This window comes from Peromyscus californicus, unplaced genomic scaffold (genome assembly GCF_007827085.1).
Source record: "Peromyscus californicus insignis strain IS unplaced genomic scaffold, ASM782708v3 Scaffold_3__1_contigs__length_106647218, whole genome shotgun sequence".
NCBI classification, from domain to species: Eukaryota; Metazoa; Chordata; class Mammalia; order Rodentia; family Cricetidae; genus Peromyscus; species Peromyscus californicus.
This window is the reverse complement of record NW_026294551.1, coordinates 6,735,939-6,843,693: the sequence shown is the minus strand read 5'-3', so window position 1 is coordinate 6,843,693 and position 107,755 is coordinate 6,735,939. Positions and strand designations below refer to the sequence as shown.

The window sequence follows — 107,755 nt, the reverse complement described above, 5'->3', positions numbered from 1 at the left end:
GGTCTCATTTTGTAGCCCTGGCTGTCCTGGAATTCTCTATGTAGACCAGGCTGGCCTCCAGATCACAGAGACCCACCTGCTTGCCTCTGCCTCCCCAGTACTGGGACTGTTGTGTACCACTAAGCCTGGCTTTCAAGCTGGTTTTTGTTTTTGATTTTGAGATAGAGTCTGAGTAGCCCTGAATCTTGCCATGTACAACAGGTTAGCTCAGACCCTCCTGCTCAGCCTTCTGAGTGCTAGAATTACCACACACAGATCTAAGCAGAAAAAAAAACAAATACATATATTTGGGGTGGTGGCGCATGCCTTTAAATCCAGCACTCAGGAGGCAGAGGCAAGAGACTCTGAGTTTAAGGCCAGCCTGGTCTATACAACAAGTTCCAGGACAGCCAGGGCCACACAGTGAGACCCTGTCACAAAAACAAAGGTGGTGTTAGGGGTGTATCTCCATGTGCTTAGCATAGTTGTACTCTGGCTTTCCTCCCCAGCCAAGTCAATCTAAACAAAGGAACTTTGGGTGACAGCGTCGGGCTTAGGCACAAGCTGAGCAAGGATGACTTCCCAGAATGGGCACAAGCACAGATGAGCGGCCTCCTGCCCGGTACAACCCAGGACGTACCCTGTGCGACCTTGTCAACCACACTCCAGTCCTTTTATCAACCTAAGTTCCTTCCCCCAGTCTCAGAAAAGTCACACATCCAATGTTACAGACCCAACACTCGGGCAGGAAACAACCTGCCCGTGAGCACGGCCGGTGAGCAAGGCCGAGCCTTGGGGCCCTGACTCCTTTCCTACTTTCCTGGCTGCAGGTGAAGACAGCCAGCTGCTGATGCAGGACAGAGGGCTCTGGGAAGAAGAGGGCAGAGAACACAGGCCAGGCAGGGCTGCAGCCCTGGAGTTGACAGAGACACACAGCTGGAGCGGGGTGGGGGGCACGTCCTGAGGGTTGGAGGCTGCAGGGGAGCCATGGTTCCCTGGAGTCTGGTGAGATGGGAGCTCTCAGGTGAGCTTTACAGAGTTAGGTCTCCTGACAGGTCCCAGATCTGTCGATGAGTAGGCAGGAGGGGCCTGAGGGTCAGTGAGGAAGGACAGAGGCAGAGATGACAGGATCTGAGAGAAAGATAGAGGCTGCTGAAGCCTAGGTCTCAGAAGGGCTTGGTATTGGGAGGTGGAGGGGGAAATTGGTCCAGGTGCTGACTGAATGCCAAGATGGTATCATGTCATGGCATGTGAGCCAAAGCTACAGAACACCTGCATACTGAGCTAATGAGCTGACATTACCATCCTCTTTCTTCCTTCCTTTCTTTCTTTTTTTCTTTTTTTGGTTTTTTGAGACAGGGTTTCTCTGTGCAGCTTTTGGAGTCTATCCTGGAACTCACCCTGTAGACCAGGCTGGCCTCGAACTCACAGAGATCCACCCACCTCTGCCTCCCCAGTGCTAGGTTTAAAGGTGCCACCACTGCCCAGCCTGTTTTATTTTCTTGAGAGAACTCACACTGCAATCTAGGCTGGCCTTGCTCTTACTATGTAACTTGGGCTAGCTTCAAATTACCAGCAATCCTCCTGCCTCCACTTCCTGGATCATAGGCAGAAGCCACCATGATTACAGAGTTTGATTTTGATTATTTTATTTTTAGAGTTATGGCCTTAAATATTGAACACATTAGCTAAGTACAGGTCAGAAGGAAGCCTCCAGCGTCAACAGAAGGTAGATATCACTGTGCAACTAGGTCAGAGCCCCACCGGCCCAGCCAGACTGCAGAGAGGCTGCTAAGGACACTTATGAGCCGGCCCACGGCACTCAGCCAGCTCACCTTACACCCTCACTAGCCCTGCTCCACCTGCCCTGTGGGTCTATTGTCTGTTTGGTGCTGGCCATGGAACTCGGGGCTTTGCCTATACTAAGCATGTGTGCTACCACTAAGTTACATCTCCAGCCCACCTATTAATAACTGTTCAAATAACTGTACCAACAGATCAAGCCTCCATTTGCATGCCATCCCCCACTTCCTCTCTGAATTCACTCAGCCCATGGCTCACACTACAGTTTAAGAACTGGGTAGAGCCGGGCGGTGGTGGCGCACGCCTTTAATCCCAGCACTCGGGAGGCAGAGCCAGGCGGATCTCTGTGAGTTCGAGGCCAGCCTGGGCTACCAAGTGAGTTCCAGGAAAAGGCGCAAAGCTACACAGAGAAACCCTGTCTCGAAAAACCAAAAAAAAAAAAAAAAAAAAGAACTGGGTAGAGCCGGGCAGTGGTGGCGCGCACCTTTAATCCCAGCACTTGGAAGGCAGAGGCAGGCAGATCTCTGTGAGTTCGAGGTCTCCAAAGAGAGTTCCAGGAAAGGCGCAAAGCTACATGGAGAAACCCTGTCTCGGGAAAAAAAAAAAAAAAAAAAAAAAAAAAAAAGAACTGGGTAGAACACCTCCCTAGCAGTACAGTAGAAGACCAAAAATGGGGTAATTTCCAGTCTCAGGATGACTCAGTGATGTCTGCAGGGGAGGAGTGGAGGAGTCTGCTGATCAGTGGGGGATGGACGAGGCTCTCTCTCCTCTGCCCGTTCCTCACGGGGGAAGTCCCCCAGTTCTAGAGCAGAAGAGGCCACGTGCCCTCTGGAGGACACTGTCACCAGGGGTTCTGACAATGCCTCGAGGGGACTGGGAAGAGGCTGATGCAGGATCAGGTCCTCAGGCCTGGGGCAGTGCAGGGAAGGGCTGTGCAGGCAGCAGGTCCAGGTGCTGACTCACACGGAGAGGACTGCGCTCTCTAACCCCGAGCAAAGGGTGCTGAGAAGGCTGTCTCAGAAACCCAAGCCATGCTTCCTGCTGGGCCAGGGTCAAGTCTGGATCTCTTCCTCAGTGGTCTCTACTTGGTTTGTGCTCCTGTGCTCTTGAGACCGGGTCCTATCATGAGCCCTGGCAAAAGTCTCCAACTTCCTCAGTGCCAGGATTATTAATGCCATCTTTCCTAGCTCCTCCAGCCCTTACTTATTCATAGACAAGGTCTCACTAAGTAGCTCTGGCTGGCCTGGAGGGACCAGACTAGAGTTAAACTCAGGGATCTGGACTACCTCTGCCTCCAGAGTGCTGTGCCGCCATACCTAGCAATCTTATATTTTTTCTTTCTTCTTCTTTTTTTTTCTTTTTTCTTTTCGAGACAGGGTTTCTCTGTAGCCCTGGCTGTCCTGGAACTCGCTCTGTAGGCCAGGCTGGCCTCAAACTCACTTAGCTCTACCTGCCTCTGTCTCCCGAGTGCTGGGATTAAAGGCGTGCGCCACCACTGCCTGGTTACTTTTCCATTTCTAACAATCAACAACCCTAAGTACAACAGTCCCTGAATTTTTATTTTTATTTATTTATTTATTTTTTGACAGGGAGAGTGCCTCAGTCTGTAGCCCTGGAATGCAACCTGATCCTCCTGCCTAGGCCTCTGGAGTGCTGTTACAGATGTGAGCTACCATTCCCTCTCCTTAAGATTTTGATGATAACCATCACAGAGAGGCTGCTGGTTGCTGAGGGACCTGGGACTCCAGATTGTTGAGGACCCCACACTGGGCCTGTTGGTGCATGCCTGTAATTCTGTCATTTGGGAGGTGGAGGCAGGAGGATTAGGAGTTCAAGGCCAGCTTTGGCTACTTGGCAGCTCACAGCTGTCTGTAACTCCAGTTTTTAGGTCTGGCCTTCTCGGGCACTGTACTTCTAAGCATTGCCGCTCAGATAGAGAGGGATCCTGGCAGTTGTGAGCCAAGGAGTACCATAAAGTCACCCTAAACTCGGCAGCTTACAGTCCTGCTCCAGGGAAAAGTTTCCCCAATATAACAGCTCTGCCCAGACAGAGGAGGGTTTCCCCAGGGAAGTTGTTAGAGTTCTGCTTAGGTGTCATGTCTTCTCCCCTCCCCCCACTCCCTGGTGTAACAACTCTGAAGATTTCCGGAGCAAAAGTATTATAATTCTGCTTAGCTCCATTCTGGTCAAAGAAGGTCTCACACAAACCTCATTCAAGAGATATATTGGGGGGTTGGGGATTTAGCTCAGTTGTAGAGCATTTGCCTAGCAAGCGCAAGGCCCTGGGTTCAGTCCTCAGCTCTGAAAAAAAGGAAAAAAAAAAAAAAAAAAAGAGAGAGAGATTGGGAGGGAAGAATCCAGGATAGCTGCCTCTGCCATGGTGGGAAAAAATGCAGCAGCAAACTGAACAGGTTTATATATAACTTCTTAGGGGTGGAGTTTTTCCAGGGTGGGAATTGGTTGGATTTCAATCCCTGAGCTTGGACAAGCTCAGCGATTGGCTGGATTTTGGGTTTAGGGATTGGTGGGTTTTCCTGCTCAGGGATTGGTTGGTTTTTGGGCTGAGTTGGTCAGGAGCAGAGTGTGTTTCTTTGGCTCTGGTTTCAGGGCCAGGGTGTGTTTCTTTCACTGGCTCTGGTTTCTGGGCCAGGGTGTATCTCTTTGGCTGGCCCTCTTATCTTACAGTACTTATCATGGTACACAGACATATATTCAAATGCTCATACACATAAAATAAAAATTTTTAAAAAATCTCTGAAAATATTGAAGAAAACAAAAATAAAAACAAAAACAAACAGAAGCAGCACTCTGGAGGGAGTGAATCTCTGAAGTTCAGCTAGAGCTACAAAGAGAGACCATTTCAAAAGTTAAAAGATACACAAAATAATAAAAGACATGCCAGGCAGTTGTGGCGCACGCCTTTTATCCCAGCACTCGGGAGGCAGAGCCAGACGGATCTTTGTGAGTTCGAGGCCAGCCTGGTCTACAGAGCGAGATTCAGGAAAGGTGCAAAGCTACACAGAGAAACCCTGTCTCGAAAAACCAAAATAAATAAAAAATAAAAGAAAAACCAACAACCTCCCCCCCCACACACACACCAAGTGCTCCTAAATGAACATATGGAAGCCCTCCAAAATCCCTTTTTCTTGGGGGTAAACTGGGGCTCAGACCTGGAGAACCCCACAACAGGCAGATGCAGCATATTTTCAGTACTTTGAAGATATTCATAGAAACTCACCTTCACTCCCCTCTAGCTATCTTAAGAATTTTCCTAAGTTATTTGGGCCTGAAGGTCACCTAGCCTATAAGCAGGCTCAGGGGACAAGTGACAAGAGGAAGACAGCTGACTGGTGCTACAACACAGGCTGGAAGTACTTGGCTATCACAGCCCTCATGATCTCATTTCACACTTAACTCCTGGGTGTATGCTGGAGTCTTGGGACCGAGAGGGCCAATGTGATAGGCCAGGTTGGCTAGTGGTACCCTCAAGACCTTGCCCAGTCTAACTTCTACCACGAGGCACAGCCGAGCTGATCCTGGTAGATGTCTGGTCAGGGGAGCAGCACTGAGCACAGACACTTTCACTAGGAATCTGATCCACAGGAGAAGTGGGAAAATACCGATCAGGAAATCTGTGACTCAACACGATCACCCGAAGGCTGATTTTACCATTCCTCCTGATGCTAAACTCTGAAGCCACTGAACAGATGGGGGCTGAGACTGGAGACCCAGCTCAGTCGTAGAGTGCTTGCTTAGCCAAGTGTAAGGCTCTGGGTTCCCAGCACTGGGAAAAAAGGAAGACCCCAAACGAGGACAGGGTCAAGATGAGCAAGGACACAAATGGAGTGCGATGCCAGTTTCTGCCAGCCAATCTTGGGAATGTCTGCTCAGGTTCAAGGTAGTGAGCCAGTCTGCATGGTAGGGTGGGCAGGCACAACACCCAGAAACTCCCTAGCTGTGACACCAAAACAGAGGTTGTTTGCTCAATGTGATTTCTCTAGTTCAACCATTAACCCTCGCTGTGTCACAGCCCATATGTGTGGTTACCAGCCTTGTCTCACTCTAGAAGCAGCCATGGTCAATGTGTCTCAGCTACTTCCTCAGAGATCAGCCTTTCTATACCTTCAGCAGGGGGGAGAAGCCTTATAAGGCCAGCTCTTGGTCTAAACCCATTTCTGAATGATGAACTGTATCACTTGTCCTAGAATCATAGAGGTTAGGTATGCCAGCCTGTATTAACAAACTTCCATCCTTTAATCCCAGCACCCGGGAGACAGAGGTAGGTGAACCAGGCCAGCCAGGGCAACATAGTGAGAGAGACAGTGTCTATAAAACAAAGACCTTCTCAGGGAGAAATAAAGATGCACAGTGAAGAATTCATTGTATGTTTATTCACAGTTAATCACTACCTACCAAATGCTATCCGCAGAAGTTAAAGGATAAGTACATAGGTCTTTTTATTTAAACACTGATCTTTAAATATATACACAAAAAACTTAGTTCAGCAAGGCTTCATGATATACACCAATTCCAAAATAAAACAATCAAATGGCCCAGGTCTAACTCCAGAGATTATTTTTATCATCAGCAGGGAAAGAAGCAGCAGAACCAGGAGGGGCGGGAACACGATCCATCCGGAAGGCCGCCTCAGGGCTGGGTCCATCTCACAAAACGGAGTCCAGGGGAGACCCACCCTGAAGAGTCCAGCAGCCCAAGGCCACCACCAACTCCAAGGGAGAGTCTAGGAGTGGCCTTGTGTCTGCTGTGGGGAGGTGGCTGGGTGGAGAGGAGTCTGGGCGGAGAGACTGGTGTACAGGCACGTGACTAGAGAGGGCTGAAGGCTCACGGAGACAGAAGAGCTTTGCACGGGTCTTGTCTTTCCCATCGCACAAGGCTTCTGGGGATGGGGCAGCAGGACAGCTGGAAACACAACCAACCCACAACCCTGCTATTTGCACTCTTGGGCGGGTTGGAAAATACACAATTGGAGTGAGGATCTAATTCTAAGAGCAAGAAAAATGAAGCGCCATATTCTCAACTCCCACCCAAGGCTAGGCCTGTGATGGCCGAAGGAGGGCAGTCTGGGTGCCTCCTGCTCCTCGTCTTTTGTGTCTGACACTTGGGCTCCAGGCATAGAGAGGGCAGACCACAACTGAGATCGGAGCCAGGGAGCTGAGTCTGCCAAGAGCTCTGGCCCATCCAGATGGGGAATAGCACACTCCCTGCTTCTACCGGCTCCTTTCTCTATCCTGTTTCCCCTGCCCTGAGAGGAAAGTATTTACACAGGATAGGAGACTACTCAGGACTGTCTTTAACTTATTTAAAAAAGGAAAACACCACTCATAAACACCCTTGAAATAAGAAAAAAGGCACTATGAAAAACAACATCTTGGTGACACCTGAAGGGAGACAGTGGGAGGCGGCGCAGGTCTGCAGTGTGCCTCAGGAACCACAGGTGGGCATCGTGCCTCCTTCCCTATGAAGTCCAACTTTGATGGAGTGCTCCAGGCTTGGGGCTGGAAGCAGATGCCCATCCAAGGGCCCCAGGTGCCCTGGCCGCCCCTTGTATGTGAAGAATACAGCTCTTTAGTCCATCCATCTCCACAGACATTTTGCATAGAGAAAATACCAGCCCACTTGGTTTCTTTTCTTTTATTATTGGCATCAGCTGGGACTATATGTGTGGCCTTAAACGTCATGCACTCAAGGGCAGGAAAGGAAGGATGAGAAGAAGGACAGGAGGGAAACAGAGCAGCGGTGAGATTCTGTAATAAAAACTGTAATTCAATTCAATAGGTTAAGTTTTGGCATTATGAAATCAAACACCCCTTCCCACCCCCCGAAGTTTCAACCTAAGTGAGAGGGTCTCAGCAGGACCCAGCCAGGTGTTCTGCATTCCCTCACAGGCTGTGACAGGCAGCATGTGGGTGTAATTCTTGTGAATGGTCTCAACTTTTCACTTCTTTAAATAATCTCTTTTGCTTCTTAGACACTCCGGTTCACTGGGGTGACGTAATTTCGGGGAAACATGCCGGTCTGCCCGTGGCAGGCCCCCTTCCACCAATTGGGATCCGAGTTATCTATGACATGGATGAAGTCTCCTCTGCGAAATCCCAGCTCACCATCCTCCTGGGGGTCAAAGTCAAACAGTGCCTGGACGTACGTTGGCTGCTGCAGGAGAAGCAGAGAAAAGGCATTTCTGAGCTGCCGGCTGCCTTGTAAGCCGACTGTTCCCAGGCGAGCAAGCGCACGCAAACCTCCCCTCCCAAAGCATCCTCCTCCTCTCCCCTACCTGTCCCCAAGTCCTAGGTGGGTTTGGAGTAATCCTTTACTAAAACCACAGGGGTACATGTACCAAGGACACCTAGGTCACTGAGGGCCATATTAAGATAACAGGAAACAGCAACATAGCCTGCACAGCAAAGCAGTCATGACCCAAACTCCTGCAGTAAGGGACAGGGTGCGAGCAGACACCCTCCTCAGGCTGCCAGGGCTGGAAGCACTTCCCTCTGGTGGCAAAACCACCTGACTACCAACTACAGACCCTCAGTGTGGATAAGGGTGGCCTGATGCACAGGGAGGTGCTGTGGAGGCCCTGCTAGGGCCTCCGTGCTTGAGGAGCCCCTCTCACTTGCTGGAAGGGACCCAGAGCTCTGGCTTACCTGTGGCACCTGTTCTATATCCCGTAAGAATATCTGCTGGTTCCTGGACACGGATGTCGATCTGTGGTAATCGACCAGCTCATTCAAAGAATTAAACTTCACCACCCACAGGAAATACTTCCCAGCTCCGTCTCGGAGCACCTTGAAGTGCTGGACATCATTTCCAAACCTGAGGATGGGAGAAGAGGCATGAGGCAGCCACGGGGCTCCGCAGGCTGTCCTGAACCCGCAAGTGTCCAGGGAGCTTCTGTCTGGTGTGGCTAATCAGAGCTTGGAGATACAATGGCTACACAGCAACCCGAATCTTCGACAGAGTGGGGACCATCCTGGGAGCCTCCTCTAGACCCCTCCTGACTGCTGGTCACAGGAACAACCCTCAAGGAAGGGAAGTCCACCCACTCCTTTCACTCGGAAGGTGCCTGTGGATCTAACACAGGCCATTAATGAAGTTACAGCTTTATCTGCTTTAACGGTTAAAAAAGCCACGTGACATTCAAACACTAGTTCAGGTTGGCTTTGAGCTCATTAAATGGCTAAGCTGGTCTAGAACTCATGGTAATCCTCCTGCCTCAGTCTCCCCAGGGCTGGTATTACAGGTGTGCCACCAAAGCCATGCTTCCCATTGAGGAGCTGTCGCTCTATTTTTCCTTCTCAGGGTAATGAGACCCAAACATGAAGAAACAAACACTTCTAGCACTGGACAACGTGCTCTTCCGCACTAGTGAACAAGGCTATCAAGTGTGACTGACTGATACTGGCCGACTCCCAGGGCATCTGCCCCAGTGACATCTGGACAAGACAGTCACTCAGCCTGGACACTGCCAAGCCTCCACGTTTTTTCCAGGAGTTTCTCCTTCAGATTAAGGCTTAAAGAAGGTGAAGCAGTTCTAAGGACAATCCAGCAGATGGCAGCACTGAGCGTCAAGCTAGAGAGCGCAGGGCACTAAGTGCTTCAAACATGGGGCAAACCTGAAACCAGATAGGGAACCCAGATAGTGCACCGTTCTCCCCTCTAGACACATATAATCCAATGAAGTTTAATTTTCACTGAAATGATTACAGCAATATGAAATCATAGAAGTTGTTTAAAATCTAGGAGTTGTTTCTGGATTTTCCAGTTGGTCTCTGGTAACTGAAATGGAGGAAAGCGAGACCAAAGCAGGTGGATGACCTCATGATGTTTTCACTGAGAAGTAAACACGCTGGCAAAGCCTCAAGAGGACCGAGGATCCAGGATCCAAAGAGCGCAGAGTCCCCGAGAGCCAGGGTCGCCTCTACCACATCTTTTTAACCAGACTCTGAAGATCTTGAAACTAGTGCCCTATCTCGGAGACTGTGCCATGTGACGCAGCCCTCTGCAAAGACACTTGTAGGAAAGGCAGTATTTCATATTCTCCCCTCCCCTCTGTGTGCACGTTCCTGGGGCTGTGAACGCACATGTGTGTGGAAACCAAAGTCAGTGTTGGGAGCCTCTCTGCCACCTTCTCTCACTGAACCAGCAGCTCAGTGGTTCGGCCAGGCTAGCTGGCTCCTGGGCTCCAGGGATTTACCTCTCTCTCTTCTCCCCCAGCTTTTACACCATGGATCCTAACTCAGGTCTTCATGTTTACATTGTGGGTTCTTTACCAACTGAGCCACACCCCCACACCCCTGCTTTATTTTATTCCTAAAGTGACAACACATTAACTTCTTCAAAAGTTGTTTTTGTTTTTCCCTGAGACAGGATTTCTCTGTGTAACAGTCCTGGCTGTCCTGAAATATACTTTGTAGACTAGGTTGGCCTCGAACTCACAAAGATCCAGCTGCCTCTGCCTCCCAAGTGCTGGCATTAAAGGTGTGCGCCACCACCGCCTGGCTAAGTTTTGTTTGATTTTAAAATTACATTTCTCTATATATGCATGTGTGTGCATGGGTGGGGTGGCCGTGGAGTCAGAGGGCAACTTGAAGCAATCAACTCTCTCCTTCTACCATGTAGGTCCTGGGGACAAATTGCAGGTCACTGGGTTAGATGACAAGCACCTTTACTCACTGGGCCATGTCACTGGCCAGGGTCTCATGTAGCCCAGGCTGACCTAGAACTTATGATCCTCCTGCCTCCTGGATTACAGCCAGCTGTAGGCAGTGCTGCTGCTAGCAATGGAACCCGAGGACCCCCTCCCCCCACGGCAAGCATTCTTTCTACCGTTCTAGGTTTAGATTCCTCTATGGAAGGAAACAGCTTGGTCTTCCCGTGTCTTCCGCAGGAGCATGCACAGAGCTGGGTCTAGTCACCACCCACTGACTAATTCCTTCTTCCTCCTTCCTAGGCTGTTTCACTGCTACTCCAGGCAGGAGAGACCCAGGAAAGCAGACAGCATACAAGCTACTGAGCAGCTTAAAAATGCTAACTTTACAAACCCAGCCCATGATGCTCTGTTAGATCCGTACCTACATGTGTTCAATCAAGAACTTCAAAAGTCCTGCTTATAAGAGGAAACCATTCTCACACTCGGTTTGGAAAAACAAAACAAAACTGTAAGCCAGGTGTGGTGGTACACACCTTTAATTCCAGCACATAGCAGGCAGACAGGTGATCCCCGAGTATGAGGCCAGCTTGGACTACAGATAAAAGTTCCAGGACAGCCAGGGCTATACAGAGAAACCTTATTTTGAAAAAACAAAACAAAAAAAGAAGAAAAATACTGTAAAAAACATTCTGTGGCATCAAATCTCATTTATTTATCAAATTCTCAGATCTCCATTTAGACAAAGAACACAACTTTGTTCTAGTGTCTGGAATTAAAGGCCTGCCATTCCTACTACAGAAAAGTGAAGGTAAGAAGATTCCAAGTTCAAGGTCAGCCTGTCATTCATTCACTCATTTATCGTGATACTAGTGATGGAACCCAGATCTTGCGTGTGCTACACCCTAGCTCCCAGTATGGACAATTTCGTGAGACCCTGGTCAGTGTATTTAAAAGAAAACAGCAGGACTGGTGGGTTGGTTCAGTGAGTAGAGGCACTTGTCACATCTTTTTTTTTTTTTGGTTTTTCGAGACAGGGTTTCTCTGTGTAGCTTTGCGCCTTTCCTGGAACTCGCTTTGGAAACCAGGCTGGCCTTGAACTCACAGAGATCCGCCTGGCTCTGCCTCCCGAGTGCTGGGATTAAAGGCGTGCGCCACCACCGCCCAGCGGGTAGAGGCACTTGTGCACAGACCTCACAAGTGGGGTTTAAACCTCAGTCCCTCAAGGTAGCAGAGAAAACCAACTCCTGAGGAGTCTGTCCTCTCTCTTCCCTGGTGCTGGGATTAGAGGCACTGGGTTCCTAAGCCTTCCTTATGGACAAATAATAAAGTGGATTAGCTATTCCTGCCTGTCACCCAGCACTCAGGAGCCCGAGACAGGCACACTGCCATCAATTTGAGGACCGTCTCTGCTTCACAGCAAGTTCTAGGATAGCCTGAGGTACATACAGAGTAAGTCTGTGCTGAAAAAGAAGTGACTGAAAAGACTTTTTGAGGCGGGCTTCTGCAGTAACACATCAGCTAGAAAAAGATGACCAAAAATCTATGGAAAGCCATTCCTTCTTAGAAGGATCTCACTACAGAACTCTGGATGGCCTGGCGCTCACAGAGATCCACCTGTCTTGGCCTCCCAAGTGCTGGGAGAAAGGCACACCATGCCTAACACCTATTTGGATTTTTGAGAGCACCCCACTCGGTTCATGGCAACCTTTTCAAGTAATGTCAAAGCCTCAGCTAGCATGTGGTCCAGGTAAGCAGCACCGGGGGCTGGGATGGCATGTGCCATCCTGTTAGAGGGCAGCAGCTGCACTGAAGGCAGGGAGGGAGCAGGGACGGGCTGCCGGGGTCAGGAACTGCCTGTGTGTGCCAGTCAGTTCCTGAAGGTTCATGCCACTGGGAACCTAAAACTTGGATCTGCTACAACCAGGCTTTAGAGCCAAACACTAGGATTCATGGAAAGATGTGTAACATGTTCCCAGAGCCTTGCCTGTCAGCCAATGGCAGCAGGCTTCCGTGGGCAACTCTAGCAGGAAATACTTACTTGACAGACAAGGAGAAGTCCCCAGGGGCACTCTCACTCTCTCGGATTAGGAAGGCCCCATCATGCCGCTGTTTGCTAAGCATTTCTTCTGCCTTGGCTCTGGGGATTTTGCCAAAAAACCACCTAAGGAAGGAAGGCAAGTCGGTTAACATCTGCTTCCCCACAAAGAAACGGGCTGTACAGTTTCACAAGTAAAAAGGAGAGCTCTTGGAGGAGGAGGCTCTTTACCCGCAGATCTCCTGTAAGGCTCACTGGCCCACTCTGGCTCATGCCTTCCTAAGAGATGCGCTTTCAAGCAGCTTCATCCACTCCACCCTCTACATCAGGCACTCATCAGACTAGAGGAGACTATCCAAATGTGTCACCTGGAAACAGGTTTCTGAAGCCAAAGCCGCTCCCCCCTCCCCCCTTGCCCCTCACTGACTCATCGGAAAAGCACCCAGGAAAGTCCTGCCACAGGGCTGATGAAGGACAGGGGGAGAGAGAGGCTCTTGGGAAGCCATTTCACAGGAGTGCAGGGGGGACTTGGAAGGACCAGAAGAAGCTGGAGGCAAGGCTTCTTCTGCTAAAGCCCAAAGGGAGGCTTGGCGTGTGAGAAAGCAGACTCTTGTCGGTACTGGAGGCCATTCTCTCAGGACAAGCTGAGGGTGCAGCTTTCACAGGCACTGGAGAAAGGCCCGAGAGGGACAGAGGGTCGGGGTGGATGACACACTACCCAGTGCTAAGACACTTGCCTAAAATTCCTAAGGCCTTGAGTCTGAGTCTCAGCACCACCTAAAAGCCCAAACAGAAACCAAACAGCATCAGGAACATCACAAGTCACTACACACAGAAAAGCTACTTAGAGCTGGGTGGTGGTGATTACACACGCCCTTAATTCCAGCGCTGGAGGCAGAGGCAGGCGGATTTCTTTCTTTTTCTTTTTTTTGGGGGGTGAGGGTGGGGGTGGTTTGAGACAGGGTTTCTCTGTTTAACAGTCCTGAAACTCTCTGGAGCTTTGTAGACTAGGCTGGAGAATTTCTATGAGTTTGAGGCCAGCCTGGTCTACAAAGTGAGTTCCAGGACAGCCAAAGCTACAAAGAAACCCTGTCTTCTAACAAACAAAAACAGCAAAGCTAGTTAGAAAAATAAACAAGAGAGAAGGGAAAAAAAAAAAAAAAAGGTCGAGGTCATGGCCGTCTAGCTATTTCAAATGAAAACCATCACTAATTAGGACAGAGAGGACTGTGAAGATCATCTTCAATATTTTACTATGTTTCAAAAGTAAGGCTGGGGCGGGGTGGCTATATCAGTGCCTCTTACTAAGTACCAGCAAGGGGGGAGGGGGAGGAAGCAAAGCTGTTATTCACACCAGCTAAGTAAGACCTACCTTACCTTAGATGGTAACTGGAATTCTTTAGTATGCAATTGATAATCACAACAGTACCAAACAGTCTATTATAGTTACAAATCTTCATTTTATTGCTAACTATTATTAATATTTTGGAGACAGGGTCTCTATCAAACTCTTTATGTAGGTGAAACTAGACTCCAACTGCTGATTCTTCAGCCCCACCTCCCAGTGCTGGGACTATATGAGTGTACCACACTATCGAGGTCTGCTATTTTCTTTTGTGCAGTAGTGAGTCTACTCTGGATTCCCAGGCTAGAACTTGCTATGGAAAGGATGATGGCCCAGAATTTCTGACCTTCCTGTATGGAGGGCTTGGCCACAGGTGTGTCCCACCCCGTCCCTGGTTTTATGTGGTGCTGGGGACTGAACCTTGGGCCTCATGCATGCCAGACAAGACCCTGGCAGCTAAACTACATAAACCTAACTTCCATGTGGTATTGTGTTTCCCAAAATATTGTGTACCTTAATAAACTTATCTGGGGTTAGAGAACAGAAAAGCCACTAGTTAGGCAGTGATAGCACACGCCTTTAATCCTAGCATTCCAGAGGCAGAAATCCATGAGTTCAAGGATATAGACAGGTATGGTGACTCATCACGCCTTTAATCCCAGAAAGCAAACCTTTAATCCCAGGGAGTGGTGGTAGAAAGCAGAAAGGTTTATAAGGCGTGAGGACCAGAAACTAAAAGCATTTTGGCTGGTTAAGCATTCAGGCTTCTAGCAGCAGTTCAGCTGACATTCATTCTGGATGAGGACTCAGAGGCTTCCAGTCTGAGGAAACAGGACCAGCTGAGGAACTGGCAAGGTGAGATAGCTGTGGCGTGTTCTGTCTCTGATCTACCAGCATTGACCCCAATAACTGGCCTCAGGTTTGATTTTATTAATAAGAACTTTTAAGATTCATGCTACACTTCCATAATCATTTAAATGTTTTATTCTGAGCTAGAGAAACAGCTCAGCAGTTAGGAGCATTGGCTTTTCTTCCAGAGACATGGGTTCAGTTCCCAGCACCCTAACAGCATCATAGCTAACAACCATCTCTAACTCCAGTACCAGGGCCATACACATAGGCAATACAACCATACATATAAAATAAAATAAAATAAAATAAATTTACAAAAATGATGTTATCACTGTCACAGAAAACTAACTTATAATCTGAAAATTACTGTATATACACGTGGAGGTCAGAAGACAACCTTGGAGGGTTGGTTCTGGCCTAACACCTTTTTGTGGGTTCCAGGGATCAAATTCAGGTCGTCTGGTTTTTGGGGCAAGTGCTTCCCCTGCTGAGCCATGGTCTCATATGGTAGCCCATGCTGTCCTGGAAGTCTCTGGCCCACGCTGGCTGGCTCTGAACTCTCCCACTCCCATACAGCTGTCCAAGTGGTGGAATTTTAAGTGTAAGCCACCAAGGCTGATGTTTGTTTTGAGACAGGACTTCATGTCTGGTCCACCTCGGCCTCCAAGTACTGAGAATTACAGGAATTTGCCACAAGCAAGGCTCATGGCTATCTGTCCTGGAACTCACTCTGTAGCCCAGGCTGGCCTCAAACTCACAGAGATCTGCCTGTTTCTGCCTCCTGAGTGCTGGGATTAAAAGTGCACACTGCCGGGCGGTGGTGGCGCACGCCTTTAATCCCAGCACTCAGGAGGCAGAGCCAGGCGGATCTCTGTGAGTTCGAAGCCAGCCTGGGCTACCAAGCAAGTTCCAGGAAAGGCGCAAAGCTACACAAAAAAAGTGCACACCACCATGCCTGGCTCTGGCTATCTTATAAACAGTCATACTGCAAGATATTTTCAAAAAATTCTGCCAGACTAAAACTAAAATTTAGCTAGAAGACACGGAGCTGCTAGGAGGGGCGCCCCCAAAAACTGCCTGGATGAATCTGAATGCACCCAAATCTGTTTCATGACCTTCTTCTCACTTTGCACGCTCTGATGCCAGGCTGAGGAGACACACACACCCCTGCTTCTACAAATGCTGGAGAGTGAATCCTGTGGTGTCTGTGAGCAGGCCACACAAGGGAAACTGTGTTTCCCTGTTACCAGACCAGGAAGCTCGGAGGATGCAGCCACCTTCTGTGGTCTCTGGTACTTTAGGGGTTTACTGTACGTGTGCAGCAGCGTCTGGGACGACGAAAAGTGCCTGTGCCCTCACCCCACACTCACTAGGAAGGGGCAAATGTTCTCAACAGCCGCCCTCTCTCTCCTTTCCTGGACCCTAAGATACTGCCACCAAGCATGCACTTAAAAAAAATTAAGTACTGCTGGGCAGTAGTGGTGCATACCTTTTTGATCCTAGCACTCAGAGGCAGAGGCAGGTGGATCTCTGTATTTGAGGCCAGCTGGGTCTAAAGAGCTAGTCCCAGGACAGCCAGGGCTACACAGAGAAATCCTGTCTTGAAAAACAAAAACAAACAAGCCAGCAAAAAAAAAAAAAAAAGACACCATTTTATTTTCGATTAAAAAATATTAGTGCTGGGCATAATGGCACATGCCTGTAATTCTTTCACTTGGAAGGTAGAGGCATTTCAAAGCCAGCCTTCGCCACTTAGAGATTTTGAGGCCAGCCTGGGCTACATGAGACCAATCCTGTCTGTCTCAGGAAAAAAAAAAAAAAAGCTGTAGTGAACTCTAAGTTGCAAGTACAATTTTATTTGCTAATTTTTTTAGATAGGGTCTTGTAGACTAGCTGGTTTCCAACTCCTATTCTCCTGTCTCAAGGGTACTTGGATTAAAACCTGTGCAGCAGGCCCAACTCTCTAGTTGGACTTTTTTGTTTGTTTTATTTTTATTTTTGGAGACAGGATTTCTTTGTGAACTAGCTCTGTAGACTAGGCTGGCCTCAAACTCATGGACATCTGCCTGCCTCTGCCTCCCAAGTGCTGGGATTCAAGGCATGCGCCACCACTACCCCGGCTTCTAATCTAAATTTCTACAAAACAAATGCATCAAGAAATAAAGTGTCAGGCTGAGTGTGGTGATACACACCTGTAATTCTAGCACTGGGAAGGAGGAGGAAGAAGGAATACCGGAACTTCAAGGAATATGGGAACTTAAAGGCTGGTCTGGGTCACATACCGAAACCCGGTCTCAAAAACTAAAACAGAAGGAAGCATCAGTTTGAAAACCATTTCACTGATCAAAAACTTCTTGTGTATCTGCTCCTGGTTCAAGTACACAGGGTTTCAAGACTCTACACACCAGGAGGAACAGCTCACAGCATCCAGTTCTAGACTCTCTACTTTCACAGGCCATTCACAAACCCAATAAAAAGTATTACAGTTTGCAGTGCTGGAGGCAGAAGCCTGGGCCTTGTGCATGCCGGGCTAGTCCCCTCTACCACTGAGCTATAGAGAGCCTGACAGGTTCCTTTCAACGGTGATATTTATGTATAACTGCATGCCTACAGACAAATGTTCTGCTAATCTTTAAAAAGACTGGTCTGTACTACCCTAGAAATAGCAAGCAAGGAAGCCAAGGGGGAGGAGAGATGTATTTTCCAGTGTATTATTTATAGCATGCCATAGGCCTCTGCCCACATGCACTTACTATGAAGATCGTGTGTGGATCCGCTGGGCACACACAACTTGTACTGTTGGTCTTCATGTGGACACAAATGCATCATTAGGTGGCTGGCACTCTATTATGTGACTGTCCTTTCTCTCCAAACAAAGGGGGGGGGGGGGGAAGAGCTGGCTTCTGCTACACCACACTGTGGTGCCACACTAAGCAATACTTGGCAGCACCGTGGTGGAAACTGAGCCCGTAAAGTCACAGAAGCACTCTGTACCAGGAGCCTTCCCCAGCACACTCACAGACTTGGAGAAAGGCTCCTGAACGTTTCATTCCTTCTGCAGAGCGAAGAGCAGAGGGACACTGACTTTCCTTCAGTCAGCCTGCAAGTAGGCCAGCAGATCATGCTGATGCTTTCTAGTTAGGTAGTTATTTAAAGCACTAAGGATTTGATCCTAGGACATCATCCATGCTGGTCAGGTGCTCTACTACTGAGTTAATACCCCTGGACCTTTCATTTTGCTAAATTGCCCAGGCTGGCCCTGAACTCCCAATACTTCTCCCTAACCTCAGGAGATTGCAGGTTCGGATACCTACCACTCCAAACTCTTAGGTAATGGGGAAAGGGTAAAGCACGACAGGGGCTGTCCTAGTTAGTGAGAGCAACTAGACCTTCCTAAGGAGGGCGGCCCCATCTTTATTTAATAATCTGAAGCAACTGTATTCAGGATGATTTTGTTCCTGATCCATCAGAGCAGTAGGGAACCATGGCTCTCAGGCCAAATTTTTTTTTTTTTAAATTGGCCCACAACCCAACTGTTCAATTTGAGCTGTCTTGCTATGTAAACCTAAGCTGGGCTTTTTTAAAAAAAATTTACTAATTACACATTAATATAATGTATGCACAGGTACTCATATGCCATGGCGCACTTGTGGATGTCAGAGGACTACTGTGGAGAGTCAGTTCTCTCCTTCTACCCTGGGATCTGGGATTGAACTCAGGCCATCATCAGGCTTCTCAGCCCCCAGGTGGCCTTGCATTTGCCATCTTCCTACTCTAGTCTCTGAAATGCTGGGAGAGACAAGCACTCACCACCACACCTCTCTTCCTCCTCCCTACTCCAGCACCTCAGAAGTGCCAGGCAAGCATACTACCATAAACCACACGCCTGTACAGTTTCTATTTATTTTTAAAAATTAATATTTTTATGGTGCTAGGGGTGGAATCCAGGGCCTTGAGTATATAAAGCAAGCCCAGCCCTAACGGGTCATCAAAGCATAAACTTTAGTGGACTTTGGGCATAGTCCAGTGATAAATGCATGCCTACTATTCAATTCCCAGGAAGAAAAAAAAAGGGGGGGTGAAAAGAAAGAAGAGAAGGAAAAGAAAGTGTGTGTGTGTGTGTGTGTGCGCGTGCGTGTGCGCAGAGATGGCTAAGTGTTTAAGAACACTTAATGTTCTTTTAGAGGACCTGGGTTCAGTTCCCAGCACCCACATTAGTGGCTCACAACCACCTATAACTCCAGTTCCAGAGGACCGATGCCCCTTTATGTCTGTGGGCTCACACACATACATACCATACATACACTCAAACACAGACACACACACAGACATAGGCACAATTTACTGTTTTTAAAGAAAGCAGGACAGGTGTGCTGGCACACACCTTCAACACAAACACTTGCAAGGCAAAGGCAGGCTGATCTCTCTGAGTTTAAGGTCAGCTTGGTCAACAAAGGGAGTTCTAGGTCAGTCAGGGCCACATGGTAAGTAAGGCCTTTACTCAAAAAGAAAGAAATCAACCAAGGGAGGGGCAGAAAAGAAAGAAAAAACGTTTGATAGGAAAGTAACGAACGTGGCCCACCAAGACTAAAAATCTAAAACTTTCAAAATCTAACCCTTTACAAATTGACTACTGATCTTCTGTCTTTCTTTTTTCTTTAAAAATTTTTATTTTATACACATAGGTGTCTGAGCATCACATGTGTGCCTAATACCCAGTGACCTCAGAGGCCGGAAAAGAGCTTGGGTTCCCTGGAACTTAAGTTATGGATGGCTGTGAGTCAGGATGTTGATGCTGGGAATCAAACCCAGATGTGATGGAAGATCAGCCAGTGGTCTCAAACACCGGGTCATCTCTCCAATCCCCTATTTTTTCCTCATATACACTTTTTATATTTTCTTTCTTTCTTTTTTTTAGACAGGGTCTCACTCTGCAGCCCTGGCTAACCTGACCTCCACACTGTAGACCTGCTCTGAACTCCCAGAGATTCCCCTGCTTCAGCCTCCCAAGTTCGGGGACTAAAGGTGTGCCCCACCATTTCCAGCACAGACACTTCTTGAGCAAGGGTTTGTTTGGAGCATGGTTTGTTTGGAGCATGGATAAAGGAACCAGAGTACAGGGTTACGTGACTTACATGGACGAGACTCACAGGCTGTATGACTGATCAAGGGTCTTCCCCACCACTCCATCTCCAGGATGTGCCCACCCACACAACTTCCTGAAGCAAAAAACTACAACTAAAAGGCTGTAAGAGTATGACCTGGCATGGTAGTGCACACCTTTAATCCCAACACCCGGGAGGCAAGGGCAGGCCAATCTCTGTGAGTTTGAGGCCAGCCTGGTCTACAGAGTGAATTCCAGGACTGCCAGACCTACACAGAGAAACCCTGTTTCAAAAAAACCAATCAAAAAGCAAGGTATAAATTACAATGGAGGGGCTAGAGAGATGGTTCAGAGGTTAAGAGCACTGGCTGCTCTTCCAGAGGTCCTGAGTTCAATTCCCAGCAACCACATGGTGGCTCACAACCATCCATAATGAGATCTGGTGCCCTCTTCTGGTGTGCAGTCAGAACACTGTATAGACAATAAATAAAATATTTAAAAAAATAAAAAATAAAATAAAAAATTACAATGGATAAAAGTAGAAGCCCAACCTAATTTTCCAAGGAACCTAAAATCTTTTGGGTAGAAACCAAACTTACATATTTGCCCAAAAAACAAAAGCAAGAAAAATATACAAATGAGACCTTTCTTCATCTTGTAAATCACCCCATGGGATATCTAAATAACATTATGAGATTATGAGATGCCCAGCTGTCCTTGCAGTAAAAGGAGTTTCCTTGAGGCGCCCCTATCTTTCCTGGTAGCATCAACATCCTCCGTGGATCACCTGCAGGCAATCATACTCTGCATCTCTAGGCTAGTGCTGCCTGGATATTATCTCTAAGAGCTTCCCCAGGACTGTGTGGATTTCATTAAGGGGCAGGTTAACTGCAGCTCATACCTTCTCATTACCTTGTAGCCGGGTCACATGTCAACGTTCTGTAAGGACTCACAGACCAAGGCATGAACTAAACTGACAGCTTTGTGGAGGCAATTCCGAAGAAGAGAGAAAAAAAAAAAATCACCCTTTGAGATGAGACTCAGGATTGGGTCCATTGTGGCATTTGGCCCAGTTACTATCAGTCACCCACAAGGACCACATGTGTGGGGACAAGCTGGTCTATGGCTCTAGGCCGCCCTTTCTTTTCTTTCTTGGCACTGGGAAGCCTTTACAGAGAGTGCTGCATTCCTAAGTTACTAGCACTGGAGCAAAAACACCAGAAGTTTTCCTCGTTTGTAGACTAAAGAAGAATGAGTCAGATGACCCCGCTGGCTCCAGGACACATGGAAGAGGATGTCTCCAGCATCTGGGGAAGTCTGAAGCAATACAATGTCACCTCTGCTCCAGTACTTGGGAGAGAAAAAGGACAGTTGTTTGAGAGTGGTGATCATGGGTAGAGGGGCCCCTGGACTGTTCCAGGTGGAGCAGGGCACCCAACAGTCTTACACTGAGCATTAAACCAACAGACCCTCCAGAGCACTGTAGTCTGCGTGCTGAGAGCCTGGGCTCCTCGGACTTACAAGGTGTGCAAATGACTGCTCTTGAGTGCATCATACAAGACCAAGATGCCACCATGCCACACTTCGACACAAGCAACACCGGTCGGGTAGGGTTCTGAAGAAAACTAAAAATGTTCCTTGTAGGGGATGGAAGGAGCAGGGGAAATCAGCGTTCAATGTCTGCAGCCTGGAAGAGAAACTAGCTCCTTCTTTCTCTCTGAAATGGGAACTTTGGATGGAAAAGAAACATTTTTTTTTTTTTTGGTTTTTCGAGACAGGGTTTCTCTGTGTAGCTTTGCGCCTTTCCTGGAACTCGCTTTGGAGACCAGGCTGGCCTCGAACTCACAGAGATCCGCCTGGCTCTGCCTCCCGAGTGCTGGGATTAAAGGCGTGCGCCACCACCGCCCGGCGGAAAAGAAACATTTAGAAGAGCCAATGCTGAGACAATAAAGACACTATCCCATGGGTCATCAAGTGCACTGGCACAAAACCACATGTTAAGAACTCTGTACAACTCAAAACATACAGGGCCAGGAGGCGGTGGCGCACACCTTTAATCCCAGAACTTGGGAAGCAGGGCCAGGCGGATCTCTGTGAGTTCAAAGCCAGTCTGGTCTACAGAGCGAGATCCAGGACAGGGACCAAAATAACATAGAGATACCCCGTCTCAAAACAAACAAACAAACAAACAAAACTCAAAACATATGAAATCATGAGATGAATCGGGCCCCTAAAAGTCTCAATGAGAAAGAATTAGGAACTTGTTAAAAAAAAAAAAAAACCAAACAAAAAAACTTTTGACTCTCAGAGATTCTAGAAACCAGCTTTACCTCATAACTACACTGAGCTGGGCCTTGGACCACCCCTGCAGAGCTCAGCCATCTTTTCTGTTTGGTTAGTTCTCTAATAAGTTCTTGGTGTGTTCAGGCTGGCTCTGAAATCCCCATGTAACCCAGGCTGGCACTGAAATCACTATGTAGCTGAGGCTAGTCCTGAGATCTCTATGTAGCTCTCAGGTTGGCCTTGGGCTTACAAATCTCTTGCTTCAGCCTTCCAAGTGCTGGTATCACAGTCATGTACCACCATGTCTGGCCAATGCTCTTTATTTTGTTTGTACTTTTAGTTCTTGAGATATTGTCTGGTTGTGACCCACCTACCTGCCTTCCAAGTGTTGGGATCACAGGTATGCACCATGACATCTTACTGCGGGCTCCATTTTAAATCTTTTTTTTTTTTCCCCGAGACAGGGTTTCTCTGTGTAGCTTTGCTCCTTTCCTGGATCTCACTCTGTAGACCAGGCTGGCCTCGAACTCACAGAGATCCGCCTGGCTCTGCCTCCCGAGTGCTGGGATTAAAGGCGTGTGCCACCACTGCCCAGCTCCATTTTAAATCTTAACAACAGTATTTGGAAGCCTGGCATGGTGGTGCATGGCTGTAACCCCAGTACTTCGGGAGGCTGAGGCAGCATATACACATGGTTTAGAACTAGGGAGGCAGAGACATGTGGGTCTCTGTGAGGTCAGCCTGGTTACAGAGCAGCCAAGGCTATAGTGAGACCCTGTCTCACCTCCAGTAATCCAAATCCGAACCGGTACTTGGGACAAGTAAGTGAGACCCCTGCTTAGGGAACCTGAGTCCAACTTACGGATGTGGTTTCATTTCTATGTAGTTCTTGGGGATGAAGCCATCCTTCCCATTGAGTTCTGCCTTATACCAGTTCTGATCACATTCTTCATTCAAAACCTGAAAAATAAAGGACAAGAGAAAAAAAAAAATGAACCATTTTCTCACTCTCATAAGTACAGCCACAGTCATGTCTTCTAGGTTTGTGGAAGGCTTATTTGGGTATCAGAATTCTTTTTTTTTTTTTTTAATCAGAATTCTTTTTAACTTCAACAGCCAACATTATATGTTAAACTATAAAAGTGAGAGAAAAAGAAACTTCTGAGCAATGAAAGTTCAGGCTTCTTTTTCAACACCTAGAATTAAAACCTCAGAGGGAAGGCAGAAGGAATGGTGGCATAATAGATGAGTGTTTTCTTAAGCGGTTTCTCTAGGAGACAGAGACACTGGTATCAGAGCACAGGGACCCAGCTCCACAGAAACTGAACAAGACTGCAGTCTGGGAGAGAAAAGCAAGCTGCAGAGAGAGAAATTCTAGTGTTTTCTGCAAGCCCACTGCAAACTCCCAATGCTGGGTTCCCAGCAGCCTCTCTACGAGTCCACAACCAAGCAGCTCATTGGTGTAACCAGGGGCCAGTGTATAGGAAACCATTCTAATGACCAGGCAGGCAAATCCTCCAACCTTGTGTTCAGGTCAGGCACTTCTGGATAGACTAACGCACACAATTCAGGCCCAAGACTCGGAACAAATTCCAGACTTCCAATGAAAGGCAGAGGGCATAAAGTTAGTATTATAAATATAAATAAAAACAAGTCTCCTATTGCTGTGGGATGTTCTGTATGGCAAATGTGTTGCTAATTAGTCAATAAATAAAACACTGATTGGCCATTGGCTAGGCAGGAAGTGTAGGCGGGAGAAGGAGGAGAATAGAGCTGGGAAGTGGAAGGCTGAGTCAGAGAGACACTGCCAGCTGCCACCATGACAAGCCGCATGTGAAGATGCCGGTAAGCCACGAGCCATGTGGCAAGGTATAGATTAATAGAAATGGATTAATTTAAGCTGTAAGAACAGTTAGCAAGAAGCCTGCCACGACCATACAGTTTGTAACCAATATAAGTCTCTGTGTTTACTTGGTTGGGTCTGAGTGGCTGTGGGACTGGCGGGTGAGAGAGATTTGCCCTGACTGTGGGCCAGGCAGGAAAACTCTAGCTACATCCTATAGTCTAGGTTAGGCTGGAACTAATGATATATATAATAAAAACAGTCTCTTGTAGCCTAGGTTAAGTCAGAACTTGGTAGGTGGGGGTGATGTTGAATTTCTGATCCTGCTGCCTCCACCACCCAAGTGCTACGATCACAAGCACATATGTGGGTTGTTTTGGTTGTTTTTGAGATTGGGTCCCATCTTGTAGAGCAGGCTGGTCTGAACTCTCAATCTTCCATCTCCCAAGTTCTAGGATTAAGGTGTGTACTACCTACCATGCCTGGTTTAAGGTTGGTATTAAAAAAGAAAATGCAGAAGACGTGTGGTGGTCTCCACCTCTAATTCCAGCAATCAGAGCAGAAGCAGGAAGTTGTTCAAAGTTTTGAGGTCTACATGGGGTACACAGTGAGACCCTGTCTCCAAAATGACGAAGCAAGAGGAAATACAGAAGTGAGCTCAACTTCAAAATGGGGAGCAAAGGAAATGCTGACTAAAACTGGTGGTTAGTCCACACTGCACAATGAAGTTCTAAAGGAAGTCTGCAAGATTTGTTTTTACAAAGTGACTTTGAGACGCTGAATGTCAGTCAAGTCAGCAATCAGAAAGCTCTAACACGGCTGATGTTTGCATGTTGACATTTTAAAGTGACATGAAACATCAAAAGGGCAACAACCTGTCAGCTGCAACAGAGATCACACACTCCTCAACAAGGGCATCAGGCTGAGGAGCTCCATCATGCTGCTGCCTATCTGCCATGCCGGCCAGCCTCTAGCTACAGGTGACAGTCACTGGCTTTAGATGTATGTATGAAAATGAAAACGAGGGCCAGGCTCACACCTTTAATCCAGCACTAAGGGGGCAGAGGCAGGCGGATCTCTATGAGGTTGAGGCCAGCCTAGTTTTATATAAAGTTCCAGACTAGTCACAGCTACATAGTGAGACCCTGTCCCCCCAAAAAACAAAACAAAAGCCAACACGGCTAATTTTACAAAAGCTAAGAAATTAACAATAAGCACTCAAAGAGGCAGCCTCAAATTCCCAAGAGGCTCATAGACCTGTAGTGCAGGAAGGACAGATTTCTATTTGTTTTTATGAGATGGGGTTTATAGCCTAGGCTGGCCTTGAACTGTGAACCTCAGGCTGGTCTAAGACTAGGGGCCATCTTGTTTCAGCCTCCCGTATGCTGGAACTAAGAGGCATTAGCTACCATAACCAAATTGAAAAATTCTCCGTAAACAAACATCTATGGGCTGGCAAGACGGGCGAGAGTGACTGGCGTGCAAGCCTGATCCGAGCTGGAGCTCCAGAACCCACGGCACAAAGAGAGAACAGAGTACCTTTAATCCAGCACTCTGAGGGAGAAGCAGGCAGATCTCTGTGAGTTTGAGGCCAGCCTGGTCTACAGACAGGTCTGCACAGAAAAACCATGTCTCAAAAAACAAACAACAAACAAACAAGAAGCAGGGGCTGGACAGGTGTCACAGAGCCCTTGTTTCTCTTACAGAGGACCCAGGTTTGATTCCCAGAACCCAAACAGGGCACCTCACACACTGCCTGTAACTCCAGTTCCAGGGGTTCTGATGTCCTCTTCTGGCCTCCAAGAGCATTTGCGTATGTGTGGAACATGCACATACACACAGGTGCACACACGCGCAGACACACACACTAAAGTCTTTGAGAAATCATTCACACTTTATTAAAGATCCTGATGATCTACTATGTAGGACACATAATTTAAAAGCCCCCATTAGCAAATGCTGACCTGTGTAGTGGCCAGCAGAGGCATTTCGTTGCTCACATAGGCACACCCAGGACAGGGGACTGGGAATAAGAGGCTCCTTATCTGCAGTGCCCGTTTTTTAAGCACAGAGCTCTCAATAGCCCATGAGAGGAGGCCCAGTTTATTTTTTGTTTTTTGTTTTTGTTGTTTTTTTAATTGCTTAAGGCCAGTACTGTTATCAACCAAAAATACGGGCTTCAAGAACAATGTGGTCTCCCAAGTATCTCGTGAAAGAGCACCCTCTAGTAATGACAAAGCAGTCAGCAAGCTTGGGCAAGAGCTGCTGGGGTGACCCACACACTCGGGAGTTCGTGGAAAGCAGATGAGCCAGGCTGACAAGGCACTGGCTGTGACCTACTTGTGCAACTGTGCAACAGAAAAGAGAAGAGAAAGAGACTCACCTAGCAAAGGACAGTGTGACTGCACCCAGCAGCCTTGTAGAAACCAGACACCAGGACACGCCAGGAGTCCCAGAAGCTTAGTTCTCACTGCCATCTTTACCAAGACAGAGGCCAGCCCCCTAAGAAGTATCCTTCTGCCAGCGCACGATATCAAGGGAGCCCCATGTGTGGAGACAATCTACAGCCATGGTTTTCTACAGCACCAAACCATCACCTGGCGTTTTACACTTCCGTCTCCCAGACAGCAGGGAAATGCGATGCTTGGCACATGAATGGCTACACTTTTAGTTATCTGGGAATGCTAGACAGCCATGGTGCTACTCTGTGATTGTACTCTAGAACTTAAGAACAGGCTGGCTATGCTGGGGGCAAGCACAGGAGTGTCACCTGGGAGACGGGGGTCAGGACTTCCTGCTTTGCACATACAGCAGTTTTCACAGGGAAGCCCGACACCAGAATAACATAACTCAAAAATTAACTTTTGGGGGCTGGAAAGATGACTCAGTGGTTATGAATGTTCCACAGGACTTGTCTCAGCAGCCACATGGATGCTCACAACCACCTGTAACTCCAGTTCTAGGGGATCCAGTGCCCTCTTCTGGAGTCTGCTGTCACCCGGTATGAATGTGATGCACACGCATACATGCAGGCAAAACACTCATCAACATGAGAGCGAGAGAGATAATTAAAACAAACAAACAATGTGTCTAAGTGCACGCATGTGCACTTAAGGGTAAGTGGCATTAGAGGCCAGAAGGCATTGGATCCTCTGGAGCTGAAATTACAGGCAGTTGTGAGCTGCCCGATGTGGGTGTTTTGAACTAAACTTGGGTCCTCTAAAAGAGTAATACGTACATACTCTTAGCTGCTGAGCCATCTCTCTAGCCCACCAAATTAACTTTTGTTTGTTTTTTGAGACAGGGTCCCTCTACATAGCCCGGGTTGCCTGGAACTCATTATGTAGTGCCATCATGCCCAGCTCCAAATTAACTCCCCCACTCCCCAGTCAGGGTTTCTCTGGGTAGCCTTGGCTGTCCTGGAACTAGAACTAGCTCTGTAGACCAGGCTGGCCTTGAACTCATACAGATCCTCCTGCCTCTGCCTCCTGAGTGTGGGAATTAAAGGCATGTGCCACTACCACCAAGCCCCCAAATTAACTTTTATTCCAAAGTTTGAACAAACAAGCTAGCAAAGGCTAAGAGGAAGTTTGAAAGTGGAGTGAAGGTAACCCAAGGCACTGGAGGTGTTGGTGCTGACCATTCATGCCCCTTACGCTGAAGTCCAGGGGCTTGTTCTGAGTGTTGAGAACAAGCAATCTGTTTCTACCACCCTCTTCCTGCAGAAGGCACTTAAGAGATTGCTCATCTATCACCTCCTCCCAACAGGTGACCTTACCAACCCACATTCAGCTCCACTGACTATTCCAAGGAATCTCTCCAGTCATCACCACACAGCTGCCTTTCTGTCAGGCCTTTCTCCATCCCCTCGCGTTCTGACTCAGTAGCTATGACCAACCCCACCCCTCCACACACACAAGCACTTCTTCGGTCAACGGAAGCCGACAGATCAAGAGATGAGACTGTAAAAGGAAGAAGAACCAGTTTCAGGGGAGGGCTCTTTTTTCCCCTTTACAGAGACTCTGAAACTGTCAGCCCAATCAGGAAGACACTTGAGAGGAGAGGGCACACGGTGGGACACCACAGTGGGCCTTGTGTGCATCTTCTCCTGGTGTTGTTTCTGGAAATTCAGTTATGACGAGTGAATTTTGCTGTGTATTACACCTCAATCCAAAGTTAGAACTGAGCTGGGCAGTGATGGCATACACCTTTGATCCCAGCACCTTGGAGGCAGAGGCAGAAAGCTCTCTGGGTTCGAGGCTAGCATGGTCTACATAGTGAGTTCCAAGAGAGCCAGGGCTACAAAGGGAAACCCTGTCTCGAAAAACACAAGACAACAAAACAAAAAGTTAGAACTGGCCAGCAAGATGGTTCAGTGGGTAAAGACACCTGTAGCCAAGCCTTATGGCCTGAGTTCTATCCTCAGGACCCAATGATGGAAAGAAGGAACCCCCATGGGTTGTCCTCTGACCTCCACATATACTGCGGGACTTGGATGCCCCCAATAAATAAATAAATTGAAAATTTGCTCACAATCTCACCAACCTATGAAACAACCCCTGTAAGAGCATTTGTTATCAAGTAACATTTTTATCTTTATTTTTATTTATTTGTGTGTCCCCCCCCAAACAGGGTTTCTCTGTGTAGCTTTGGTGCCTGTCCTAGAACTCACTCTGTAGCCCAGGCTGGCCTCGAACTCACAGAGATCCGTCTGCCTCCGCCTCCTGACTTTAATCCCAACACATAGGAGGTAGAGGCAAGCGGACCTCTGTAAGTTTGAGGCCAGCTTGATCTACAGAGAGAGTTCCAGGACAGTCAGGGTTACACAGAGAAACCCTGTCTCAAAAAACCAAATCAAACCAAAAATAAAAAACCAAGCACCATTTAAATTCTTAATCTATAAAAACTAAGACTATCACATACAGCTAGTCCTTGAATTGTAGAAATTTAACATCAGAAGTTCAATCCAGGTATTGACGAGCTAATCAATTAAGCAACCTCAACATAACAATACTGAAAACTACCATGAGATCTAGTGACAGTTATCGTGTGTGCGTGCGCATGCACACATTCGCTTACACTCACAGACAAGTGGAGGCCAGGAGGGAATTAATGTCTTTTTCTATCATCTGCCATCTTATTCTTTTAAGACAGGGTCTCTTACGGAATCACAAGTGCTCCGTCTTGGCTAGGCTGCCTGGCAGGTCAGCAAACCCCAAGCTTACTGTCACCACTGACCAGTACTGGGGTTACAGGCACACACAGCCATGCCTAATCTTTTATGTGGGTGCTGGGGATTTGAACTCAGGTCCTTGAGCTTGCACAGCAAGTGTTCTGACCCACTGAACCATCTCCCCAGCCTCATCCACCAAATACTTTCAAGAGAACAAAACAAATACACTTTTTAAAGATTTTAACCCTTAAAAGCCAACTCTATTGGCCGCTCACAAGGGTAAAAGTCCTGAGAGCTATTTAAAGTTAGTTCCTTCCAGTTGCTGTCACTTATTACATAGAAAGGATGAGAATGCTCACTGGCCTGCTGTCTGCACGGGTACTGACTCAGTCCTGAGCCACAATGATTCACTACCAGCACTTTGAGTAAGTGCCTTGAAATCACCACGTCCATCTGCTGCAGGTTTTGCTCAGCATGGAAACATCTTTGCTAAGCGGCCTGTTATCCCGTGTGCCAGGCCAGGAAACACACCCACACTGCAGACAGCCACTATGAACCTTTCCGTGTTTTTCTTCCCTCTTTACCGTCTTCTTTTCTTCTGGAGACAGTCTTGCTATGTCTCCATAAATAGGCTCCGAACTCCAGATCCTGCTGCCTCTGCCCTAGGTGCTGGGATTAAAGGTGCAGGAGGAATCCACAACACCTTGGGGCTCACTATGAAGTGTCAGGCAAGAATGAATTTAGAGATACTAGGTAAAAAAGGTCCCCAGTTCCACAGAAGCCTCCATCTGGTCACTAAATACACAAAGGTCACCACCTACTGTCTGCCCATCAGGGTACTCTCCATTCTGAATGGTTTGGGACTGCTGCTGCAAGGCCACAACTCATTGAGAACATGCTGAGCCACTTCTCAGTCAGGCCAGGCACTTGATGAAATTTAAAACAAAACAAAAAAACCAACCATTCTGATCTTGGTATTGATAAAATTGTATGTAATTACAGAGGTTTTTCTCCCCAAACTATGTTGTTTTATTAAACATTTTTATTTTGTTTTTCGAGACAGAGTTTCTCTGTGTCTTGGCTGTCCTGGAATCACTGTATAGACCAGGCTGGCCTCTTACTCAAGAGATTCACCTGTCTCTGCCTCCAGAGTGCTGGGATTAAAGATGTGTGTCACCACTGCCTGGTTTACTAAACAATTTTTAAAAACCTATTCACTAAAATAGGTAATTATGCAATGGTGTCAAATAAAGAAAGGAGGGAGTCCAGAAAGGAGAGAGGAAAAGCTCCTGCTTCCTAGCCTCCTACTGGCAAAAGCATGCTTCACATGTTTCTTCTCCAACCGGCACCCTCCTAAGCAGCCCACTTAGTTGGGTTCAGTCCAGCACGGACCACCAATGTCCAGGCATTACGGTGCACAACTGAACTGGTTTTGCATCCGATCTATTTACTATTCCAAGTCGTTCCGATGATGCTGGTTTTCAGAACAAAAACAAAAACCTTACACAGAAGACTATCTTCTGAGTCCAAATTATTCTTTGTTGTGGTGATTTGAGTAAGAATGGCCCCCAGAGCAGGAGTGGGGGTTGGAGTGGGGTGAGGTAGTAGTGGTGGTGCATGCCTTTAATCCCAGCACTCAGGCAGGCAAATCTCTGTGACTTCGAGGCCAACCTGGTCTACAACCCAAGTTCCAGGACAGCCAGAGCTGTTACAAAAAGAAACCCTGTCTTGAAAAACAAAAACAAAAACAAACAGAAAGAATGGCCCTCATAGGCTCATATATTTGAATGCTTAGACTTCAGAGAGTAGTACTACTTGAGAAGGATTAGGAAGTGTGGCCTTGTTGGAGTAGGTGTGGTCTTGTCAGAGGAAATGTGTCTCTGGGGGTGAGCTTTGAGTTTTCAAAAGCCCAAGCCAGGTCTAGTGTTGCTCTCTCCCTGCCCATCTCTCCCTGCCGATCTAGAACTCTCAGCTACTTCCCCAGCATGTCTGCTCCCATGGCTCTCTGACATGATGATAATGGACTAAACCTCTGAAACTGTAAACAAGCCCAATTAAATGCTTTGTTTTGTAAGAGTTGTGTGGTCATGGTGTCTCTTCACAGCACCAGAACATTGATCAAGACACCCATTTTACCCTGTCACTCTCCAAATAAACCCTTACTTAGTTCAGGCAAACCAGCTGACTTACCAAGCTGTGTGCTGTCTTATCCTGTGGTATGGCTTCCTCCTTCTTCTCCAGACAGCTCTTTCCAGATTCATTTCTGAGCTCCTAAAACATTAGCTGCCCTTCTCTTTCAGCTTTAGTTTTACAGCAGCTAGTAGAGGATTAGTCAGTAACAACACAATCCCTTAAAATGTCTCGTCTACCACGACTTTGTATGTACTGGCAGGTCTTGGCCTCTTCCACACAAACCTGCCAGGGTCCTGAAGCTAGCTAGCTCAACACCCAATGCTCAACTGGGTTCCTCTCAAATGGCATGAGGTGTATTTTGAGGTAGTGACTCCTATATGGGCCTTGTTCTGAGTGATGTCCACAGCACACCAGAGCAAGCGGGACCCATGATCATCAAGAGAACAGAGCGTACTCTTCATTAGTTGACAACAAACAAGAATGTCTTTTCTGGGTGATGGGGTAGAGGGATTTTGAGACTAGAGTCTTGCTATGTAGTCCAGGTTGGCTCTGAACTCAGTGATTTTCCTGTCTAATTCTCCCAAGGGCAGGGACACAGGTCTATGTGAACCACCATGCCCAGCAGAACCTCTTTAGGTCCTAGGAAGAAGATAGACCACCCTAAATTTGTTCCAAAGAAGGAGAGGCAAAATAAAGGAAGGAGAATCAGGTAATCAGTCTGCCTGTCACCCCCAAATTGCCACGGTGTACCTCTAAATGGGATGATATGGAATCATGTCATAAGGCTGCTTGTATGCACTGTCTCTAAGACAGAAAGGTTTCAGGATGGACATGTGAGCATGGGAGGGACATGTGACCGTGACGAGGATAAAGGAAGCAAAGCTCTGACTGGCTTAGAGGAGAGGAAGGGTGTTGGTTTCTACCAGAGTTCTAATCCCACTTCAGTTTGGGGTCAGTTGCTTCCTGGAAACCTGAAGACGCCATCATCTTCCTGCATGTGTAACCATGACTAACTTTTGCAATTTTTTTGTTTTTTAAGGGCCTTGCACAGGCAAGGCTGGCGATAGATAGATAGATAGATAGATAGATAGATGATAGATAGATAGATAGGCAGACAGATAGATAGATAGGCGCTCTCTCTCTCTCTCTCTATATATATATATATATATATATATACACTCCATGCAGCTTTATTTTATAGCTACAATTCTTCCAGCAACATTTTTCAACAATAGTCTGGAAGACTTTGGAGTTTTTTATTCTTTCACTGAATCACAACAAGACTGATGTAGAGGTAAACATGCTTCCCACACCTAAAGTCATCACATTTGGAGCCAAGGACCACACTGGGATCTTTGAGATGCAAGAGCACCTTAAGAAGTTCAAAGACAGCTGGTTGGTGGTGGCACACACCTTTAATCTCAGCACTCTCAGGAGGCAGAGACAGACGGATCTCTGTAAGTTCGAGGCCAGCTTGATCAACAGAGCAAGTTCTAGGACAGACAGGGCTACACAGAGAAACCTTGTCTCAAAAAACTAAGGGAAAAAATAAACACCCCCCCCCCAAACCAAACCAAAAAAGAAGTTCAAAGATGCCAGAAGTTGAAAAACTAAGAAGAGTCACCATCGTCAAAAGATGATTGAGAAAGTGGATACGAGGCCCTGCCCTGGGTCCATAGTGTCACCCAGAGTGTTGATTACCAACTTCACACCAGACAGAAGGGAGGAGAAGTGGGAGTTTGAACATGAGGCCTCCCTCTCCTCAGGTCCTAGCTGCAGACTACAGAGAGTGAAAGAAGGTGTATTGTTGTTATCTTTTAACTCTTTTGCTCTTTTGGTTCTTTGCTCTTTGGGGGGCCCACCACCCAGCTCCCAAATAAGTCACACACAGAATCTTATTCTTACTTATGAATGTCCCACCTTAGCTTGGCTTATTTCTAGCCAGCTTTTCTAACTTAAATTATCCTGCCTACCTTTTGCCTCTGGGCTTTTATCTTTCTCTATTTCTCTATACCTTTCTTTACTTCTTACTTACTGTGTAGCTGGGTGGCTGGCCCCCTTCTTTTCTTGCGCCTCGATCTTTTTCTTCTCTTTCTCTCCTATTTATTCTCTCTGCCTGCCAGCCCCACCTATCCTTTCTTGCTATTGGTCATTCAGCTCTTTATCAGACCATCAGGTGTTTTAGACAGACAAAGTAAAACAGCTTCACAAAGTTACACAATACAACATAAAAGAATGCAACACATCTTTGCATCATTAAACAAATGTCCCACAACACAAACAAATGTAACACATCTTAAAATAATATTCTGTAAGGGTGGTGTGTGTGTTGGGTTAGGGCACTAACAACACATTCTTGCTGCCAGTATTCAATCCCCTTTCACTCTCAGCTGTCTAGGATGGTTTCTATGTCACTCACTCTTGGGGGCTCCCCTACATTGAGTTTATATAAAGTAATGTAAGAGGGTCTTAGGCCCCTCTTCCCACATGATACTTTCTTGTAGTGACTTGCCTCCAGCCGGCCTGGACCTCTCTTTTATAGCTGCTGAGCACAGAGACCCTGCTAACCTCTGAGTTTTAGGGTATCATTAAAATAAACCTAACATGGAGCTGGGCGGTAGTGGCACACGCCTTTAATCCCAGCATTTGGGAGGCAGAGGCAGGCAGATCTCTGTGAGTTCGAGGCCAGCCTGGTCTACAGAGTGAGATCCAGGAAAGGCGCAAAGCTACAACAGAGAAACCCTGTCTCGAAAAAACCAAAAAATAAAAATAAATAAATAAATAAATAAACCTAACATGGAAGAAAAAAAAGTCATCAAATCACAGGATATTGCAGAGTATTTCTTTGAATAAGTTTAGTACTCAAAACTAAACTACTTCCTTCAATTCCTCCTGGTCAGTTGTCACTTTAGAAAGGCTGTTGCTGGTACTTCACAAAACAGGAAAATGGTTCACATTTATGTGATGTCAGTCCATGCAGACAAATCTCCAGACAGCAAAACCCAAAGGCACAGACAATTAACACAGGGCAGACTTTTTGTAAAGGGGCACAAAGAGTTTCCACTCAAAGCAAATGTCTTTGGTGGTAGGTTGTTGTTGGGTTGTTTTTTTTTTTTTTTTTAAACTCCTGAAAGGCCCATTACTCAAGTAGGACCAATCAATCTCAGAATGTCAGCTTCAACTGCAACAGTGGGGGAAGAAGGGGGACAGCAACATACAGACACACCAGGGAGCTTTAAGAAGATAAAATGTACATTAGGAACACCCAGGGGCTGGGGCTATAGCTCAGTGGCTGACTGGCTGTCTAGCATGCTCGAGGTCCTGCATTCAAGCCCAGCAATGAGAGAGTGGAAGTCCACCCTTAACACAGCTTACACTAGACGACTTCAATGCAACCACAGTGCCAGGTAAGATCTAGGGAACTGATACAAGGGACACCCTCCCAGGATTCTAGAGTCAGACACACTTCCAGGTGCACCAGGTAGGGTGGGTGCACTGATGGGCGCCATGGCTAGAGTTCAACACACCAAGGAAGATCATCTACCCTGGCTTAAGAGCTATGAGGAAAACTGGAGGAAGCCTGAACTGTGACTGTTCAAACCTTCAGCTCGGGTCAGCCTGTACAAAGCTGCTGAGTGGAAGGAATGCCCGACACTTCAGCTTGCTGTCAAACAAGCATGGGACAGCTTGTTCTCTTTCGAAACAAGGTCTTTTGTTGTTGTTGTTGTTGTTGTTTTTCTTCGAGACAGGGTTTCTCTGTGTAGTTTTGGTGTCTGTCCTGGATCTCCCTCTGTAGACCAGGCTGGCCTTGAACAGAGATTCGCCTGCCTCTGCCTCCTGAGTGCTGGGATTAAAGGTGTGCACCAACATGCCTGGGCTTTTAACACACATTTTTTAGCTACTATTCTTTTTCATCTTGCTCCCAACCCACAAGGCTTTTCATCTGATGCAAAACTTTCTATGTCTTAAGACACAAAACAACACGACACTGAGGTAAAGTGAGCAAGCAAACATTTTCTGACCCTGACAACCAGATCTGTTCATCAGTTCCCTTCAAGATCTCATTTGCCACCATCCTGCAGAACCTCCCACCCAGTTAATGGCAACAGCAACAGTCCATTCAGTTCAACTTGAGATCTTAGTGATTCAAGGGACAAGCTACAAAATCCATTGATTGATAGTGAAAAATTCAATGAAGGTCTTTAAGCCCAAACAGCTACCATTCTCACCTTTTTTTTTTTTTTTTTTTTTTGGTTTTTCGAGACAGGGTTTCTCTGGGTAGCTTTGGTGCCTTTCCTGGATCTCGCTCTGTAGCCCAGGCTGGCCTCGAACTCACAGAGATCCGCCTGGCTCTGCCTCCCGAGTGCTGGGATTAAAGGCGTGTGCCACCACCGCCCGGCAGAGCTACCATTCTCAACAACAAAGGGTAGTTCTACACCAAGAACCTGGGCTACTGCTGGTGCAGGATAGCATACTGCCAAATTAATGTAGGTTTACTGTGACCACGTGCTAAACAACGAGGGCCGCTGGGTGTGTGGGGGTTTCTACACCCTCTCCAGTGCAGACAGACGGTTAACTCAAGTGCATGTGTGGGTCAAGGCCAGGTTAAGAATGGGGCCGTGAAGTAAAAACCTCTAGTGGACAGGGTTGTCAAAAGCATCTATGAGCTGACCGAAGGGACAGCAGACTGTATCGTACAAATAAAGAATTCAAATTCGGGGGCTGGAGAGATGGCTCAGTGGTTAAGAGCACTGGCTGTTCTTCCAAAGGTTGTGAGTTCAATTCCCAGCAACCACATGGTGGCTCACAACCATCTGTAATGAGATCTGGTGCCCTCTTCTGGTGTGCAGGCATACATGCAGGCAGAATACTGTATATATGATAAATAAATAAATCTTAAAAAAAAAAAAAAAGAATTCGCCAGGTGGTGTTGGCGGCGGCGGCGGCGGCGGCGGCGGCGGCGCACGCCTTTAATCCCAGCACTCGGGAGGCAGAGCCAGGCGGATCTCTGTGAGTTCGAGGCCAGCCTGGTCTCCAAAGCGAGTTCCAGGAAAGGCGCAAAGCTACACAGAGAAACGCTGTCTCGAAAAACCAAAAAAAAAAAAAAAAGAATTCAAACTCGGACGGTGACTGTAAATCACCAGGTATATCATTAGCTTTGAATGCTCAAACACTGCTCCAGCTGTGAGAGGGGTAGATAGGCACTACAGTCACAACCCAAGGGAGAAGAGGAGAAGACAGTGGACAAGGTCGAGGGCAGTACGGGGGAGGAGCACACTTGAGAGAGAGAGAATCAAAAAGGTGTGGGCAAGGAGTTTGTCTCTCAGCTACTGACTTTTTCTGGAAAATGTTTTATAAAACTGACAGAGTAGCACATGCTATGTTTATAGTTCCAGCACTTGAGAGGCAGGGGCAGGATCTCAGTGAGTTCCAGGGAACCAGGAGACAGCAAGCTGCTGTCTCAAAGATGTAGAGACCAAACCAACAACAAAACTTTCTCTGTAAAGTCACCAGGCAAGCTCCCCTTTCGGTTCACTGGGAATGAAAAGCAGATTTCCCCCAGGCAGATGGGGCTGCTGAGAAGGCTCAGCACATAAATAAATGCACTTGCCTCCAAGTTGATGACCTGTGTTTGATCCCAGACCCCACGTGGTACAAGAGAACTGACACCGGAAGGTTGTCTTCTGACTTCCACACACTCAACAAGTAAGTGTCAAAATATCTAAGTGAAGACACAGGCTCCCTTACTCCAGGTCCAGTGTTCTCACAAGTGCCCAGGACTGCAGGGGCCGGGGGCCAGGGTCGGTGTCTCCATCTCCTGGCTCCTTTCTTCCCGAGGGTGTCTGTGTACAGAGTCGGACCCCCCCACCCCAACTGAAGGTCGGCGTCCTTCCCTCCTTTGGGTTGGGTGACTCTTCCCATTTCCCTGCCATGCCCTCTGCTCCCTGTGGTTCCTAGAGTACCCCTGCCCACACTTGGCAGTATTCCTACCAGACCACGATATCTTCTAGAAAGTATTAAGGAACTACTGCAGGGAGTGATGTTTGCTATGGGGCAGGGTAAGTATTCAACTTCTGCTATTACTTCTAGAGGAAAACTGTAAAAGAAGCTTTAACAGGTGTCGTCTTCCCCGTCCCCCCCAGACAGGGGTCTTCTCTGTTCCCCAGGCTGTCCTCTGGCCTCATTCTCCTGAGCAGAGCTGAGACTCTCAGGTAGCTACCATAGCCTACCTTAAACTTCTAACAGGGAACAAAGCACCGTTGTTTGGGTGGGGAATGACAGACACAGCTGAGCACAGCGGCTCCTTGGTGGTGAATGGGAGGACTGATGGAGCCCTGGAGTTGAAGGCCAGTCTAGGCAACCTGGTCAGAGGGGGACACGCTTTTCCTCTTGGTCCCCCTTGTGTACAGGGCTTGACAGTCCCAGGCCTGATACAGGGCAAGCAAGTACTGTATCACTGGTGTATTTTTCCAGGCCCAAGACCCCGCCTCTTAAAAAACAAAAAGTGAGTTGGTAAGTGGGTGAGGGTACAAAGACTTGCAAATGTAGTCTGGTCATTACTGGACTGCCATAAGGAATTACGTTAGCCATCTCCTTTAACTGTACTTTCACTAATACACTGAAAGAATCTGTTCAGGAAGCTGAAATAGGAACGAAAGAAGAAAGGCCAACCCTTCCTCGGAAGTAGTTAGGAACATGAAAAACACAGGAATAAAAAATGAGAAGGGGCCGGGCGGTGGCGGCACACACCTTTAATCCCAGCACTCGGGAGGCAGAGCCAGGCGGATCTCTGTGAGTTCAAGGCCAGCCTGGTCTACAGAGAGAGAACTGTACAGAGGCAATGAAACTACATAGAGAAAAAACCCTGTCTGGAAAAACCAAACCAAAAAAAAAAAAAAAAGAGAGAGAGATAGAGATAGAGAAGGGAACTGTTGAACATGAATTCACATTAATGTTTCCATCAGCTACTCGGCTGATGTGGAAAGCTCAACAACCTGAAGTAGTCCAAAGCCCAGCAAGACAGGCAGAGCGGCTCAGCGAGTGCACAGGAAGCAGTACGGTCATCCCCCCGTAGAGCAGGGGTTCTCAACTTTCCTAATGCTGCGACCCTTTACTACAGCTCCTCATTGTTCTGACTCCTAACCATGGGATTACCTCGTTGCTACTGTTATGACTTGTAAATATCTGTTATGTGACCTCTGTAGGGGCGTGACCCACAGAGAGGTTGGGAACCGCTGCTCTATCGCTTTAACTGGACAGAAAGAAAGAAGACAGTTGTTTGACTGCGCTATGCTTGCTGCTCTCTGCCAGGCTACACACAGCCTTCCTTGATGGAGCCAGAGTTTAAATGACAAATACTAACTAAATGCCTTTGGACAGCTGGCTATGACTGCATCCAGCCGCCATCTCACACGAACGATCAGCTGGTAATGTCACTCCACTGTGGAAGTGCTACTGCCTACCAGACAGACAAAGCTATCGTCCCTGCACAAGGCCCAAGAGCCAGCCCTACAGCCCTGAGAACGTCAAGGGCACCATTTCCTGCAGGCTGGTCTGGATAAAGGAGCTCACTCCAGATCTGTGTCTACTATTCAGACATTTGAGAGCCTGTCTCCAGGTGATGACACAGGCAAACAGGAAAACAAGTCAGTGACATAGAAAGGTCTGTGAGGGACAGTGAGACGGCTCTATGGGTAAAGGTGCTTGTTGTCAGGCCTGAAGACATGTTTGATCCCAGGACTCACAAGGTGGGAGGAAAAGGGCATCCTGTAAGCTGTCCTCTGACCTGGACACTCGCACTGCAGCACATGTGAGTGTTCACACGCACGCACGCACGCACGAGCGAGCGCGCGCGCGCGCGCACACACACACACACACACACACGCATACACAGGCACAACTTCATGGGAATTTATTTAGACGGGGCTCATTAGAAGCTGGTAGTGCACAGACAAGATAATTTAGCTGTTGTTCTGGAGGACCTGGGTTCAATTCCCAGGGGATCTGAAACTCTCTTATGGCTCCGAGGGCACCAGGCATGCATGTGGTGCACAGACATACATGTAGGCAAAACACCCATATGCATAAATAGATAAAATAAATAAAAAAAAAAGATAATTACAACTTCAGAGGCCAGAGAGAGGGGGCTCAGTGGTAAGTGTTCATTCACTATGCAAGCAAGCCCTGTACCTGTAGCTCAATCCCCTGAAATGCACGTAAAGGGGAAGATAACCGACTCTGCAGGTGTGTTCTAACAACACACCTGCACATCACCTCCCAAGTGATAATTAGTAATAAAGAAAACAGAAACCTCCAGGTATAGTGCGATGAGAAGGCCAGGGCGCAGTGCGAGCATTCTGGGCAGACCTAATCACACACAAAGACGGGTCAGAAGAAATCTCTCCAGGGCAGTAACTGGGAGGACGACTTCCCTAGCTGAGGTCTGGTAGTGAGGACAGAGAATTCAAGTGAGAGCAAAGAGAAGGTTACGAGAGAGAACAGTCTAAGTAAAGGTCCTTGGGCAAGGAGTTTAGCAGAGTGCACTGTGCACCCAGCACTCTCCTGCACAGCTCAGAGACTGAAATGCTAACTCCAAGTGAGCTAGGCAGCAAGTGAAGCCCCAGGAGCCAGAGACAGGGAACTGGAGCACAGTGTGCAGACTTTAAAGGGCAGAGCGAGGACTCAGGAGGCTTATGGTTCTGGCTGGCATATGAGGGCAATGGGAAGCCCAGGTGACTAACTAAAGGCCACTGCAGCAGACTAGGCGAGAGAGAGAAGTATCAGGGCTGCAGAGACGGCTCCGAGGTTAAGAGCACTGGCTGCTCTTCCAGAGGACCCAGGTTCGTTCTCAGCACCCACAGGGTGGCTCACAACCGTCTCTAACTCCAGTTCTAGGGCATCTGGCACCCTTTTCACAACTCTTGAGTGTATTAGGCACATATATACACACATGTAGACAAAACACTCATACACATAAAGAAATCTTTTTTAAAAAAGTTTTTTTTTTAAAGAGATGTTTTGAAAAGTCTCCACAACGAACATTAAAAACACATATGCATTATTTAAAGAATTTTAAATTTGCCAGGTGGTGGTGGTGCACGCCTTTAATCCCAGCACTTGGGAAGCAGAGGCAGGCGAATCTCTGTGAGTTCAGAGGCCAGCCTGGGCTACCAAGTGAGTTCCAGGAAAGGCTCCAAAGCTACACAAAGAAACCCTGTCTCAAAAAAAAAAAAAAAAAAAAAAAAGATTAAGTTTGCTTCTCCCTCCCCAACAAATCCCCCACCCCACCCTATGATGGAGACTATATCCAGTATACAGGACCTTGAACACAGTAGGCAAGTGCTCTGTTGCTGAATTTCATCCCCAGCACTCTCCTCTAATATGTAAAAAAAAAAACTATACTTTAGAAAACAGATCAGCATATACTAACCATGCATAATAATGGGTTCCTCATATATCTTCACACATGTGCACAGCAGCACATTTTAGTCATGTTCGGCCTTTCTTACCCTCTCTTGTCTCGCCCACTCCTTCTGACCTTCCTGTTCTCCCAACTGTCCTAGTTAGCTTTTCTTTTACTGTGATAAAACACTGATCACAAACAATTTTGGGGGGAGAGGAGGCGTCATCAGGGGAGGCCCAGGAAGGTCAGGTACCTGGAGGCAGGAACTGAAGCAGGAAATGAAGGAAATGTTGCTCACTGGCTTGCTCAGCTACCCTTCTTATACAGTCCAAGCCCACAGAACAATCAGATTGAGGCAATTCCTTAACTGAGCTTTCCTCCTTGCTGGCAAAGGATACTAACCATGACACCAACTAACCCCAACCTTATTTTCACTATGTGTGTGTGTGTGTGTGTGTGTGTGTGTGTGTGTGTGTGTGTGTGTGTGTGTGAGAGAGAGAGAGAGAGAGAGAGAGAGAGAGAGAGAGAGAGAGAGAGATCAGGTTGTTCACAGAAGCACTGCCACCTTACCAGGTGAAGAAACGTCTCCTCTTCGGCAACCATTCCCATATATTCTCCAGGATGAGTGGGACTGAGGAGCCCTTCCCACTCCACCTATACTTTTTGTCATTAATTTATATTATGTGTATAAATGCTTGGTCTGCATGTGCCCACGTGTACTCATGGTGCCTGAGGGGGGGCAAACAAGAGCATCGGATCCTCTGGAACTGGCATTACTAACAGTTAGAGCCTTCATGTGGGGCCTTGGAACTGAATCCAGGTCCCCTGCAAGAACAAGTGCTCTGAGCCAGTGAAGCATCTCTCCAGCTCTGACACTGCTCTTTTAAAATAACTAATTAAAAAAGATGTTCCATACTTTGCAATGCCTTTAGAATCTACCTCTGGAATGTCCCACTCTAACCAGCACATCCTAATTCATGTTTGTGCCTTGTCACATAGTCTCTCTGCTTCCATAAGTGACATTCAAGGCTTACACAACCATGAACACAGACCCTTTTCAAGAAGAAAACGGGCATGCAAATTCAGGATATAACAACCCTTTCTCTGAGCGTCTCCAATGGGGCGGGAGACAAATATAACCACTCCTAGGCAGGTTAAATTACCCCTCCTTTTGCTGCTGAAGTGGAGGCAGTCCTGCTAATTACCACATTTAGGCCCCTTGCAGGCAGCTGCAGGGCCAGAGGCTGGGAAAGAATAAAGATCCTGACAGGGCTGGGGGCAGGGACACCAGAGAAGCACCACACCACGCATGGCATGGCCCACCAAAAGACAACAAGCCTCACTCTGCTCAGTCTATAGTTTTCTCTAAGCACCTACACACTGTGCAGTGTAGAAAATCAGCACTTTGGGTACACAAAAATGTCACAACCCACAGAGAAGACAGGTTTTAGAAGTGCTAATAACAGGAGGTGTTAATGCAAACACTGGTATGTCAGCCCCTCAATTCTAGACCACAAGAACAACGCCCTGATCTTGTGTCTATCTGAAAGGGAACTGTGAGTGCCACACAATGCCATGGGTGGGTAGTGTGCAAAAGAACAATATCCACACTGCCTGAAAAGCAAAGGGTGACCGGCACCAGCAATTCCTTCTCCTGACCCAAACAGCAAGTAGTTTCCCAAATTCTAAGGTCAGATATAAACTAGGGTGTGACTATTGTGTCTGTTGCTTAGAACAGCATCACTCAGCCTCTGTAATCCTTCCTCCACACAGCAGAAGGGCTTGTGTCATGAGTGTCTATTTTCCTGGCCTTATATTCTCAGGTATAGTGTAATGAATGTCTTGGTAGGCTGAGGCAGGAGGATCACCACAAGTTCAAGGCCAGTCTGAGCTACGAAGATACAGTGTCTACACACACACACACACACACACACACACACACACACAAACACGGGGCGGAGGAGAGAGCAAGCGAGCACCCCCATGAACTATCTTCCAAATGTAAATAAGCTCATGATCCTTCCACTTCAGGGTAGGGCAGATGTAAATGCCAAAATAGGGGTGGAATTATGTAAGCAACATTTACACCTGGTTTTCATCGTATTTACAATTGAGAAAATGCCTCCACAGCTTACTCTCAAGCATGTGGTTTCAACAGATAATCAATACTTACCACCCACCTTCCCAGTCTCTCTTTACCTCAGCTGCCTTAGAAAACACGTTCTGGACCGCAGGAAACAGATTTTATATGTTTGGAATAATTCTTGCTTAACTTTAAGCTCATCACCACACACACCAGAGTTCAGTTCTCAGCACTCACATGGCAGCTCCCAACTCCAGTTCCAAGAGATCAGAAGTCCCCTTTTGGCCTCCCTGGGCACTACAATGGTGCAGACAGACACTCAGGCCAAACACCCACACACATAGGAAGTAAATTTTCAAGGCTGAAGACATGGTTCAGAGGTTAAGAGTACTTTTTGCTCTTGCTGAGAAGACAGATTCGTTTCCCAGCTCCCACATGGTGGTTCACAACTACTCATACTCCAGTTCCAGGGGATTCAACACCCTCTTCTGACCTCTGTGGTGCACAGACATGCATTCTAGCAAAACACTCATATACATAAAATAAATAAATCCAGAAACGTGGTTTTTTTTTTTTTTTTGGTTTTTCAAGACAGGGTTTCTCTGTGTAGCTTTGCGCCTTTCCTGGAACTCGCTTTGGAGACCAGGCTGGCCTCGAACTCACAGAGATCCGTCTGCCTCTGCCTCCCGAGTGCTGGGATTAAAGGCGTGCGCCACCACTGCCCGGCCAGAGACGTGTTTTAAAGAGTCTTTACAAAGATCTACACAACAGACTCACACAAAGTAGTCAAGGACTACAGCACAACACGGGGTTGCTTTTTGGCCTCTGCATACATGAGCACTTCACATACATGCATGAGCACACACACATGAAGCACTGTACAACCTGCCCAGGAGTAAGCAGAAAGATGAGTCTGAGGCTGGAACTTCTATAACCAGCCTGTGCCTCAGACTGAAAACCAAAGTTTTGTTAACCAGCTTCATTTAAAAGGGAGTGGGAGAGGCGGGATTGGAGAGACAGCTTTTCTCGCTGATCTAGGTTTGTTTCCCAGCACCAACACACAGCTCACAACTGCCTATAATTCCAGTCTCAGGGGTCCTACGCCCTCCTCTAACCTCCACAGGTACCGGGCAGACATGTACCTGGAACACAGATTTACATGCAGGCAAACACGCAGAAGTAAATAATACTTTTTTTAAAAAAAGGAGAAAACAGACTAAATTGTTCAGGAGCCAAGACACAAGTAACGGCTGTGTCATGGAAGAGGATAGATTACCAAACTTAGGGAGCTGGGCAGATGGCTCACTGGGTAAAGACACTTGATACTAAGCCTGAGGACCTGAGTTCAAACCTCTGGAACCAACATGAAAAAAGGTTGAGAAAGAAATCCCAAAAGTTTTCAGACCTCCATACACATTCACAACCACCCCATGACAAGTAAATAAACACACACACACAAAACATAATAACCAATGTTCATTTCTTCCAGCGTATGGTATTTTTCAGCTTATTTTCAGACAAAAAGAGAACCTACAATTTTTTTTTTGGTATTAATTTATGTGAGAGAGTGTTTTACCTGCATGGATGTATGTATGTACATCACATTGGTGTCTGGTACCCACAGAAGTCACAGGGCGGCTATGGGCTTCCCTGGAACTGGAATAGCAGATGACTGTGAACCACCATATGGGTGCTGGGATCCCACCAGATCTTCTGCTGAATCTTCTCTCTGGCCCCTTGTTTCATTCATTCAATGATTTATTTCTATTTTATGGGCATTGGTGTTTTGCCTGCATCTGTGTCTGTGTGAAGGTATCAGAACTCATGGTTACAGACAATTGTGAGCTGCAATGTGGTTGCTGGGAACTGAACCCAGGTCCTCTGAAGAGCAGTCAGTGCTCTTAACCACTGAGCCATCTCTCCAGTCCTTTATTTTTCAAGATAAGAGTTTCACTACACAGCCCTGGCTGGCCTGAGACTTGTTATATAGACCAGGATGGCTTTGAACTCATTGAGATCTGCTTCTACCTCCTGACTGTTGGGATTAAATGTGTGCACCATCTCTTATAAAAATCAGATATCGCCGGGCGGTGGTGGCGCACGCCTTTAATCCCAGCACTCGGGAGGCAGAGCCAGGCGGATCTCTGTGAGTTCGAGGCCAGCCTGGTCTACAAAGTGAGTTCCAGAAAGGGCGCAAAACTACACAGAGAAACCCTGTCTCGAAAAACCAAAAAAAAAAATCAGATATCAAAGATACACTACTTATTTATATACTGTTTTTTTTTTTGTGTGTGTGTGTAGTGAATTATTTTTTCCCACCCCCAAACTCTAGGAACCAAATTTCACCACTTAGTAGAGACATCAATCCTTGCTAATCCTTGCCAAGAATGCAAGATCCAACTCATTCACTGCCCAATTTCTCAGAACACACAGGAGTTGGGAAGCATTCCTATGGAAGCCTGCAGATAGTTTTAAACACGTTGACTTGACCAAAATGCCACTGATAGTCGTATTGAGTAATTCTCACTTTACAAGCTCTGTAAACTGTTGGGTGTGAGGACAAAAGAAACAGGAACAAAAGCTCTGTCTGCTGCAAAGTATATTTTACGGCCCATCAGGTGCACAGGCTTTGTCCTGAATTTAAATTCTAAACTACACAGGCTCCCACGCACACCATCAAATGTCTGAGTTCAGAATCCAGCCTGTTGCCTCTGCTCCAGCGTGGGTACCTAAGTACAGTGGTGTGGGGGCTGATCTTCAAAAGGGCAGAACAGCCCCCCACCTCCAGCTGGGCTCCCCCAATTACTAATGTGACAACTGCCATGGCTAAATAAAGTACTGCAGTTAAATGCTAAAGGCTCCCATGTGGGGGGGGAAAGGAAGAGAAGTAAGTCCAGGGGATGGACAGAGCCACGTAAGGGGGATAAAAAGACAACAGGGGGAAACGTCATGACATTTTGTTTGTGCTCTAACAAATAAAGCTTGCTTGGAGACCAACGTGCGGACGGAGCTAAGCCACTAGTAACCATAGAGATCAGGCAGTGGTGGCACACACTTTTAATACCAGCATTTGGGAGGAAGCAGGAAGATCAGGAGTTCAAGGCCACCCTGGGCTACAGGAGATTGAACCAGTCTAAAAGAGAAACAGAGCCAGGTGGTGGAGGCTCTTGCCTTTAAACTCAGCATAGGGAAGTGGAGACAGTAATGTAAGGCGGGAGGAAACAGGAGCCCAGCCCCTCTCAATCTGAGGATTTTGTAGAGGTAAGAACTCTAGTGGCTGGCTGCTCTGCTTCTCTGATCTTTCATCTTTTACCCCTGTATCTGACTCTGGGTTTTTATTATTAAGACCAATTAGAATTCTTGCTACAGGAAAACCATTATGTTCTGTGTGCCCAACAGAAAGCACATGCCTGTAAGCCCAGTTCAGCAAGGGGAGGTAGTGAACGCGCGCGCGCACACACACACACACACACACACACACACACACACACACACACACACAGGCTCAGCCATTTACAATCATCAATTACTGCTCACATTCCACAGAAATATGACTAAATGTTTCTGGCTCAAACCAACACATACATATGTATGTATGTATGTACGTGTGTATGTACGTACGCATGCGTGCAGGTATGTATCTTTCTTATCTGACAAGCAGCTCTAGCTTAACCATAACCAAGTGGAATACATGACATTCCAAAGCGTCTCCAACTGTCATTCTTAGTGACCTCCCTGCCTCTATGATTCCACTGTGACAATTTCTTACTTAAAATACAAATGTGGTTTAAAAAAGCAAAAACAGCAACTGTGTGTTATCATTTCCTTTTTTTTCTTTTTGGTTTTTCGAGACAGGGTTTCTCTGTGTGGCTTTGGAGCCTGTCCTGGAACTCACTCTGTAGCCCAGGCTGTCCTAGAACTCACAGAGATCCACTTGCCTCTGCCTCCTGAGCGCTGCGATTAAAGGCGTGCGCCACCACTGCACGAGCATGTGTTATCATTTCTATGCTTAAAACCCTTCAAATTACATTCTACTTGTAAAGAATCATCCCCAGCCAGGTGTGGTGGTGCATGTTTCTAACTGCACCACTCTTAAGGCGGAGGCAACCCAGGCTGTGGTGAGGCCTTGTCTTTAAAACTAAGCTGGGGCGCAGTGGGTACCAGAAGGCAAACCTAAGACCCTAACCCATGGGAAGCAGGAGAACCACAAGTTCAAGGCCCACCTGGCAACAGAGTCAAGACTTGTTTCAACAAAAGAGCCAACACACAAAGTAGCTCTTCCAGGTTCCAAGGACTGGAACTCCTTGGTGGTAATAAGCTTCCTGCTTCTCCAACCTCTGCTGCTGCTTTCCAGAGGACTGCTTCCAGTCGACCCTGTGGTACCTGTTAGCTCCACCTAGATGCCGCTGTTCTTTCCATGTTTAGTCAGCCCCATCATCCATCCGTGACACTCATTATCTTTCCCTTCTAGAACGACATATACCACACTTAGTAAAGTCAAAGCAACTGCACCACTGTAGTGTGCAAATCCCGTTACCCCTCATAGCGCCCTTCATGTAATCCTACACACTTTAGAAGAATGAAGTAATTTCTCTTGTAATTAAGAATACAGTTTATAAGCCGGGCGGCGGTGGCGCACGCCTTTAATCCCAGCACTCGGGAGGCAGAGGCGGGTGGATCTCTGTGAGTTCGAGGCCAGCCTGGTCTACAGAGTGAGTTCCAGGAAAGGCGCAAAGCTACACAGAGAAACCCTGTCTTGAAAAACCAAAAGAATACAGTTTATATTATACTGGGCATGGATGTGCACACTGTAATCCCAGGATTTAAGAGACTATGACAGAAAGTTTGGGGCTAACTTTGGCTACACAATTCAGCCAGCCTCAGCTATATTATGAGATACTGTCTCAAACCAAAGAGAACACAATTTATTAAACTTGATAATCACAAACAGAACTCATGACGTTTTAGTCAAGTGCATCCTCAGGCTCTGTAAAGTGGGCGGTACTGTCCTGTTTCTACAGACGAAGAACATAACATTCTTTGCAGCTGGCAAGATGGCTCAACGGGTAAAGATCCTTGCCGCCAAGCCTGACAACCCGAGTTCAGTCCCCAGGACCTACATGGTGGCAGGAAAGGAGTCCCGCAAGTCGTCCTGTGGGTCTGCTCGTGGGCTCTGCTGGGCACCTGTGCTGTGCAGAAACAAAATGTAACAAGAAAAAGAAAGAAGGAATAGAAGGTTCTTCCAGAGAGGCCAGATAACTTGTAAATGTTAGATGCAGATGGGAACTCAGATCTAACCACCAGAACATTGTCCCTGAAGACTGCTGTCCACAGGTCACACAGTCCTTTGGTCATCAGGTCATCTGGCTGGGTTTCTGGTCATTTAATACTTTCTACGGCTCGGAGTTCTAGTAACTAGTAACAGACACTGCACTCAGAACAGTGCCATTACTCCAAACTGTCGTACAAGTGTCTGATACCAAATCCCACTTTTTCATTCCATCCAAACACAAAAACTCAGCCAAGCAAGAGGCAAAGAGGTGTAAGTCCCTTTGAAGGCCAGGGAGAGGGCATACATATTTACCAAGTATTCAGGTCCCACCTCAAAGCGGGGAAGGGTTCCTTTCATTTTCTGGAAGGCAGATCAGTCTAAACGTATCAGAACCAGTGTTCTGTGTTGCTGTTTCTCCTATGAACTGCTGTCACTGGCTTATCAGTGCTGGGGATTGAACTCGGGGCTTTATGCTTCCTAGACAAGCACTATCAACCAACCAAACCACAACTCCAGCTTTTTTGTTATTCTTGGCAGTTTTGAACATGTACCTAAAACTTCTCACAGTAGATCATGAAAAAGGCTGGCAGTAATGTTGCAGGCTTTTCCTCTCTATTGGCCATCTTTATTTTGTACATTCCCTGGCAATTCTAGTAACAAGGGATTGCTCTAATGAGACTGTGAGCTTTACAAGCTGCCAGGTGTCTGACGCCAATCCTCTTGCAGCTCCATCTGCTGCCCGTCCAGATGCTCACGCTGAAACTGGACAGAGTCCATGGAGAAGGCAGAAACTAATGCCTCATGCGACATGAGATCTGTTTGTAGGTAGGTAGGTAGGTAGGTAGGTAGGTAGGAAGGAAGGAAGGAAGGAAGGAAGGAAGGAAGGAAGAGAGGAAGGAAGAGAGGAAGAAAGAAAGAAAAAAGGATGGAAAGAAGAAAAAGAAAGAAACCTCAAATGTTGCTAGGTTACAACCATTTAACTCTTCATGGACAGAGGCTCTTAGATCCACCAAATTCCAAAACTCCAGAATTGTAAGGAATGGCATGACAATAAAGTCATCCTTTTCTAAGAAAACATCAAGTTTTATCACCTTTAGCAAACACTGAAGTCTATGTGGGAAGAGTTACGGAAGGTTATTCGAGTAAGACCTTCCTTTCGAGTTTGATTCACACAACTGTGGTGGTAGTGGATCTGTAAGTGTAAGACACAACACAAGCTACAATCAACATCCATGTGTGGGGCTAGAGAGATGGCTCAATAGTTACTAGCACTTGCTGCTCTTCCAGAAGACCCAGGTTTGGATCCCAGCACCCACAAGATAGCTTACAGCTGCCTGTAACTCGAGTTACAGAGGATCTAATCCTGACCTCCAAGGGTACCAGGCACATTCATGGTGCACATACACACAGTCAGATAAAACATATGTATTTGGCCGGGCGGTGGTGGCGCACGCCTTTAATCCCAGCACTCGGGAGGCAGAGCCAGGTGGATCTCTGTGAGTTCAAGGCCAGCCTGGTCTCCAAAGCGAGTTCCAGGAAAGGCGCAAAGCTACACAGAGAAACCCTGTCTCGAAAAACCAAAAAAAAAAAAAAAAAACAAAAAACAAAAACATATGTATTTGATGAGTACGGTCGTCCTGCCTGCATATATGTCCATACCACATGCATGCCTGGTGCCCAGGGGACCTAGCGAGGATGTCAGATCTCTTGGAACAGGGGTTCCTAATGGTGTGATGTAAGCCTCTGTGTGGTGCTGGGATAGGAACTAGGCTAAGCCTTTTCTGTAGCCCACATCCTAGATTTAGAACTCCTTCTGCAGCCTCTGTAGAAGCTTGCCTGAGACAAAGATAGATACTTGCTATTTTATTATTATTACTATTATTTTTTTTGGTTGTTGTGACAGAATCTCGTGTGGCCCAGGGTGGCCATGAACTAACTCTGTAGCAGAATCATGTAGGTGTGGGGGAGGGTGAGGAGTCAAGAGTGTGTGGCAGGGTAGGCCTGGCTCCCCACACTGCCAGACTAGGAAGAGCCCGTTCTCTTGCTCCTCGTGAGAGCTTTACTTCATTCAGGTATCCACACGGGAGTCCACTTATACTCACTCATGAGGCTTCCCACTTAGAAGGAAGCTGCCATTGCACGATACATTTCCTGGTAAGGAGTCCAAAACACTTAAGAGTGGATGGTCACGTGTCTTACAAATTCTCTAAATCAGTGCATGTATTCCTATAACCAGCGCCCTTCCTGTTTTACTGCAAATTCCCAGCAGACTAAACTGGTCTCCACGGCAGACTCAAAGGCTGCTGACTGACCTGCATGTAGGACATGGAAAGAGAACTTAGAAGTCTACTACATTAGAATGCATCCTTATTTTGCATCAGCTTATCACTGCCACCTGAGTTCAATGTATCCAGCTGGGACTGCAGCTCAGCTAGAGTACTTGTATTAGGTCCCTAGATCAATATCTGAAGGGCGGGGGGCCACACAGATCAAGGCTAATTTATTTAAATAAGGTTTAGCTAGAACAAGGAGTAAAAACTCAAACTTCTATGCACAAGTTAATGTTTCTTTACGTCACAAGGCCATGAGTCAAAGCTAAACATTTAAAGAGAATCCTGACTCTCAAGATGCCGAAACAAAAGGACTGACTGAGCCCAGTTCAAGGTGAGCATGGGCATCAGCGGTAGAACTTACTGCAAACTCGGACCAACAGTTTGAATACAAGAAATCCAGATATTCAGAACAAACGAATGCACCACATTGCCACTTACACTGGCTTGTGGAGTCAATGGCTAAAATTAAGTCCTGCTACAGTTGTTTAATCACCACATGGGAGGCATGTTAGCACAGGTCACTCACTGACAAAGCACCCAAGCTCCAAGTTTATCAGCAAAATGCATTTGCCCCAAGAACTGGCTTCTAAAAGAGTTATTAATATCCTGTAGCCTAGAATCTGTCCAGAGGAATCAAAACGGAAGTTTATACACAAGCTTTGAAAAGCAGATCTTCCTCTGTGACTGTCACTCACGATGTCCTGACTCTGACCAAGACAGAATGCATCCCACCTGTCCTTTCTTGATTCCAGTATCTTGTTTCTTCGTTTGGACACATTCCAGGTTGACCACAGCTGTTTGGCCCCCCAGACCATGCAGTGCTAGCCATATTAGTAAGAGGTCAGAGAGCGTCCCTGCGGCGACACAACCCACAGTTCAACAGCTGTCTGTTAAGCTCAGCATTCTGGCAAGGCTTGAGAAACACTGGGGGAAAACCTTCCCCTAAACCTTCCCCATCTCACTTAAAGCAGCAAAGTCAACAACAGAGAATATACGACAAAAAGATTCCTCTCCCACCACGCCATCTCCAAAGCGGCTCTTTCCTAGAGCCAAGGCTGCATCAATCCCACAAATCAGCAGGATCTCAAACAATCCCTGTGAATTGTTTACGTGTGTTTACACATGTAATGGGGGGGGGTGTTGCTAAATTTCAGAATTCATCATATACTGGTATTTTCTCATCTATGCTGGACTACAACTAAAATAAAATGTTACCACTCTTTTGGATCAATATCCAAAACTAAAAACTGATAAAAATTGAGATTATTAAGTAACAACTTAAAAAAAAAAATCAAGAGGCTAGACATATGTACTGCTCTTGTAGAGGACTCAAGTTCTGTTCCCAGCATCCATGTTGGATGGCTCACAACCCTGTAATACCAGCTCCAGGGAGATCTAATGGCTCCAGTCTCGGAGGGCATCAGCTCTCACACAGCCATGCAGAGGCACTTAATTAAAAAATAAATCTTAAAAAGGAAAAAAAAAAAAAGTGTTGGGCGGTGGTGGTGCACGCCTTTAATCCCAGCACTGGGGAGGCAGAGGCAGGTGAATCTCTGTGAGTTCGAGCCCAGCCTGGTCTACAGAATGAGTTCCAGGACAGGCTCCAAAAGCTACACAGAGAAACCTGTCTCGAGAAAAAAAAATGGGGAGGGGGGCCTTCATTAATTTTTTTTTGCCTTTATTTGTATTTTATGTGTATGGGTGTTTTACCTGTAGGTATGTCTGTGCACACGAACGCAGTGACCACAGAGGCCAGAAGACTGGATCACATAAGACACTAGGTGTCATGTAACCCAGGTTGGCCTATAATTGCTGTATAGTCAGAGATGACCTTGAACTCCTGATCCTCCTGCCTCCACCTATCAGTACTGGGATTATAGGTATGTATCACTGACCTGGCTAGTAATACAGTAGAGTATACTTATATTTTATAGAAATTTAAGAGGAAAAATAGCTAAGAAGCTAACAAAGGTGTTAACAAAAAAGAAAAGAAAAAGAAATAAAAAAGGAGGGACAACAAATTACAGTGGCCCGTGTACACTCCGGAGGCTACTGCTATGCCAAAACCTGACAAGGCTCCCAGACACCGAAGTTGCTCATGAGGGAGAGAGATGTGGTGGCAAGAGGCATGCCTTTACTGGGGCAGTGGCGAGGCAGCTGAAGGGAAAGAAGAGATCCCAAAGCCATCGGAGCTTGGGTGAATTCCAGGCTGTGTGGAACGTCTACGCTTCTAACACATAGGACACTTTAGCAGTTTGAAAAGGTTGTACAGGCAAAAAAAGCAATATGGCTGCAGACCAGAGATGTGAGTCACTTGGTGTCCAAGGAAACTAGGTGACTAATTGCAAACTGAGCAAATGCTGTGTACTGCTGGACCCACCGTTTCTGAATTTCTGGTAAAGGTGTTACCCGGAAGCACCATAGAGCTTTCCTGGTTGAGAATACAAAACTACGAAATATGGATGCACATTAACCCAACTCTAAGAGACTCTAGAGTAAAGTTAAAGCTAGGCCTTGCTTTTGTGAGGCAGTTCTAGAATGAAAATCCAGTAATTATGGTTTTGGTGAATTCAAAGAAATGCTGCTTCTGCTCTCTGGACGAGCCTCAGATGCTGCTGTCTGCACATTCAGCTCAAGACCACATCACACAGGCCGTGGTACGGCCACCTCAAGACCACATAATACAGGCCGTGGAACAGCCACCTGAATGAGAAGAGGCACCACTTCCAGGCCACCCCGAGAAGGGACACTCTGATCTCGCCACTTTATTTAGCAATAAAGGACTCGGTGACGGCAGGTTTGCAGGTTGGCCTCTCAACAGGCCACAGGTAGAGGGAGGCAGTGCTGTGACAGGAGGGCTTGGAAAAGCCAAGGTCCAAAGGAAAGGAGGAGTGCAGACAAGAATGAGATCCTAAGAAAGGAAACTGCACCCAGATTCTCCACCCAGTCCACAGCAGCACTTCCAAAGTCTACAAGAACCACCAACAGTGCATGTGAAAAGATGGTTCCCAGACCTCAGTGGAACCCCAGAGGTGCCCTGCAGCAAACCAGTGCAAGTGGTGAGCTGCAGCAGGCCTACGGGAACACCGCTGCATGGCTGCAGACACCTGTGTCTGCAGTGTTCATTACCACCGCCACTAGCCACCCAGCTATCAAGAACTGGAAATGCGGTCAGTGTGAGTAAAGAACTCATTTTTATTTTATGTGTATGAGTGTTTTGCCGAATATATGTCTGTGTACCACGTACATGCCTGGTGCCAGGAAGCCAGAAGAGGGAGTCTAACCCTCTAGAACTGGAATTACAGACTGTTGTGGGTCTCTTTGTGGGTGCTGGGAACGGAACCCAGATCCTCTGCAAAAACCAGCAAGCACTAGTAAGCTCTGAGTCTCCTCCATCCCCTGTTTATAGTTTGAAACACTCACTGTTTCCTAAGCCAGCCATCTACTCAATGTAGCCCAGGCCCTCTGACCTTTTTTTTTTTTTTTTTTTTTTTGGTTTTTCGAGACAGGGTTTCTCTGTGTAGCTTTGCGCCTTTCCTGGAACTCGCTTTGGAGACCAGGCTGGCCTCGAACTCACAGAGATCCGCCTGCCTCTGCCTCCCGAGTGCTGGGATTAAAGGCGTGCGCCACCACCGCCCGGCCCCCTCTGACCTTTTAATAATCCTGCCCCAGCTTCCCAAGCAGCTGACTTACAGGCCTGTGCCACGACAGGCCCAGCTGATAATAAAACACACAGCATTTAAAGTCTGTATGCTCAGCTGTACAGCTAAGCCTAGGGAGGCACAACTTAACAGTGTGGCACTTTAAAATGAAAAAACCACATTGAACTAAAGCCGGGCATGGTAGTGGATGCCTTTAATTTAATCCCAGTCCTTGGGAGGCAGACGTAGGCAGATCTCTGTGAGTTCGAGGCCAGCCTGATCTACAAAGAGAGTTCTCTGTAGCTAGGCTACAGAGAAATCCTGTCAGGGGAGAGGGTCTTGCCCCACCCCCCAAAAAAAAGAAAGAAGAGGAAAGCAAAGCAAGATAAAGGGCATCTGGGCTTCTGCTCAGCTGGTGAAGAGTGTGCTATGCAGAAGGACCTGAGTTCAGAACCCCACGCCATGTAGAAGAGAGGTGTGGCTGTGCATGTCTGTAGCCCCAGCTAGGGAGAGAGGGCAAAGACAGGCAGGCAGATCTTAGGGGCTAGCTAGCCAGTCCAGTCAACATAGTAAGCTCCAGGTTCTATGAGAGACCCTGAATCAAAAAATAAAGCGGAGAGTAATAAAGGAAGGCACACCTGATGTTGACCTCTGGTTTCTAATCACCCTACACCATACCCCCCCCATACACACACCATACCATATCACCCCCACACCACACATACCACACCACCCTATACTACCCCCCACATACCATACTACCCCCTCACCCCCCCATAAACACACCACCATACACACACAATACCATATCACCCACACACCCACACCACACCCCCCTACATCATACCATACCACCTCCCACACACCATACCACACCCCAAACACACCATACCATACCACCACACCCCACACCATACCACCCCCCCCCCCACAGCTCACCCCCCCACACACAGAGAAAACTAGGGAAAGCTGAGAGAGGTGTGCATCAATACTGGTCATTAGCTCTGTCAAATGGGCTATACTAACCTGAGGTTAGTAACAGGAAACTTGGTGTAAGGTATACAGAGACACACTGTGCTATCTCTGCAACTGACTTTATAAAAACCAAATGTTTGAAGATCAAGTGTCTCCTTAAAAATCTACGTTCAAGCCGGGTGTGGTGGCGCACGCCTTTAATCCCAGCACTCGGGAGGCAGAGCCAGGCGGATCTCTGTGAGTTCGAGGCCAGCCTGGACTACCAAGTGAGTCCCAGGAAAGGCGCAAAGCTACACAGAGAAACCCTGTCTCGAAAAACCAAAAAAAAAAAAAAAAAAAATCTACGTTCAGGGCTGGCTGTAATGATGCAACAGCAGGGAGGCAGAGCAGGCAGATCTCTGTAAACTCAAGGCCAGACAGGACTACACAGTGAGAGTTTGCCTCAATGAGTCTATGTTCGGGGACTGGCAAGATGGCTCGATGGGCAAAAAGCTCTCACTGTGCAAGCCTGGCCACCTGAGTTTGAGCCCTGGACCTGACAGTGGAAAAAATGAATTGACCAGAAGGTGTCCTCTGGCGCCCGCGCACACGCGCACACACACACACACACACACACACACACACAAATTAGATAAAATTTAATTTTAAAACTGTTCACCCAGGCGTGGTGGATCCCAGAACTCATGAGGCAAAAGACCTCCATTTTGAGTTCCAGGAGAGCCAGAACCACACAGAGACACCCTGTCTCAAAGCAAACAATCTATGTTCAAAGTTTGTGGGAACAGATCAGTGATAGAACATGCTCTTAGCATATGGCAAGACTGGATACTGTCCTTAGACTTCCTTCTCGGCGCTCACTGATGATGCTCTACCAGCTACACTCCTGTGGAGGGAAATTGTGTGGAGGCCCAAATTACTCAGGGTCAGAGCATTTGAGCTTGCTTTGCTCAGCAGGGCTGCATAAGGGGATGACTTGACAACGGGCGTGTTTACCAGGTGTCTGGAAGGGTCTACACTTGGCTGTGTGGTGTGCTTTGATCTAGCAAGGGGGAGGTCTTTTGCCCCACCCCTTGGCATTGTTATAAAAAGCCCTTTTGAAGAGGCAGAAGGGGCCGTTGGGTATTGTCCCAGGTCCTCCCGAAGTTATCCTGTGTTTCTGTCTTTCTCCTCTTTGCTATCTTTCTACCTAATATTTTCTTATCCCTCTCTTCTCCTCACAGGAACCCTGGAAAAGGTGGGAGCTGGCCTCCCACAGACCTGGGGCTGGTAAGCAGTTCAGTCCTTCTCATCAGCCATGGCCTTGGGGGATTCCATGCTTCTATATTTGATAAATAGCATGAACTTAGCAAACATGTTTAGGTTTCATGAATAAAAATTTGGGCTTTTTAATTAACTCTGAACAACTGTCCCCTGGCAACGTTGAGGGTGGAAACCAGGGCCTCCCATCTGCTAGGCAAGCATTCCATCCTTGACTCACACTCACAATCCCATCTTCATTTCCACTATCTTGATGTTTTTAACTGACAACTAACATCCAGCCAGGAGCAGCAGAGGCTCACACACTCAGGAAGCTGCAGCAGGGGGTATTGTGACTTGAGGAGTGAGTGAGACCTCATTCAGAGAAAACACAAGAGGTGGGGAAGCGGAGACAGAAATGGATGGAGAAACGGGGTTCTTGTATAAACTCTCTGGTCTATTAGGACGTTCTGGAGATGAAGGAAATAAAAGGCTTACTTACCCTTTTGTATTTCTGAAGCCACTAAAACATCTGTGAAGTTCAGTCTATTAGTATTTGTTTTTTTAGCAGACATAACTTAGGTTAAGAAAAAACCACGAAGAGTGTGAAAGGGCCCAAAGAAGTTTGGGCTATTTTTGTTTTGTTTGTTGGCTTGTTTTGAGACAAGGTCTCACTATGTAGCCCTGGCTGACCTAGAACTCACTATGTAGACCAGGCTGGCTCCAAACTCACAAAAATCTGCCTCCCAAGTGCTGGGATTAAAGGTACATGCCACTGCCGCCTGGCCCCAGGATGTTTTTAACACAAAGAAAGTTCTGGGTTTTTTTTTTGTTTGTTTTTTTTTTTTAATCAGAGCTGAGGACAGAACCCAGGGCCTTGCGCTTGCTCTACCACTGAGCTAAATCCCAACCCCTGAAAGCTCTGGTTTTTAAAAGCAGTCCCAAGGCTGGAGATACAGTTCATTGGTAAAATGAGCACTTAGCATTTCCCAGGTCGGGCAAGGACTGGGCTTCAAGCCCCAGTGACACATAAATAAGGAAATAAACAGCGGCCCCACTTAAGCAGTATATTCCATATTTTCTTTTCTAAAGATTTTTATTTGTGTGAAAGCGTGTTATTGGGAGGGTGGGACATGTGTACACCATAAAGTGCATGTTACAGGTCACAAGACCTTTCGGAATTGGTTCTGTCTTCCCAGAGTGGGCTCTAGGATTGAACCTAGGCTGTCCTGTTTGCACAGCAAGGGCTTCTGCACACTGAGGCACCTCTCCAGCCGTCGTCTATATTTTCTATACAGAAAACTGTTCCATAAAGTATATCTGGAAAGAGATAGAGGCATGAAATCTGAAGGCACTGAACTGAAGTACTTCACAGAAACTGAATGTCATAATAAGTTCAAGGCTCTTGGGTATGCCACGCTGCTATCAATGGCTCACATCTACTTTCAAAACTGCCAAATACATTTCTCAAAGACAATTCCAAGTTGAAGTGTTCTAGGACGGCTCCAGTTAACGCTTCAGAGCTTTGCTAAATTTAGAAGTTAAGTCCTTAGTAAGTCACGGACAGCTACACAGCCAAAATGCGGTCATGAGAGCTTTGAAATTAACTCAGAAATCTGTCCAATGTCTTACAATGTCTGTTCCATTCAAAACATCCAATGTCTATCTTCAGCAAGCTCTTACAACAGGGCATTAAGTATTATTTAGACCTTGAAACCTGGTCTTTGTATCAACCTTAGTTAGCATTAAACACAGCACCCATTTAAGTACTTAGGAAATAGTGATTTCTTTAAAGCCTTTTTAGAAAAACATTATTTAGTGTGTATGCATGCCACAGAGCATGGGCCATCTTGGCATGTAGAGGTCAGAGGACATCTTGTAAGGACAGAAACTCAGGTGGTCATGTTTGGCAACTAGTGCCTTTACCCACTAAGCCACCTCACCAGTCCTATAATCTACTGGTATTTGTAGATACAATTTATCAAGGTAGGTAATTTTAAGAAGTCATCAACTCGGGAGGCAGAGGCAAGTGGATCTCTGAGTTTGAGGCCAGCCTGGTCTACAGAGTGAGTTTCAAGACAGCCAGGACTGTTACAGAGAAACTCTGTCTTGAAAAACAAACAAAACCAAAAAAGGGATAGGGGAGCTATGACACCTCGGGGTCAAGAGTGGGCACTGCAGGAGACCTCGGGGTCAAGAGTGGGCACTGCAGGAGACCTCGGGGTCAAGAGTGGGCACTGCAGGAGACCTGTGTGTAGTTCCCAGCACCACAGCCCAGCTATCTGACACCCTCTTCTGGACTCCGGAGGTACCTGCACTCACCCATACATGTAACATAATCAAAAACAAATTTTTGGTTTTTTTGCTTTGTTTCTCTATGTAGCTCTGGCTGTCCTGGAACTCAGCTCTGTAGACCAGAATGGCCTTGAACTCAGAGATCCACCTGCTTCTGTCTCCTGAGTGCTGGGATTAAAGGTGTGTGCCACCACCGCCCACAAAAATATTTTTTTTTAAAGGAGAAAATGAAAACAAACCAATGTGCAATGCAGCCAGACATATTGTTGCATGCCTGTGATCCCAACGCTGGAGGATCAGAAGTTCAGGGCTATCCTCAGCTACACAACCAAAGTTAAATAACAACAGAAGACAATGTATCTACCAGTCATATCGGCATGCATTTAATACCCAGACACTAGGGGGTCGGGAGGAGTGCAGGTCAGAGACTGAGTTCACGTATCTACTATGCATTTTAAATCACCAAGTACAAAGTGGGCATGGTGCAGCATGGGTGGAATTCCAGTACTCAGAAGGCCAAGAGGAAAGTTGTAAATTCAAGGCCAGCCTGGACTACATAGTGAGACCCTCTCTCTAACAAACAGCACACACAATGTTTTTCCATTTTTTTTCTAGATATTTGTTAGGAAATCTGTCTAGAAGAGATTCACTAACTACAAAATACAGTCAGCATTGGTGGTGCACACCTTTAGTCCAGGCAGAGGCAGATCTCTGAGTTAGAGCCAGGCTAGCCTGCATGGTGAGTTCAGGCCAGCCAAGTATATATAGCAAAAACCCTACCTCAAAAACAAACTACAAAGCCGGGCAGCAGTGGCGCACACCTTTAATCCCAGCACTTGGGAAGCAGAGCCAGGGGCGGATTTCTGTGAGTTCGAGGCCAGCCTGGTCTACAGAGCGAATTCCAGGACAGATACCAAAACTACACAGAGAAACCCTGTCTTGAAAAACAAAAACCAAAAACTACAATGTATCTAGAAATACATGTAAAATTTCTCTAGTGTTACAATTACTTATTTGCTTCATGACAGAGCTAGAAAGGCAAAAATCACCTTAAAGGCACAAAATAAAACGTGCCTCAGAAAAACACCAAACATTTCAGATATCAAAGTTGCTTAAGCACTTCACAAATCTGGTTATCACAGTCCCATAAAACACTGTCAAACTCTGAAATAATGTCCTATTGTTATCGGGGACTGAGAATGAAGCAAACAGATGTACTGTTAGATCTATTCTGGCTGAGAATTTGGGGCCATTCTCAGTAACTGTCTTAAAGCAAGTGACATCAGTCCAGAGTCAGACAGCAGGACAACACAGTACCCAAGGTACCCCTGAGACTAAGAACTAAATTATTAATAGAAACAATCAAAAAAACCCAGCAACAGGGAACTAGGAAAGTCAATTAAAGAACTTTACCTTGATATATTATGTAACCACTAAAAAAAATTAGTAAAATATAGGAAATAGCAGCACATTGAAATTGTTTTGTTTTTCCTCCAGTGTTGGAGAGGAACCACAGGACTTTGTGCATGTCATGCACGCACGCACTATGCCAGTGAGCTACATGTTCAGCTACATCCACCTATACACGTACCCACCTGCATGCATGCATGTGCACACATGCACTGCCAAGCTAGGTGCACAGGTGGAGGTCAGAGGACAACCCTTAGGAGTCAATCCTCTCCTCCACTACGTGAGTCCCAGGAATGGAACTCAGCTCACCAGGGTTGGCAGCAAGTGTCTTTACCCACAGAGTCATTTCAACAGCCTGTATTGCATAATGACAAAGCTTGAGTATTTCTGAAACAGTACTAAAAGGCGTTTATATAGCGGTCGGAGTTTCCTAGTTCTTTCTAATAACTAAAATAAGTTTAAGTGGGATGGCATGGTGGTTCATGCTTCTAATCCCAGCACTTGGGAGGCAGAGGTAGGCAGATCTGCGTTCAAGGCCAGCCTGGTCTACAGAGAGTTCCAGGACAGCAAGGGCTACATAGTGAGACCCTGTCTCAAACCAAAACTAAAACCAAATAAATACCCTGAGTTCTGGGACAGGGTTTAGCAAACCAGAATTTGAGGTAACAGTAGACACACACTTACCAGGTTAGTGGATAGAGGCGTATGACTTTAGGAGTTCCCCGACACTGTTTGTGCTCTTGAATCTACTAGTAAAATTAAGAACAGCTAGCCAATTACAGTCTATGTATGCAAGTCACTGCTTTAAACACACTAGCATGTTAGCTCTTTTAAACTTTATGGTGGCCCTAGGAAGGCAGGTATTATTAGTCCCATTTTACAGATGGGAGGACCAAATGCAAAATTGTTAAGCCAACTGTCCAAGATCACAACTGGCTAGTAGAAGAGCTAAGATTCAGAGTCTAGACTGGAATCTAACTCTTTTTTCTGTTTTGTTTTTTGAGACAGGGTTTCTCTATGCAGCCTTGGTTGTCCTGGAACTTGCTCTGTAGAGCAGGCTACGGAGTCTAACTCCTTACAATACACTCTAACTGTCTCTCATTCCACATCCAGTACATGGTAAAATCAAAGAGTACCTGCAAAGTGGAGCAAGATTTTCCTCAGTCATTTGGGTTTTGTTTTGTTTTTGTAAGGCCTCAAAGTTTTGATATTAAACACTGACTATGGTGCACTTTAGCCTAAAAGATTTAAAACCAGGGGCTGGAGAGATGGCTCAGCAGTTAGGAGCACAGACCGATTCTGCCTTATGACCGGAGTTTGGTTTCCAGTACCCACGTTGGGTGGCTCACAGCTCCAGGGGCTGTTTCTGAGCCTACTTACACATCCATATGATGGAGCTAACGGTGTCAGCCCTTTACGGGGTTAATGGTATCAGTTCTTTAGTGCCACAGAACACTGGAAAAATTCTTAAGGTCCAAACATCCAGTCAGAGTTCCTTAAATGGTGTCTGCTCAACCTACTGCCAAAGAGGCAGAATGTGACGCCCCAAGGGAACAGTGCATGTCCTCAGTCAGTTCTTCCCCAGAAGAGGGAAGTGGGTCTCTATCCCAGCTCCTCAAGAAGCATAGGAACCGAAAGTTCATTCTCAGCATCCATTTGGAAACTCTGCGTTCAGCTGACAAAGTGACTATAAATCTATTTGCCTTGAGAGAACTCATATGACAAACTGTCATTTTAAAAATCAAGCTAAGGCCGGATGGTGGTGGAGCATGCCTTTAATCCCAGTACTCATGAGGCAGAGGCAGGAGGATCTCTGAGTTCCAGGCCAGTCTGGTCTACAGAGCAAGTTCCAGAACAGCCAGGGATACACAGAGAAACCTTGTCTCAATAAACTAAAACCAACCAACCAAACAAAACTCCAGAGACTCTACCTCACCGCAGTCAGAATGATGTCCTTGTCTGGCCTCCTCAAGTGCAGCACACATGTGGTGCAAAGAGATACACTCAGGTAAAACACTCATATATAGAAAATAAAAATAAATTTAAAAATCTAAAAAAGAAAGAGTAACAATAAATGCTGAATATTTGAACAAAAGAGAATCCTTTATACACTTCTTGATGAGAATGTAAACTACTCCAGTCACTATGAAAATCAGTATGGCCATTCCGTAAAAACTAAAGATAAAGCCGATGAGATGGCTCAGCAGGTCAAGGCTCTTGTCACCAAGCTTGATGACCCAAGTTCAATCCCTAGGATTCACATGATGGAAGGAGCAAACCAATAGCAACAAACTCTTCTGACTTAAACACGCATGCTGTGACATGTTCACAACACACCCCAAACATAATTAATAGAATTAAAAAAAAAAAAATAAAACACCCTGAGGAAGAAGAGAACTGACTTAACAAAGTTGTTTTATGGCCTTCTCATGCACACGGCAACACACTCATATACACATCATACAAACATACACACTATGACACACTCATATACACATCATACAAACATACACACCGTGACACACTCATATACACATCATACATACACTGTGACACACATATACACATACAAACATACACACTGTGACACACTCACATACATATCATACATACACACTGTGACACACTCACATACACATCATACAAACATACACACTGTGACACATACACACATCATACATACAGTGACACACTCACATACACATCGTACATACACTGTAACACATTCACACACATCATACAAACATACACACTGTGACACACTCATACACACATACAAACATACTCTGACACACATATACATCATACAAACATACACACTGTGACACACTCATATACACATCATACAAACACTGTGACACACTCATATACACATACAAACATACACACTATGACACTCATATACACATCATACAAACATACACACTGTGACACACTCATATACACATCATACAAACATACACACTGTGACACACTCATATAAATGCAAATGTAAAATTTGCATTTTACATCTCATTACAGTTTACAGTCTCATCAAGAAGTACAATGCGGACTGGAGAGATGGCTCAGAGGTTAAGAGCACTGACTGCTCTTCCAGAGATCCTGAGTTCAATTCCCAGCAACCACATGGTGGCTCGCAACCATCTGTAATAAGGTCTGGTGCCCTCTTCTGGCCTGCAGTCATACATGCTGTATACATAATAAATAAATAAATCTTAAAAAAAAAAAAAAAAAAAAAAAAAAAAAAAAAAAAAAAAAAAAAAAAAAAGAAGTACAATGCATCGTACAAATGCAAAATTAATCTAAAATAAAGAGACCACATGACCTGCTGGGCAGTGGTGGCCCACACCTTTAGTCCCAGCACTCAAGAGGCAGAGGCAGGCGGATCTCTGTGAGTTTGAGGGTCAGCCTGGTCTACAGAATGAGTTCCAGGACAGGCACAAAAGCTACACAGAGGAACCCTGTCTAAAAAATAAACAAATAATATAAAAAATAAATCAAGTTACCCCAATTCCTCTAGTATTTCCTTATGACTCCAAGTCAAATGTCAGAGGCCTCTGGATCGGTGTTCACCCCAGCCCCAGTCACAACAGCGAGGAAGTCAGGGAACCAACAGGGATGTCCAACAACAGAATTAAGAAAATGCACTTTACATTTATAAAATGGATCTTTTTTTTGTTTTGTTTTCAGCCATAAAGATGTTAATGTCATGCTAGGTGGTGACGGCGCACACTTTTAATCCCAGCATTTGGGAGGCAGAGGCAGGACGGATCTCTGAGTTGAGATCAGCCTGGTCTACAGCGTGAGTTCCAGGACAGCCAGGACTGTTACAAAGAGAACCCCTGTCTGGGGGGGGGGGGGGGGGGGGGGGGGATAGAAAACAATACTTAAACACAACGTTCCAGTGTAGTGAACGACATTACCCATAGGTAATCATAAATGCGTCTCTCAGTATACCAATACTAGATTTTAAAACAGCCTTACTTTCAATTTCTTTACACGTTTTATTCAAATACCTGAAATGAGACTTCTATACTGAAATATAGGCCTTGCAGCTGTGAAGAAACCAGCCAAGCAGATGGAGCTGTGCTCACCAGTGGGCAGTCCTCCTGTACCACACAGGAGATGCAGACACCATTAGATGCCAGGGAGAAAGCCATCACTTCCCCTTTAGCATCTCTCACAGCATCCTCCTCCATTCCTAACAGCCAACACCTACACCGGTACTTAGATCACACAATGACGACTAGAACATTCCAGGCTTAGGACTCTATACCTCCCCCAATACAAGCCAAGTTGGGGCTGGTGAGGCTGCTCAGTAGGTAAAATGCACTTAACCACCAAGCTTGTTGACCCGAGGTCGATCACCAGGACCCACACAGCGGAAGGAGAAAAAGGACTGACCTCCACAAGCATGCTGTGGCACAAGTGCCCATCCCCACACAATAAATAAGTAAATAAATGTAAAAATTAAAATATAGGCATGGCGGTGGTGGGGCACGCCTTTGATTCCAGCACTCGGCAGGCAGAGGCAGTTGGTCTCAGAGTTCGAGGCCAGCTTGGTCTACAGAGTGAGATCCAGGACAGCAAGGACTAAATAGAGAAACCCAGTTTTGAAAAACCAAAACAAACAAACAAAAACACCAAAAAAACCCAACACCTTAAAAATCTAAGTTAAGGAGTTTTAAAAGGGCCTTTCCTCTTCTAAAACCCTGGAACTTAACACTGTCTTGGGCTGCTTAGTACAGTGATGTGTTTTTCTTTCAGAGCTGTTGAAGACAGAAAGTGTAGCTTAGGTTTCTTCCCCAACAGTCAAGGCAAGGAACAGAGTCTGGTTCAAGGCGTGCTCAGTAAACATGACACTGAACTAGGCCAAGAAACAGACAGACAGACAGATGCTCAAAGGCAGGAAGTGAACCCAAGACCTACTTCTCAAGCGGTTCAGGGGGATAGTAAAGGTAGTGAACCAGAGGATACCTCAATGACTGGAGTGCTAGTCCCTTCCAGAACGGAAGCAAGCAAGCAAGCAAGCAAGCAGCTTTAATAGAATTCACAAAGGTCTATGGGCTTGAAATGGCCTCTGGATCCCCGTGCAGCAGAACCTGAGGATATACACAGACTCCATGGCAGTTTGGTACGACCAAGGCTACAGATACAAAGGGTTTCCGACTGCCTAGCAAGTACTATTCTACTGAGCTCCACCCCAGTCCCTTTCTCAGGGCCCACTGCAAGCCTCCACCACAACGATGTGGACTTAAGTGCAGTTCAACCATGCAAAGGCTTGAAGCTCGCAAGAAAAGCTTTTTAAGTCCCAGTACCTCTGCTCTCCAAGCAAAACACAAGCTTAGATAGGTAAGGACAAGTAACAAAAGCAGATGAATTTGACACCAGCATGGGTAACACAGGTATCATCTCAAAGTAGAACAAGCGAAGAAACAAAACAACAAGAAGAGGAAGAAAAGAAAAGGGATGAAATATCTCTGTTTCAATCAAATTTTAAGTGTTACGTGCCACTCCAGCCCCTTTTATGAGGCCAGAGCTATCAAATGATATCCAAGTGAGTGATGACGTGGGTTCACTCCCTGAAGGAAGAAAACTGCTTGTTTGTTTTACCAACAGCTCTTAACACAGAACATGTCCCTCCTCTTCATAAAGCTGTTTCAGAGCTATGAGACAAAGGGCAACCACTCTATCAACACACACATATTCATACTCCCTCTCACTCACTTTTTGGAGTAAAGCCACAAGATTACTAACAAACAGCTAATGGCCACTGTTCAAAAGCAATAATGGCATTATGACTTCATATCCCAGTTATCTACCAAATTGAAAAGAATCAAGTGTATGGCTTTCTCTCCCAAATAGAATGTGAAAGTAAGTGGGAACATTCTGATTCACCTTCCTTATCATAAAAATTCCCAGGAGGACACGAACAACTTGTCAAACATTTATGGTCTAGGTATAGGACAAACTTAAGAGCCAGTCATCAGGGAGTGGCAAGTGCAAGTCACTAGGTAAGTTAAAGGGAATTCCATGCACATCAAGACAACAGTGTCAGGCACGCTGCAGCTCACCTGCAATCTTAGGCTACATAGTGAGTTCTAAGCAAGTCTGGGCCAAAAAAAAAAAAAAAAAAAAGACTGTCTCCAAAATACCAAACCAAATAAAACAAATCAAAACCTGGTTCTTAAGGGTTTTGTTTAAGCTGCCAATGTTGAGTGTCTGAGTAACCAGCCTCCTTATAAGATAACACAAGTGGATTGTCTACTATACACAGTAACCACAGAGAAAATAATAACCTTTGTACCAATGGTAACAAGTCGTTTAGTAGCAGGAGTTCCCTCTCAGAGTTCTAGCACTCTAAGAAAGCAGCAAAGTGCTCTAAAGCCAGGGCTGCTTCTATCCATCTCTCAAATTCAGAAGCTCTCAAAGAGCTTTACGGCACAACAAAGGTTTTACTTTCGGAGTAGCCAGCCCTTCGGCACCACCTTAGGTGCAGTTCAACGACCATTTCTAACATAGCTCGGGGAACTTGAGAGCCAACCCTCCCCTGCCCTTTCAGTAACAGGTTCAGAGCCCAGCTCCTTAATGTGGAAAAGGTGTAACAGTTTCCTCTGAGATTGAAACATTCCATCCTCCAGGGAAGCTCTTTAAACAGGAAGGTAAACACCACAAAATAGCTGCAGGAAGTCCCTGAAACCGACCTAATTCACTAGGCTCTTCCCTGCCACAGTAAACAATAAAAGATGAGCATCTCCATCTCAGGAAGCTGTGCTGCAAGAAAGGGCTTGGGGGAAAAGGGCTCTAAGAAGACTGAGACCAGACTGGAGGAAGCAGAAACCAGCTGGGCTGCCTGCAAGAGGTTTAGATCAGTGTTGAGCGGCCTGCAGGCTGTCCAGTGTGCTCCAGGTTTCCCAGCTTTTGTGAACTGTGACAGGCTGGGGTGGGACTTGGTAACGCAGCTGTCTTTGAGTCATTTCTGTTCCTGTAAGTGACCCCTCACCCATATTCCTGTAAGTAATCCCAATAAAACTGACTGGCTCACCAAGTTGGACTTTGGTGGTGTCCATACTTTAGTTTGTTGTGGGCTCTGTATCTGGGCTGAGTAGACGTGTGTGGCATCTCCTCAGTAAAAGTTCTGTCACACAACACTCTCTCACTTTGAGCACTGAGGGCAAACATTAAACTATCAATAGGTTCACATAATGAGTCTATATAGTTCTTCCTATAAATCATGTTTTCACTTTCTTCCTCTATAAAATCAAAGCACATTACTCTGCTAGTACAAAAAAAAAAAAAAAAAAAAAAAAAAAAAAGTCTAGATTGTTGGGATTTGCCAGCTAAGGCTCTGAGGAAAGAATATCAAAACTTGAGACACAGGCAGAACTCAAAACATTAGGCTTCAGTTTTCCCCACTCAGAGTCCACACACTCTTAGACAACACTCACCCCGGTAAAGAAAAGTGATGCCCAAAAGAGCAAGTGCTCCCTCGGTCAGTTGGGTAAATCACCATGTGCCAGGTGGGGAGCCAATGCCCATGTCACAGCAGGGTCAATAAGCTGCCAACTGTGAAGTGGCTCACTTCTAATCTGTATCCATTTTTTATGCAATTAGATTTTAATCTGCAGCAATTGCTCAAGTTCCTCTAAAGAAAGCGGAATCTGCCTTGTCTAAGGGCAAATTAAACACTATTATGTAGAACTCCATTCTTTTTTTCAGAAACAAAAGGCAATGAACTCCTCAGCGAGTTTGTGCATATACGCTCACCCTCTCTCTCCCTAAGCAGCTTCTAATCTACTAGGATCCCATCACAAAATGCAGATTCTTTTGGCTATCACAGTAAGACTAGAGGAATGCTTTTACATAAATAATTCACGTTTAGGATTTTAAAAAATTCCTTGTTTTTTTTTCCCAAATAAATACAACTTCACAAGGTAAAGCCATCACTCATATCCCTTTTGACTCCCCTGTATCAATAAACAGACAGACATCACACAAAGGCAGTTAGGGAGCACACATCACACCAACTCTGTTGGCCACATTTAATGATCCACTCGGCATCTACTGCAAGCTATCCAATCAACCCTGGTGACAAATGTTCAAAGTGTGCACTGGGGGAAGAGCGAGCACAGCTTCTTTGTGTGTTACCAGGGGGAGGGAAGGCAGCCAAGCACGAGAGGCAACCACATCAGCACTTACCTTAAGGATGTCCCCCCTTTTGAAGCTCAGCTCATCGTCAGCAGTAGCTTTGAAGTCATATTTGGCGATGGCTTCCATTCTGAGCGCCGCTCAGTGCTCAGCAGCCTGAAGCAGGGGGGAAGGGAATCTTCCCTGCTGAAGAGCTCTGGGTTCAGCCTTTCCGATTCTGGGGCTATTCTTGCACACTGGGACACACAATGCCACCCTGAATCAGAAGAGCGATGATTAAGAGAAGTGGCCAGATCGAAGGCAGCCCCGCCCTGCCAATTGGCCTGCACTCCCAGCCCCCACGCCCCCTGGCTCCGCTGGGCTCAGCCCCCTCCTCCTCCCTTCCAGGCAACAGCTCTCCTTCTTCCTCTTTTCAGCCTCAGCCCCAGGCGACTGACAGGCCCAGCGGCCAATAGCGGCAGCTGCTTAAGCTATTCCAGAATACACTTCCTCTTCCTTCCCGCAGGGTGCAAGATCAGGAGCCGGCGTCAGTCTCAGCCTTTCCCATAACACCCCTTTCGCATCGCACACCCAGCACCCAAGGCAGTCCAGGCAAAGCAAGGCACTGGAGGTGGTCACACTGGCCTCCCCTCCCGTTCCTCCCCACCGGCCAGTGTCCTGAGAAGCAAGGCACTCCCCCTCCCCCTCAGAAGCCATGAAGGACTTGGGTCTTGAGCAGCTCTACTCTTTACTGAAACTAAACCTTGACCTGTTCTCAAGGGGGGTGAGAGCGATCCTAGAATGCTTTTTACCCACCCACAACGATGCAAGAAGCACCAGCATTGTCCATGCCCAACCTATCATTTGATCACTAGAGGACTCAGCTAAGCACTCTGCTGGGGAGGGGGAAATCTGCTCTTGCACAAAATACCCAGACTCTAGTCCTTGAAATACGTGATCCAGTTTTAACATTCAGGAATAGCCTCTACTGTGCTTCTGAACAGCACAAGAGTGGAGCTGAAGTTCTAATTTATACTTAAAAGCAGTCCCTTTCGGCAAATCTGAGCTATCAAGTTATATTGGGGCAGTTAAAGGAAACGTTTCACACCAGAGTTATGGCTAACCTGGAACTTCCTATTTATACACCAGGCTGGCCAAGAATTTGAGGTGATCCTCCTGGTTGGCCCCCCGAGTGCTGAGACTACACGTCCCCCACCTCAAGTATCTTCTCTAGGGACAGGATAAGTACAGGCTGGTGCCAGATGGTCAGACCCCAGCTTCATCCAGTTCCCTCAGCTGCCTTCCTCAGTCAGGAGAGCCCTGCACTGAGTAAGAGGCATTCTGTAGGTGAATGTCATAGGTCAGAACTTCATGGTGTATCCAGTGACAGGACCTGGGACAGTGTGGCCATGAACAGGGGGCATAACCTGGATCTCTGCATACCTAAGGGAAAATGAAGCCCCCATTCTGGATTGCAGTCACAGTTCCCATATAAACTGAACAATGGCAATCAAGAGCCCCGCAGAATGGAGGCAGATTATTTATAGTGGCACCTTTCTTGGATAATTACTACCTAGCAGCTCACTTTGAGGGGCCCGGGTAATTATTATTCTTTTGTTCTAAAGTTAACATTTGGAGCATTAATCAAGCATACAGCTGTGAATGGGCTAAGCAGAGGACAGCTGGGGATATTCAGGGGTGACATGAGTGCTGCCAGGGGAGAGATCCCCAGTGGTAAGTCCTCAGGACAGTCTGAAGGCCATCTCCCTAATGAACCACAAAGCTGCTCGTTCTTCACGGTCATACCTTGGCTAGTCTATGTGGTGCTCTCAAGAGAAGAGAAGGAAGAAGTAGTCCTAGCAAATATAAAAGCCTTAAAAATACGAACGTTAGCCCCAGTTTTAAGGATTTAAGTTCCCAATACATTCTCTGTAGTTAGTTCTCATAGATTAAATCGTATCTACAATATTTAAATATGTATGGGTGTTTTGACTGCATGTGCATCTGTGTACCATGTGCATGCCTGGTGCCCTAGGAGACCAGAAAAGGGTGTTGGATCCCCTGGAGCTGAAATTAAAGGTAGTTTGTGGGCTGCCCTGTATGAGTGCTGGGATCTAAACATAGGTCCCTGGAAGAGGAATAAATGCTCTTTACCTCCTAGCCATCTCTCCAGCCCTGACACCTCATTGCTTTGATTTGTATTTATGTTTTGTTGTTTAACTTCCAGTGACTTATTTGTCAGGCTCTATCCAAAGCACGAGACACACACACACACACACACACACACACACACACACACACACACACACACACACAATCTGATTTACTGCTCAGTCTATCTTAGAAGGTAGCTATTTCCGGGCAGTGGTGGTGCACGCCTTTAATCCCAGCACTTGGGAGGCAGAGGCAGGTGAATTTCTGTGAGTTCGAGGCTAGCCTGGTCTACAGAGCGAGTTCCAGGAAAGGCTCCAAAGCTACACAGAGAAACCCTGTCTCGAAAAACCAAAAAAAAAAAAAAAAAAAAAAAAAAAGTAGCTATTATCCCATTTTTCTGGTCAGAAAACTGGGTCTTGTTTTACCAAGTATTATAGGTGTAACTGATAGGATCACTACTTGAATAAATGGCATTTCTCCTGCCTCTCCAGACCATGAAGACTCAACATTAAGCTTTGCTGGCCTAGTGCCATGGAGAGAGAGGGAGAGAGAATTTAAAGAGAGAACAGAATTACCAAATCCTTTAGGTTACATTTTCAGATACAATTCCCCTATCACTTCAACAATTAAAACTGTCCTTTCTTAGACTTTACTGTGTGCTAACCGTCTAGAGACGCTTTCATTAGGGACTGCTAATGTGCCCTGCCACTTCATTTTCTTGGGGAGGACAGCAGCATCAGCTCTGGTAGGAGCTGGAGAGACAGCTTAGTGGGAAAGCATGTGCTTAGCACACTTGAACCCTGGTTCAATCCCCAGGTGTGGTGTGTTCGAATGTGTGTGTAAATCATTGTACACATGTTTGTCTTCAGATCTTCCCTTATATAGTGTTGTGTATAGCACAGTGTATAGTTTTGTTGCTTCTTTAATGGAAGGTTGAGATTCCTTTGTTATGAATAACCTAATCTCTTCAGGTTTTCTAAGTCAAATGCTTACTTTATTTGCCGAAAACATGGAATTATTGATTTGATTTTCTCACATTTATTTGTGTGTTTGTACATGTTTATGCACCTACATGTCAAGATTTTTGGGAGTCAGTTCTTTCCTTCCACCAAGTAGGTTTCTGGGATAGAACTCAGGTCTCCAGGCTTGGTAGCAAGCACGGTTACCTGCTGAGCCATCTCAAATGGCTCTGGTTTGATTTTCTGTTAAGTGATTACTTGAATAATTTCAACTTTCACAAGTGTCAGACATTTGTATTTTGTTTTTTAAGACAAAGTCTTACCGTGGCTTGTGCTAGTCCTGAACTCAGAGTGGTCCCCTGCCTTAGCCTCTCATGTGCTAGGATTACAGGTCTGAACCAGTGCTTAAGACTCTACTCAGGAACATGTTTCAGAGGAGTTGAATGCAGTTGCAGGGAAGCAGGGATTAAGAACTATCTCACTGCTTACTTGTGTTTAGAGATAGCATCTCTTGTAGCCCAAGCTGGCTTCCAACTCTAAGCAGCAGAGGATGACCTGAACTGATCTTTCTGCTTGCACCTACCAAGTGCTAGGATTACAGGCATGCATCACCACTGTTAATTGCAGTGCAGGGCTCTTGTATGCTTGGCAAACACACTATGGACTAAGTAAGCTTCATCCCTGCCTGACCTTGTACTTTTTCTACAGCAGTTCAGTTGTGCTGCAGATGTCTCAAATTCTGACTGACTTAAAATGCATGTCCTTTTGCTACATGGTATCTTGACAATGACAGTTTTTAGTTTTATTGATTACTGCTTTTCAAAGCAAAGCCAACAATATAATCCTAGCACTTTGCGAAGCTGAAGCAGGAGGATCACAGCAAGTTAGAGGCCAGCATGGTTGTACAAAATGAGCTCCAGGCCAGTCAGGAGCAAGACCCTATTTAAACAAGCAAACAAACAGAGAGCCAGCAAGATGGCTCAGTCTATTGTTGCCCAACCCGAGGACCAGAGTTCAATCCTTAGAACCTATGCAATGAAAAGAGAATCAACTCTTTCAAGTTATTTTCTGATAGAGATACTGTGTTACTTATAGAAGCGAATGCACACAAACACACATACAAAATAAATGTTAAAAAAAAAAAAAAAAAAAAAAAAACGTAATAACAGGGCTGGAGAGATCACTCTGTGGTTAAGAGTACTTGCTGTTCTTCCAGAGGACCCAGGTCTGATTCCCAGACCCACATGAAACTCCAGTTCCAGAGGATCTGACACCTTTTCTAGCCTCTTGCACACACACAGACGCACACATATTCACATGAATAAAAATGAATCTTTAAAAAGGTTTGTTCTGTGTACTTACTGATGTTTTTTAAGATATACACTATCCAACCTGCAATATTTTGACTCTTTATCAGATATTCACTCATACAAGACTGAGGAGTTACTATATGCTAGACATTGCAGCTGATATATAAAACCATTAACATCTACATTCTAGATGGGAATTAAGCTGTACCCCTGATAAAGCAATTCTACTTCCCAAATTTTTATTACTAAAAATGACACAAGTACAGGGCAAAGTCCACACCCATGAATCAGTACTGGCTAATTATCTAGGGAGATCTTCTCGAGGCAGAAAGACTTATTTCCAAGTTTTTAAAAACTGCAAAACACAGGCATAGAGGGGCACTCAAGAGGCTGAAGCAGGAGGATCACTGAAAATTTGAAGCCACCAAAGCTACACATCAAGTCAGCCAGGGATACATATCAAGGCCATATCCCAACGCCTCCCCCAATACTACTTCCTCCAATTTGTGTAAAGAAATATAATACATGAATATATGATTAAAACTGGTGGGCTAACAACTGTTCTTTCTACTAGTCGGTGACAGATACTATTACTTTCTGTGCGGTGCCCTCATTGTTCTTCCAGTGAGTATTATTACTTTGTTTTGGGGATGCAAACCGAAGGCCTTACAGATGCTCTGGCATAAGGCCTGAGTTCAACCATCCCTTTAGCATTTGCAAATAAAATGACACCAGAGAAGCCACTTCCATTTTCTAAACCCTAGTGCCCTTCAACTGGAAAATAAGGCTGACAGCAGCACCTAATAAAAACATTCTGATGGTTAAGATATTAACCCAGGATGATGGACCTCTTTCCACTATAAGTCTACATGTGACAATAAATCTGGAACTGGTACCTACATACATGAACTCAGAACTCTATGATATGCACATTAACAGCCCTATTATTACAAATTGGGACTGAGCCTGGGGCTGTTGATGATGCTCATCAGTAAAGCCCCGACTATCATATTCAAGGCCCTGGGTTCAAGGCACGATGGCACACACTTGTAATCTCAGCCTCCGTGTAAGCTACACAGCAAGTCTGAGGACAGGCTGGGCTACATGAGGCCCTGTTTCAAAACAAAAAGGGAGGTGTTTGAGACACACTCTATGGTAAAGTATTCCTTAGCATGCTCTATGCACTAGGCTTCGCTCCATCACGGTACCTGGGAGACATATATGTTTTAAAGTTAAACCACCCCATATTGGTCTTAATACTTTATATATGTAAGAACCAACTATGGGGGCTGGGAATGTAGCCTAGTTGGTAGAGTGCTTGCCTAGCATGCACAAGCCCTGAGTCTGATCCCCAGTATATAATGGGGTGTATATAAATGGGGTGTGGTGGCTTACATCTGTAATCCCAACACTTCAGGAGGTAGAAGCAAGAGGATCAGAAGTTCAAGGTCATCCCTCGGCTATATAATGAGCTTGAGACTAGCCAGGTTACAGCAGATGAATAAATAAATTAAAAACAGAAGAATTAATCACTGGGTTTGAGGCATAGCACAGTGGTAGAGCGTTTCTCTACCATGTGCAAGGTCCCAGGATCAATTCCCAGCACTAGAATTGGAAACAGAACAAGTACTGAACTGCTAGGGAAGTGGTTCCACTGTACAGCATGAGCTTGACCACCGTGCAGGAGGTCCTCCTAGCGGGGAATTTCTTCTTTTAATCCAAGTTTTAATGCAAACCTAAAAAGCTGTCTGTGCCGGGCAGTGGTGGCGCACGCCTTTAATCCCAGCACTCGGGAGGCAGAGGCAGGCGGATCTCTGTGAGTTCGAGGCCAGCCTGGTCTACAGCGTGAGATCCAGGAAAGGCGCAAAGCTACACAGAGAAACCCTGTCTCGAAAAACCAAAAAAAAAAAAAAAAAAAAAAAAAAAAAAAAAGCTGTCTGTTTTAAATCGACACATTCAGGGACTAATTCATTGTGGGGCGCCTGCTTGACATGTGGTAAAACTTTTCCTGTGGAAGATACAACACACATCTTCTCACCCCAGATAGAGAGCCCACAATAGACCAAAGTACGGAAGCCACAAAAGTCCAAGTTGGTGAACCAATGAGTTTTATTGGCGTGAGTTACAGGCATATGGGTGAGGGGTTACTCACAGGAGGAATGACTCAAAGACAGCTGCGTCACTAGAGCCCACCCCAGCCTGTCAATTCACAAAGCTGGGAACCTGGAGCACACTGCACAGCCTGCAGGCAGCTCAACAGGTTGGAGAATGTTCTTTCCAAGTGACTCTGGTCTAAACCTCTTCCCGGCAGCTTGGCTGGTTTCTGCTTCTTCCAAGCAGCTGGTCTGGTCTAGAGAGTGTTCTTTGCAACTTTGCTTCTCTTGGTCCAAAAGGAACTGTTTTCATTGCTCACTCTGGCAGGAAGAGGCCTAGAGAATCTGGTCAGTTTCAGGGACTTCCTGCAGCTATTTTGAGTTATTTTGCCTTCCTACTCAAAAAGCTTCCCAGTGGGATGGAATCTTTCAAATGTTTCCATCTTAAGAGGAAAAATTTACATTACACAACACTGCTGGAGTTCTATCATAACCTAATTAAAAAAAAAAAATCCCCACCAAGTATGGTAGCATTAGCACCGAGGTCAGGCTGAAACAGGATGATTCAAAGTTTGAAGCCAGGGCTATGCATATTGGTGCCCACTTTTAATCCCAGCACTTGAAAAGCAGAAGTATCTCCGAGAGTTTGAGGCCAGCCTGGTTTACAGTGCCAGGACTACAGAGAGAGTCCTTGCCTCAAAATAAACAAGTAAGTAACTATATAAAAGGTTTGAGGCCAACCTGGACTCTATATATAAATCAAGACCTTACCTCAAAAAAGTAATTGGATTAAAAAAAATTTAGCAAATTTATTGGCAGGTAAATTTATACACACAAACTTTAAGAATCACTGCTAAAATCTGACTGGGCGTCTTAAGCAAATTTTAAATTTTGCATTCCAGAAAATGCACTGTGTCTGGACAAAATAAAAATGATACATATTCAACTTGGCCCAATTCTGGGCAAACACAAAACAACAAATCTCAGTCATCACTGACGGGTGGGGGGTGGTGTAGAGCGCCTCAGTAAGGCGCAACTGCTGTTGGGAACATGGCGGCTCTGTAGTAACTCTCCGGGTCTAACACTCCATAATGCTACATACAAGTGCTGCTGCGCACGTGACATAATGGGACTCGCTGAAGACACACCTTAGTACCACCAATAAATAGTACTTAAAACCCAACAACTGAGCTAGACAGATGAGCTAAAGCGGTAACAGCTCAAGCTATTAAGAGCACTGCCTGCTCTTCAGAGGATCTGGGTTCAAGTCTCAGCATTCACGGCAGCTCACAACCCTCTGTAACTCCAGTTCCAGGGTATTTGTCCTCTTTTAGCCTCTGAAGGCACCAGGCATGAACATGGTGCACATAATACATGCAGGCAAAACACACTCACCCACATAAAAATAAAATAAATCATTTTTAAAAACCTGCTGACTAGATCAGTAGTTAGAACGGGTAGGCTTTAATTCACAAATTTTCTAAAGTTCTGTTCCTTTATATTTTTCAAGCTATCTTAATTCATAAATTCCATAGTTGATTTTCACTTGGCAATTGTTAGCCATACTAAAAACTCAAAGTCTTTTGGCCCCCAAACTGACTCAATCTTCCTTACTAACAATGAAAAGACACGGGAGGGAAGAAAGAAAATACCAGGCATAAAAACATGATCTGTGAAGAAAATAAATACTAAAATAATACAAGCAAAGGGGCAAAATCCACTAGTGATCTGGTGGCGCTATGGATGACTTAGGGATGAATTCAGTCCTTGGAGTATCCTAGTTCCCAGGGGAGAACTCAAGTTCCCACCCCCCATCCCCGACGCCCGAGCAGCCCTTCTGGCTGGCTGACGAATACAGTGGACGTTTTAAAAGTAAAAGAATGAAAACGGGGAAAGGTATCTTCCTGAAAAAAAGAAAAGGGAATCTTGGAACGACGGAGAAAATTAACAGTGCCAAAAGGGGCAGAAACTTCAAAACCTATAACGGAGGTACAGCAAGAAGGGGAAGTATAGACTATTTTTAAAAAGGAGGTGGAGGGGCCAATGACTAACGTTACAAATGGAGTGGAAAGGAGACTGAAAAGGGAAAGACTGGAGAACAAAGTGAAAGAGGGTGCGGAAGTCAAAATGATGCCAATTTCTCTAGCACCAATTTCTCCAGCCTCTTCTGAGTGTCAACGGAATCGAAAGACGGACCTGGAGTGCGCTTCGGCTCCTCTGCAAACTGCACTGTAACTGCATTTGAAGATAGCCTAAAAATCACTTTCTAAACAAACTCTAGTTCATACGGAGCACTACAAACGGGCTTGAACCAGCGGGGCTCTCTCGCTGAAATCCTTCCTCCCAGCATTCCCATCAGCTGCTGCTGCTGATTTTTCCCAACAAGTATTTTTCAAGTAGTTCTAAAACAGACGCGCCCGGCTCTGACAAAGACCCGTCGACGGGTCCGGGTAACAATCATTCTAACACACGGTGGATTCCCGCACACAATTCCGCCGCAAGATGCCAAAAGATGGTGACGTGGTTGCTTTGCAGGTCAAAGGAGCATCAATCACCACGTTAGCAGCCGGCACCGAATCCCCCGCCTCCCGGGCTCAGTCAGCCTGACTCAGAACAGCACCCTGCGCCTTTCGGCTGCTCCCGGCTCCCTCTGCGCCAAGGCGGACGGCCGCGGCACGAGACCTCACCGACAAGCCGGGTCTCTGCCCCAAGCGGGAGGAAGACTGGCACCAGGAAGGAAGCGCCCCAAAGGGGGAAACGAGGAGACGGCGGCGCAGCAACTGCGCTCAGGTCCGAGCCATCCTCGGCCCGCGAACAGCTCGCCCCGGTATCCCCAAGCAGACCGGGCCCGGGCTGCCCGCCGTGGCGCCGGGACGACGGAGCTCCCGCTTTCCTCCCGCCCGCTCTCGTGCACTCACCGTGGCGCAGCGGTCCGCTCCGTTGCCCAGCTCGGCCCGCCCTGCGCTGCCGCCCGCGGCCGCCAACCCCGCTGCTCCCCGATTGCGGCTCCCGCTGCCCTGGCCACCGTCCCCGCCTCAGCCTCGCTCGCGCTGCTGCCGCCGCCGCCGCCGCCGCCGCCCGATCGCTGAAGCAGCAGCAGCCGAGCTTCCGCTCCTAGGCAGGGTCCCGCGAGAACTTCCCCACGCGGCCCCGCCCCGCCGCGCCCCGCCCCCGCGAGACTTCCCCCGGCGGAAAAGGCCCAGAGCGCAAGCGCCCCTTCTCGGCTGGCCTCCGCAGGTAGCCCAGCCGGTGCCTGGGCGCATGCGCCAGCCCACCCCGCAGCAGGTGGCACGGATTTGGCTCCGCCCCTGGGTCTCTGTAACCCTCTGGGTGCCGGAGCAAGTGAATTAGAGCTCTGTCCTGGAGGAATAACACTTTCCACACTTGGATCGCGTTCCTTTCCGGTTCTACCAAACCAAGACAAAGAGAGAGAAGGGAAGAGAGATCCCAGGATGGCTCAATCCAGATAGAGGACCAGGCCCAGAATTGTTTGGGAATCTAGTTCGTACAACCTGCAGTGTTTGATGAATTGTTTGGCTCGTCTGTTCATTGACTGAACTACATACCTACTGTAAGTAAGCACTGTGCTGGGTAAGAAGATAAAACGACGTGCAGAGATCCTGGCCTTTAAGCAATTCAGCCAAGAGTAGCAGCAGAAGAGTAAACAAGTAATATCTTGAGCTAGAGAGACATCTCAGAGGTTAAAAGCACTCGCTGCTCTTCCAGAGGACCTGAGTTCCTTACCCAGCACCCACATCAGATGGCTAACAACTGTCTGTAACTTCAGCTCCAGGGGATTTAGTGCCTTAGTGCCTATGGCCTCTGCTGACACCGGCATTCACCTGCACACACCCTTATACAAACACACACACACACACACACACACACACACACACACCTATAACACTTATACATAATTAAAGATAATACAAATAGTCGGCGTGGTGGTGCATGCCTTTAATCCCAACAACAGCACTCAGGAGGCAGAGGCAAGCGTATCTCTGTGAGTTCGAAGCCAGCCTGATCTACAAAGCAAGTCCCCAGGACAGCCAGAGCTGTTACACAGAGAAACCCTCTCTTGAAAAACCAATAATAATAATAATTTTCTAAGCATTTAAATAAATAATGATTTAGTACTGTTCTAGCTATTTGGGGAAATGCTGAGGAAGCCAAAGAGAAAGAGAAGGGCTCGCTCTGTTCCTCTGCCCACTGCATAAAAGACTTAACAAAGAAGGTGACATGAAACTGAGTATTGGAGGGTGAGTAGGAGTTCCACAGCACAGGAGCCAGGGTAAGCTCATAGCCGGCCAAAGGAACGGCATATAAGAACAGAGGAATGGAGGCGTGAGAAAGTCGTGTTCCATGCAATGCAAAGTACAGAGATTCCTATTCGGGGGCTGCTGAGTATGGGGGGAGGGGAGTGGTAGATGAAGCTTGGAGAAGTAACTCTCAGTTCCAATTACAGCAGAGCACAGAACACATCTAATGTTAATGTATTGTCTAGAAGCCAACAAAACAGAGAACACCCGAGCCTCTGGTAGGACAGAGGAGATGGGTCCACTGAAATGAGGAAAGAGAGTTGTTCTTTGACCAAGTGTTGGCTGAACATCATTTGCATTGAAAGTGCCCTTCAGAGTAAAAGATGAAGCAGACAGATGAAGCCACTACCTCCAGCAGCTTGCAATCTGGACAGAGTGACTTAGTCTGAAAGAGAAGAACTCGGCCCTAAGTGCCCCTGAACTGCATATCAGAATGACCAGTTCCAGAAGAGGGAGCCATTATCTGGTGGCATAGGAATTAGAAAGCTGGAGATCACCATGCAATTGGACAGCAGAAAGGAGAGCGATCGAATCCAACACTATCTCACGTTGGGTGGACTCCAGGATCCAGGGTGAGTAATGAGATTCACATTTTCGGTTTCTGTGTCAAGTGACATGCACCCGGGAGGTTTTGGAGGAGACGTCTGATGGGAAGTGACAGTAATAAGAGGATCTCGGGCTTACCCCCTGTATGCCAAAGTCACAGTGCCTCCACAAGACAGCTGGTATCTTCAGCTCACTCACAGAAACAGAAAGTGAGAAGCCCTGTACTAGGAGGTCTGAGGCAAGGGGATCAAGACTTTTGAGTCCACAGAGCTGGAGAGATAGCTCAGTGGTTAAAAGCACTTGCAGAACCCAGGCTTGGTTCCTAGCACCTACATGGCACTAACAACTATCTATAACTCCAGTTCCAGGGAATCCAAGACCATTTTCTGGCACCAGCCACACATGTAGTGCACATACATACTTGGAGGCAAGCCACTGGTACATATAAAATAAAAAATAATTAAAAGGGGTTTTGAGTCTAGCCTGAGCTACATGGTGAGACCTGTCTCAAAAAACTTTAAGGAAAAGATGTAAGTAAGAAATACAAAAATAGGGCTGGAGAGATGACTCAGCAGTTAAGAGCAGTGGCCATTCTTCCAGAGGTCTGGAGTTCAATTCCCAGCCACTACACAGTAGCTCACACCCATCTATAGTGGGATCTGATGCCCTCTTCTGGCATAAAGGCATAAGTGCAGCTAAAATACTCATACATAAATAAATTTAGAAGAAGACGAGGAAGAAGAAGGAGGAGGAGGAGAAGGAGGAGGAGGAGGAGGAAGAAGAAGAAGAAGAAGAAGAAGAAGAAGAAGAAGAAGAAGAAGAACAAGAAGAAGAAGAAGAAGAAGAAGAAGAAGAAGAAGAAGAAGAAGAAGAAGAAGAAGAAGAAATCCAAAAATAAAGCTGGGCAGTGGTGGTGCACATCTTTAATCCCAGAACTTGGGAGGCAAAGGCAGGCAGATCTCTGTGAGTTCGAGGCCAGCCTGGTCTACAGAGTGAATTCCAGGACAGCCAACAGTCAGAGCTACACAATGAAACCCTGTCTCGAAAAACAAACAAAATAAATAAATAAATAAATAAAAATAAAACAATAATAAAGTAAAATAAGACCCTGTCTCAAAAACAAATAAATAGGGCCAAATGTGATAGTGACATATGGCTTTAGTCTCAGCACTCAGGAGGCAGAGGCAGACAGGTCTCTGTGAGTTCGAGGCCAGCCTGATCTACGTAGCAAGTTCCAGGACAGCCAGGGCTACATAGAGAAACCCTGTACCAAAATAAATAAATAGGTCTAGAGAAATGGCCCAGCAACTAAGAATGCACACTGCTCCTGTAGAGAACCTGGGTTTAGTTCCCACTATCCACATCAGACAGCTCACAACCACCTAGAATCCAGGTCTGGGAAGACCCAATGCCTCTGATCTCTGAAAGCATCTGTACTTACACACTCATACACACACACACACACACATACACACACACACACACACACACACACATATACCCACCCATTCACACACACACATAATCATAATTAAAAATTAATAAAAACAGGGGCTGAAGAGATGACTGAAAGGTTAAGAGCACTTTTTTGCTCTTTCAGAGGACCTAGGTTCAATTCCCAGCACTTATATAGTGGTTCACGGGCTGGAGAGATGGCTCAGCCGTTAAAGGCTGGACTCACAACCAAAAATATAGTGGTTCACAGTTCTCTAGCTACAGTTCCATGGGACACGACACCTTCTTCTGGCTTCCTTGGGCACCAAGCATGTACAAATTATACACGCATACAGGCAAAACACCTGCACACATAAAATAAAAGAATAATAAAGGGCTGGAGATGGCTCAGTGGTTAAAATCACTGGTTCAACTCCCAGCATCCACATGGCAGATCACAACAGTCTGTAACTCCAGATCCAGAGGACCCAACACCACCACACAGATACACATCTAGGCAAAATATCAATGCACATGAAATAAAAATTTTTTTAAAAGAATAATAGTAGTAGTAATAATAATAAATAGCCAGGTGTGGTAGTACACACCTATAATCCCAACAATCAAGTAGTAGAGTCAAGAGAATCAGGAGTTCAGCCACATAGAACGTACAAAGCCAGCCTGAGCAACATAAGACCCTATCCCAAACAAATAAACAAAAAGCATCCTGGGTCCTCTCAGGGATTCAGCATTAACTCCTCTTTTGTCTAGCCAAACGTCTGCAATTATGTTTCTGGTGGGCTCTGCTGCCAGACAGTAAAAGAGGATGTGGAGAGGGACAGAGAAGTGTCTGTGTAGGGGTTGGTAGCATAGGGAGAGTGGGAGGGGCAGATGAGGAAGTGATGGTAAGCTGATTTTTGAATGGAGACTGCAACCCTCCAGGACATACAGGTAGAAATATCCAAGCTGCATTTGTCCCTTACCGGCATTAACTTCGTATCTTTCTGCAGCCAGCAGGGTTTTTTCTGCCTAGAGTTTGACACTGAAAGTGGAAGACATACTTCTAAGAATGTGATGCAGGCTGGGTTGGTGGCTTTGGGAGCACACAGCAGGGAACTTCTTCCAGAGACAAGGAAGACAGAGGAAGTGAAGTTTAGGTTGGGACTCTGGTTAGCCTAAGAGGAAGTGAGGGGGTCTAGGATAAAGAAGCATGCGGTGGGTGTGGGGTTGAGACAGTTGGAGAGGCCCAGGGAACTCCATTCTATGAAATACGGAAGCAGGGCTGGGCCAGTTTGATTTTCATCTTCCAACTACTTTATCACTGTGACTGCAGAGTGGAAAATCAATTAGAACTAAGATATTTATCATCTACAAGATAATGTTTCAAGTCTGTTGCAAGACTCTTAGAGATCAGCTCCTGCCTGCCAGCCCTCTCCTCTCAGCTCACAGCCAGTACCAACTCCCTTAATACTGAACCACTTGTGGTTTCCGGAAGGTGCCATATCTTTTGAATGTCCATATCTTTGCTAATGCAATTTCCTCTCTTCAGTCGGCCTTTCCCCTATATTAAGGTCCCTAAGTCTGTATTTTCTTCAAAATTCCTGTTATACCCAGGTGGGGCTGTTCACACCTATAATTCCAGCACATAGAGACAGGACATAGGACGGGAGTTCAGGTTATTCTCCACTACACAGGAAGTTTAAGGCCACCCTGAGCCCCTTTCTCAGAAATAAAGGGCGATAGAGAGATGGTCCATCGGTTAAGAGTGCTTACTACTCTTATAAAGGACCCAAGTTTGGTTCCCAGCATCCACACAGGGCAGCTCACAACCTCCTGTAACTCTAGCTTTGTAGGGATGTAAAGCCTCTGATATCCATGGGTACCCACACTTGCATGCATCTACCCCCATACATAAACATACTTAAAAATAAATTTTTACAAAATTGAAAGGAAAAAAAATCACCATTGTGCCTTGAAGCTCAGTGACTCCACATGGTCCTGAGCTTTAGGCCAGACACAATTCCACATTCTCATGTTTGTGTCCTTGGATTCTTAGTGCCCATTATGAAGTAAACAAGTGGATAGGTAGATGAATGGAGGTAAAAATATGGCTGCTTTTCTTTCTTTTGTTTGTTTGTTTTTCAAGACAGGGTTTCTCTCTGTAACCCTGGCTGTCCTAAAACTCACTCTGTAGACAAGGCTAGCCTTGAACTCACAGAGATCTCCCTACTTCTGCCTCCCTAGGGCTGGGATTAAAGGCATGTGCCACCTGACTGTGGCTGCTCTTCTGTGTTGTGGTGATAGTCAGAGCTAAGAAAGTGGATACTAGCTCAGCATTGACAAAGATTTTGAAAGAAAAAAAGTTATGTACTTCCATTTCAACTGTAGCCCTGATTTAAAAAAAAAAAATCTGAGCCGGGCGGTGGTGGCGCACGCCTTTAATCCCAGCACTTGGGAGGCAGAGGCAGGCGGATCTCTGTGAGTTCGAGGCCAGCCTGGTCTCCAAAGCGAGTTCCAGGAAAGGCGCAAAGCTACAGAGAAACCCTGTCTCGAAAAAACCAAAAAAAAAAAAAAAAAAAAATCTGAATATATCTGTGGAAAAAAATACATGTAAATATATCGGATCTGGAAAAGAATATTTAAAGGTAATAGTAATTGTGCCAACGTGGTGCAATGGTGGGTAAGGTGTCACACGTGAAAACTGTAGCAAGAGTTGCTGACCGAATCAGCCACTCCTAAGTATCAATTATCATCAAAAGTGTGTGTGGTGTGTCCCCCATGTTTCCTTGTTCTTGTGTTGTACCTGCCCGGATAGTTGTTTTGTCTTTGGGGCGGTGGGGTGCGTTGGGGCGGTGGTAGTTTACTTTCAGAGGCTAGGTTTCCACCTGGGACTTTTATGAGTTATCATACTGCCACCTGCAGGTAATAACTGGGCATTGCACTGGAATTTACTATTTCGCTGCCTGACTGTGGCTGACCCCTTCCTTAGGAGCTGGCCCTAGATCACACCGGGCACATCTTCTCTTTCTCTCTCTCTCTCTCTCTCTCTCTCTCTCACACACACACACACACACACACACACACACACACACACACACACGCACACACACGCACACACACACACACACCTTCTTGCTTCTATTTAGTGATTCCTTCAAAATTCTACTCACATTTTCTCAGTTGACCTTGGAAGCTCATGGAAGCTTAGGGCTGCACACCTGCACACCCACTCCTCCCAGTCTTCCTCCGCGGCCCTGCACCTTACTTTTGAGACAGGGTCTCTCGCTGAACCTGATTTTGCGGTTCTGGCTAGGCTGGATGGCCAGCAAGTTCCTGGGACCTGTCTGTCTCTACTCCCCAACACTAGGGTTACAGACACACATGGCCGTGCCCACTTTCACATGGCTGCTGGAGATTCTAACTCAGAAATTGCTTTCACAGAAAGTGCTCCTCCCCACAGAGCCATCTGCCCAGCCCCTCTATAATTTTTAATAAGTCCCTGTCCCCCTTGCCGGGCGGTGGTGGCACACGCCTTTAATCCCAGCACTCGGGAGGCAGAGCCAGGCGGATCTCTGTGAGTTCGAGGCCAGCCTGGTCTACAGAGCGAGATCCAGGACAGGCACCAAAACTACACAGAGAAACCCTGTCTCGAAAAACAACAACAAAAGTCCCTGTCCCCAGTTACTGTGTAAACTAGTAGTAGTGTATGGTAATAAAGTCTCACCTGCAAATAGTGGGATACAACAGAGCAAAGCACTACAAGCACTGGAGGAAGTCAAAGATACATGCACACCTTTGATCGCAGCACTTAGGAGGCAGAGGCAGGCAGATTAGCACCAACCTAGTCTATACAGCGAGTTCTGAGCCAGCCAGGGTACATAGGGAGACCATGTCTCCAGAAAATGAATAAAACCAGAGAGAAGGAGAGAGGAATTCGTGGAGGTTCTGTAGAGGAGGCAGTGTCTGAATCGTCTAGCACATTAGCGAGCATCGCCAGCCAGAGGTAGAGCCAGGCTGGAGCCCCTCCAGATGAAGCAGTAAACATTTAAGATAGAGAAAAGGGTCAACAATTCTCATAAATGCAACAAACCCCCAGCTCCCAAACAGAGGATGTAGGCTGGGATTTGTCTGACGTTCCAGGATTTCAGAGACTTCCAATCATTAGTTCTAAGAAGGACCCAGAAATATGAACCTTAAATAAGCAACTTCAGGTAGATTCTCAGGTTTCTCATTTCTGGGGTGGCCCCAGAATGACAATGCTTTCTGAATACATGACTCTTAGTAATTCTTGTGTGTCTTCCATTACAGGAATCAGAATGGTAACAGTCCTGGGTCGGGGAGAACTTGGGGGCATGTCCCTCAAGTGCTTCTCCTGGGACTTCATGTTGCCTGCAACTGGGAAGTGCCAGGAAAGTGCTTTGGTGTGGTCTGGGACTGGCTGGCCGAGGCTTCTCGGTGCCTGAGTATCAATAAATGCATAAAAGCCCAAACAAGTGGACTTTGGTTTTGACAGCTCTCTGAAGGAGTTCTAAGACCAAGTTCAGAGGAGGCCGGCCCTTTTCCATCCTCCTGTTTCTGGGTCCACACCTCTCCCAGGACACCTTCTGTTCATTAAAGGGATACATACAGTCGAGTCTGGGGTTGAGAGATGGCTCAGTAATTAAGAGGAACCACTGCATTTTCACAGGACCTGGGTCTAGTTCTCAGCGCCCACATCACTGGGCAGCTCACAACCTGTGCCCCGACACCCCACTCAAAGTAGAGCTGTGCATGCTAGGCAAGTACTCTACCAGCTGAGCTGCATTCCCAGCCTTCACTGAAGCCCCAGAATCAAATGATCTTCTTACCTGAAGACAGGGTAACCGAGACCACAGGATCGTGCGCAGGCCATGTTCAGAAGTTTGACATCATCTCAAATGGAAACTCCGTAGCCTTTGAACATTAAGGCCAGAGTCTCCCCTCTCTTTTGTCTCCTTCTCTAACACAGCTAGGTTTAAAAATGCACTCAATAGGCTGAATGGCCTCATTTAAATTGACATCTTCAAAGGCTGGAGAGATGGCTCAGTGGTTAAGAGCTCTTCCATAGAGGATCTGGGTTTGACTCCCAGCATCCACATGGCAGCTCACAACCATCTGTAACTCCAGTTCCAGGGGATCCAATGCCCTCTGAAGACACATACATATAAAACACACATACACATAAAGAAAAATAATGATAATAATTTTAAAAACTTAAAAATTTACAATTTCAGGTGTGGTGGCAAATGCCTTTAATCCCAGCACTCAGAAAGCAGAGGCAGGCGGATCTCTGTGAGTTCGAGGCCAGCCTGGCCTACAGAGGGAGTTCCAGGACAGCCAGGGCTACACAGAGAAATTCTGTCTCAAAATAAATAAATAAATAATCTTGCCCCCTCAAAAAATTTACAACTTCGTATTTGATTGGGACCTTGATATTGTCCATAATATTTACGAACCTGTTCATTTTCTGCTGTAAGGACAGGTTCATGCCTTCTGGTCATCAAGTTTCTCATGTTTTTCCTTCTCTATCAGCAAGTATCCTCTCTCTCTCTCTCTCTCTCTCTCTCTCTCTCTCGTTCAACTGAAGGAAGAGCAGCCAGGATAGTCGAAGGACAATATCTCCCTGCTGCTGCCTCTGACCTGCATCTGTCCTGCTTCCAATCCACAGAAACTGATGGAGAGCGAGGGTTTTCTTCTTCGATTTCTTCCCTCTCCTGTAATTACAACTTCCCCTTTCTCTCAGGTAATACCTTTTTTTTTTTTTTTTTTTTTTTTTGGTTTTTCGAGACAGGGTTTCTCTGTGTAGCTTTGCGCCTTTCCTGGGACTCACTTGGTAGTCCAGGCTGGACTCGAACTCACAGAGATCCGCCTGGCTCTGCCTCCCGAGTGCTGGGATTAAAGGCATGCGCCACCACGCCCGGCTACAGGTAATACCTTTTGACACACTGTACTGGCTGGTTTTGTGTGTCAACTTGACACAAACTAGAGTCATCAAAGAGGAAGGAGCCTCAGTTGAGGAAATGCCTCCTTGAGATCCGGCTGTAAAGCATTTTCTCAATTAGTGATCAGTGGGACAACCCATCTCTGGACTGTTGGTCCTAGGTTCTATAAGAAAGCAGGCTAAGCTGGGCCGGGGTGGTGTACATCTTTAATCCCAGCACTTACGAGGCAGAGGTAGGCAGAGCTAAGTGAGTTCAAGGGCAGCCTGGTCTACAAAGCAAGTTCCAGAACAGCCAGGGCTACACAGAGAAACCCTGTCTTAAAAAACAAACAAACAGCCGGGCGGTGGTGGCGCACGCCTTTAATCCCAGCACTTGGGAGGCAGAGCCAGGCGGATCTCTGTGAGTTCGAGGCCAGCCTGGTCTCCAAAGCGAGTTCCAGGAAAGGCGCAAAGCTACACAGAGAAACCCTGTCTCGAAAAACCAAAAAACAAACAAACAAACAAAAACAAGCAAGCAAACAAAAACAAGCAAACAAACAAAAACAAGCAAACAAACAAAAAGCAGGCTGAGCAAGCCAGAGTAAGCAAGCCAGTAAGCAGCACCCCACACCCCTCTATGGCTTCTGCATCAGTTCCTGCCTCTAGGATCCTGCCCTGTTTGAGTTCCTGTCCTTCCTGTCCTGACTTCCTTCAATAATGAACAGCAGCCCGGCTGTGGTGGTGCATGCCTTTAATCCCAGCACTCGGGAGGCAGAGGCAGGCAGATCTCTGTGAGTTCGAGACCAGCCTGGGCTACAGAGTGAGTTCCAGGAAAGGCGCAAAGCTACCCAGAGAAACCCTGTCTCAAAAAAAACAATAATAATAATAATAATAATAATAATAATAATAATAATCAGCAGCAGCATCAAAGTGTAAGCCAAATAAACCCTTTCCTCCCCAACTTGCTTTTTGGTTGTGGTGTTTCCTCGCAGCAATAGTAACCCTAACTAAGACAGCATACTAAATGTCATACTATAATTTCACGTTTAATATTTCTTCTCTCCAAGTCTGAGAGAGCAGACTGTGGCGGGTGTGGGGGCGGGGTAGGTGGATGAGTTGCCTGTCCTTGCTGACTCATGTCCTTGATTCTTAAAAAATAATAATTTATTCATTTTCTTTTGTGTGTGTTTTGCCTGCATGTATGTGTGTGCATCACATGTGTGCTTGGTGCCTGCAGAAGTCAGAAGGCATCGGATCCCCGGGAACTGGAGTCACAGATGGTTGTGAACCACTGTGTGGGTTCTGAGAACCAAACCAAGGTCCTCTGCAAGAGCCAAAGGTGCTCTTAGCCACTGAGCCACCTCCCTGGCCCCACCATGTCCCCACTCTTACTGTCTTTCTTCCAAGTGCTCTCTGATCAGAACGATCAAGATTTTTTTAACCCCACCAGCATAGCCAACAATCTTAATTGAGCCAAAATGAGTGGTTTATTTTCCATTCTCATCTTAGGCATCCTCTGTAGTAACACTGGACAGAACTGAAGAACCCATGTTTCTCAAAATAATTTCCCATCTACAAAATGGTCCTAGACCACACTATCTATTACGTGTAGTTGCTATGAGCCCTAAATGAAACAACGTGTCTAAAACCCTTAGACACTGGTCTTCTCAATATTTGGAAAGAGAATGCAGGGGGATTATTTGAGTCCAGGACATCTTGAAAATATCTTACAAAAGCATCTTAAAGGGGCTGGAGAGATGGCTCAGTGGTTAAGAGCACTGACTGCTCTTCTAGAGGACCTGGGTTCAGTTCCCAGCAACCACATGGCAGCTCACAACTGTAATTCCAGTTCCAGGGGAACTGATGCCCATGGTAAAACATCAATAAACATAAAGTAAAAATAAATATTGAAAAAGAAATCTTAAAAAAATAAAATGGGGCCGGCCAGTGATGGTGCACGCCTTTGATCCCAGCACTCGGGAGGCAGAGGCAGGTGGATCTCTGTGAGTTCAAGGCCAGTTCATCTACAGAGCTAGTTCCATGACAGCCAAGGCTACACAAAGAAATCCTGTTTTGAAAAATCAAAACGAAACAGGGCTAGTCAAATGACTCTGCAGGTAAAGGTGCCTGTTACCTAGCCTGACCACTAGAACTCAAATAAGTGGTGGAAGAAAAGAACGACTCTTACAGGCTGTCCTTTGCATGCCCTCATTAATGCGTGCGCATGCGCGCATTCGCGCACACATGCACGCGCCAACACCTGTATTATATATAAACTACACACTGCTGTGGGATGATCTGTATGTCAAATTGCTCTGATTGGTCAATAAATAAAGCATTGATTGGCCAGTAGCCAAGCAGGAAGTATAGGAGGGACTAACAGAGAGGAGAATTGAGAGAACAGGAAGGCGGAGGGAGACACTGCCAGCCGCTGCCATGATAAGCAGCATGTGAAGATGCCAGTAAGCCATGAGTCACATGTCAAGGTATAGATTTATAAAAATGGATTAATTTAAGATATAAGAACAGTTAGCAAGAAGCCTGCCACGGCCATACAGTTTGTAAGCAATATAAGTCTCTGTGTTTACTTGGTTGGGTCTGAGCGGCTGTGGGACTGGTGGGTGACAGAGATTTGTCCTGACTGTGGGCCAGGCAGGAAAACTCTAGCTACAACACACACACACACACACACACACACACACACACACACACACACACACACACACTATTGCTGTATAAACTAGGCTGGTCCAGAACTTATGGCCATAGTCATGCCTCTGCCTCCTAAATACTAGGGTCACAGGTCTGCCTTAGCACACCCAGCTCAAAACTAGCCTGAATATATTTTCACCATCTGTAGGAGGATATGTTCATAGAATACTTGCTAAATTCTGACTCCCACACGAATGCTGTGGCGTTGCTACAAGCCTGCATGCGTGAGTACACACGCACAGATGCACAAATAGAGTCAATGTGATAAAACAAATTTTAAAATGTACAGGTGATATCTCAAGCTGTTCTCTCTTAGGCCTTCTGCTATCCTTAATCATCTGATGATTGCAAATAAAACTGCTACATCGTTTGTAGATTATCACTATTATTACTGTTGTTGTTGCTATTTTGGTGGTGGGGCTGGACCTAGTGCCTCACGTGTACTAGCATATGCTTGCTACACCTCGTACCATTTCCTTAAAAAAAAAAAAAGCAGAGCCGGGCGGTGGTGGTGCACGCCTTTAATCCCAGCACTTGGGAGGCAGAGCCAGGCGGATCTCCGTGAGTTCGAGGCCAGCCTGGGCTACCAAGTGAGTTCCAGGAAAGGCTCCAAAGCTACACAGAGAAACCCTGTCTCAAAAAACAAAAAATAAATGAACAAAAAAAAAGCAACATTTCTTTATTGTGTGTGTAGAGGTCAAAGACTAACTTGTGGCCGTGGGTTCTTTCCTTCCACCATGTGGGTCCCAGGGATCAGACTGGGGTGGTCAGGCCTGGCAGCAGGTTCCTGTACCCACTGAGCCATTTTGCTGCCCACCCCATTCTTTTTTTTTAAATGTCTTTTGTTGTTTGTTTTTAGGCACAGTCTCACTATGTACTCTTGCCTGGCCTTGAACTCACTATGTAGACCAGGCTGACCTTGAACTAATAGAGATTGGAGTGCCTCTGGCATTAAAGGCATGCATCACTATGCCTGGCTCCATTATTTCTTTTTCTTTTTTTACATTTAATTCTTTTTTTTCGATTTATTTATTTATTATGTATAGAGTGTATTGCCTATATGTGTCCTTGCAGTCCAGAAGAGGACACCAGATTTCATTATGTGTGGTTGTGAGCCACCATGTGGTTGCTGGGAATTGAACTCAGGACCTCTGGAAGAGCAGTCAGTGCTCTTAACCACTGAGCCATCTCTCCAGCCCCCATTATTTCTTACTATTTCTCAGGTCCCTCTGAGAGGGTACATTCCACTTCTGACCCATAGCCAAGCAACTTGCTCTTGGCAGACTTACAAGTAACTCATGTGGAACCTGAGACAGTCACTGCCGAGACCTGGAATTAGATGCATCTTATTTCATAGTTTATATAAAAGCACATTTCTGGGCTGGAGAGATGACTGAAGAGATGGTACTTGATGCTCTTCCAGAGGACCTGGGTTTGATTTCCAGCACCCACATGGCAGCTCAAGGTGGTCTGTAACTCCAGTTCCTGGTGTTCTGATGCCCTTTTCTGGGCTCCATGAGCTCTGCACACACGTGCACAGACTCATACACATAAAATAATAATTTTTTTTAACTGGGCAAGGGGTGACACATGCCTTTAATCCCAGCACTCGGAGGCAAAGGCAGGCAGATCTCTGAGTTAGAGACCAGCCTAGTCTACAGAGTGAGTTCCAGGACAGCCAGAGCTACACAGAGAAACCCCATACAAAAAAAAAAAAAAGCACACTTCAGTTTTTGTTGTTGTTTTTTTGTTTTATTGAGACAAAGTCTCACTAGGTAACCAAAGCTAGCCTCAAACTCGTGATCCTCCTGCCACAGCCTCCCAAGTGCCGGGATTGCAGGCATGTGCTATCTCACGTGGTGGTATAGTTTTGTTTGTCAGTGCTGAGGTCTGAAGGCAGGCATGCATGACAAGAATCTTTTGAGAAGCTGCATTCCCTGCTCCTCCAACATTACTGGAGGAACAATGTCAAGATGTTCACTATGCTGCCTAGTTTTATGTCAACTTGGCACAAGATAGAGAAGATGGAAGTTCAGTTAAGAAAATGCCTCCATAAGATTGAGCCGTAGTAGACAGGCTTATAGGACATTTTCTTAATTAGTGATTGAAGGGTCCCGCCCATCGTGGACGGTATCAACCCTGGGCTGGTGGTCCTGGATCTATAAGAAAGCAGGCTGAGCAAGCCATGGGGAGTAAACCAGTAAGCAGCACTCCTCCACGGCCTCTGCATCAGCTCCTGCCTCCAGGTTCCTGCCCTGTTTGAGTTCTTGTCCTGACTTCTTTTAATGATGAACTGTGATGTGGAAGTGTAAGCCCAATAAACCCTTTTCTTCCCCAAGTTGCTTTTTGGTCATGGTGTTTCATCACAGCAATAGTAATACTAAGACACTCACGTTGTCGAGCATACATGTCGTCATTAATTAGAGAGTAATTAGTGAGGGATACAATCAAGACACTTCTGTGGGAACACGGAATCCAGTGGTTCTAGGGTGGCTCCTAACAGGACTGGGAAATTGGAACAGTTCCCTTTGTTGCCATTAGATGTCACCCTAGACTAGATAGGCAGGAGTGGTCTTGGCAGTTGTAAAGCTAACTAATTGTAAAGGAATGCTGCTGTTTGGCTCCAAAAATGGATTTGACCTCGCTGCTGGGACTTGCCGCTCTTCAAGTGCCAGGAAACAGTGTTTGCCAGGGCCCAGCCACGGAGGACGGAGGAAATATCCAGTTGCATCCCATGCAATGGAAACCCTGCTTCCCTGGAACCCAAACAGAAACAGGCGCGAACAGCCCGCTCCTCGCGCCCTCCTCACCTCGGAATCTTCGTTCACCACAAGTTTCAATACTTTGTGGTTCCAGAAGAGCAGAACTAATATTTTCCCACTTATTTAATAAGCTCCACGGCTGCATTTCCCCCCTGCCTTCTTGAGTGAATGAAACACAGTTTTGGTCCCTCTGGCTTTAGGTCCCAGAGTAGGACCTACCGTCTCTTTACTTCTCAGTTGTCACAGGTTCTAGAAGACACAGTGGCGATACCTAGATCTAATGTTCTTTCTTCTTCTTTTGAGAAAAGTCTCTCTCTATATACAGCTACAAACTGGCCTCAGATCTGTAGTTCCCCTGGGTGAAGGTGTTGCTGTTTGGCAGGGTCACATGTAGTCCAGCATGACCTAGAACTCATTATGTGGTCCAGGTTGACTCTGAATTCCTCATCCTTCTTCTTCTACCTTCCAAGCTTTGGGATCACAGGCCTGTACCACCCCAACTGGCTAGTGCTCTCTTGTCTGGCAAGGATCTTCAATGTCTAAAGGTTTTCTGCCAAGACGAAATAATACATATTGCGTATTTCATTTACAGTTTGACCTTGGCCCAATGTAAGTTCTTAAAAAAAAAAAGTTAGCGGGGTTGGGGATTTAGCTCAGTGATAGAGCGCTTGCCTAGCAAGCGCAAGGCCCTGGGTTCGGTCCTCAGCTCTGGAAAAAAAAAGGACAAAATAACAAAAAAGTTAGCAAAGTCGGGCAGTGGTAGTGCATGCCTTTAACCCAAGTACTCAGGAGGCCAAGGCAAGCGGATTTCTGTGAGTTCGAAACCAGCCTGGTCTACAGAGCTAGTTCCAGGACAGCTAGGGCTGTTATACAGAGAAACCCTGTCTCGGGGGGGAAAAAATGTTAGTGTTCACTTACTGTCGCTCAGTTGGTAGAGTAGTTGTCTTGCAAGAATGAAATCCTGATTTAGATCCCCAGCACCACATAAAACCAGCCATGGTGGCACATGCCTGTAATCCCAGCACTCAAGAGGTTGAGGCAAGAGGATCAGAAGTTCAAGGCCATCCTTGGCTGTATAACCAGTGCAAGGCCAGCCTGGAATAAACAGACTCTTGTCTCCAAAAAGGGAGAGGCCTCAATTAAAAAAAATAACATCATTATTATTACAACTTGGTCATGACATGGAGAAAATTATCAATCAGGATCCAGAGGTAAATAAGCAACCTGAACCAGGCTTGCCCTGGGACCAATGCCTGCCTGAGTAGCTTGACCATAGAGGGGGAAGGTGACGTGAAGAAGGAAAACCAATCACTTTGGTGGTAACAGACATGGTTTATTGGCTGTGCTTCATATAAAATAGAGCTAAAGGCTTGAACTGACCACTAGAATGTCAAGACCATTATGTTTGCCTGTAACCCTTTTGATGGCTACCAGTAAGGAGAGAACGAACTGGTAGCAGATTCTGTGTGGAGCAGGTGTTGGTTTTGAAGATATTTTACATTTATTTTTATTTTATGTATATGAATGTTTTGCCCACACATGTTTTCCTGAGGACTTCGGAGTGTAGAAGACATTGGATCCCCTGGAACTACAGTTACAGACAGTTGTGAGCTGCCATGTGAGTTCTGGGACCCAAACCCAGGTCCTCTGCAAGAGTCACAAGTGTTTTTAACTGTTTAACTGATGAGACAGTTCACTAGCTCTGTGTTTTTGTTCCTTTTTTCTTGAAAAGTCTCACAGTGTAGCCTTGACTGGCCTGGAAGTTGTTATATAGATTGGGCTGGCCATGAATTCACAGAGATCTGCTGCATCTGACTCTAAGCATGCTGGAATTAAAGGCATGTATCATCACACCATGTACAGCCTGTTTTTTTGTAAGTCCGTTTCATCTGAAAATAGAATAGAGCCAGGTATTGGTACAGAGCCTGAGTGATAGAGGCAGGGTGATTAGAGGTTCAAGGTCGCTCTCAACAATATACTAAATTGAAGGCCTGGCTTGGCTACATGAGACCCTGTTTCAAAAGGACAAACCAAAGTAGGCTTGCTTCCCCATCAGCTCCAAGGCTTTATGCTTTTCTAGTCCTTCCGTTTCCGTCTAGCTGAATGTATCAGGTGTGTGTGCAAAGCCTTTGGAAATCAGGAATGCCTTCTCTGTTCTGCCTCGAGTTGCAAGGCTGAAACAGTTTGCTCCAAAGTCTTGCTGGCAGCTTTTCTGGAGCTACGGATCAACCAGCTCTCAAATGTTTGGCTCTGCCTAAGAAACCAAATCTCCATCTTCTCCCAAATTAACATGAACATTAGGTTCTTAGGATAATTAAATCTCTGTAAGCATCATGAGCTAAAATCAATATAAATACCAGAACTGCCTGGCAACCAGAAGGGACAGTATTACTCACCCTTATATTTATGTATGTCAGATGGGGAAAATCTTTCACTTTATATAGCTGTACTTATGTACACACAGGCAAAGATGGCAAGCAGCTTCCTTTCCTCATGGGGGCCTGGCATGCAATGGCGGCAGACAGCAGCCTTGGTAGTGTGGGCAGTCTGTTGCCTACCTGAGTTGCCCTAGGGGACTTTGGAGACAGTTTTCTGGTAGATATTCATATCTCTGATCACAATGCCATCCCTAATTTAGATTCTAGACAGGTGTTCAGTGTGTCTTTGGGAAGCTCCAGGGCACAGTGACTGGGCCAGGTCATCATGTCCATCTCTACCAACCCGTGGAATAAGGAACACATGTCTGAGATCTTTTGTAGAGCCAAGTTCAAGTTCCCTGGCCGTTAGAAGATCCGTATCTCCAAGAAGTGGGGCTTCACCAAGTTTGATGTAGATGAAATGAGGACTTGGGAGCTGAAATGCAATTCATCCCTAAAAACTGGGGTGAAATATATCCCCAGTCATGATCCCCTGGACAAGTGGTGGCCCTGCTCTTCAGAGGGCTTCCACTGTGTTTCGTCCTACATGCCACCAATAAATTTCACATCTAGTCTGCCTAAAGGAACAAAACAAACCAAAAAGTAGTACATGATTCTATAAGGAGGCAGGCATGGTACCATACATGGCCTGAAATCCCATCACTCAGAGTGCTGCAGCAGGAGGATTGCTATAAGTTTGAAGTTGCCTCAAGACATATAATGAGATTTATTAGATTTCTTAATTTTACTTAATGTGTGAGTGTTTTGCCTGGATGTATGTGCCATATGCTTGCTTAGTGTCTGCAGAGGTCAGAAGAGGGCATTGGATCCTCTGGAACTGAAATTACAGATGGTTGTGAACCATTATGTGGGTGCTAGAAATCAAACCCAGGTCCTCTACAAGGGCAATAAGTGCTCTTAACCACTGAGCCAGCTCTCGAGCCCCAATAAGAGTCGTGTGTGTGTGTGTGTGTGTGTGTGTGTGTGTGTGTGTGTGTGTGTATGTAATATATATGCTATAAGGTGTAACTTATATATCTACTCTCCGTGGTAGAGCACTTGTCTGGAATGCATGAGATTCTGAAGAGAGAAAGGAATGAAGGAATAAAGAAAGGAGTGGGCTATGTGGGGGTCATTCCTGATATTGTGAACATAGAAAGTCTGGCCTGGTCTCAAGGCCAAAGGAGGAGAGGCCTGACCCACAAGAATTAGAGTTAGTAGTTAGACACGACCATCAGTGGGAGAAGAAAGGACTGGGATGGGATTTCCTTTGGTAGTAAACAGAAAAAGTGGGTTTGGGGAAATAGCTTAGCCAGTCAAAAGAGCTTGCCACACACAAGAGGACCTAAGTTCAGATCCCATATAAAGATCCAGGCACAGAACTGCACACCTATCATCTCATATCTGGAGAGACAGAAACAGGAAGAGCTTGAGGCTGGCTGGGTGACCAGTCTAGTCAAACTGTTGACTTCAGGTTCAGGGAAAGACCCTGTCTCAAAAAAGAAGGTGGAAAACAATTGAAAAAAGGGCATTTAACATTAACTTCTGGCCTACACACACACACACACACACACACACACACACACACACACACACACACACACGAATGAATAAACAAATGGATAAAGTAGTTGATAAAGAGTGTCACCATTGTGTTCCTCATTGGGAACCAGACATATTCCAGCTTAGCAGGTTCAGGACAGCTCTGAGTAGGATTTTGCTTTGTTGGAATTTTTCTCATTTATTATTAGTCTGTGCATAGTGTGCACAATGCTTATGCGTGCACTACATACCTCTCCCTTTCTTTAAAAATATGAATGTTACATACTGGAATATGTTTCTGAGGTTGCAGACTCTCTTTCAGTTGGGGTGATTAGATATCTGTTTATTTGGCAGAATACTGGAGACATGTCACCTCTCTTAGTTCCCTATATATACACACAAGCAGTTGACCTATTAACAGCATGACAACAAATAGCCCTGTTCGTCCCATAAACAGGTGCCCTTAGGACTGAAACGGTTAAGTTCACCAAGTCCATCTAAAATAAGATTGAATTTTGAAGGCAGCAAGATGGTTCATTGAGTAATGGTGCTTTCCACCAAACCTGACTGACTGGCAGCCTGAGTTCAATCCCTACCACAGTAGAAAGAGAACACCGACTCACCCACGCTGTCCTTTGACCTTCTCACACATGCTGTGGGGGCTTGTACACACGCACACGCACACAAAACAAAACCCTCAAAGAATTGCATTCTGTCCCTCAGAAATGGACCCCAACAGCCAAGGCAGACTATAGGAAGGGACGCTTGGGTTTTTTATAAGGTCGTTAATTATCGTCCCCTCTACCCTCTCCTTGGGACCCTCCAGCAGCTGAAGGAGAAGCTATGTGACCTCAAGTATCTGTGTCCAGGAGGCAAGAAGAGAGCTAAACCAAGGGGAATGTAGACAATGTGGGCTTGGCGAGTGGAGAATGTCGGGAATGAGCCACAGTCCAGAGTTCAGATCTCCAAGCTTGGCTCGGCCCCTCCCTGTCACCCGTCATGAAAGATGAAGCCAGGAGACTCCCTGAGAGGGGCTCTTTGCTCTGGGAGTTGTGATTCCAGCTTCTGAATCATATTGCTTTTCTGAGCCCACGTGTCTTATTATAGCTAGAAAGATTTCATCCTGTCTGGCACAGGCCACAGAGAAGTAAATATACTGTCAAAATACTCCCTATACTCAGGGTCCAATAGGAGTGCACAGACAGCTGTTTTTATAATCAAACCACTCTGGCACATGCTTAGCAAGGCATTTTGTTTGTATCTTTGTTTTTCTGGTACAGGGGGTGGGTAGAACCCATGGCCTTGGGTATGGTGGACAAGTATTCTCCCACAGAATTATAACCCTATATCTTCTTTACTTCTTACTTTTTGAGGCAATATCGCTTTAAGTTGTCCAGGCTGGCCCAGATTTAAAATGTGGTATATTGTGAACCTTTTCTCAAGTGGAAGTCTTCTTTTCAATAATCACGGAGATTTCATGAAATAGATTGTCAGATTTCTGGGGTTCGTTTGACTAACTCTCTGTTGATGGACATTTTGGGAGTTTCCAACTTCTTGTTTTGTTTTGTTTTTTTTTCGAGACAGGGTTTCTCTGTGCAGTTTTGGTGCTTGTCCTGGATTTCACTCTGTAGACCAGGCTGGCCTTGAACTCACAGAGACCCGCCTGACTCCTCCTGAGTGCTGGGTTTAAAGGCATGCACCACCACTGCCTGTTGAGTTTCCCACTTTTAACATAGTATGCTTTTTAAAAAAATGTTAATAAGAAATTCTGGAAGGATATGCAGGAAATTTATATAAGTAGCCCTAGGAAGGAGGGATGAGGAGGTAGGGACAGGGATGAGAAGGGACAAATCTTCCACTTTTTTTTGTTTTATTTATTTATTTATTTAAATTTATTTATTTATTATGTATACAGTGTTCTGCCTACATGTATGCCTGCAGGCCAGAAGAGGGCACCAGATCTCATTACAGATGGTTGTGAGCCACCATGTGATTGCTGGGAATTGAACTCAGGACCTCTGGAAGAACAGCCAGTGCTCTTAACCTCTGAGCCATCTCTCCAGCCCTTGTTTTATTTTTTTTGAGACAGGGTTTCTCTGTGTAACAGCTCTGCCTGTCCTGGAACTCGATTTGTAGTCCAGGTTGACCTCTAACTCACAGAGATCCCCCTGCCTCTGCCTCCTGAGTGCTGAGATCAAAGGTGTGTGTCACCACTGCCTGGCCAATCTACTACTCTCTACCTCTTTATATTTTTTTTTTTTTTTTTTTTTTTTGGTTTTTCGAGACAGGGTTTCTCTGTGTAGCTTTGCGCCTTTCCTGGGACTCACTTGGTAGCCCAGGCTGGCCTCGAACTCACAGAGATCCGCCTGGCTCTGCCTCCCGAGTGCTGGGATTAAAGGCGTGCGCCACCACCGCCCGGCCCTCTTTATATTTTTAAAATATTTAGTTGCATGCATTATTTATTCCAAAATAAATGATACATTAAAAATTATATTTATTCATGTGTGTGTGTGTGTGTGTGTGTGTGTGTGTTCCTGCATGTGAGTGTGCCGGTGCCACAGCATGGTTGTGACAGTTGAGACTATAATTATAACTTGTAGGATTCTGTCCTCTCCTCTCTTTCTACCATGTGGATCCTGGGAATTGGACTCAGGTCTTCAGGCTTGACAGTCATGCCTTTCCTCACTGAGCCACCTCAGCAGCCATTTAAAAAAAATGTTTAGGGGTTGGGGATTTAGCTCAGTGGTAGAGCGCTTGCCTAGCAAGTGCAAGACCCTGGGTTTGGTCCTCAGCTCCAGAAAAAAATTTTTTTAAAATACATCTTTTTTTTTTTTTTTTTTTTTTTTTTTTTTTTTTTTTTTTTGGTTTTTCGAGACAGGGTTTCTCTGTGTAGCTTTGCGCCTTTCCTGGGACTCACTTGGTAGCCCAGGCTGGCCTCGAACTCACAGAGATCCGCCTGGCTCTGCCTCCCGAGTGCTGGGATTAAAGGCGTGCGCCACCACCGCCCGGCCTAAAATACATCTTTTAATATTTGTAAAGTTCTGTGTGAAGTTTGATTTAGCTCTTTTTCCATCAGGTCAGACTCCCCTTTCTTCCTTCCCTCCTTCCTTCCTTTTCCCAGTTCCTTCCTTCACTAGCCACCACAACCACATCTGTCCTTTGCTCACTATGTGATCACGATCTCATCTGATAATCCTATAAGAAGGCCCCATCATGGGGGCTGGGGAGATGGCTTATCAGTTAAGAGCACTGGCTGCTCTTCCAGAGGACCCGGGTTCAATTCCCAGCACCCACATGGTGGTTCACAACTGTCTGTCACTCCAGTTCAGGGGATCTGACAACCTCACAACAATGCACATGAAATAAAATTAAATAAAAAAAATAAAGAAGACCCCATCATTACCCAAAGCCCTACCTCTAAGGCTTTGGAAGATGCCTCACAGGACATGCCACATCGAAAATTCAGACTCAGATCAGTCTGACCAGCCACAGCTCATACTTCCCACAATCTATTTCCTTGATGGCTATAAGAGCACATAAGTATTAACTATACTGGAAATTTTCTCACAAATTTAGGTGCATGTATTATTTATCAACCAAATTCTAAAAGGCATTAAAATACCCTGCCATAGTAGTGCATACCTTTAATCCCATCACTAGGGAGGCAGAGGCAGGCAAGTCTCTGTGAGTGCAAGACTACCCTGGTCTAAGCAGTGAGTTCCAGTCTAACCAGGGCTACATAGTGAAACCCTGTTTAAAAAAAAAGAAAGGAAGAAAATGGGGAGGGCGAGCCCTGGAGAAGCTGTCCAGTGGTCAGGAGCACTGGAGAAGGTGTCCAGTCAGGAGCACTGGAGAAGGTGTCCAGTCAGGAGCACTGGAGACTGGAGAGACTGTCCGGCGGTCAGGAGCACTGGAGACTGGAGAGACTGTCCGGCGGTCAGGAGCACTGGAGACTGGAGAGACTGTCCGGTGGTCAGCAGCACTGGAGAGACTGTCCGGCGGTCAGGAGCACTGGAGACTGGAGAGACTGTCCGGCGGTCAGCAGCACTGGAGAGACTGTCCAGTCAGGAGCACTGGAGAGACTGTCCGGCGGTTAGGAGCACTGGCTGCTTTTACAGAGGACCTGGATTTGATTCCCACCCTACATGGCACTAACAACTATCTGCAACTCCAGTTCTCGGGGCTCTGATGCCCTCTTCTGGCCTCCTTGGGTACCAGGTACACATGTGGTATACTTACATACATGCAGGCAGAACACTCGTAAACATAAAATTAAAATAAAATCTTTAGCTGGGTGGCAGTGGCACACACCATTAATCGCAGTTCTTAGGAGGCAGAGGCAGAGATTTGAGGTAGCCTGGTCTACAAAGCGAGTTCCAGACAGCCAGGACTATTACACAGAGAAACTCTGTCTTGAAACACAAATATATAGAGAGAGCCAGATATAGTGGTGCATGGCTTCAATGGGACCATTTGGATTTAGCTAGAAGAAACCACCAAGAGACCCAAAAGCCCTGTGTCTGGTTTAAGGGCAAAGCTCTTGGGCTCCAAGCAAAGCTGTGGGAATCACAGGGACCTCACAGGACAAGCCCCCTACATTACTAGTTGTTTCCATGGACACAAGAAGAAAGGACAGGACTACAATAAAAAACAACCAGGCAGCCTGCAATTCCAGAGGAGGCTGGGGACAGCTGATAGTCCGTCATACACTCTCACAAAGCCCCTGCCACCCCAAGATAGAAAAGGCATTTTATCAACAGTCATCAATTATGCCAACTTTTTTTTGTAGTGACAACCCAGGCAGGAATTTAGAAATCATCTTTAAATAAACCTGTCTTCCTTCATGTAGCTTATTCACACTGTCGGGGGGGGGGGGTGCTTTATAAGACTATCCTTGATAAACTTTGCTATTCTAAAGCATTGTCACAGGCACAGAGCAGGCAAGGGCTGAGCCACCCCTGGTCTGGCTGTCAGAAACCTCTCTGCACACATCCTCACCCAGCAGCCTGGGGAGAGAAGCTGCCTTTGATTAGCAGACCCCGGATGCGCAGTGAGCAGGGTTCCAGGTCCGCAGGCTCTGTCCAGGGTTGAGTATTAGGGGACACACACTTGAGTTTAAACAGGCCAGGTGTGGTGGCCAGGCCTTTAATCCCAGCACTAGGGAGACAGAGGCAGGCAGACCTCTGTGAGTTCCAAAAGCCAGCCTGGGCTACAGAGTGAATTTTAGGCAGGCCTGGGTTACATAGTAAGACCCTATCTCAACAAAACAAGACAAAAAACAATCCTAGTAATCCAGTTGGCACTAGGGTAAAATACCAGAGAGATTTCTTCTGTCTTCCTTTCCCAAGTTTGCATCTACGATGTTCTTAATTTTTTTTTTTTTTTTGGTTTTTCGAGACAGGGTTTCTCTGTGTAGCTTTGCGCCTTTTCCTGGAACTCACTTGGTAGCCCAGGCTGGCCTCGAACTCACAGAGATCCGTCTGGCTCTGCCTCCCGAGTGCTGGGATTAAAGGCGTGCGCCACCACCGCCCGGCTCTTAATTTTTTTTTAATGATTATTATTTTAAACTTGAGGTGCATGGGTGTTTTGCCCACATGCAGGTTTGTGCACCACGTGTGTGCAGTGCCCACAGGAGCCATCCGATTCCCTGGGACTTAAGTTAGACATTTTTGAGCCACCATGTGGGTGCTAGTTATCCAACCCAGGTCCTCTGGAAGAGCAGCCATTGCTTTTAACCACTGAGCCGTCTCTCCAGTCCTGCATGATGTTCTAAAATTAACCACAAAAGTTTGGGGCTGGGCAACTGGCTCAGCAGTTAGCTGCTTGCTCCAGAAGAATGAGGACCAGAGTTCAGATCCCTTGGACCCACGTAAATGCCAGGTGGGCCTGCCTATAATCCAGCCTCAAGGAGGTGGACACAGGGAATGCCCAGAGCAGGCTGACTAGCTATGGTACCACATCAGTGGGCTCCTAGTTGACTGAAAGACCTTGCCTTAGTGAATAAGGTAGAAAAGCAATCAACGAGGACGATTCCTGACATCAGCCTTTGGCCTCCACGTGTACCACATCCACAATATACAAAACATGCTTACACACATGCACAGCGCGGACACGCAAGTGGGGGGAAATTAACCACATATAGGCTAACAAGATGGCTAGTGAAAGCACTTGCTGTTAAAAAACAAAACAAAACAAAACAAAAACCATAGGATCTCTGGGCAGTGGTGGTGCACACTTTTAATCCCAGCACTCGGGAGGCAGAGGCAGCAGATCTCTGAGTTCAAGGCCAGCTCTGGGCTACAGAGTGAATTCCCGGACAGCCAGGGTTACACAGAGAAGCCCTGTCTTGAAAAACCAAAGCAATAGGATCTAAGTTCAAATCCACACCCACGTAAAAGCTGGGTGTGCAACAATGTTCCTGCAGCCCCAGCCCCCACAGGCCAGCTAGCCTAGCTGAACTGGGAAGCATTGGGTTCAGGAAGAGAATCTATTAAAAAAACAAACAAAGAAACAAGGAGAGCTATGGAGGAAGACACCTGATGTGCTCCTCTGGCCTCTGCATATATGTACATTAAAAACATGTGCATGTCCTCTCTCTTTCACACACTACCACACACACACACACACACACACACATTAACCACATGCTAGCACAAACAGCCATTGGAATGAGCTAAGTGGGTGAGATGTGCTTGTGATGGGGACAGGAGGAGACTGTGCTCTCTGCTAATGCCCAGCTGTCTCCACACAATAAATCTCAGCCTCCAGACTATGTAGGACTCCTGCCATTCCCATGACCCCGGACATCTGACTTTCAAGCCACAGGTTAACTCTGTGTGTGTGTGAGGGGGTGGGCAGATGTGGGGCGGGTGAGACGGGGGAGGGGAATGGGCAGTTCTCTCCTTCCACCATGTAGGTTCCAGGGATTAAACTCACGATGTCAGGTTTAACAGAAAGTACCTTTACCTGCTGTGCCGTCTCAGTGGCCCACAGACAAAGGTTTTCCGAAATTTGAGCTAAGGGTGCATAATGGCTGATAGAGACTTTCTTTGACAAATCAAAATTATCCCATACATCATTTTTTTCTTTAACATTTTATACTTAAAAAAAATCCCCCAAGGAGAAAAAAAGCATGCCATATTCAACATTCCTTAATGAGAAAAATTAAACAGTAAGTAATAAGACTGTTGGGTAAAGTGAGTTTTGAAGGACCACAAGCTATTGTACTTTCTAAGGTATTTTCATCTTCATGATTTTTTTCTTTTTTTAAGTGCCAGTATTTCTCTCATCAAAAATGTGTATGTTGGAGGAAGTTCAAATGTCTGTCTTTTGGGGATTTACTTTGTCATCTTAGATGGTGTCTTAGGGTTCTTTTTGTTGTGATGAAACACCAGGACCAAAGCAACTTGGAGAGGAAAGGGTTTATTTTGCTTACATTTCCACATCACTGTTCATCATTGGAGGAAGTCAGGACAGGAATCAAACAGGGCAGGAACCTGGAGGCAGGAGCTGATGAAGAGGCCATGGAGGGTGCTGCTTACTGGCTTGCTCCCCATGGCTTGCTCAGCCTGCTTTCTTGGCAAACCCAAGACCCAGGGATGGCACCACCCATAATGGGCTGGACCCTCTCCCACCAATTGCTAATTAAGAAAATGCCGCACAGTCTTGCCTACAGCCTGATCTTTATGAAAGCATTCTCTCAATTGAGGATCTCTCCACTCCGATGACTCTAGCTTGTATCATCAGCTAGTACAGACAGTCAGACAGAAAGACAGACAGATGGGCATTTCCTCCTCCTCTTCCTTTGTAAGCATGCAAGAACTCTATTCCTGAACTATTCCCCCAACTTCATCTGTGTGTGTGTGTGTGTGTGTGTGTGTGTGTGTGTGTTGCTTTTGCTTTCTTTCTTGACAAGGTCTCATGTAGCCCAGGCTAGCCTGGAACTCTCTATGTAGCTAAGGGATGACCTTGGACATTGGGTTTTTCTGCCTCTCTTTCCCTGAGTGCTGGGATTACAGGCATGCATCTCCAAGCTTGGTTTATGCAGTGCTGAGGCTCAGACCGAGGGCTTTGTGTATGTTAGCCTTCTACCATCTGAGCGACATCAGTAGCCCCCATACATGCATCATTCTTAATTCAAAAATTATGGGATGTACCCAGCAACTAAGGTTGCAATGCTGAATAGAAACAAAACAAAAGAACTCAGTTGGTTATGGATGTTTTATTAATTGACTTTTTCCTTATTCTAATTAAGTGATTTTGGTCTTTCCTTTGTTTAATTTTGTTGCTCTGAGTCAGGGTCTCACTCTGTAGCCCTGGATGGCCTCGAATTCACAGAGATTCACATCCCTTTGCCACCGTGCTGCTGGGACTAAGGTGTGTGCCACCACACTTTGCTCCACACTTTGCTCTTATCTACTTTTGGTAGTATACATGAAGGGATCTGTCTAAAACTAACTTCACTGGGGCTAGAAAGATGGCAAGGTGCTTAAAAGCACTCTGCACTCTTTTTGTTTGTTTGTGTTGTTTTGTTTTCAATACAGGGTTTTTCGATGTAGCCCTGGCTATCCTGGAACTCGCTCTGTAGACCAGACTAGCCTCAAACTCAAAGATCTGCCTGCTTCTGCCTCCCAGAATGCTGGGATCAAAGGTATGTGTGCTGGGCTAGCAGTCAGTACCATTGTAGAGGTCCTGAGTTTGGATCCTAGCAGCCACATAGCAGCTCACAACTATTTGTAACTCAGTTCAGGGGCTCTAGTGCCCTCTTCTGGCCTCCCTGGTCACCAGGCATCCACATGGTGCTTATACACACGTGCAGGCAAAAGCCCACACACATAAAATAAAAAAATAAGTGAATCTTCAAATTTGACCTCACGGGTCTCATTCTGGTGTTAAGTCATGGTCCCTTTTTTCAATGAACTCATGACCACCAGTTGATACCAATGTGACATATATCTGTTGCTAGAGTTTTCCTGCCTGGCCCACAGTCAGGACAAATCTCTCTCACCTGCCAGTCCCACAGGCGTCAGACCCGACCAAGTAAACACAGAGACTTGTATTGGTTTCAAACTGTATGGCCATGGCAGGCTTCTTGCTAACTGTTCTTACAGCTTAAATTAATTCATTTCCATTAATCTATACCTTGCCACATGGCTCGTGGCTTACCGGTATCTTCACATTCTGTTTCTCATCGTGGCGGCTGGCAGTGTCTCTCTCTCTCAGCCTTCCACTTCCCAGCTTTATTCTCCTCCTTCTCCCGCCTACACTTCCTGCCTAGCCAATGGCCAATCAGTGTTTTATTTATTGACAAATTAGCAACACATTTGCCATACAGAACATCCCACAGCATATATCAGAGTCCCCACAGTCACCACACAGGTTTTCTCTTCTCCTGCCATTATGTTCTTAGAACATTCCACAAGAACTTTAGTCATTCCTAGTTAGTCCTGAAGTTATGTAACCACCACTGCCATTTCAGTCTCTCCAGGGTGCCTACCCGACCCTGGTGGGTTCTGGGGTGGACACCTTCAACCAGATCTCAATCACTTTGGCACCCGCAGACAGACATCTTTGCTGAAGAGGCTCTTCTGCATCCCTGGACTGGCCCAGCTGTTTATCAAGGATAAAGAAAGCAAGGTGGTGTCATGTACCTTCAAGACAAGCCTGGCTTTTCCTTTGTAGCCTTCGAGCTGGAATGGCACATTTGAATCAGCTGGGATTACTGGGGTGGGGGTGGTAGGCACCTGTTCCCTAAATAGCATTTCCTTCCCTTGCAAACCCAGACACAAAAGAAATCAACTCCTGATCTTGCCCACTGTGAAGGGGGTAATGAATGCTGGGCTCAGAGTTTATTTTCTGTCCATAGCCCATTTACTCCGAGAACCTGAGTAAAGCTCTTAGTCTATTTGCCCCACATCCCTGTCTTCTAGAACACAGATACAGTGTCACTAATCTGTAGCTCACCTCACTGGGATATCGAAAGAGACGAGGAGCACCAGCCTTTGGGAAAAAGCCTTGGAGGACCTGAAATGTGTGTAAACTCAAGGATTTATTATAAGAATTATAAACAGACCTGAACTTCAGCCCAATAAAAACTTTCAGGAGTTGTAAAGTTCCTGTGGTTCTTTCTGAACGTGTGCTAGCCACACCCCACGATAAAATCAAAACAAAACCAAGGCAACAGCCCATGTTTGTTGGCCTTTTCACCTGAGAAAACTGCCTGCCTGTTGTGCGCACACTGATTTCCCAGGGATGCTCCTGTGTTTATTACTCGCATTGATGTTTGCCAAGTGGCCCGTGGGCCCAACCCTTTGCTGGAGAAAAGTAGTAAAGCTGAAGGAAATAGTGACAGTTTGAACATCTGATATCATCAGCCTGGCAAGGGATTTTCAAAATCTAAGCAGAGCTACCTAAAGGAGAGGTCTCAGGTATGGTCCTTGAACCTGTCCCCAAAGCAGGCTCCTCTCTCACCTTCCTGCCCCTGCTCTGAGACACACTGGTCTTGCAGATCCATTGCCAACTTCTAATCTATATGCCCTATATCTGGAAGATGCAGCAGGGTCTCTGGGAGGGGAAACCCATCCCTATGAGGGACGAAGACTCAATCCTAAAGTGAGGTGAAGCACAATAATCCTGAACTGAAGAATCAGGAAAGGGATTAATTAGTCCTCAGTTTACTTGACTCCTAAAATCCTAGGTATTGACAAAGCCTCTAGCCACCAGCCTGTCACCTTGAAAATTCCTGCCTTGATTAGTAAGGGTGCAGGGCAAAAGAGGTACAGGAGAGCTGCTGTTCCACTCGGCTCTCTCAGGAAAGGGCAACTACGTGGGAGTGATTTTCAGTAGGAGTCTGCCATTGGCAAGAGTTTCTCCTCTGGGAGTATCACCCATCAAGTCTCAGAGGCCACTGGTCACTACTTGGTGCACTCAAAGTTGATCAGGCTCCTGGATCGAATAGGTGCTGACTGTGCTACCCAAGACCCTTAAGACAGGGCTGGAGAGATGGCTCTGCAGTTAAGAGCGTGTGCCGTGCTAGCAGAGGACCAGAACTCAGTTCCCAGATCCCACATTAGGCTGTTCACAACTGCCTGTGTCTCCAGGTCGTGGGAATCCAACAGCCTTCTGGTCTCCATTGACACACGTGTCTGTCTGTCTGTCTGTCTGTCTCTAATTCAGTTTTACATGGATGGGTGTTTTGCCTGCATGTGTTTGTGCATCACATGCGTGCCTGGTGCCAGTGGAGGCCAGAAGAAGGTGTCAGATCCTTAGGAACTGGAGTTACAGATGGTTGTAAGCCACCATGTGAGTTCTCTATAAGAGCAGTCAGTGATCTTTTTTTTTTTTTTTTTTGGTTTTTGAAGACAGGATTTTTTTCTGTACAACAGCCCTGGCTGTCCTGGAATTCACTTTGTAGACCAGACTGGCCTTGAACTCACAGAGATCCGCCTGCTTCCGCCTCCCGAGTGCTAGGCTTAAAGGAATGCACCACCACTGCCCAGCTGAAGTCAGCGCTCTTAATCTCTTCACTATCTCTCCATTCCACAAATCTCTGGCCTCTGTGGGGCTTGCACACGCTC

The 107,755-nt window shown here is 46.3% G+C and overlaps 1 protein-coding gene, 1 long non-coding RNA gene and 1 other non-coding gene across 3 annotated transcripts; 2 read left to right on the top strand and 1 right to left on the bottom strand.

Annotated features, from left to right (window-relative positions):
- Nucleotides 1-6,153: 6,153 nt before the first annotated feature.
- Nucleotides 6,154-77,589, bottom strand: Grb2 (growth factor receptor bound protein 2). The gene is made up of 6 exons (XM_052756323.1): nt 77,428-77,589; nt 68,066-68,270; nt 22,932-23,029; nt 12,489-12,611; nt 8,445-8,613; nt 6,154-7,953 (listed from the first exon to the last, which is right to left on the bottom strand). The coding sequence occupies exons 2-6, from the start codon at nt 68,141-68,143 to the stop codon at nt 7,768-7,770; spliced, it is 654 nt and encodes a 217-aa protein (XP_052612283.1). The 5' UTR covers nt 68,144-68,270; nt 77,428-77,589; the 3' UTR covers nt 6,154-7,767.
- Nucleotides 77,590-77,739: 150 nt separating this feature from the next.
- LOC128121554 (uncharacterized) lies at nt 77,740-106,265 on the top strand. Its single transcript, XR_008222215.1, has 3 exons — nt 77,740-79,400; nt 86,414-86,569; nt 105,667-106,265. It is a non-coding gene; the product is annotated as an uncharacterized LOC128121554 (long non-coding RNA).
- Nucleotides 94,679-94,810, top strand: LOC128123541 (small nucleolar RNA SNORA70). Its single transcript, XR_008222719.1, has one exon. It is a non-coding gene; the product is annotated as a small nucleolar RNA SNORA70 (small nucleolar RNA).
- Nucleotides 106,266-107,755: the final 1,490 nt, after the last annotated feature.

Coding starts and splice junctions, on each gene's coding strand:
- Grb2 (XM_052756323.1), bottom strand. CDS start 68,143: ATGGAAGCCATCGCCAAATATGACTTCAAAGCTACTGCTGACGATGAG. Junction 23,030..68,065: donor AAAGGGGGGACATCCTTAAG/GTAAGTGCTGAT, acceptor TTTATTTTTCAG/GTTTTGAATGAAGAATGTGA. Junction 8,614..12,488: donor GACTTCTCCTTGTCTGTCAA/GTAAGTATTTCC, acceptor TCCCATCCTCAG/GTTTGGAAATGATGTCCAGC.